We start from the raw sequence: 144,179 nt of genomic DNA, 5'->3' as shown, positions 1-144,179 counted from the left end.
TTTCTTCTGGGCAAGCGCAGCTGGGACACTATCAGAACACCATGATAGATGGTCAGAGGTCTCTTATAAGTAGTACAACAGCCTTTATTCTTGATTGTACAGGAAATAAGACCTGTGCATTCTGGTGAAAAGATTTTTAGCCAACAGGGAAGAATTGGTCACCATTTTTCCTCTCAAAGTTGCTCTTGATTACCTCTTGAATTTCTCAGTCATCTGAGGTGCAGAGTTCAGTGAACTTGCAATCCTCATCATCAGCAATGGGGTTAACTGAGTGTAACTCTAGGCAGAAACTGTGCAAACTTGGTCATCTTCCACAAAATATCACCACAGTGCAATGTACCTCATGGAATGGTCTTCTGTTGTAACAAAGTATGATGCACTGAACCACATGATTTCTCGCCAACCTTAATTTCTGTCACATGGCTGCTGTGTTTATGGGTGGTAAAACCAGCTATCCAGAGATACCAAGCTTCACAAGTCCAGGGACCTGCTAGGCACAAACTTTGTAAAACAGTATAGTCTGAATTGCTGAGACCACCACAGTCAATAAGCTCATGGCATTCAGTGAAAATGTAGAAGAGGAGAAATTCCAGCTGAAAGAGGAATTTTCATGGATTCAGCAAGGCACTAACAAGAGGCATTTTGGAAGAAGATGACCTTTGACTGAAATACTCATGCCAGGAGTGTGACTTTCTTAATGCCCTTTCCTCTGGTGAATGAAAAGATTTTTATTCACCACACTTTGAACAGATAAAATAAAAATTTATTTTCTAAGTCGTATTGCTTCCACTGTCAGTGGCATGGCTTGCATTTCCAATCTGACCATTCTGTGATCCTCTGTGAAGGTGTGTCCATGCTAACCAGGCAGTGGGGAGCTGGAGGACGGCGGCACCGGGTGATAAACAGGGACCTGCTACTACCTGCTGTACATTTGTGAGTTCCCAGAGCAGGACAGATGGATGTGCTGATGTCTGTATGATAGGGACTGAAAAGGAAATTGCAGTGCATTGCTCAAAATCCAAGTCCTGTTACAAGGTCGTTTGAGATCAGTGGGTTAGTCACTGGAAGCGCATGGTCAATGCAAACATTCACTGTTCACAGCCTATGACTGCTCTGCCCTGAGTTTCCACATGGAATCTTCCTCCTATTAGGTGTGTACTACCCTTCCAAATGTTACCTTCAAAACAAAAGTTAAGTTATTATACCATATTGCTTGTTGAATTGACTTCCTTGATTGCTGTGAAGTATTGATCTCTTAAGACTGGATATGATCATACTTCCTCCTCTATTCTGACATAAACATGGAAACAACTGTTGTTTCAAGGTTGTAAATCCTTCAAATATGTGATTATATTTTGTTCTTGTAAGATGACAGTTATACCAATATGTGTTTTTAGATTAAGCAACGTGAACAGCATCTTATTTTGCATACCTTGTTTGTAGCTGAAATATAATAAAGTAATGTACTTGGAAATGTAAAATCATATTTTCTTTCTCATATATGTCATACTTTTCTGATGGACACCACCCAAACCATGGTTTCCTTGACTGTTAAAAGGATTGATTTGCATTATTGGATAAGGGTGGTTTTGCTGCCCAGCCAGCCATCTCCAAATGGCTTGTTCTTTCCACTCTTTCTAGGTACTATAATGAAGTGCTCTGGAGTAATCTAAATTATGTAAATACTCTTTCCTATTAAATATGCTTCCCATATATTCCCTTAGAGCAAGATTAAAAAGAGTGAAGGAAGTGTGCTTCATAGTTCTGCTAAAATTCTATGCACTTAAACAGTACTTTTTCATGGCTTTTCTACTGGAATGTATTAGGCAAAGCAGAATTAACCTTGTCAGTCACCAAGTCAGTTTCTATGACACAGAGTACTGTAACTAAGAATACAGAAATAACAAGAGAACCTTGATGCATTCGCCCTCCACTGATTCCTGCAAAGAGTATGTAAAGTGCTTTGGGGTGTTGTGAGGAGATAGACCCAATATAAATCTAGAGTAATAGTTAGCAAAGAAAAGTGTTTTTGCCTGGAAGCAAAGGGCAAGGGAAAGTAAAGAGGCAAAAAAAGAGTTTCATGTCCAAACCTAGGAACGGTGAGGGAAACTCTGCACAAACCTGAGCCACAGAAGCAAAACCCTGAGCTGCTGACTGGAGTGTGTGGACTGAGCAGGAGTTTGAGTACAGGAAGCAGGCTGCTTTAGCACAAAGCAGAGGAAAAGAAAGAGACCAGAAAAATGAAGTGACTTCGAAGGGAGAAACCATGTACAAAGAGATGTGAAAACTGAGTCCATGTGGTGGTAAACCAGCCTGAACCGCAGAGAACTGTTGCCAGATCTTCCTGCTCTGGCTAATTTAGTCTGATAAAGGCAGATGATATATGGGAGCAAGGCAGCCATGTGCTTCTGGAAGTATGGTATCTGCCTTTCTGCTGATATAAGACCATAGGAATGCTCTCTGCATTAGAAAAGGAAACAACTCTAATTTTATGTGCAACTTACTTCTTTCTCTCTTGTCTGTCTGAAAATCATGAATATTTACCAGTCCCAGCTGTTATTCCAGTCATATGTTCCCAAACAAGGGGCAGGATGGATGCAGAACACAGCACTTGGGATGCTTCTGAGGATGCTCCTGAAGTTGAGAAAGACTAACTTCTTCTCAGACTGGGGCAATAATAATAAAGGGGAAGAATGAGGGGAAACACCAGCTGTGAACTGGTGAACAATATTATTAGATACCAGTATGTGACAGAGTGCAAGGGGTTCTGTGTCAGAGACACCCTCCCAGCCTGGTCCATGCTGCTGTTGAGCAGAGTTAGTAGTTGGAATAACAAATCAGAAATCCTATAACTGGTTTTGGCACACTGGCATGATCCCAAAATTACTATTGCATCTGGGAATTTGGGAACCTCTGCATCACACCTTGTTGTATGGTAAAGACAGGACCGTGGCTGACTGGTTACCTGGAGCTCTGCCAGGAGCTCCAACAGCACAGTTTAGTGAAACATTCACTTTAAAAACTCAAATGAGTTCCTCAATAGTCAGGCTGTTCCTGGAGTAACTTGCTGAAAACTATTCCTGCAGCACACTTAAGAAAGAAGATATTCTCTGAAGCAAGAGCCAAGGGTTTTGATTTTTTTTTTAACCAAGCAAACAACAATTTCCAAAACTGTAGGGGTTTTAATATTATCGAACTTTCTTCTCTGCCTTTATGTTTTGAATTGACCATGATCCCACTTGGTAACTGAAAAAATTATGCCCTTTGGGCTTTGCAAAATTAGTAGACTCATGTCACCTACTACAGAGCTGTGTTGTGACAGGATGTTCCCCAAATTAAAGTGCAAAACAATAGCCATTATGTAATCATTAGTAACTAGCCATTTCAGTTTTGTGGTGGTGTTTTCTTTGCCACTTCTGGGTAATGGAGATAGGAAGTCATGAGCATTCTGAATGGGACCTAGGGGTGCAATATCCCTCTTTTTTAGGAACATTTTCTTGCAAAAAAATTTAGTCTAATTCAAATAAACATCTAATTGTTAATGCAGAGCTGATTGTCATAAACAAAAGTGCCTATAGTCAGATGGAGGGTCCAACAAGGCTCCATGTAAAACCAGATGACCAGAAGATCTATCCTATAAAATTTATGAATTAAGTAAATACAACTTTTGTATCAGAGACCAAGTACTTCCCCTTAACACTGGAGCACATGACAAATCCAAATGTTTTTATCAATATTTTCTTAATTCTATCTTTCTAATAATGGCTAAAGCAATGAAAGTATCCTTTGATGGAAAGAAAGGAGACAAACTTGAGCAAAGCAGAAGCTCCAAGGAGAACATGTTATTTCAAAAGGACTTGCCTTCCTGAGCTTTAACAGAAGAGCCTAGTTTTCATCATAAAATGTTGCCAAATTAGAAGAAAAACATATCTCAAAATACTCTTTGTTCAGTGAATGCCTGTTTGTGTAGCAGCAGCAGCATTGTTATTCCGTGTCATCCCTTGTTGACAAGCCTGTTTGAGTTCCAATAATGGAAAACTATCATGTTGATTTGCTTCAGATTAACCTCATCTTCTTGTCATACTACAGGTATTTTCCACTACAAGAAACAAATATATGGTGATAGGTAAATGATTTTGATAAAGTCTGACAAATATTTTAAAACAGCTGCATAGCTGCTTATTTTATTTTAGAAAAAACACAATAGCATCACAAAATGGCATCTGTCAGATGTCTTTGGTAATTTTATCATTAGGTGTTGTATGACTTTCTACATCTGGCTATAAACTACAAATGCTTTTTTCTGTGTTATAAACATAATTTTGAGTATCTTAGAATTCTAAACCAATCAGTAAGAAGAGCTGAAAATAGTGAAATCACCAGCAAAACTAACATTAGGGATGTAAATAATTGCTCTAACCAATTATAATAGATTAGTTTCAGACTACAATAATTTTGTATGCCAGGCACAGAGCTGCTGATTGCTTCTTTTATGTTTTCCCCTTCAGAAGTAGGACGTGGGAAAAGTGAGTTATCCTGATCCTGTAAGGACAGTACTAATGCCACAGTGCAGAAAGCATCAAAACATAGAGAGGCACACACTTGTACGGTGTTTACTTCATAGTTAGCAGTTACCAGAACAGACTCAAAGTCAGCACTGGTTTTGCCTATAACAAGACTTACTTCTTCAGTCCCTTCCAACATAACAATAACTTGTGCAATTAAAACTTTGGAATTCTGTTTCAGAAGGTAAGCTCTGCACTTATTTAAAATGTGTAGATGTTGCAGGCCTCTATTTATCCACACCCATACAGGTACTGTGGTGTGCATGCAACTGCCTATTAGGCAAATAAAATCAAACCCACTTGTGTTAAATGCTATCAGCACACGGCTGAAACTTGAAGGCAACCTGTGCTTTTCGACAAATTGACCCTTTTAACACCTTTTTGTTTGTTAAGGGGTGAGAATGCTTGACTGGTAACAAACTCTTGTGGTTTAACCCCTTTGGACTGAAGTGTGCAGCAGAATGTTGCATTTTGTTTGTCTGGGCTGGAGTCAAGTCACCAGGGAAAGCTTGAACAAAAATGGCACTATGTGAAAGTCCTTGAGATGTCCTCTACATTCCATAATAATACTGACTTCAGAGATTTTGAAATTACCAGTAAAGCTTGTCAGGGAATCTGCAGGTCTTGGTCTGGTATCTGGAAAAAATACCCAAGCAAACAAAACCCATGTGCCTAAATGACAAACCTCATCTCCACTACAAACATAGAAGGAGCTGGTGGTTTGATGCAGAGCATTTTGAACCTGAATCCTATTGCTGTCTGATGCCTACTTGGTCCATGTGACAACATTTTCTGGTCTCTTTCCAACTATGATCATTTTAGATCTTAGACGGAATAGGTCCATCTAAAAATTCCAGTACCATGAGCCATCCTCAGAAAAAAGGAGAAGGGCTGAAGAGTCAGCAAGGCACAGCTGAGTCCTCTGATGTGGTACTCTGAAGTAGGATCTCCCTGCTTTGACCCAGAACAGGAAGGAAAGGTACCTTGTGTCCGTGCTCTCCGTGGGTACCACTGTGATGCAGAACCAGCTGACCAGCTCGTGGGATGTAAGACAGACCCATCACAGACCACAGGAGCTGAGAACAGGACTCCTCCTCTTGTTCCCACTGTGCCTGCAATCGCTGAGCACTCAACCCAGCTTGCTCCTTCAGTTTATGGATGTCCTCTCACACATTCATGATCCCACTCTAGCATCCATTTCCTTTGTCCTACCTGCGTGAGGGAAGCACTTGGAATCACATGGGGGTTTCTATTATTTCCACCTTGGGAGATTTAGTGCATTTTTAGTGGCATTATCTGTCAGTCCAGGCACAAAAGTAAGGTCAGATCTATTCCTAGGGCCCTGTTGGCATCTATAACTGCCTGATTTGTGCTCTAACCATATGTGACACCCACCGAGTGAATTTATTGTAGCAATCACTTTGAGCATATCTCAAGGATTTCATCATGATATTTTCTTGCTTGCAATGCCAGAGAGAGAACAACAGCATGGAATGAAATGCACAGAACTTCCCCTCTTATGGAAGAGAAATGAAGGAACAGAAAACAGGCTGAATTTCTCCAGGGTAATTTTATGTAAAAGAAAGACCAGCAATATCCTTTAAGGCCTGAAATGTCAAGCTTGTAAAAATAGTATTCTTGGGAGTTGTATTTGATCATTTGTTAAATACTGTGATATAAAATGTAGAAATCCATGTGTAATGCTTCAAATCCCTAATCTGGTTTAAAAGGTCAGTTGAAGCCTAAAAGGACTTGACATTTTCCCTTTAAAAATCTGACTTTTTGACTCAGAGCTAACAACATTTGAGCCTGAATGACCTGAAGGATAAATACAAAAGCTGATTTCAATTGAACTATTTAGAAAGCAGGGGATCTTCTAATTTGTAAGATAGCATTCAGGGAGGTTTTTCCATTAAGAACTCAATCGACTGAAAAATTATTTCCTTGGGTATTCCACAATCTTTCAATGCTTGTGTAAATTTTACACAGGAGGGGGCAGCGAGTGAGGCTGAAGATATATATAACACAATGCCAGGAGAGCAGAAAGCCTCTTATGAAACAGAGGTAACTGGTATTTGCCTCAAAAAGATGTACCCTTTTCACCTCCTCCTTCACTGCTTTGGCAGACTGGGTCTGCTTCAAAATCTCTTGTGTCCAGTGCAAATGGAGCTTGCAAGTGAGTATTAATGTCTTGATAAGCATGAGTGTAATTCTTACCAGCAACGCCCCTTCCCACAGACTTCATCTGGCTTGCAGTGAGTGCTCCATGGGGGTTTGGTGGCTGCTTTCAAGGAGATGTGCACTGACCACCTCCCTGGCTGTGCAGGTGTGGCTCCATGCAGAGCCTCTGGCTCCTCTGCCTGGCTCCAGCTGCGCCCCAGGTTCGCTGCAGCAAAGGAAACCACAGTTCCTTTCTCTTCCCCAAGCCTCCACTGCTCTCTGATCGCCTCCCACCCTCGTGCCCTGCAGTTCAGACACCTCCTGCCTGCCTTGCATCCTCCCAGCTGCTTTTACCAATGCGATGCTGGAGAAACAGGGGTGCCTGCTGGTGGGTGAGCCCAGCCCTGGGGCTGCTGGCCCTGCTGGGCACAGCCCCCCAAGTGCCCTGTGAGGCAGAGGGTGATGGATGGACGTGCTGTGTGACACCTCACAAATCCTGCACGGAGCTCTGCTCTGGGCAGGTGTGAGGGTGCTGCCTTCCCTGGACAATCAACACACGGCTCCCTGAGGTGAGGGACCAGGACCACAGTGCCACACTGTCACCCGCTAGACAGAGCACAGCCATCAGTCACCTGCTGCAACAGAAATACCATCGATTTAACAGTGCTGTCCCAGGATGAATGTCTCCCAGCTTCCCCTGGTATTTGTTTTTGATAAATGCCTCAGTTTCGGCTCACATCCACCCAGCAGCTGGGGACTATTATGCCGTGACAACCTTCTATTCCATTGTCACAGTGTCAGATGCCTGAAAAGGATAATAGGTAGATATTTCTGCTCTTTGGATGTTAAGAAGTAAGTCGCATTCCTATTCCTTATTTAGTTACTTTTTAATTTTGATTAATGGCTTTATTGATAATTACTGGATTCCTATATTGATAAAAACTGGCACATTCTGCATGTTAATAATAGCACAAATTTGATATTTATGAACTGCTGTTCTTTTGCAAATACAGACATTTGGTAATCATCATTATGGTGATAAAATTCATTAGAATTTGAGAAACAACCTATTATCCCTTCTGCCCATCATCTTTTAATTAAGTAACACAAAAAGATTTTATAAGACTTTTCCACTCACACTGCAGAGCATTGTTTCTGTAAGGGAGTCTTTCTGTATCAAAATACCTCCCTTTCAGTTTTGATAGACTTAATGAAAAGACCGAAAGAAGACTGACAGTAGATTTATTCAAAAATGTATTTCAGACATTTCAAAAATTCTAGCCGTGCTTAGTTCAGCACTTGAATCTTGTTTGGATGTAGACTGGAGTTTGTGTGTAAACTGCAGTCTAACAATGTTAGAGTCTACAATACAATTCAATATGGCAGTTTGCAATAGAGGAAAACTTTTATGATAAATTATTCTTCAGAAATTTCTAGCAGTATGAATGCTGGAAAAATTGTGAAGCCAGTCACTCACATTAAAAGTTCAGTTGTATCTAAGTAAGTCTCTCTTTTAATGTGGATTTGGCCAAAAATCGAAAAAGTATTAGGATGGATTAGATTCAGACACATTCAAACAGCGCAGGCATTTGAGGAGGTTCAGTTGGAGCTCTCAGTCCTCATCTACTTCTGAGCTACATCACACGTAAAAACTGTAATCTGCATTTTGAATGACAAAAATATAAACACCATAAAAATAAGGGTTTTTTTATATTTTATATATTAATATCTGGACAGAAGAGATTTCTTAAGTAGCAGGAGTGTTTTGTTATTATGACCATGGCCTTTAGGACTACATCCACAATAGACACAGTTTGTTTTATTTGATAATATCCTAAATTCAAGTCTCATCTTGCCAACACACACCTGAAGTCGCATTTTTAATGCATGTATTTACCTGGCTTAACCAAAGATTTTGACTAATTTCCTTTGATGCTTCCTTCTACTGTAATCAGCAGAACTGTCAAAAATACTGCTGACAACTTATTTTTAGAGTTCTGTTGTATTTTCCTTTTATTCCCAATCACTTTGGTGCTGGAGAATACTCATGTGCAGGGCAGAGGAAAATGTTTTGGGGAAAGATGCCTACCCTATCTTTGCCTTTCATTCTTAACCAGGCCCTAATATACTAACACATCCCGGCAGATTCTCATGCATACTGTGATATATCATCACTGTGTTCAGCCAAGAGTGAAAGAAGCAATTTTGTCAGGTCACAGGATGGTCAATGTTCTTCTATTTGAGTTTTTCTTGGGTTCATACAGGCAATTTTAATCTCAAAAGGTTGTTCCCCTTTGCATAGTTAATTCCTTCCTCTAAAAATCTGACATAACTCATTTAAGAAAGCTCCACAGGCATTTCTTCTTCCAGACACAATCTCGTGTCATAGAGAGACCATGATGACAGTAACAAGAAAAATAATTTTTAAAACCCTCATGAAACAGACAAACAAAATATTTCCTCCTGCTTAGTCCAAACTTCACTCTCACGTTTGTTTGGAAATTACTGAGGATAGCAAGGAAGTAAAATTCCCAATAGAAAGAAAGAAAGAAAGAAAGAAACAGAACACAACCACCCAGCCACCCAAGCAAAAAAAACAAAACAAAGAAACAAAAAACCCTAAACAACAAACTCTCCCAAGCATTTTAATAAAAAATAAACAAAAACTCAAGAACTGAAATACTTTGTCCTAAATTTAAGATTTAAAATGGAATATGATTCTGCACCTGGGATCTGCTCCCTTTTCCTTCCCAGTATTTTCTGAGGGTTGACTTTCTCTGGCAAACTGGAGCACTCAGTGACACATGAGAACCACCTCTATTTTTGAAGAGTAATGGTATTTAATGGAAAATACAACCTTGTCCATCCAAACATCAGAATGAGGCCACTGGACTGCAACATTCAGGATGTGCTAAAATTGTACCACAGATGTGGGACGGGAAAACAAACAAAACAGTCTGATCCCCACATTGAGATCTCTTCTGAAACATTTTCTTTAATGTAAACAAATCAAAGCACAGTTAGTTTTCTCAGCCTTTCTCTAAAAATCATGTAGAATCACAAATTTTAGATGAATTTTGTGATAATATGCACAACAAAAGAAACCTGCTGGGTAAAAACTTTCTGACCCCTAAGGTTCAGAGTCTACAGTTACCTGGAATAATGCTGAATTTCTGTGCAAACATTTTTTACACAATTCTTGGTAAATACACAATTTAGTTGCTTTGAAATGGAAGATAAAACAAGTTATTTTAGCACAGTCTGTTGAAGTACTATCTTTCACTAATAATAATAAAAAATGATGGAAATATGATTTATATCACCAGAAATTTCCAAGGCACTGCCAAATGTTGTCTTCAAGCACCCTGCTTGCAGGCAGCCACTACAGTGAAAACATTCCCAACATCTTTCCAATGCAGCAAGCAGGAATAATGTAATACTCTTCCTCCAGATGCATTACATTGTTAAGCACTTAATCTCAAGGACCTTTTTGAAGTTCAGATAGTCCTACTTTATTCATCATCTAGTGTTTAGTTTAAAGTAACAAATGATTGAGCTGAAAGTCTTTCAGAAACAAAATTCCTTTTTTTCCCATACATAAACAGAGTTGCAGCCTTTGCATTTTTTGCCATCTGGCCCGCAGTGTGAAATGACATTAGTAGCATGTCAGGTTTATTCCCTTTTCAAAGAGAGAAATAAAGAAAGCAAAAGAAAGAAAAAGCATAATCCTAATCTATAGTATGAAGAGTATTAAAATGAAACATCTGCCTTGCTGAAATGAGTGGATGAACTCTGAAGTCTACAAGCTGCTGGAGTTTGTCAAGTACATGTTTACAGTGCTGACTGTTGTAAATTTGCAGGATGATGACAAGAAGTCCACAAACTAAAATATCTTATTCAAATGTTTTTAAACATCTGTTTCAAAGAGAAAAGGCCAGAACAATGAAGTGGCAGAGTGATCACAGGCAGAAGGGGGATGCAATAATATAACTTGGGTTACATAATAAAAGACGATGCTGAGAAGGTTGTGCCTGTCATCAAACTATGTGACTCCATCCAGAGTGAGGACAAAATACAGTCAAATGCTCCTTAAAAAGCCTGCTTTTGCTAAAACACCTGCTGATTGCAAAGCCAAATAAATTCTGTGCTCAGGAGAACAGCTTTGAACACCTTCAAGAATGAAAGATGTCAGATTTCTCAAGAGCTTTGAACAACCAAGAAGCACTTGACCAAAGAGATTATATTGTTTAGCAAACAGATTTTGTCCTTGCTATTGAAGGCCTTTTGCTTTGCAGTACTTCAGATTAAAGTCCTAGGATACAGATCCTTTTTTATCACCAACAAGAATTTGAGATGTTGCCATGTGCTGAATAGTAATCTTTATTCTCACCCTGAAAAATATAGAGATGATTTTAAAAAAAGGTGCTGGATTGTTTTACTTCTCACTCTTTTGAGATACAGCCAAGAATGAAGGAAGAAACCCCAGTATCTTCCTGGTCAGTACTCTTTTATAAACCAATTCATTAAAAAAAAATTACTTTTTAATTGTCTTTGTGATATGATATAATATTCTTCTGAAAATCACCAAATTCCCTTGGAGAGTGCTGAGACCTAAGCACTTTTGATATGAAGTGGGGATTGATATAAATCTTAGATTTTTATATAAATCTGGGATTTATATAAATCCTGAGCTCTAGCAAAATTAAAATATTGCACTGTCTTCAAAATAACTTTGAACTGATGGAGCACAGTGCCAGGAAGATGGGCAGGGCGATCATGGCAAAATAAAGCCATGGCATAATTATGGCCAGGGCTGTTCGAAGTATTTATTGTAAGCACATTCTCCCATCCAGTTTTGGCACATGTCAATCAGCCACTAGTATTCAGGAGTACTGAGGGAGACTGAAAGGAACTAGGATTGCTCCCAGATGGATTATGTTGGACAAAAAACTGTTTCTGTTTTATTTTGGGAAATAGAAGGCAATGAAAATTAGATTTCATTATATGGATGTGAGATGTGCCGCTTGCTTGAAAGTTAGCATAGTCCTTGGCCACTTTTATTTCCTAGTATCTGTATTTTATACGATAATTTATTGCAAATAGCATTACCACAAGCAAGAGAATTTTACTGTGTACTTGATTAATCTGAATGATACAATGGTATATTTGCTAAATTTCTCCCCACATTATCTTGGGAGGATTAATTCCCAGCAACTTCATGTTTATGCAGATGGGGTAAGGACATTTGTTTGTGTTTTTAGAGGAATGACAATATTACCGACCTCATCAGTGCAGAGCAGGGTGAACTGTCTACCTGCAAAGGAAGCATGTGTTCCAGGAGTCCTGCCCAGGCTGCTCCACGCCAGGTGCTAAAGCAAGATACAGATGGAGTTCCTTGGAGCAGTCACACAGCAGCACGACCTAAACTAATGTAGGATCTTCAAGGAGAGGAAGTAAGATGAAAGCAGGAGAGGGAAGAGGGGTGATTTATAAGCTAATGATGAAAGAATGAATAAGGCTCCCTCGTCCATCGCTCAGTACAGGGCAGTACAGGTCTTTGTTCTGGAGACATAACTCAAGATACAATTTATACCAAAGAATGTAGTTAAGACTCATAGTTGAGCTTAGTTAACATAGTTATAGTTTCAGATAGCTTTTATTCTCTTTTTAATATTAGTGCCTGATTTACTGTATATTCACATTATCCCAGCCTGGCTAAACTTACAGTTAGCACTACTGATTGCAGGTTTTATTCTTTATTTTCAGGGTTGTTGCCCCCTAGAATTCCTTTCAAGGGAAGAATCCCAGTAGCAAATTTTCATTAGACTATCTATGTAAAAGAAATTATTTTATGAGGGACCCTGTATGACTAAAACTTTAAGAACGTGACTACCCCTTTAAAGTACATCTTCAGCTTCTTCGTGCTTGCCCTCAGTGAGATCCAAGGCTATTGTAGCATTTAACTTCATCCTTCAGGGTCCCTACAAACCTGGACTACATCAAAATAACAGCCCATATAGGAAATAGCACAAGTCTTATGTGTGGTTTAGATATGGTATATCTAAAGTAACTTAAATGAAGAAATGACTGAAACAAATAATAATTACTTCTGTAAAGAACTTTTTTGTCTAGGGGGTTCTTAATAGACTTAGGAGGCTTCTTCATAGACTTACTGCCGTTCTTCATATACTTAATACCATTACTTTGTTTTAACTGAGGTTGTACAGAGAGGTGGTGGTCATTCACTTGGAGAGGGAATTTGGTGGAAAGCAAGCTATGGTTTTACAGAGATACAGGAATGGATTGTTTATAAAGGTGTTAGGGTCCAGCAGTCAGGCATCTTGCTTAAAAGAATCTTCAGCAGCAGTAAGAACCACTGGTTTATACTTACTGAAGCAAAGGATGGCAATTTTCAACTCTTCTGGTTAGCTGCCCCAGACTTGGCTCTCTTTCTGCTGGAATCATTGCTCTTGAGCATATGATCCCAAGTTAATGTGGAAAACAATTTTCTCCATCAAGATGAAATTTGCTCCCTATCTTTTTCTATTAATGTTTTTTATTTGATTGGAATGTAGCACCCTCTTCTATCTAATTGTTCATTTATTAGGAATAAGATTGTTATCATGAACTAACATACCGGATTTTCCCACTCCTTGGTTGTCAGTGAGCAGTGTTCCAATTTAGCCTATAGTCTAGCTCAGCTAAAAACACTGGAGTAAAATCTTTCAGGGTGAAAATTTAAGAGCTTAAGGGATATGTGGAATCCTCATTCACTTAGGAAATCTATTGCTCAAAAAACCACAAAGCTTACACAATTACCAATGTGCAGGCATGCCTGATGATAGAAGGATGTTTCCTAAGCCTAGAAACAAATAATCACACTGTAGATAATGCTTTAAATGCTATTTATATGGGAAAGAGAAGCTAAATACTCCAAAACAATTTTCATTTTCTAGCTGGTTCTCACACCTAACATAGTCATATAAAAATAAAGCAGCCTTTCCACACAGAGCACAACTTTCTTTAACATGTCTTCTGGGTTCTCAGCTCATCAGATTGAAGTACAAACAGAAGACCAGAATACTTCAGAAAGTGTAGCAAAGGTACAATCACAGAATCTTCTGTGGCCCTAATTCCAAGCAGTAGGGAAGTACTGCCTTGTTCTCTATAGGGACATAGGGATATAATAGGTATATGTAAATGCATCATGTGGAGATATGTGAGCATATTGTGTGCAGAATAGGTTTGAGAAAAGGTCATTTGTTGGACTGTATTTATACTGAGGGGAAAATTCACAGGGAAAGAACAAACAGGGGACCTTGCTAAAAATATGTTTCCAGCACAGTGCCTGGGAGAGAGTGTGACAAGCCCCCACGGTGCTGGGAGGCTAAACTGCATTTCATAAAGGGCTTTCTGTGAAGCTGCAGCAATGCTAACAAAGATTTGTCATTCTGAGCACTCAGAAGCTGTGTCAGCTCCACACAAATGCAAGTACAGCACAAAGCCCACTGGATCTTCTGTTGAAGGCAGTGGAGTTACACAAATATATAATTTATTAAAATCCTTATCTAGACACAAGGTTTCTGTTGTAGTGAGGCTACCAGAAGCATTGTTACCTTCTCCACTTCATTCTTTGATAAAGTAAAAGGACTGATCACGTATATCACATGGTTGGGTTTACCTGCTGCACTGCATGGCTACAAAAGAACAAAAAATATTAATGAAAAGATGATGTTGTTAGAGAGCTTGCTCTTCATCTGTGAACAGAAAATTATTCCTCATCATTACTGAAATAGTTAAACTGATATTTAATGTTAGAACTGTATTTTGTCTATGTGTTCAAAACTATTTGAACATAATTTGGATCTATAGCAGCATATATTAACATTAACACTTTTTGTTGCAAATTAAACAGAAAACATTTTTACAAATTTTTACAAATATATTTTTACAAATACAACATTTTTTAACAAATAGCGGAAGAAATTGTGAACCTCAAGATAAACTGAGTGAAGAAATCTTTTTTTCCTACTCACTGTTTTGGTTGGGCACAGGGAAGGCTGAGGAAGGTGTCTTTGAAACCCAAACTCCAAACCACAATTTAAATTCCACAAGCTGGCAGTAGGGCAGCCCTCCAAAAGCATGAGCATTTGCAAAGAACTGAAAAGTGCAAGGTTACTAAGACTGTAGTAGATAACAGTTTTCTGAATGAACAAGAATTTCATACAATGGAAAAAAATTATAACAAAATATTTAAAGTATAGTAAAAAAAGAAAATTAAGTTAAGACTAAATATTTTGGGAAATACATCATTCTATATAAAAATATTACAAAAGTTGAATAATATAATGTACATCACTACTGGCAGTGTTCTTGTTAAGGAAAATATTCAATTTGCCAAGTGTCTTTTATTGAAAATAGAATCCTTCAGCTTGACTTTAACTCGATAAAACTCTGAGTTTTCCTACAGAGTGTTTAATACTTCCCTGGTGGACTCCTGAGCCCTTCTCAAATGCAAAATATTTTGTGAAGAGGCAAGCTTTTCTAATCAAGGTGCTTCTGCTTTCCAGTTTATCTAAAAAGTGCATAATTGAAAACCTTTTCCTTTCACAGGAATTTCATCTATTGTTTATATAGGTATCACAGAGAGATATGTTTGATATAAATTGTTTCAGTTGGAAAGAGCTCTGCCAAAGAAAACAGACAGGCAGCTGTTTGCATTGCATATAAAAATTTTGTTAAATATGGCTGCACCTGTGTAAACACAAATTTATTTCCAAGAAGTGCCCCTGCAGCTGCAAAAGCTTTCAGACGTTGCCAGACAAGTTATTTTTATTAAACCATGTAACATACTAAATAGCTCTTTCAATGGCTGTCATGCCGTAAGAACATGTAACATTAAAAAATCTTGTCCATTTTTATGGAAGATTTATTTTGTTTTTATTTTTCAAAATTCAACAGAGCAATAGATCCACTCTATAAATTAGCATTATGCTATATTAGTATGAGAATTTAAAGCAACACATGATGTACATACTTTATTAACACTATGTGTGTGCACACACATATGTAGAATTTAATACTTTGTTAGAGCCTCAGTATCTGCCTGATCCTGAGTCTATCAGAGATGATAGAGAGATTTTTACTGCCTGCAGCAGTCTATGAATCAGAGCTAAGTTGCAATGCCTGTATCTGGCATGATACTGTTTTTTCTGTGCTTCACCTGCAAAAAGCCTAAACGAGACATTCTTTTAAAGACCAGGAGATGCTCAGATGCCCTGTGGTGGGCTGAGATGGAATCTGGGGAAGGCACAGGGTCCCTACTTTCCAGCATCCACCAACATGCTCCTGTTTCAGCGAGACAGGAGAGAGAGGTAACAAATCTGTGTGCACTGGAAACCTGCCTGGATTGTGAGGAACCTGCAACCAAATCAAATGGCCAAAGAAAGCAGCGCGTCCATGCAGGACATAAACAAGACAGCGCTTCCTAGCCATAAAGCAGAATTTCTACCCCAGCTCTGGTCACCCTGGAAGACACAAAACCACCTTGCCAAAGTGGGTACAAACAAGTCTCCAGGGACCACCTCAGTGACCAGGGGCCACAGCCCATATTTACCAGCACGAATTCTCCAGCCTTTACTAGCCTCTGGGGCAGCATTAATAGACATGGTGTGCCTCAGCTCTGGGTTTCCCTATGCAGATGCATATTATGTAATTTGTCTGGGGTATTTGCACTCACTCTGAGGTCCATTCTGGTCCTCTGCCAAGCATGGGACTGCAAATACATGTATCATTATTTAAATCTATACATATACGCATTCAGTCTGTGTGCAACACATCAAGAGGTCTACCTGTGCTTAATAAGTTCACAGATCTCCCACTGACATTTATTTTAGTTATTTATACTAAATCATTTTCAGGGAGAATAGAAGCTCTTTTATACACTCTAGGCCATATGAATGGCTTCTCTAGAAAGCCAAAATCAATAGCATTGAGTGATTCAAACAGTGTTAGGTGCAGCACCAAGTCAAGGGTTAGGGAACTTCACTGGATGGGGTAATATGGTGCCAATGAACCCATCTGAGCTTAGCTCTCCTTTCTGTCTCTCTAGGAGGATGTAGGGGACAGGGTGCTAGAGGCACTGCTTCAATTATAAGGGAAAGTAAAAGCCAGTGTTTCAATTTATAAAGTGATCTACGCATATATAATAATTTTTAAAGCATATTTCTGGCAATTAATGTGCAAATGCAAACACACATACATTATAAATACACTTTTTAAAGACATTTTTCAGTCATATCTCCCTTGACAGCTGTCCCTCTGCTACCAATTCAAGCACTAGGGAATGGATCTTCAATAAATGCCACAATTCCTCTCAGCAGCCTCAATCTCACTACCCATGAAGATCTCAAAGGAAAACTAATTGGTAGGCAGGGTATCATGGAGCTGCCAGAGCAGCATTCAGTGAGAAATGTAAGTATCAGAGCGGATTCTTATGCATTTTAACACAAATGCAACCTGAATCAGTGGCACTATTAATTCACCTTTGCAGGAGGAACAAGCCTGAAGTACTGAGGGAAGGAGACTAGATAGAACTGGCATGTACTTGCTTGAAATAAAGCAACCATATTTCACATGCTGCTCCACTTCTGATCAGAAGTTCTAAAATTTCAGGGGTCATAGAGAAACCAGTTTGGAGAGGGAAGAAAAACTGAAGCCTACAGATGTAGGGAAGAAAGAGAAAGCAAAGCAAGTATGATGAAAGATGATCACCAATGTTTGCTTCAATTCCAAAGGGAGGCTTTTTCTGTTCTTCACAAGAAAGTTGCCTTTGGCTCCCACAAGCCTTTGGAGAATGATTTCTTTGAACACGTCTGCAGAGACGAGCACTTGGATCTGCCATGCTAGATCAGACAACTGCATGAAACTTGCACCAGATACACAAGGAAAATGGATATGGAACCTACAAGAGGTAAAGCTAGAAATAATTTGACTTTCAGAAAATCTCAGGCAAGTCAAAAAGTAGGTATTCATGTCATTTTGAAGACTGAACTTTCAGATAGGTGTAAGAATGAAGTGCTCAAATACTGTGATTCTGGATAATCTTGCTAGCAAAGTGAGTTGAACATATGCAGAAAAACAAGTAAAACTTATTGTTCACCACTGAGGAATTTTTTATTACTCCTTCAAAATTCCAACAGTTGGTCAAAGAAATGAAATTATGAAGCAAGTAATAAAGAAATTTCAAACAAATAGATGTTGAAATGGGGGTTATGAATTCAGCCACAATTGAAAAATGAATATATAAAAATGATGAATCGCACATTTACCTAAAAAAGACAAATCAAACCACAAAACCAGTAGGGGACAGGGGACGGGAAGAAAAAACTCTGATCCAAAAAAATGCCCTCCAACATTCATGTTTTTGCTGGTAAAAAATATGAACCTCAGACTGTATGTGCAGCTCTCCTACCTTGTAACAGATGAGTTTGTGAAGTAAGTGTCCTCCCCAGAATCAGACTACAAACAAAGGAGCACAAGATTGAATAAATTGTGTCCAGATCCTGGGACTGTGAGGGGCAAAGAGTAACTGCTTTCTCTGCCATGAGTGTATGAGTGAAACTTTGGACTGTGGATTGGAAGCGGTTACCATATATCCATGTTGATGGCTATGATTTGACATGTTTAACTTGACTTTTGCAAACAGCATATTCTTTAAGAGTGTATATGAGGCTGACTAGTTGGAAAATAGCACAAAGCCAACAGAAAAATTAAAAAAAGGTCAGTATGCTCCAGTATTGTTGGTAAGTAAGACTAAGGAAGGAGGCTTGTCTCCACTCATTGGACAAACCTTCTCCTTCAACACAGTGCTGTGTCACGAGGCAGCTGTAGGGTACAGTGCAGGATGTAGTCTCCTCAGTGGGAGGCATGATGGCATCTGCAATGGAAAAAACATGGCCATCAGTTTTCTTGCTGAATGGGTAAGGAAACTGATGACAGCCATCAGTTTGGGGGTTTTGCTGTCCAAAAAATGGATATGACATTCTTCTGACTGCTGTCCAGAATGTACAGGAGTCATTTTGGGTTCTTTATTCCTGAGAGAAGGCATGATTGCACAGCCAACACTGTGCAAAACAATCATGAAATGTATTGTCCATGTTGAAATTCATATTTTATTGAAGACAGCCCTAAAATATAAATTGTTGGTTGATTATGAGTAACCAAATCACACTAGATGTCCATAAGCAATTATAATAAAATATTAAAATAGTTTTACAGTCTAGAAAAAAAAAGATAAAAATATAGAGCCATGTACTTTTGATTTAGTCACTTCAATTTCCTTTTTTGTGCATTAAAAATGTATACAGGAGCTGCCATTTCAGTTGCATAGGATATCAAGCCACTTTATTTTTTGAGAAACACCAACCTAAGTACAGTTGATTTGCCAAGTCACAAAGATTTGCCCCCACTAAGCTGCACATAACTGAGTTATGCTCATGATCCATCCTTAAATAATAAATTTAGAAACCTTATTAGAAAAAGTGTTGCTGTCTAGCAGTTGGAGATAAACTATGCTGCAGAAGTCTCTCGAAAAAGATAGAAATAAGTCGCTTAATAAAGTCTAAATCATTCCTTAGGTTAGCTAATAGAAGCACCCGTGGTTATAAAATTAATCAGTCTCTGCTATTACAGCAAATTGGTGAAGATTGTATTGACACATCTTCATCTGCATGTCTCATCAGAGGTGTCCGTGCCATTTAGCTACAAAACCCTGGAGGCTTTACTCTGCACAGAATCTTATAATACTTCAATTAAGGGACACCAAGCTGCCAGCCAGACAGCAGAGCATTTATTTCTTGATGACTCCTTAAGTTGTGCCACAGGCCTATCATTAAGAGAATATTTTTCACAGCATGTTGCAAAGATCCTCATGCCATTAAAAGGAATTGAAAAAGCATCAATTTGTTGTTTCCACCCAACACAGATATTTTTCATTGCTGGAACAGCCATTAAAAACAATCTGTTTTATTGCATTCTGAAAAGATCACAGGAAGTACACATTGTGATTTATTTTAAGTATGGCATTAGTATTAAAGGTATAGCAAATCTGAAGTATTTGCAATAAATACTTAAAAACACAAAGTATTAAATATGTTTTCCTAAAAATTTTGCTGAAAAATCCTTTACTACCATTTCATATGAGACCTTCAGAGATTCTTTAATGAGCTTGAGGGGATCTTTCTTTTTTGAGAGAAAAAGACTGTTTTGGCCCTATGATATTCAGAACTAATGAACAACCCCATATAGTGGATACAAAACTTAAAAGTGAATTTTTGGTTTCATATGCCTCCTATGGCTGTGACCTTTTCTCAAGGTGGGGAAATACAACCTCTAACCAGGAAACAATGAAGCTTTATATATATAAATATATAAATATATGGAATATTTTATATATATACATATACATATATACACACACCTACACACACATATATAAAAATAAATTACATTTTCTCTAATAATTTAGAACTCATCTGCAAAGGGACTCAAGCACTGCTCAGCCACTTGAACTACTTAACTTCAATAGCAGGAAAGCAACTAAATCCCCAAGTGCCCACACTTCCTTAGACACCAAGGTTATCACCAGTACACCCGCCAGTGTGAGAATGGGCTGTGTGCCCAACACCTGGGTCATCTGGAGAGCAGCAAGCCCACGATGATCTCTCATGCAAACCCTAATCTAGGGCTCATTCCCAGACCTCCTCCTCACTGGACTCAAGATGTTAGGGTCTAGATGAGTAATACATACTGCACTGAGCACTGGGGCTCACAGCATGAGAAGGACTTGGACATGACGGAGCAAGTCTAGAGGAGGGTTGGAGCACCTCTCCTACGAGGACAGCTGAGAGAGTTGGGGTTGTTCAGCCTGGAGAGGCCTTATGGCACCTTTCAGCACCTAAAGGGGAGCCTACAAGAAGTCTGGGGAGGGGCTTTTGACAGCAACATGTAGCAGTAGAACAAGGGGGAATGGCTTTAAACTGAAAAGGGTGGGTTTAGATTACACATTATAAAGCAATTCTTTACTGTGAGGGTGGTGAGGCACTGGAAGAGGTTGCTCAGAGAAGATGTAGATGCCCCATCTGTGAAAGTGTTCAAGGCTAGGTTGTATGAGGCTTTGAGCAACCTGATCCAGAGGAAGGTGCCCCTGCACATGGGGGAGGGGGTTGGAACAAGAGAATCTTTAAGGTCCCTTCCAGCCCAAGCCATTCTATAATTCCATGATTCTATATGCTTGGTTTTACCAAACTGGTGGGTGAATGGGACTCTCCTGTTTCTTTTTCTCATCACCATTCTGCCTGCTGTAAATCAAGAATGCAAGCACAAATATCTCACACATCCCCAATGGAATCCCCCATCTGCCAGGGTGTGCTTCCCCCTGGAGCGGGGCTTCTCCAGTGTCCCTGTTGTAGATATTTTTAATTGCACTGTACTGTAAAGACAAATAAGAAGAGGAAGTGGTTGTCTTCCTAAGCCCACGTGCTAGCTAGCAGTTCAGGTAAGATTCCAAATGATGGGGTCAATGCTCCATATCAGGCAGTATGGGGATCTGAAGGATTTTGCATCCCCAGTGACCCAGTCACTGTGCTGTTGTCATGGGTTGACCCAGGCTCAGCGGCAGGTGACCATCAAAGCTGCTCCATCACTCTGCCTCTCAGCAGGACAGGTGAGAGAAATAATAATGAAAGGGTGATGGATTGAGATAAGGGCAGAGAAAGATCACTCACTAGTTACTCTCGTGGGCAAAACAGACTTAGGGAAGTTAACTGAATTTATTACCAATCAAATCACAGCAGGATGATGAGAAATTACAGTAATTTCACGATTATAAGCCGCACCATTTTGACTAAAATTTTTGTCCGAACCTGAAGTGCGGCTTATAATCAGGTGCGGCTTATATATAAACAAAGAACAAAAAGTTGCTGTTTTAGTTTTGAGGACAGATGTCTGCTGAGAAAGGCAGGAACTTCTCTTTGAAATGGAGAATGTAAACCCCCTCTCTCCAAATTATTATAATTTGGAAATCAAGGGGCTTTCAGGCAAAGATATGGGAATTAGGAATAACAGTTCATTTCTAGGGAAATCAAAATAGAAATACAGTACTACAAAGAAACAAACTCCAAACCCTGACAAAGTCAGAATACAACCTGGCACCCCGTCAGGCAGGGTGTTGGTAGCAGTCCCATTAAATGGTGGCTGCATCCTCCTGCAGTGACAGATGTGATTCAGTTGGAGCAGTGCTCCTGTACAAGGTGCAGTTTCCCTCTGGAGGTCCAGTGGTGATGTGGAGAAATCCGGTTTTCCTCTGGAGTCCAGTGGAGAAAGGGGCTCCCTTAGTGTCCCAAAACCTCTGTTTTTATCTTGGTAAGAAATGTTGGGCTCTTCCCCCTGGTTGGAGCAACTTTCAGTGGGATGCAGTAATTTTATCAGTCACACAGTGGGACTCAATGGGCCATTAGCAGAAAATGACTCGCTGGAGGAAGGATGGGTTGTGAAAAGATAAAGAACAATGCCCTGCCTGGTTTCAATGGATGGCCCATTAGCAGATTATCTGCCATTGAGATAAGGATCACTGTCCCCACCCTCAAGAGATGGTGATAGAACAGATACCTTTTATCGCACTCTGTTTTGCAACATGCGGCTTATGATCAGATGCGGCTTATATATGGACAAAAAACAAAAAGTTGCTGAAACCCAGAAGTGCGGCTTATACTCAGTGCGGCTTATAATCGTGAAATTACTGTATACTGCATCTTCCCCCCACACTTCCCTTCTTCCTGGGCTTCCCCCAGTCTCTCTCCCTCCTTCTCCTTGCCGGTGCAAAGGGACAGGGAATGGAGGTTCATCACAGGTTGTCTCTCACACCCCTTCCTCATCAGAGAAACAACTCCTCACACTCTGCTTCTGCTCCAGCATGGAATTTCTCCCATGGGAGACAGTCCTCTACAAACTTCCCTAATGTGAATTCATCCCATGGGCTACTGTTCTTCACAACCTGCTGCAGAGTGGGTCCCTTCCATAGGGCATAGTCCTTCAGGAACAGGCTGCTCCAGTGCTGGTCCCCTGCATGGTCACAAGTCCTCTCAGCAAACCTGCTCCACATGGGCTGCTCTCTCCATGGGGCCAAAGGTCCCTCCAGGGGTCTGCTCCAGTGTGGGCTTTCCATGTCTCTTTTAGGAATCTACCTACCATGGGGGTTGCAGGTGGATCGCTGCATTCCCATGGGTCTCCATGGGCTGCAGGGCACAGCTGTTTCACCATAGCTTGCACCATGGTCTTAAGGGAAATCTCTGCTCTGGCACCTGCAGCACCTTCTTTCCCTCCTCCTCCACTGACCCTGGTGACTGCAGAGATGTTGCTCTCACATATTCTCACTCTGTCTTTCTCTCTGAATGCAACTATGCAGCAACTTTCCCCCCTTCTTAAATACACCATCCAAGAGGTGCTACCACTGCTGCTGACAGCATTGGCCAGTGGTGGGTCCATCTTCCACTGGCTTTGTTGAACATGGGAGAAGCTTCTGGCAGCTTCTCACAGAAGTCACCTCTGTAGCCCCTCTGCTACCAGAACCTTGCCAAGGTTCAAGAACTATGCTGCAGCTCTTTTTTGATCTTCACACTTCACCAGACAGTTTCTCAAATTTTAATCCTGACTGTCCTGGGTACAGAGAGGTGAATAAGATCCTCTTGAGAGCCCATACAATGCTTAAGCTGCAATTTTCTCCTGAATACCATGACTGCTACTTCTGTGTCCTGGGATAGCATTCCAAGACACCTCATCCTGCTTGTGAAAACAAACTGAGTGTTAAAGCCTTTCCAGTGCTCAAGTCCTGGATGATCTCAGTTGTGGCACACTAGTGCTGTAACTTCATGGGAAATTTAGAAGCAAGTGCTTTCCCCATTTTGCACTTTAAGAGGAACATCATCCTCTCCCTGATGCTCAAACAGCTATTTACACAATCATGGACTTAATTTGGACAAATACTGGGGATAAAAGGTAAACTGGCCCAAAAAATTAGTTGATTGGATTTCAACCAGATTGGTCCTGGACACGATCAATGTATGGCTCCACAAGAGCGTGGGTAAACACAGGGCAGGGTGGGCTGAGAAGGCAAGAACAATGTCAAGCAAAGCAGAGCAAGAATCCTTTCACTGGAAATAGAGCCAAATTTATTGCTCTCTCAGGGAATTGTACTGCTGGTATGTTGTTTAATTAGAAGTGATTAAGTATCATATGTGAAATTTTACAAAAAGTTTGCTTCCTGAACATGTATAAGTGTTTGTCACCCAATTTTGATTCCTCAAATTGCTGTTTCAGTGTAAAATGTTTGCTTAATATGGACCAAGGATCAATTAATTATATTAGCCACTCATTTATCTGACTTTGATATTGATGCTGGAATCTTAACTCATGAGCAATCCCACTGAATGAAATAAGATCCTTAGCATGATTGAAACCTACTTCCTGAAGTAAAAACTTCTGGGATTAAGCTCCTTATTTGTAGGAAGTTGTTTTGGGATGAGCCATTAGCGAGACACATCTTCAATATAAATCAGCATTAAACTATTACGTTAATATATGAGAGACTAAATTATTTGGCCTCCTACCCTTATTCATATATGTAAATTTCTGAAAATATATTGTAAGAAGTAGCATTTGCAATTTCATCTCCTCTGCAATTAATTTATTTAAAACTAACATGTATGGTGAGTGACAATTTTGTGGAGAAAAAATACATTATATAATGAAGGCCAGACTCTATAGCTCTAATTCTTGTGAATAGCCTTGCTTGTGTGAATAGTCCCATTGGTTTCAATGGACTATTCACACCAGTTCAATGGGATTATTCATATACATAATACACTATGGTATTTGGGATGAAAGACACTATATAAATGTAAACTGTTATAAAAATATTAATAATATGCATTTTAACTTGCAGCAAAATATGCATTTATCCTGGTAGCCATTATAGCTGATAAGGTAAATCACGTTTGAGCTAAGAAACTCCTACTGTACATCCAAAACACTTATTTAACTGTGCTACTAATAAGTAGTTGTTTTGTAAAAACACAAATACATGTTTGCATGAATGAAAATGCGACATGTATTTACAAAAAAGCTTTTGAGAGCTTTTAGGTAAATACTATGTATGTTTTCTTATTCCATAAAAGCAATATATTTTCCTTTTCCCTTTTTAGAATAAACAAAATCCAAAGGTCCAAATTCATCTCTGCAGTAGTTCTATTGACTTTAGTCGAGTTTACCAAAACCAGGATGGCAATTTCACACAAAGGGTATCACAAAAACCCTCTACTGCCAACCATTTAAAGGAGCAATTTGCAATGTGATGTGTGCAAGCAGTTCTTCTAAACCAGCATGCAAACCCTTCAAAAACTTCAGAGGAGCTGAATTGCACATTATGGCAACATTCACATTTCTAATGCCAAAACCTAAAAATCCATAGCTATCATAAATCCACGGAAATTCATAGATATCATTCATAGATTGCAGTAATAACAATAATTAGAGAAAAATTGACAGACAAGTTCATCTGAAGTACCTTTTCCCAATAAAATGGTGTATTAAAAAAACTCTGTGGGGGCACATCCACAGCCACTGTGACTCTGCAGTCTTCAATTCAAAGTCAGCCAACTCCTTAAGAATAAAAAAGGGTAGAGAAAGCATGTGAGTGATGTACAGCCTTGTGCCTCCCAAACTAATAGCTGTGCAGTGAATTAATATCATATACTCTAGGAAATCAGTCACTGTCGTGGAAACAGTTTGCTAATTTATTAGTTTGTTATTAGTCTATTTTCTTATTTATTTATTTCTTGCCAATTCTTCAGGATGCCTAGTAATGCAGTGAGTATAACGCGAATTGCAGCAGTACCTCTTTGGTCTGAGAGACAGACATTTTTAGGTATAGGTAAAGCCTTATAAAATCAGGGCCTTGTTACCCTTATAAAATCATGGCTGGGGCCTGCTACTCAGGCTAAGTAGAAGGGAACTATGGCAGAGTGCTCAGCTGGAATAGAGGGACGTGAGAGACATGAGAGACGCTGCGTGACTGCTGCATGTCCACATCCTGGTGTACGGTGGTCGGCTGACTTGGGCTGGCTGTACATGAAAACTGTTAACTTCTTTGAAAGTTGAAAACAGCTGAAAACAGCTAACTTCTTTGAAAGACCTGGCTTTTGCAAAAAAGGGCCTCTCCTCTGCACCTGCCTGGGGACTCTATGTCACTTTGCTTTGTACAAGTAACCAGCATGGCAACTAGCACAATGAAACTAGTCACTAGATGAGGCAGCTCCCCAGCTCTCTTCCCACTTCTTGTTCATTCTGCATAGGAGAGAAAACCGGTCAGAGATAAGGGGGTGGTGGGTGAGTCTTCAAATTTGTCCTCCAAAATGCTGAGCACTGTTACTTCCATTGGTGACACCACTTGGGCTCAGCACTTTTGCAAGTGTATTTCATCAGTGTGTTTCTTTGGTCTCTGTGCTGTGTTCTGACCCATGTGGATTTACAAAGACATGAAAGAGAGGGAGCTGGGCCTGCTCAGCCTTGGGAAGAGACAACTGGAAGGTGACCTCATCAATATATGTAAATATTTCAAGGGAAAGTGTGAAGAGGATAGAGCCAGGCTCTTCTCAGTGGTGCCAAGCAATAAGACAAGAGGCAATGGGCAGAAACTGATGCACAGAAAGTTCCACCTGAATATGACAAAGAACTTCTTTACTCTGTGGGTGACTAAGCACTAATTACCATACATCAGTGTGGCACAGAGCAGGAAGGACTGAGGTTTGATTTGCTGGGATCTTGAGTGACTCCAGTATCGTAAATCCACATTATAGCTTCAACAGTAAGGAGGTCTGGATGAGGTTCCATGATTTCTTAGTTCCATAGACAGTGTAGGCACACACTATCTGTGCACATAGGACAAACTGGTGGAGGATTCTGAAACCACACTTGTAGGTGGACCACATATATTTTGTCACCATGTGTCTTCAACTGTTTCCAGTAAAAAGGGAAACTTCAAGTGCAATCATGTGTCTGAATGCATGTTGTATTGCTCCATGTACAGGCATAAAGCAAATTTACACCCAAAAGTAGCCCTCCAATTCACTATATGGACACTCTCAATTGAGACTTTAACCTTCTCCTTTCTTTCTTCCCTACTCCTGGTGCTGGTGCTGGTACAGCTGTGGTACAAGACAATTTTTCACATGTTCTGTTCTACTTTCTTAAATCCTTCATCCCATGTGTCAGACTATAGAAGACAGAGAAGAAATGCACAAGGTTGAGAAGAAAAAAGCAGAAGCTTCTCTCTGCCATGTAATCCAGGTCCTGTCACTCTCACAGGTACTAATTTTCCAAGCTCATTCAAACTATGCTGGACATTCCAAAGTGAATAATAAATGCTGATCTGAATGAGAACTACAGTGGAATAACTTCATAGTAACAGTTGAATTTGAACCAGAAACATGCTGATCCATGTCCGTCTATTTGTCTCCCTTTCTTGGTTTGCCTTGTCTTTGTTTTCTTCTTCCTTGAGTGAAGCATTTAATCTCATCTCTACACATTACTTTTCAATTTTCCATCCTATTTCTTCATCAAAAAACAAAACAAAACAAAACAACAACAATGACTAAACAAATTATTCCCCCACCTCCCCAAAAACAAACAAACAAACAAACAAACAAACACCAAAAAAAACCAAACCAACAATCCCAACCCCCGAAAGTAGTACATTCTTCTGTAAGTACTTCACAGCAACATTTACTGGTCTCTGGGACTATTCTTTCTTCCCCTTGCCCTATTTGCAGTAGGGAAGGTTAATTCATCAACTGAAAAGAACCAAGTTAATAGGAGGGCTGAAAGTGAATGGAGACAACAAGGAGCTGCACAACCTCAAGAAGAGAAAGCAGATCTAATACAGTGATCTAATCTCATACAGTTTCAGTCCAGAGCATAGTGACTGGGGAAAGGCAGATGGATGCCTGAGCTCCATCAGGACACAGGAAGATCTCAGAAGTTGAACAGGAAATGTGTTTTGTCCTGTCAGACCCAGCTCAAAGTCTGGGCAGGCTTCAGTCTCTCAGAAAGATCAGGCAAACCCATTCCAGTGGTTTCAAAAGCGCCCTTGAAAGTCTGGTATTTTCATCAGCATCCTAGCATCATCTTCAGTGACTCTTTTTGGATAGGACTTCTATCTGAAATGAAAGTAATAAGCAGGTAACAAGAAAAGAAATAATTAAATTCACCATTGTTCACTGACTTAAACTAAAGGTCCCATTGGGTCAGTCATGTTGTTGTGGGCTGGGGGAGGTTTAGAAATTTTTCCCATTATTATGTTAAGCTGGCCGGGGTGGCTCCCCTTTTAGCCATTAAGTGCTCAAGACAAAGGGATGACTGGGCGGGTCCTGATTTTCTCCATTAAGGAAGGTGGGGTGCTGCTTTTGTCCTTCGGCGGGTGGGGGGACACTTGCAGCTCGCTGGCCCGAACACGGGGAGAGAGGTTGCTTTCTCCGTGGTGGGATCAGGCCCCTGCACTCGGACTGCTAAAGCTTCCTGCTTCTGAGAACAACGCTGAGAACTGGGACGCCCACGGTGAGCAGAGTGCTTTCCTCACCCTTCTCCCACCTGGGACGGACTGCCGCCTCGCTCCCCTGCTCCTGCAGCAGCCGCGACTAAGAGGCCGCCTGCCCTGCTCCATCGGACTGTGCGGATGAGCAGGGGCATCGGTGACTGGAAAAAGGGACTGAGACTGAGTTTCGTTCTGTTCTGTCACTGTTATTTTTTTCTTTCATATAGCTGATGCTGTTTTTGTTTGTTTTGTAAATACATCAGTAAAGAACTGTTATTCCAAACCCATAGCTTTTTGCCTGAGAGTTCCTGAATTTCCTTTTCCTGGCAATACTGTCCCTGTAAACCAGGACAGATCTTGGTGCCGGAACGTGGGGCTCGAGGTTAAGGAATAACAGTTCTTCAGTTGCCTGAGATTGTCTTTTTGTGTGCTAGCAACATGTGGTCCAGCAACATGTGGTCCAGTTTAATCTGGTTTGGGCTGCATGTGTTCATACATGTATCTCTCCCATTTGCAAACCCTTACATAAACATGGGCCCTGTAACTAAGGCTACTGTGACTGTTATCGAACTTGCTTTATGGGTTGATAAGGTGAGGAATTAATGGATTTTTAACTTCCTTTGGAAGGCGGGTACATGGATTCAGGGATACCACACACTAACTGCATGGTTTTGGGATTACTTTAATAATGGCACCTACTGTGAGGGAATAACACCAGGGGAAATTTTCTCCCAACCCCTCACCCAAATTTTTGGGTCTACCCCACCAGTTTTTGAAGGGTTCAGATTTCCTCTGAATGCTAATGATATCGTACAGTGGCTGGTGTTACTGATAGGCTTGTCCTATTTAACATTAAGAGACAAGGTGGGATTGAGCTGGATAACAACTCTGATACCTACTCCAGGAAATAGGGATGGTGCTGCAGACATTGACCCTGCCCCAGAGACTAGGGATGCTGCCCCAGAGCCTGACCCTGCCCCAGAGACTAGGGATGCTGCCCCAGAGCCTGACCCTGCCCCACAGCCCACCTCAGAAAGAAACCACCCGGAGTGGGTGGGGCTTCTAGTGAAGCAGATGAGTGAGATGGGCCAGCTGATGAAGGAGTACCTCTCTCCAGCTGGTGAGAAACCCTGCCATAAAGGGGGAGAATCCAGTGATGCTGTAGTGGAACCCATAGGTGTTACATCTGCCCAGGGTCCAGCTGAATTGCAAGGGCACTCACAGCCAGCAACAGTCGCCCCTGTAGAAACTAGGAAGTCTAAAATGAAAACAAGGCACCTAGACAAAGAGGACCAGAGAGGAGGGCCCTCACAACCAGCAGGGGAGCCAGAGATTGAAATCATCACTGAGTCCCTGTCTTATGAAAATCTCTGCAATCTGCGGAAAGATATTGCATGATGGGGCTGGGAGGCTTTGACAACTTGGTTACTTCGGGTCTGGGACCTTATGGGTAGAGGTGTGCACTTGGATGGTACAGAGGCAAGGAATTTGGGATCCTTGTCCCAGGACTCAGGTGTGGACCAGATATTCGTAAGGGAGCCAGGCCCTCTTCCCCTCTGGGAACAGCTTTTAATGAGTGTAAGAGAGAGGTTTGTAAACAAAGAAAGAATGCAGGAGTACCTCAATAGAATGCATTGGAAAACCATTGAGGAAGAGATCCAACAGCTGACAGAGCGGGCGGTACTGGAGGTACTCTTTGGGAGGGATGGACAGCATGACAATGACCCTGACAAGGTCAGGTGCACAGGGCACATGCTGTGGAACCTGGCAAACCGAGGGCCATCTCAATACACCACCTTCATTGCAATGATTAATGCTGATGAGCACCGAGAAACAGTGAGCTCTGTTGCTAACAAGCTTAGGGATTTTCACAGTATGATGAATGGCGCAGTGCAGGCCCAGGTTTCTTCCGTGGTCCAGGAGGTGAGGGGGATGAGGGAGGAGATGAAGGAGGTGAGGGGGATGAGAGGTGACATAAGTGAGATGAGGGAGAAGATCAGGAAGATCAAGGCAGCACCAGTGCGAGCCTCATACCCCAAGGTTACAGCCCCACGCCCCTCAGCTAGTGGAAGAGGGTACACCCCACGAGCTGACCTATGATTTTTTCTGCGTGACCATGGGGAAGACATGGGAAAATGGGATGGGAAACTCACTTCTGTCTTGGCAGCACGGGTGCGTCAACTCAGGGAGGGAAATGCTAACCGAGGGAGCTACACTAAAGTGAAGGTAGCCTCAATCTCCCATGACCAAGGTGCTGGGCATTACAGAAGGGAGGATGATCTGTCAGACCCACTTGAAGGAACCTCCACTATGTATGTCCAGGAAAGGAATAATAGCCAGGGCTAGAGGGGCCCTGCCTCTAGCTAAGGAGAGGCACGGGATAACAAAGTCTATTGGATGGTGTGGGTCCGACAGCCTGGCACATCAGAACCACAAGAGTACAGGGTATTAGTTGATACTGGTTCACAATGCACTCTAATACCATCAGAACATGTGGGGGAAGAGCGTGTTTCCATTGTTGGGGTGATGGGGGGATCACAGGAATTGTCTTTGCTGGAAGCTGAGGTGAGCCTGACAGGAGAGGGGTGGCAGAAACATCCGATTGTAACTGGCCCAGAGGCTCCGCCCATTCTAGGCATAGACTTTCTCAGGAGTGGCTACTACAAAGACCCAAAGGGATGCAGATGGGCTTTTGGAATAGCTGCTGTAGCAGTAGAGGGCATTAAGCAGTTGAACACCTTGCCTGGACTGTCAGAAAGCCCATCTGCAGTGGGACTACTGAAGGTGGAAGAGCAACAAGTGCCAATTGCCACCTCAACAGTGCACCGCCGGCAGAACTGGACGAATCGAGATGCTGTGATCCCCATCCACAAGATGATCCATGAGCTGGAGAACCAAGGGGTGGTCAGCAAAACCCACTCACCCTTCAACAGCCCCATCTGGCCCGTGTGCAAGTCTGATGGAGAATGGAGATTGACTGTGGACTATCGTGCGTTGAACGAAGTGACTCCACCGCTGAGCGCTGCCGTGCCGGACATGCTGGAGCTCCAGTACGAGCTGGAGTCCAAGGCAGCAAGGTGGTATGCCACCATTGACATTGCCAACGCATTTTTCTCCATTCCCCTGGCAGCAGAGTGCAGGCCTCAGTTTGCCTTTACATGAAGGAGCGTGCAGTACACCTGGAATCGTCTGCCCCAGGGGTGGAAACACAGCCCCACCATCTGTCATGGACTGATCCAGGCTGCACTGGAAAAGGGTGAGGCTCCAGAACACCTGCAATACATAGATGACATCATTGTGTGGGGGAACACGGCAGTGGAGGTATTTGAGAAAGGAGAAAAGATCATACAGATTCTGCTGAGAGCCGGCTTTGCCATTAAAAAGAGCAAAGTCAAAGGACCTGCCCAAGAGATCCAGTTCCTGGGAGTAAAGTGGCAAGATGGACGGCGCCAGATCCCCACTGAGGTCATCAATAAGATCACTGCGATGTCTCCACCAACCAGCAAGAAGGAAACACAAGCTTTCCTAGGTGCCATAGGCTTTTGGAGAATGCACATTCCTGAGTACAGTCTGATTGTGAGCCCTCTCTACCTGGTCACCCGTAAGAGGAACGATTTCCACTGGGGTGCTGAGCAACAGCAAGCCTTTGCCTAGATCAAGCAGGAGATCGCTCATGCAGTGGCCCTTGGCCCAGTCAGGACGGGACCAGAGGTGAAGAATGTGCTTTATTCTGCAGCCGGGAACCATGGCTTGTCCTGGAGCCTTTGGCAGAAGGTGCCTGGGGAGACTCGAGGCCGACCTCTGGGATTCTGGAGCCGGAGCTACAGAGGGTCTGAAGCCAACTACACTCCCACAGAGAAGGAGATCTTGGCTGCCTATGAAGGAGTCCAAGCTGCCTCAGAGGTGATTGGGATGGAAGCACAACTCCTCCTAGCACCCCGACTACCAGTGCTGGGGTGGATGTTCAAAGGAAAGGTTCCCTCTACCCACCATGCCACCGACGCCACATGGAGCAAGTGGATTGCCCTCATCACGCAACGCGCCCGCATCGGAAACCCAAATCGCCCTGGGATTTTGGAGATAATTACGAACTGGCCAGAAGGTGAAAATTTTGGTCTCGCCGATGACGAGGAGCAAGAACAAGTGAGCCGCGCTGAGGAAGCCCCACCGTATAACCAACTGCCAGCAGATGAAACATGCTATGCTCTTTTCATCGACGGCTCCTGCCGCATCGTGGGAATGAACCGGAAGTGGAAAGCAGCCGTATGGAGCCCCACTCAACAGGTTGCACAAGCTACCGAAGGAGAAGGTGGATCAAGTCAACTTGCTGAACTCAAAGCTGTTCAGCTGGCCCTGGACATTGCTGAAAGAGAGAAGTGGCCAAAGCTCTACCTTTATACTGACTCGTGGATGGTAGCCAATGCTCTGTGGGGTTGGCTGGAAAGGTGGAAAAAGGCAAACTGGCAACGTAGGGGAAAACCAATCTGGGCTGCTGATGAGTGGAAAGACATTGCCACCCGGGTAGAGAAGCTACCTGTGAAAGTTCGTCACGTGGATGCCCATGTCCCCAAGAGTCGGGCTAATGAGGAGCACCGACACAACGAGCAGGTTGATCAGGCCTCAAAGATAGAGGTGTCAAAAATAGACTTGGATTGGCAACACAAGGGAGAATTGTTCCTGGCTCGATGGGCCCATGATGCCTCAGGTCATCAGGGCAGAGATGCCACGTATAAGTGGGCACGAGACCGAGGGGTGGATCTAACCATGGACAGTATCTCTCAGGTTATCCATGACTGTGAGACATGCGCTGCCATCAAACAGGCCAAGCGGGTGAAGCCCCTCTGGTATGGTGGGCGTTGGTCCAAATATAAGTATGGGGAGGCCTGGCAGATTGACTACATCACACTGCCTCAGACCCGCCAAGGCAAGCGCTACGTGCTGACCATGGTGGAAGCCACCACCGGATGGTTGGAGACCTACCCTGTGCCTCATGCCACTGCTCGGAACACCATCCTGGGCCTTGAGAAACAGGTCCTTTGGAGGCATGGCACCCCTGAGAGAACTGAGTCAGACAACGGGACTCATTTCAAGAACAGCCTCATAAACAGCTGGGCTAGGGAACACGGCATTGAGTGGGTGTACCACATCCCCTACCATGCACCAGCAGCTGGGAAGGTCGAACGGTGCAATGGCCTGCTTAAAACCACACTGAAGGCACTTGGTGGGGGGACTTTCAAGAACTGGGAGAGTAATCTACCAAAGGCCACATGGTTAGTGAATACCCGAGGTTCCACTAACCGAGCAGGCCCTGCCCAATCTGAGCTCTTGGGAACACCAGATGGGGATAAGGTTCCAGTGGTACACATGAGAGGTATGCTAGGGAAAACTGTTTGGGTGAACTCTGCCTCCAGCAAAGACAACCCTGTCCGTGGGGTGGTTTTTGCTCAAGGACCAGGTTGTACCTGGTGGGTGATGCAAAAGGATGGAGAAACTCGATGCATACCCCAAGGAGACCTTGTTCTGGGGTGAACTACCTATGATACTGTGTCTGTAACTGCATGTATGTATGTAATTTAAAGGTTCTAGTTTGATGTAGTATGTTAGCATGGAAAAAATTTGGGGTGGATAATGTTGTGGACCAGGGGAGGTTTAGAAATTTTTCCCATTATTATGTTAAGCTGGCCGAGGTGGCTCCCCTTTTAACCATTAAGTGCTCAAGACAAAAGGATGGCTGGGCTGATTTTCTCCATTACGGAAGGTGGGGTGCTGCTTTTGTCCTTCGGCGGGTGGGGGGACACTGGCAGCTTGCTGGCCGAACTCGGGGAGAGAGGTTGCTTTCTCCGTGGTGGGATCAGGCTCCTTGGACTCGGACTGCTAAAGCTTCCTGCTTCTGAGAACAACGCTGAGAACTGGGATGCCCACGGTGAGCAGAGTGCTTTCCTCACCCTTCTCCCACCTGGGACGGACTGCCGCCTCGCTCCCCTGCTCCTGCAGCAGCCGCGACTGAGAGGCCGCCTGCCCTGCTCCATCGGACTGTGCGGATGAGCAGGGGCATCGGTGACTGGAAAAAGGGACTGAGACTGAGTTTCGTTCTGTTCTGTCACTGTTATTTTTTTCTTTCATATAGCTGATGCTGTTTTTGTTTGTCTTGTAAATACATCAGTAAAGAACTGTTATTCCAAACCCATAGCTTTTTGCCTGAGAGTTCCTGAATTTCCTTTTCCTGGCAATACTGTCCCTTTAAACCAGGACACATGTTTAATAGGTAGGAATGAACCAATCTTACAAAAAAGTATAATCTCTTTAAAAAAACAAAAAAACCAAAAAAGCTGAACAAAAATGCACCCTTTTTTAGTCTTCAACAATCTTGTAGCAATGAGTTCCACAAATTAACTATATATTTTCTTTTAATTCCACTGCTTGATCTCTCCTAAGCCCCCCTAAGATAGTGACCTGAGAGTCACTCTTACTCTCTGCTTTTAGTTAAGCTCATCTTCCTCTTTCATCTGAATATAAACCTAAATGTTTTTCCCATTTTAAAAGACTTCTTGTCTCTTCCATTTCAAAAATCTTGAGTTTTTCATGTTTTTCTACATCCTCTTCAATCTGACTTCTACACCACTAAGCCTGGAAAACGCGCTTGAATTTCCCATGAGGCTATTCTGACAACTGAGGCACTGCATAAAAAAGAAGCAGTGGCATTAATTCCTCTTCCAGATGTGCCTTCTCTGGGAAAAGCAAATTTTCACAAAGCTGCACCTTATTATTCTCTGCACAGTCAGCCTAGAATTCTCCTTTTTTTTTTTAGTGAAACCTACAGCAAACAATGCTAAGACTGCAGCTTGTTTTAATGTTCCATTTCACTTCCTTACATCCATCTGCCATATATTTTTTCATCCTCTGAAACTTACTGAAACATGGGTTTTTTTGTCCTGTGCTTGTGCCTCTCCTTGTACACAGAACTCTGCTGTGCAGCTGAGACTCCCAGATGCTACCAAGCTGCAAGCAGTACTAATAACTTCACATCCTGCCATCAGTTTTTGAATGTGGAACATGTACAAATTTCCTTTTCATATGCAATGTGAATTGCAATTTTGTCACAGGTAGAAAGCATACTTTTAAAAAGCCAGGTACCTGTTGGGAGGATGTTAAGTTCAAATGCCAACATTTTTAGCCAAGGGTTGGTGCCACACCTGGGCTGGGGCAAGCTGGGTTATCAACACAAGCTGGGGTTGTTGAGAACAGCCCTGCTGAGGAGGACTTGGGGATGTTGGTGGATGAGAGGTTGGACATGACCCAGAAACGTGCACTGGGCAGCCCAGGAAGGCAGTTGTATCCTGGGCTGCATCCAAAGCTGCATGGGCAGCAGAGGGAGGAGGTTCTGCCCCTCTGCTCTGCTCTGGTGAGATCCCACCTGGAGCCTCCAGCACAGGAAGGACATGGGTCTGTTGGAGTAAGTCAAGAGGAAGCCAAAAAAATGATCAGAGGGAGCATCCCTCCAATGAGAAAAGGCTGAGAGAATTGGGATTGTTCAACCTGGAGAAAAGAGGATTTCAGTGTGACCTAGTTGCAGCCTCAGTACCTGAAGGGAGCCCACAAGAAAGATGGAGAGGGACATTTTACAAGAGGATGACAGGACAAGGGGGAATGGGCTTCAAATGAAAGAGGAACAGAGTGGGGAGGATTTAGATTAGATATTAGGAAAAATCTCCTTATTGTGAGGGTGTTGAGGCACTGCAACAGGTTGCCTGGAGGAGTTGTAGATGTCCCATCCTTGGAAATGTTTGAGGCCAGGTTGGATGGAGCTCTGAAAAACCTGGCCTAGTGGAAGGTGTCTCTGCCCATGGCAGAAGGGCTGGAACTGGATCACTTTTAAGATCCCTTCCAGCTCAAACCATTCTGTGACTCTATGATTTTCTCCCATTCTATCACTCATTTTTACAATATTTTAGCCCTCTTTTCATGAAAAGGATGAAGCTGAGATACTTTTGCTCCTTTAAAGAAATTCTGGTGAGTACTGAACCCTTTTCATGCTCAGTGGAAGTTAAGGTCATTGTGACTGCTGGACTGGGGCTGCCACCAAAGTAGAGACTAAATTAGGGCATGCTGAGATGCTCATTCAGCTACTTATTTGCATGTACACAATGAAATACGTTTATTAATCTCAGAAGCTCAAATTCTACCTAGGCACAGAATGAGAGTAATAAAATTATACAATAAATCAGCTGGGGAAAGAGAGATGTAAATACAGGTGTGTGTGGGAGTTTTCGACACTGAAAGGAGAAAACTCTGTCAAGACAGGCCCAAATCCTGCAGACATGGATTTGAATAACTCAGGCCCTCTGTGCAAAAATTTGTTTCAGCATCTGAGGTTCTGCAATCAGAAATGTGTGAATTTTCAGCTGATTCTTTCTCTGTAAGCAGCCACGATAACTGAGCCGTGAAAACTTTTTAATCTCTGCAAAAATATGCTTGTAAGTAGAATAATACCATAAACATAGATGAATGTTCATTCATGCTGTACTTTTCACAATAGACTTGCAAGTCACTGCCAGATGATTTGTTTCCCTAAGATATCTCATTTTTCCTATATCATTTAGGCAGCTCAAGCCCCATGCATTATCTCAATCTAGAAGAAAAAAAACCCTCCATATACAGAGTTTTGTCTTATTCTGGCAAAACTCCCCCATGAAAGAACTGATGTGCTTCAAACACCCCACTAATGGTACAGTAAATTACATTTTCACATTTGGAACATTGTAATAGATTTCTCTACAGAGTGATTTATCATGCAACAATTAGGAACCCTAGGGAATTAGATGACCATTTTAAATTTTATCAGCTTGTTTCAATAAACTGTTAATGTGACCCTAATGTTTGGGAAGCACTTTAATATAATCAGATTTCAGTTGTTCAATCTACTGACATTAATGGCTACCTCATTAATCATAGGATTCTCACTGAGACCTCAGAGGCTGTACTAAGTTCAGTGGACCAGTTCTTACAATAATAAAAACAGGCAATTTTCAACAGGGAAACACTCTCACTTCAACTGAAAAACATTGGGTTTTGTTATCCTCCAGAAGTTGACAAGGTCATTTAATAACCCCTGAAAGAGTGGAAAAATATCATTTTTGTGTAGTTCATTTTTATTTGTAAAGTGGTCAATTAAAAATTATAGTCATAAGAACTGCAATCTCATTCTTTAAACAAACAGTGCAGTCTAAGAGGTAAAACACGGGAGGAAGACTATGTAACAGCCTGTGTACAAATGGTTCAGTGTCTACCACATGTCCTCAGGGACAGTGATGTTTCTGCCCTGAAAGCACCTGTATCCCACTGTGGTGGCTCTCACTTTGCCAAATACACCACTAATTACTAATAATGCTTACCAATCTGTAAGATATTATCAGGATATTGCAGTGGCTTCCCTACTATCACCACCAAAATATCTTCTTGTCCTGAGCTGGAGGACCACAGCAAAGGCTTTGTATCAGATGGGGTGTTAGAATTTGTGTCTCAAGGTCTAGGGAAATTTTTATGATTGTTCTTACAAGGGTCTTGACTGTAGGTGTCCGTCCATATGGAGCATGTTAGGAAATACACAGACATATTTCAGTGCAAACCCTGAAGAAATGTGTGGGCAAAGGATGTGAGGAGATAATGAAACAATTTCTGAGAAACTAGAAGCACAGCATAAATTGCTAATATCATAGAGATCTGTATCTTAAGATCATAAAGGACTGTAAACTCAATTCAGTAGGACTTTTTCCCATTCTGCACTAACAGGTTTAGCAGCTCATGACATGTTTGTCAGCCTTTGACGGGCAAGCAGAATGGTGGAAACTTCCACTGCCTCTGAAAGAAAGCACTTTTCCTAATGAAGTGTCTTCTGGAAATGCAAGAGCCAATTAACCGCTCTTAACACACAGTCTGACAGTATCAAACAACAGCAAGCACTGAAACAGTTAATTTTAGAAGCTGATTTTAATAGGTCCTGGTTTCTTTATTGAAAATGCAATCTATTTTTTGTATATGTACTTGATACATTATTCACCTGACGGTCAATACAGTTAATGTGTACTTGCCTTATTTGCTGAGTTAATCTTTCCAAAACAGGTACATGGTGGCAAGCCAAAGAGGGTATGTACAGTATTGACATATTTATCTAACAGTTTGTTGGACCTTCAATAAAATTGGTTTTACCAAGTTAGAGTGTCAGTTCTTTAAAATATTAGCAAGAATCATGCATTTTGATTCTTACTTTGCTTAGTAATGAAGTTAACAAAGACCACTAAATTAAGTCTATTTTTCTAATACATTTGAAATAGAAAAATATGACTTTGATCTTATCAGGTGGATGTGTTCAGAGGAGGAAATGTTGGCAGCACTTTGAATAGATTGTAAGGCAGTAACACAAAGCCATACACAAGAGGTTATTGTTTATACAGCACCCAAGAAAGGGATGTAGCAACTCTCAGATATGTTTTCAAGGTCAGTGAAAAACAGTAAGGAACAGTAAAAATCCTTAGTTCACTAAGTCTACCTCCTGGCTATACAAGCACCACACCAGTCCCTTTCCCTAATACCTGTTTTAAAAAGGGTCGGTTTTCTTGCTATAAATGCTTTCATTGAAAGTTTCTCCAATCCTTCTGCTCTCAAATGGTTAGAAATCTGCTCAGTAGTAAAATAAAAGTTATCCTTGGTCAGTTTTACCACTGTATTACTCTTCCCTGAAAGTACTACCATACTTCTTTTGCTATTTGACTAGCTTTATCATCTGGTTTAAATGTTTTCTCACCAGGCATTCCCATTCTCTGGGCACATATCCCACCAAACTTCAAGTCTTCTACACCAATCCCATACAAAACATATTTTATTTACATGAGTAACCAAAGCTTTTCTTTGTCCCACATTCACCTAATTCTTCTGGAATATGAATGAATCTTGCAGAAGATTCAGAAGATAAACCAATATTGGTGTGGAGAGGGCTACGACAAACACATTATGGTGGATTTGTAATCAGTATTGAAAAGAGGACTCTGATTAAAGACTGAGAGCTGCTGCTCTGAACTAGCCAGATGAACATAGGTGTGGCTATAGGAAAAACTTCATCAGGACAACAATTAGGGAAAGTAAATTCATGAGGTAAGCTATTGTATGACAAGTTCTCAAAATCTTATCTTCCAGTTCTGTATAGATTTTTAACTTACCAGAAAAAAATCCTATTTAAAAAACCTGATATAATTTAAAAGGGACAATGTATGAGAATTGGGATTAGTGAGGTCAGAAGTAATGCTGTAACAGCTAGCATCAAGTTTGAAAGCTTCTTTAATACAGCATCCTTCTACAATATGCAAGTGCAGGGACAAAACAGAGGGAAGAATTTAATGGAGGTGACTGGAGAGATGAAAAAGAACATAGCACGACAACAAACTAGATCAGAATAAAGATACAGGAAAATGAATGGCCCTACAAGGTTTGGAGAGATTAAGAAATTTTAATTTTTACAAAAATCCTTTAAAAAATTTCAGGCTATAATCTGTTAGTGACTGTGTATGTGGCCTTGGCTGATGGTTCAGTGCAGGAGTTACCCGACACGTGGTTTTAGCATGAAATGTGACATTTTTAGTACATGTTATTGACAGTGATCCATCATAGCATAATATGTAAGATTACCTACTGGAACCTGGTCATTTTGCTTCAAGTGATTTTATTTATCGTTTGTGCAGATGCAGATGAAGCAGTGAATCTAGGCAGGCATTGGAAAACTTCAAAAAAAGAAGCACATTCCTTCTGGATTGTGCTTTGAGATAGAGAGGGTACTGTCAGTTGAACATCTCATGTTGAACAGCTATTTTAAGCTTGAAAGGGACACTTAACTCCAGGACACAGATCTGGCTGTTTACTCTGTGTTTTGAGAGGGAGGGAGTATAGTAAGTGTTGGTGTTTCAGGGGAGGGGATGGTATTGCTTGTATTTAATTTCTTTTGCTCTTTCTCACTGCTGTTTGGGAAGGAATGGCTTTGAACTCTTAATTGTATATTTTGTTTTTATCAGAGCACAGACCCATCCTGTCCTTTCTCACTCCCCCTCCTTTTCTCCTGCAGTCTTCACTTTACTGCTTTCTTCCTTCTCTTTTGCCTTTCATCTCCCACCCTGACAATAAACAGTCTGGAGCTGAATCCAGAGAGCAGAAACAGCTCCGATTCCCTCCCCATCCAATACAGATTCCAATAAAAATTTAAAATGGCATCCAGATCTTTGCTGTGTGGAATAGGGTCTGTCTCTAGCACACAAGAAAGCATAACCACAATTAGTCAAGGAGGGTGATTTTCCTCAAGCAATCCTCCTAACTAAAGAAAGTGCTTGCTCCCACATTAGCAGGAATGTTTTTGCATGAGGAAATGAGCACCAGGAATGGAAGCAGCAGCAGCTTGGGAAGAGGAGGAGCTTGTGTAGAAAGGATGATGAAGATGCTAAGGATTAAGAGCCTGGATGCCTCTTGATGCACCAGGTATTTATGTCAGTAATTCTCATTAGATTTAATGTGAATAACAGTCACAAATCCCCTGAGGACTGAGAGAAGAACAGATTCCTTAATGTTTCCATGAGGAATACTTTGAAACCTTCATAAAACATTCATATTTGATGGAAAGGAAAACCTACTTTAATAAAACATGTTTACCACTATTATACAATCAGCAGTTGGTATTTTATTTACTTGAGTATAATGTATAACATACTTGCATTGTTATTATATATTATCAGGCTAAGATTGCTTTACTTCATGTTACTGGTTTGTTTATCTAACATTAACAGTTCATTTTACTGTAATCTCAACATGGAGCATTTTAACTAAGAAAGGCAGAATGAGCCCAAGTTTACAGAACAGTTTCTTCTTCTTTCTCTAAGACTCCATTTCTGAATGTGGTTCAAAGGCAGACACAGAACTGATGAGTTAGAAGCAATTGCTGTTAAAGGTTTATTTTATAGCCTTAAAGAGAGTCAGAGCTAGTTTGGGGTCCTTTGTTCTGGGCACTGAATAAATGCAGGAGATTTTCAGAGGACTAGTTAGTTGACTACAAAGGTGTGTCACAAGACACCTGATGAGCCCTAAGGTACTTGGCTGCTTCCAAAGGCAAAAAATCCTGCAGGCTCTGTGCCTTACATGATGGTCCTGGGGAACAGGCTCTTAATACACCACAGCATGCAAAATAGCATTAGATGCCTAAATTCAGACATTCTAATCCCATCTTTAAAACATTTGATGCTTCCATGTATTTGAATACACCCAGGGACATTTTGCTTGTGACTGCACACCCTCAATGTCCTTTGGCTACAGAGTAGCACAAGACACACATAAAACAGTGCACGCAGCTACTTAAAATACTCCAGGCTGCACATACATGGTACTGAAATAGATACAAATAATTCCAAGGAGGGCAAGAAAAGCAAGCTCTGCTCCATAAAAACCTTTCTCTGTCCCAATGCAATCACCTTTCCACAGTATTCCAAGTCAAACTCATGAGTGCCTTTTGCTGATGAAATTTACTTACCATAGGCTATTTTGAACTCATATGTTTAAATTTTAGGAATTGAGGATAAAATGTGTTCAAGTTCCTGTGCAGCTGGGTAAGCACAGGTGTGCGATCCCAGTGTTTTATTTACTTTCTAATGGTTGCTAGCATTGTAACCACTGTGAAAATAAGAGTAGTACACATTTAAAGCTCTCATATCATGAGTAAAATCTGCAACACTTCTTGAGGAAATGTTAAAATGTTCAACATCTATGTTCTCAACAAGTAAATAACACATTATAGGGCTACATTATGACCAGATTATATCTATTAGTTACTGCTGTGCACCATGTAAATCTCCAGATTCCCCTGGGAAATGAGAAAAATCATTTCAGACTTCAATAACTAACAATCAGTTATTGCTCTGGGCAATAATAAAGCTGAATGCAATTACCTAAAGTGAAGTTAGCAGTGTAACAAATGAAATACAGATTTCTTTCTCTCCTAAAATAAATGTAGCATCTCCTCATCACACACTACTGCATGGTATAATAGGGTCTTCTAAACAGTGTTTTGTCTGAACAGCCTACTTGAGATTTGAAATATATGTGATTAAAACTTATATAAAAAGTTACTTTTTATGACATCACTTGCATGATTAGTGCTAGAAAAAGACTAATGTCTATGAATCTGAAAAAGTAAAGTAGTCATTCTAGAAAAACAGATTTTAAAAAAAGATTATCTGCTCCCAGTAGTACTCTTCTTTCCACAGCAAAGACAATTTACCCCAAAAGGGAAATAGAAAATTTCTGTTCATAAAATGCCTTTGATCAGGTTTTTCTCAAAACACGTTAGAGCTGTAAATGCAGCATTTCAGCCTTTGTACTTATCCTACCTCTGTCACATTAATTTATTATTTATTCTGTTAACATGAAAATGTTCAATCTGTTAAGAAGGAAAAACTGGTCTTATTTTAAGCTGATTTTTAAGTGTTTGAGAACTGAAGTCCCTAGAAACTAGAACTTTTCTTAACTTAGCACTAGATTGTATAATATAGAGCATATACATAAATGTTTGCAGGATGAGAATTTTTGGATATAACTCAGAATTAATAATATTTCAGTAAGAATGGATGAAAGAATAATATGCAAAAAAATATTCATAACTAAGAATAATAGTGTTTTCAGCTATACTACCTTTCATCTTATTATGCAGAGTATTAATTCTCCATGCTGATTATTGCTGATTAATTATTTGCATCTAGTTTCTCATTGTCACTACAGAATTCAATTATCCTGAAAAAGATTTTGCAGTAGAAAGTTAATCCTAATTTCTGATTTTTTGAGAAACCAGTTTTTTATTTATAAACACAGATTGGGCTTGAACCATGAATTTTCCAGTTATTTTGAGCTACTCAAGACATTTTTTACATCTCGTGTTTAAGAAATAGCTTCTCATTGTTGGACACTAGCTCATAATGTTACACAAGCTCATTTTCAGATATTTTCAGGCAAAGAATATCTTTCTTGTTGTATATTTATATAATGCATATTCAATGTATCATTAGTACCATCAGCATTAGTAACAATATATTTAGGAAATGTTTGAAGCAATTCCAGTCAGATCTGGCTGCCCTTCATTTTGGTACATGTTTTATTTGAATAAAGATATTGAAAAGATGGCTCACTTCAGCTGTACTAATCTCGAATATAATTTTGAGGTAATTTTAGCTTATATTTAGAACATTCTGATACAAATCTCATTTTTAAAAAAACCAAAAAAACTAAAATCCATGCAGCCATTAAAGCAAGACATCATCTAGTCTCAATATACAGCAGATAGGATAAAACACTGCATACAAAGCTGGATCACTTTGGTTCAGTATTGTCTCAGTTAACTGGAACAGTGCTTGGCAATTATTTGTAAGGTTTGAGAAGTTCCAGCTTCTTAGTGCTCTAATCTTATTCTACCACTGCAAAGCAAGAACAGGGATGCTGCCCATGAATGATGTTGACCACCATGCTGTTAAGATTCAGTGTCCGAACTCTGGGTTTGATGACATTTAGACACAGGGGAGAATGAAACCCACAAAACTGTATCTCAGTAAAGGGGAATTCAGGACCTGATCACCTTACATCTTTGGACTTGTGGCTAGCCAGGAAACATGGGTTCTGTCTGTACTTACTTTAGTGGTTTGAAGTGCTGACAGAAAAGGCATCCACATTATTCTTGAATTCAGGCTGTATAAAAATCCCATCTGTTTTCCCTCACAGGTGATGCCAGGATCTTTCTAGGAAGGATCCTTCTGTCTTGTGTCAATCATTACCAAAGGGAAAAGGTGTTGGGATGGGCAGCCTTGCCAGGAACAGCATGCCAGACACACAGTGAGTGAGCTGGTGCCTGCATGGCTGCAGAGCACTTGCCACCACTTCTGCTGTCATCCCCTCAACAGTGGAAAAGGACCAGCAGCAAACATGGTCCAGGGGACAGTCCTGACCCTGCTCTCACACTTCAGTGGCCTGCAGTCACAGCTCACGCCATAAGTAGGCAGAGGCTGTCAAGCTAAAAGACCTGCTTTCTAACTGAATTTGTTATTACACTTACTAGGGAATTTTGGCAGTACACTGGTGTTTTTTGGGAAGAAATAGTGAAGGGTGACTTTCCTAGTAATAAATCAATAAAGCACACATTAAAGATATTAAGAAACAGACAGTGAACCCAAAAAATAGCTGTTGTTGAAGATACACTTTAATACGGTTTTTCTGGAAATGAGAGAGCCACAGATGTTTTAAGGTTTTTGCTATAGCTCTAATTAAGAATATAAATTCATTTTTGATAAAATAATGAGAACAAAAAGGTTGGCCAATAGCAAGTAACATTGAGGATGGAATTAAAAGAGTGGTAAAAATCCATTGCTGGTCTGGAAGCATTAAACCATTTTTAAATGAAGCCAAACAAAGAATTACAAGTGATACTTAGAAAGGTGGAAAGCTTCATTCCGAAAACTAATGTTTTGAAACTATTATGGTCACTGCTTCCAGATGATTCAATGCAGTTTGCCAAAAGCAAAGCCTTGACAAAGCACATGCTTACATGTTGGATAATAAAGTAACTTCCAGGGTTAATGACATGCTTTAATTCTGAATTTGTCACTGATGGGATCATTTTTTAAATAAATCATACACTCCTATCATCTGTATTTTGGAAACCATTTTGATAAATTAGGTAAACTGCAGCAGACAGCTGTAAAAATTATGTGAGAGCTGAAGTAAATGCCTAGTGGTAAGAAATCTTAGCAAAACTTCCCAAATCTCAGTTTATTAAAAGTAGGGTTAGTCTGTGGTCTGATTACAGCATGTAAGCACCTTCCCAGTGAAAAGAAAACATCTCTGATAGACAAAGGAAGAAGAGCCAATGACTGAAAGAGGGAATCAAACAGATTTGGATGAGATATTAGGACCAGCTTTTCTGGCTATTATTTATTGGGTTTTTTGATCTTAATTACAAATGAGATTAACCATAGGAACGAACCACAGTAGAAAAACTTCTTATTCTCCATCTCTGGATTTCCACAGCTCCTCTGGAAACTGTACAACACATTTTGTTCAGTCTTGACTCACGCCCAGCAAAACTCAGCACATCAGTGAATCGACAAGTTTTCATAACACAGCACATACAGATCTGAGCAAACGATCTAACATCCACTTCTGATGTAAACTATGAATCTGGGGAATGTAGACACCATTATACTGCTGTCTGTGACAAACTAAACTTTCTCTGAAAAACATGTCAGGAGGAGTGAGATAAAACTCTGTAGAAGCCATACTTTGGTCTGTATCATGTAATCATTTAATTGAATCATTTTGTCAACTCTCCATAAAATTTATTTATTATATAAAAGTTTAACACTGTCCACATTAAACAAACTTTCAGTGAGAAGAAATATTTCCAAATAGCCTTAATTGTATCAGTCTAGTAATTTGGGACTATTGTGCAATTTGGGAAGTATGAATGTCAAAATATATTAAAAATAATTTAAAAAATTGTAAATAGGTTTTTGGGTCCTAGATGATGACATTAATATTTGGAGGCAGTGCATTTCTTAGGTTAATTTTGTCATTGCAAGACCCACATTCATTCTTGGAAGCTGAACTTGTTATTTGATTCTGTAATAGATAACTATTATGTTGATACTTAGAAGGTTAGCTTTTCTAAATAAAATGAACCAAACTATTGTGACAGTAATTTTCAAAATATGCTATTTCCCCCAATATGAAATACATAATTTTAATTACTTAATTAAATCAGTAAATAAGAAAATCGTATTCTGCCACAGAAATGACAGTTGTTCAGGTGTAACAACTATGTATTACATAGGTAATTCTATGTGTTACATAGAATAATACCTGCAAGCAGAAATTGCAGCAGAAAAAAAATTTCTTATAATGTTATCAATCTTCATCTGGAATCAGGACATACACACGTAGATATGTAGGGATATGTACATATACAAACACATATAGTGTCCAAATTTGCTTCATAAGAATAGAAAATCTCTATCATATAGGAGACTTGTTAATATTGTAGAATATAAACAAGGACCTTTTCCTTTTTTATTCCTCAAGGTTCCCAAACAAATCACAGCTTACTTCTCTCTCGTAATAGGGCCTCTACTAAAGACCTTTGATGCTTCCTATTGACTCAACAGGCTTTGGATCTGGCCCTAAAGTAGTAAAACCTTTGTGGAATGTTTATAGATAACCACTTAGTCCATGCTGGCTTAAGGAAAGCAAAAGGAAATAAATTAAATGCATCTTCCAGTGACATAAGTCTCATGAAGAATTAACTAGGATAAGCACTTACTCTAGTTGGTGCACTGTCGATCTGAACAATGCAGACAAAAAATAATAATTAAAACATAGCTTCATGCTGAGATGAAACTTTCAAGAGTGTCTACTGTGTTAAGCTTATGATTTTTTCTGTTTTTGTATTTGCAAGCATAATTACATCCCAGAGGCAACAGGAGCTTGAGCTTGTCAGTCCCCATTTCCCCCTCCGATAGGAGATTAATTTCTTTACACAGAAATCCAAAAGTTGATGCCAGAGCAATAATAATAATGTAAACAAATCTTTTATTCTTTTAATCTGGAATGCATAATTTAATGGCATAGTTGTATAAATAATGAAAATATCACATCTACTTTAGACAATTAAGGGTAAACTGAAGGTAACATTTAATGCAGTATTGATTGACCGCATCAACAAAACAACGGCAGACATCTGTATGGATGACGGCATTTAGGAAAATGCTACCACGTCTATCAATACAGATTAAGTAGGGGTGGGATGGAGCAGACTTGATGTCTCAGAATCTTGGTAATGGAATATGAAGCCTTTCACCTCCAGCACACTGACTTGAGCCAGCCTAGGTCAGCCTGTCACTGAAAGTCATTACCATCAGACAGCTCAGTGAAACGGGTTTGTCCTAATGGCAGGCTGGCTGTGTCACAAAATGCACCGTCTATCATGACTGACATCATGCTGAGATTTTCAGCTGGAAGGCTGGAAGGAGAGAGGATGGGCTCCACAACCCTCCTATCCCTGCAGGAAGCATGGGTCAGGACAGTTGTCTGGGAATATTTTAGGAATGCCTGATTTTAGGGATAGTGGTGTCAAACACTAACCTAATATACAGCAAGAGGAAGGTATCTGCGCTGAAGAAATTGGAACTGAAATGTAAGACCACACATGAACTAACAGGAGAAAACACTAAGTATGGGAGAAGCATGATAGGAGTAGGCACAGTAGCTCTCTTTTGGGTGGATTTGAGAGGAACAGTGACATGTGGGGAAAGCAAAATAGGGCTTGCAAAAAACCAAACCAAACCAAAACAAAACAAGAAGTAGTGGAATCAGAACTCTTTATTAGGCAGAGGCCAGAAATGGCATATAAAAGCTAAGTGAAAACAAAATGGGATAGGAAGAAAGGAAAGTGTGTACAAAGCCAGCATAGGGAGACATTGGAGAGATGCAGCGAGGAATTACATGGATAAATGGATGAGCTAAGGTGATTATTTCTTTCAGTAGCAGTTCAGGTTGGATATGAGAAGAGCAAGACTTTATCTGCCAAAATCACCAGAAATTACATTGTCAGGCAAAGACAGGAGCACAAAGAGAGTTTTAGGTTTATGTTTAAATGGAGAATACTGTACTTTTTAGAACTTCTGAAGTAAGCTATTACCTGAAAGTTCCACTGCCAGCCTGAATAGCAGCCCAAATCAAATAGCTGTTTTATTGGCAATATTGGCTACAGTTCAGGGTAAGAAACGGGACAAAACTCTTACTTGGTGATAGTAAAATTAATATAACAAAAATAATTAAGAACATAGTTTCATATCTTTGAGCTTAACTTGGTGTTTAGACTTTAGACATACATTAGGAGACATCAGGTTAGACAGTCGACAAGTTGTTGCACTTTGGGGAGATAGTTTTCTGTATGTTAATTTAATCTGTGTTGTCAACTTGGAACAAAGATGTCAAGCATAATTTCCCAACCTTTTACCTAAACTAACTAAACTCTAAAAGCTCAGGAATGGCTTCTCAGAGCTTTGCAAAAGATAAATAAAAAGGGAAACCTATTTTCAATGGGCTTAACTACACTTCTGTTAAAAAATTTTCCGAAATCATAAACTTAAAAATCATTGCATATGATGAGAACAAAAAGGGACAGATTCTTGTCAAATTGTCAGAAGAAGCTGAAGATATTGTGAAAGAATGAAAACAGGAGGAAAAACAGGAAAAGATAGTCACTGAAAACAATGGCTGATACATTTCCTTTAAAGAATTGCGAGATAAAACTATGTCATTTAAAAATACATTAAAATTTTACACTAATGTGGTCCAGGGATATGACAGCAAATTGATGGGTGTGGCAAGACGAACAAAAATCCCTCTCTGATTGACATACATTTCAGTTACAGTCACATAATAGTAATAGTACCCTTTTTCTATAACTACCTGTGAGAAACAGATTAAAAATATCCTGGGACACATATACTCCACCCAGGCTGCTTCTAATCCCACAAAACACAGCAAGCTTATCAGCAGCACTTCACTGTGCAAAAGTCAACTTCCCTTCTGACTATTCCATTCTGACCAGTGTGAATCCCTTCTTGTAGAAAAAAATCACAGTGGGAAACAAACAATTTTCCCCATAAAATGAGGATTAAGAATGAAGACATCAAAGAGTGAAACTAAAAAGGTGAAAAACATCTCAGTGCCCATAAAGCTCTTTTTCATGAAGTCATAATTCCTCATGGTTTCTTTACAGATTAAGTATTGAGGCTGCTGGGCATACACTGGTTTATTACTTAGAAGAACAACTCAGTAGTGAAATGAATATTATGATTAGGTCAAATTAGGTGAAACTGAACCAGATGTATTTCGCTACTAGGACTCACATGGACAAAGTCCTCAGCAGTGGTTAAGATAATACAAAATAATGTAGCCAAGGACAATGATCCTGATACTTCTTCATGGAATTTTTTTGGTTATGATTCTATAGTCAAAAATCATGTGTAATGTCTATTTGAATGTGATTGCTGTCTTTTACATAATACTGTATTCAAATATACATGAACATAATCATGACTTAGGTTTAAGTGAATATTAAAACAATCATGGAAACAAAATGAAATATTAAAATATTTTACACATGTCGTTTCTTGACCTACCATTAGGAGTAGAGATGACATTAAATTATTGTTGAAAATTTTGAACATGGAAGCTAGAAAAATCAAAGAAGGTACCCATGGTGGTTGTGGCAACTCCAGTCCCAGAGGGGCACAAGATTCTCGGGAAGAAAACGTAAGGTTGTGTCCAGTGACCTGCCATGTTCAAAGTAGCTAAATACCCTTAGTGTGAGACTTCTTAACAAAAGAAAAGGGCACAAAAATAGTATTTTGTCTCATCACTTGAAATCGGGACAGACTATCCTGAGAAAGCTGTAGATTTAAAGCATCTATTAAACTCACTATAGAAATGACTGGAGAAAATTGTAGTTTGCCATGCATGCCAGACACAAACTCTGAGTAATCAACTTTTCTGCAGGTTCATGCTTCACTCTGTATGCATATCATCCAGAAAGATGGGAAAGTTCATCTGGGTATGGCTTTCACTTCCAAAGTTGGAGAGGCAAACAAACACAATTTTTTCCCCCTGTATATCTTTCTTTACAGGGGAGCACTACACTTGGTTACCAAGTGCCATTTTGCATGAACCAAGGCATGCACTTGCAGTATTAATCAGTAAACTGTTCTTAGAATGAGTGGCTTGCTTGCACAGAAGTAAAAGAATTATCTGAAGGCCCATCACCATCTCGAGATAACCAAAGAATTACCTGTTGGAGTTCATAATTTTCCATGTGTTTTGTTTCTAGGACTTTGAATGTAAGTTCCCATTTGAGGAACTTATGAGTGATGAGTGAAGATGACGGGGTGCTGGAAGTTGGTGATTTTTATGGTCCCTTCCAAACCAAACCACCCTGTGACTGATTTTAAAACACGAAAGCGGCCAATTGCTTTTCGCTCTGCATGTCTGGAGCAACATTTCTGGCATAGGCGAGAAACACAGTGGTAACAAGTGAGCGGAGGATGTGAGCAGGGCATGCTGAAACACTCCGTGTCTGAGCTCGCAGCCTACCCCAGAGCATCTCCGCTGCAAAACCCCGCAACACACCCGGGCGCCACCGACGAGCCGGGGCACGGCGGGCGGGACCGGGAGGCGGGGACGCTCGGGCAGGAGGTGGCGGGAGCCCCGCTAGCACAGGAAGTCGTCCCGGCGAGGAGGAGGGAGGAGGCGGAGCTGTGCCGCTCGGCCCGAGGTACCGCGCCGCGTCCCGGGGTGGGCGAGCGGCCGCGGCCGCGGGGCCCGAGCGGGCGCTGCCCCAGCCCCGGCCCCTCCCGCGCCGCGGGGCCGCCGCCATTGGCCCGCGGGCAGGCAGGACTCGCTCGGCGGCGCGCGGCCGGCCCGCTGACCGCCGCGGGGCCGCGCTGCCATTGGCCGGCGGGCAGCGCTCGGGCTCGCGATTGGCCGGAGCGCGCTGTCAATCAGGGCGGCCCCGCCCCCGGCCGCGGGCAGGAGGGGCTGGGTGGGAGAGGGTCGGCAGTGCTGCCGCCATTTTGGGCGTGGGCGGGAATGGATGCTGCCCTGCGGTCACGGTTGGTGTTCTGATTCACCGTACGGGACCGCTCGACTGCCAGGGCTGCTTTTCCGTGCTCGGAGAAGTACGACCCTCACCAGGCAGCAAAATTGGAGGGAAACAAACCCCTCAGCAAGGTCTCCTCGGCGGGGCTGTGTTCGAGGCCTGGCCCGAGCACGCCGGAGGGGTCGAACTGGCCGAAGGCTGCGATGCCTCCGTGGGAGGACAGCTCACGGTTCTCCTTCGTGAGCACGGCTGCTCACATGCTGCCCACCAGTGCGGTGTGGTTGGGTGTTTGTGTGAAACTGTCCTGTATGAAGTGTTAGGGTGTCTGGCGCTGGACAATCCGCTGCTCTGTGTGTGCTGGCCCCCCACGTGCGGTGGGACCGGGCCGTGTAGTGCTGCTGGATGTGTTCGGCCATCTGTGTGTGTGCAGTAAATCTGGCCCAGCCCGGAGTGTTGAGCTGGCTGTGTTTGCCTTACAGGCGTGATGTGTTCTGGGTACATTGGACTCCTTTGTGCTCTCTGCTGCGTGCTCTGGTCATACCTGTGCTCAGAAAATCCTGGACAGAAATATGTGAGACTATGTGAGCTGCAAAAACTTCTAAATGTGAAGTGTTGGCACGGGATTCTCTGCCACACTGTTCAGACGGCTCTCAAGCTGCTCCACCTTCCATCAGCCCACACACTTACAAGGACACATCATAGCAGTATCAGAAATCCCCTCTGAAAGAGCTTATGGTGTAATCGGTCTATATATACAGCACACACCTTCACACTCAGTAATTCAATTGCGTGTTGTAGGTTTTGAGTTCCTTCCTGTTGGGGCCCAGACTCATTCCTAAAGAGCTAATCAGAATGGAAGGGTACTTCATATTAAAGATACATTGTGTTCTAATGCAGCCTTTGTTACTTTTATGTGATTTCTATAGTAGACAACTATATAAAGTGATGTTTAAGAGATACACGAAACTATGAATCTGGGGAAAATGGAACTGTTTCTTAAGTACTGCTATTTGGTGTGTCATCCTTGGATGAATCAGTCTTTGATACAAAAAGGGCTGGGGACAAACCATTCTTCAAAAAATAGCTTGTCTGCTCACCTAAAGAAAAGTTTGGCCAGTTTTTTTGTTGACATGATTATCTTTCATCATGCATTAATACAATTTACCCTCTAGGACTACTTTTCTGCCATTGTGAAAGTTGGAAAGATGTAAGTCTATTTCAGATATAATTTATGTGTGGTTTTCTAGCTAAAGCTGGTTGACCAGGAGTAGATGAGCACAAGTACTTCAAGTGGTTCACCAACAATCTTGGGAATTCTGTGAATTTGATTTATGTAGCCAAGAAGAGAGTACCACAATGTTCTACAACTGGCTTCTTACTGTGCTTAAAATAGTGTTTTGTATCTGCAAAAATAGTACAGAAAATACTTCTTCAATGCAAATGTGGGAGCTCTTCAGACAGGTTTTGAAAGGTTACCTGGAATCAGATTACTAAAGCAGAGATGTCAGTTAACAGTGGTAAAATTTCTGATGTATTTAGCTTTAAGTCCTACATTGAGCTTCCTACAAAGACATGTACAGGGCTCTTCTAAAGTCATATTAGCAGGGCTGTGCCATCCATTTCAGATACAAGGAACTGAGTTCCAGAGTTTATTACTGCATCACATTGAGTGACCAGGATTTTTCCATATGTCTTTTCTTAAGAACTTTAGAGAAAGGCAATGTGCAAGGAGATGCTTTCTATGTAAAACTGGGAGTAAAGGCAGTACTTTTATTGCTGCTTTTTGTTTGGTTGGTTGTGGTTTCATTTTCCATGAATTTGAACTATGCAGAGTAAGTTTATATGCACTGAAGGATGCTGCGCTCACTCCTGCGGGTTCTGGGTTTTGCAGTAATTGCTGTTAGACTCTGCATTCTCTTCAGATGTGAAGCCAGTTGGTGTGCCAGTTTGAAAATCTTCTACATCACTTGGTCAGAAATACAGAATGGAGTTCTAGTCATGTAAGCTAATATATTAACCTGGGGTACCACTCAGGGTACCTTTAGGATTTTCTTAATTCAAATACTTCAGCCAAATTGCAGCAGCCCAGTCTGAAGGACATCTGAGGGCCTTCATGGCTGTAACTCCAGAAAACATCCAGTTTTAGTAGACCCTACAAAGAAAACAAGACAAGGGTTGGTGTTTTTTCGGTTTATATTTTTGTATTGCAGTGAAAATATTATCCTTGCATTTTTCTATGAGATTTGTTTCTCTAGATCATGAATTAGTTTTGGTTAGATAATTTTAAATACCTTTCAAAATGAATTGATACCATCAAAACTACAGTAATTTCACAACCATAAGGCGTACCAGACTATGAGGCGCACTATTTTTTTGCAGCGAGGAGCCGCACAGTGCGCAACAAAGTAATGAATTACTGTCAGGTGCTCAATTTGCAAACATTTTTCAAAGATCAGTGTAGCCTTTAAACGCAGCCCGAGGTGCCCTCCCCTTGCAGCGGGCCCTGGCACTCCCGCCCGCCTCCGGCGCCGGCTGGCACGGCTCACGGCTCCTGGCTCCCACCGCGCAGCCGCACTGCATCCTGGCTTCCCCCTGGCCGGCAGCGGCGCTGCTTCTCAGCGCTTTCCCACGGCACTTTTTCACCGCTTTTCTGCAGGAATTTTCACTGCTTTTTGGCACTTCCCACGGCACTTTTTCGCCACTTTTCCACGGTGCTTTTTCACCACTTTTCGGCGCTTTCCTGGGGCACTTTTTTGCCACTTCTCAACGCTTTCCCGCGGCGCTTCTTGGCGCTTCCCCACGGCCACGCTGCTTCCTCCTGCTTCTCCCTGGCCGGCAGCCGCGCCGGTTCCCAGTTTCCCCTGCTCGGTGGCCGCAGCTCCTGCGGTTCCCGACCGCACCCCGCACGACCACAGCTCCCGCGGGTCCTGACTCAGCTCGCAGCTCGCACTTCCGGGTTCGCAAATTTCTGAACTTTGTACATCAGATAAGGCGCACTGGACTATAAGGCACACTTCCGGGTTCGGTGGAAAATTTTAGTCAAAAGGGTGCACCTTATAGTTGTGAACTTACTGTAGTTACTGTTAATCACAGAATTTTAGAGTTTCTGTGAGATTTTTGTCATAACTAGGAAGTTGTTGGTGTTTTTTCTTTGGGATATTTCCATATTAATCTAAATTCTGCATTAAGCAAGGCAAACTGTGAGTTAGAGGGGAGGATAGGAGTTGGGCTAATGTTACAAAATCGGGTTGCCCATTCAAAAACCTAAACCGGTTTAATCTCATTGTAGGGAGCCGGGTCAGTCTGTTAAGTACTCGTGAAGAATATGTGAATTATTATGTTTATATATTATGAGATACATGAAGAGAATGCAACATAGATAATTGTAAGATGTAGACAAAGAAGCCAGTGATTTCCATTTGCAGTAGAAGTCTCCCTCAATCCTCTGACTCTCATACAGTACTACTGTTGTAATGCAGTTACTCCTGGGAAACAGTAGTGTGAAAGTCAATGTTTTCTGACCCAAACCCAAACTTAAATTTTTCTGCTCCTGTGGATTTTCTCATTTGCTTGCAGGTTTATTTGGCTTGAGGAAAAAATGTGAAGAGATTTGTTGAATAAATAGTAGCTGATCATTTTTCAAAATAAAAAATGAAGTGCTTTTCAGTGAATGGCTATCCTCATTCCAAGTGAAGTCTGCAATGATTAAATATTAAAATGATCCATGGTTTAAATTAATACAAAAATTTTTCAGGAGATTATTACAAAGATTAACATTTTTAATGTTTCAATAGTCCCGTAGTTTATCAATCACAGGCACAGTGAAACTGCTTTTAGTTAACAAATGTGATGATCGCATATATCACTGTAGTATAATGTACAACATCAACCTCCTGGTATGGTTGGTTGAGGAGATGAAGAAACAGTGTCTCTTACTAATAATCAGGTTTATTGTTGAAGTGTTTTTTGATACACAAAATAAGCAGGTCACTATTGTTTTTTCCTTTTAAAAAGAAAATAGGAAGGAAAGATAGTTCCAGAAAAACTGTGATGTTTGCTGTAGAGGAAGGAGCTTTTGTTTCATGTAATGACAAACAGACAGTCACTGATATGGCTGTGAAGAATACAAAGTTCTTGTGTGTGTGTGTTTTCAAATAAAGCTTGCATTAATGCAGCTTTAATATTGCAGAATTATCTGCAACAGCCTATGATTCCTGATACATTTTTATTCTTGAGAATTATGTTTGAAGGTCACGGGAAAATGTCATGGAATCCCAGGTGCTTTTATATCACTAGCTGTGCACAGATACCCCTGTAATCAGTGACTTGAGCAAATACTTGAGGCATTCTTGACATGGACTGTGCTAATTCCTTTGTTTCTCATGTCTTTTGTGTGTTTTTTAGCCACAGGGCTAAAAATCAGCGTTAGTGATGTTTAAAGTTTGATTCTGCCTTCTAAACACACACTGCAGTAATACAGTGGAGCTTTGAACAATACAGTTTATTGTGTCCTGAGATTGTTTGCAGTTTTAAATATCGTTCATACATCATCAGAATATTGTTCATTCATGTGTTGTGATTGTTCTTGTCATTATCCTTCACTTACTGTGTTTTACAATCAAAAAAGAGGCAGAATTGGCAATAAAGGCTGATGAATTAGCCAAAGTAAACCCAGAAGGGTTTGTAAAGAAGAAGGATTGGAGATAGGAAAGTAAGGGTGCAGTAGAAGTTCAGGGCTAGACATTGAGCTGGTGAAATGAATAAATAGGGAAAGACTGTTCTGACAGCACAAACTTAATGGTGGAGTAGTCACAGCAAGAAGGACAAATATGAGAGGGGAAAAAGAGCAAATGTTGGGAGTAGGTTGGTGTTGGGAATGATAGTTGGAAAGTTAAAATTCAGAGGACCAGCTGAAGCACACCATTTACTACACAAGTTTGTTATCACTTACTAGTGCTGTTATTTCTAGTATTAGGTAAGACAACAAAGTAAAAATGGGGTTTCATTGTCTGTAGTTGGTTACCATTTGCCAGGAAGCTAAATTAATCCTCAGGTATTTCTATTGAAATAAAATAAACTGTGGAACAAAATAATAACTTTTTATATCATGAACTGTTTTTTTTTTATATTGTGGAAACAGATTGGGTTGAAAATGTAGTAGATTTTGAAGTCTCAATTGATTTCTCCCTGTCTGTGCTGTGTGATGTAAATGAAGAAAAGGTTAAGTTTACTCATGATAATTCCCTCTCACATTTACATTATCAATCAGCCTTTGTAACTTTTTGTGCTTTTATCTACTGTGTTTTCATTGTAATCTTTACAGATGAAGTTCTCAATTCTACAAACTCTTGTGCTGAAATTTATTCACAAATGACTCTGACAGATGTACTCCAGAAACCTTAAGTGTTGTAGTTTAAGATTGTGCCAGCTGGTCGCTTCTCCCCACCCCTCAGATTGCAGTCTGTAGGGAGGAGCTGGCAATACCTGCACTTCAGTTCACTTCCTTCACCTGAACTCAGATTTCTTCTAGGGTGCTGATGTGGAGGCTGGGAATTGGATCCTGGGTCCTGGGCACAGAACGTATCTCCTTGTGTTGTACAGCCTCCTAAAATGTGGCAGGATTAAGCACCTGGGTCAGCAACATCTTCAAGCCTCTCGCACACCCAGAGTTCGTTGATGACACTCCTCTGTAGTTTTAAGTTGAACATGTTTAAAACTTTTTAGAATTGTCTATATGTTCAGTTTGTCACTGTACCAAGTCAGTGTGGAGGACATTCTGAGCTTGGCTTTAATTGGCTTTGCCATTTCACCATCTTTGCTTAAACTCTCGGCTTTTGTCTACTTTTAAAAGTGTTCATGCCTAAAAGCTTGTATTAAAAGCCAAAGATCTTTCTTTCATGTAATATGTATGCTGTAGAAATTGTTCAGTAGGCGGTGTGTTGCTCTCATTGTGAGGAGATGGTTACACTGCTTCCAATTAAGATTGCGTCACTTATTTTACTGCTAGACCAGTTTTGTATTGTGCTCTTGCCAAAAGGAAATTGTTAACCTGAAGCAGTGGATTACTTGTTTTGTTTTTGTGTCTTGGCTGTCAAGCTGGAAGCACACTATTTATATATCTAATATTTAAATTTGGTTAAGTCCTTGATTTACTGTTACTCAACTAAAATTAATTTTAAAATTAGAACTGTACAGTAACAATAAAATGGATAAAGAACTGGTGAGCTGCCAGCACTCAGAAGTAATGACTGGGAGCCACTGGCAATGGTTGACAACTTGTGGGGACTTCGCCCAGCGTTAGCATAGGGTGTGATGTGCTTGCTGTGTTGGTCAGTTGTCTGTGTGTAAACAAACAAGCAGTAGTGGCAAATGATGAATTAGTTCAGTGATAGCTGGATTGGTGAAGAAAGGATGAAGCTTAAAAGGCATGGCTGGGATCCTGGTAATATGAGTCTGTTAGAATGTAGTTTGTTTGCACATGTCGAGGAACAAGGAATGCTGGATGTGTGTGCAGAATGGAAAATTTTTATCCAAAGCTGTGGCTGAGGGAAGACTTGGAGGTTTGTGGGGAAGGTCCTGTAGACCAAGGGGATTCAAGTGTTCAAGTGCAGGGCAGTGTCAAGAAGGGCTGGTGCTGCCAAGGAGAGGAGAGGTAGGAGCATGGTTTAAATAATAAAACCAGTGCAGTACTGTTGCATCTAGTTTTATTTCTATGGAAAACACGTCCTGAAAAATTTGAAAGCATGATGAAGATCCTGAAAGACACAGACTTTTTTGTGTTAGTAGATCTGCCCTTGGGAGGTGGGTTTGAGCTTGGGTTCATGCTTGCCATGGTGTTTCTGACCACACAACTGAGCCTTACCTCAGCCAGCTCTGTTAGCTCTCCCTCCCACCTGGTTGCTGCAGAGATCTTCCTGCATACATACTGTTTAGTGTCTTCTTAGGCAAGGTTTACTGAATTTGTCTGAATTTGTAATTTCTTTCCTTTGCAGAGGACATGAAAAGCATTGTTTCTATTTTATTGTATATATATGCAGCATGGAAAGCTTTCAAGAGTATGTTTTTTCAACAAATTTGAGTGTTATTTTAATGGAATTGCTAAGAATTGCAGAAACTAATAGTTTACTGTTTTGTTTGGTGTTTTTATTCTGAAATCATGAAACGGTAAAAGCAAGGGTGGATGTTGCTCTCTCTGGAATTTTTTTACATACTATTTAATTTATTAATGAATCTTTCTGTAATTTTGAGTGAAAAGGTTAATAAAGCATTCTTAGATTGATGCTTACTTTTTGTTCTGAAAGGTAGGATAATTTGAAAGCCTCGGTTATTTTGCTATCTTTTTGTGTATGCAAAGCTAGAGACCAACAGGCTAAACAGGAAAGATATTCTGGAAAAAAATAGAGACAAAGCCTATTGAAAAAAACTTGAAACTATTTTTATTTTAAGTGTACCTGTGGGATTAAATAATACCAACAACTTCTGTTAGAGTAACAGATCATAATAATTTAAAACTAAAGTTCCTTGCCAGCACACGTGCTAATATTTTTTATGGCTTCATTAAAATACATCTGAAATAATTTGCAGAGCAAAGCTTCTGAGTGAATTCTTCCAGTTACGCTTGGGAAGAGTGCCTGTTTATCTTCTTGCGTGTTTATATAGACCCGTGGAAATTATGATGTAAATGTGGATGCTGTACTAAAACATAGCCATATATGCAGAGTAAAGAATTCAAAGCATTTGTGTTCTGTCACTTATTGCACACAAGTAATGTATATTGTATAGGCTTGGTTCAATTCTGTATCCTGACCATAGAAGGACACTATAGAATATGTAGTCTACCTTGAAGGGACCTTGAAAGGGAGGGAATAATGTGTGTGGGGAAAAAGCTCAGGGTAATAACTCTCTGACCAAGTTTGTCTCTTTTCTGGTTTTGAGCTTTCACATTTATGCACTGTCATTACTGGAAATAGTGAAGAGCTGGAAGGGTGGTTGCCCTGTACTGTACTATTACACGTTTTTATCTACTTACCATATTAAAATAAATACATAGATCAGTGTGGAAACAATTGGGACAGCTGTAAAGCTGAGTGTATGGGATAAAGTCTTCTGAAAGGTAAAGGAGGAGGCAGCTCAACTTCATTTTCAGAGTTGACCCAGCTCTCCTTAAACTTAGTTACAGAGCCGTGCAGCTGTTGGTGGAGTAGTGGCCAGACTGTGCAATTGTAGCAGGAGAACAGACCTGCAGTTTCTTGTGATGTTGGTGTGTTATTAAGAAAACCAATCTGAACTCATTTTACTGTATGCTCTAGAAGGTTTTTAGTTGTATGTCACCTACAAGGCTAGATTTCAGGCAGTGCAATCACTTCTCCTAATAAAACTTGATGGCAGAAGCACACGTTCTGCTTTGACTGTAGCCAAGCGCATGTGTAAACCCCTTGTCCTGGTCTGTCACCCCAGGACACCCCTAGTGCTTAGAGAGATGCACTCAGGATATTTTAACAGATGGAGTGGATTGTCATCTACTGTTTTATCTGAGGCTAGGTTCCTTAAGAAATGCTTGCAAACTGCTTTTCAAATTATGTCTTTTAGCAGTCTTAAAACTATTCTATTTGTTGTAACTGGTTTGTGGTATAGGAGGTATATTTTAGTTAGAAGAGGCCAACATTTAACATATCAGATCCAGAATCTTAAAACAATGTACCCTCTCCTAAAGCAGCCACCCATCAAAATGTGTTCAATTTTGTATTTCCCATGTATTTTTATGGTAAGTAGAATTTCACTCATACTGAATGACTCAAAACAAAAGGAATACTTTTTTTTAACGTGTTGGTTTCAGTGTCATCCTTTCTTTTGGCATTCTTTTGGATGATGAGCCCTGAAGCAAAATCTCTTTTTTATAACACACATCTGCACACTATTCAGAAGCAGAGGGAAGAGATGGGGATGCAGTCTCCTCCCACCCTGTTCCCATTAGTGGGGAGAGCCATGAAAAAAGCCCAAACAGGCATTTGCACAAATGGTTTCATCCAAAATCTTCAGCTGTTCACATGATGTTCTATTTCAACTGATACTTTTTGGCTGGTTGATGGTTTTTCATTTTGCTGCCTTTCTTCCCAGCTGCACTCCACAATTTTTTCTGCCTTAAAATGAGGCAAGGAAAGTTTACCAGATTTTCTGATGGCTATCAAAGCTTATTTTTTCATTTGGTGCATATAAGGGTTTTAGCCTGATTTTGATCCATTCATTTAATTTAATCTTTGTTCAAGGTTCAGATTGTAGATAGATACCAATGATCTTATACTCCCCTTTTTGCTCAAATACAGCATAAAGCTCCCAGAGAGATGGTATCATGTAAGCTATTACTTTATTCTTTATCTTAAAAATCATTTACTTTAATGGGATCTCTAGGTAGTTTTCAGGAGAGCCAAGTCTTGAGCAATTTAGATAAAATCTGCAGAGAGTGTGCTTGGCCTATTGTTTTGAACTACTTTGGAAACTACTGAGCTGATGTTATTTACACCATATTAAACTTTTCACCGAGTTATGGCCTAATCCTTCAAAACCTAGTAGGACTTGGTTTTGAAAATGCTGCTGTTAACATCTGTGGGTCTGTGTTCACTAAACCTGACTATTAAGCTCATTATTAAATGTTGTAGGGCTGAACTTTACATTTTATGTGTTAATACTAAGTTAGCTACTGGTTATCTACTGTTTTTTGTCTCAATTTTGAAGAAAGAAAGTACAAAAAAGATGTATTATGTTCAGGCTGATGCAATGCATGCCAGCTTTATGTTCTGATTTTTATGGGGAAGATCTGTATCTGGATGCAGTCCTGTGCCATGTGGTCTAGGAAGACCCTGCTTGATCACAGACCAGATGACCCACAGTCTTCCAGTCTGACTGATTCTGTGATTACTCCGTCTTTAGTCAGCTGTTGAATAATGGAGGAAAACAGAAATGCAAAACCCCAAAATTAAATCTCCTTACACTTCATGTTTCTTTTGCCTCGTGACTAGACTAGATGATTTTCTTTTTAAAGCTGAGTTGCTTTCCCAAACGCCTAATATGGCGTGTGAAACCAAAAAAAATGGTATAAAACTATTTTTCTTCATTTGTAGATCAAGCCTGTTCAATACTTACTGAACTGCAGTTGCTTCAGAGAAAGAAAAAAAATGTGCATTTGTTCTGAATGCTGGATGGAGAGGTTACCCTTTAAGTTCTTTTGAACACCAGGTTTAGTAATGGAACTAATAATTCAGTTTTGCTGAAGTGTTACGATTAGGTTTATGTGGACTGAAGTATTATTTGCTGCTGTCATTTGTAGAGTGCTTTCAACTTTTGCAGGCTTGCTCAGGGTAAGAAGGGAAGCAATCATTAGGCGATAAATATGGTGACCAGATTTGGCAATTACTATGACTTGAAGTTATGTGATGGGACATTGTGTTATACTACAGTGAAATATGTTACAGAAGGGCACATTTGTCTGCCTCCCAGCTTTGTGCCTGCATGGCATAGTTGTGGCTGTTTTCTCTTCTGGTTTTCATTTATTAAGATAATTTTATTTGCTGGGAGTTGGTTTTCTGCTTGAATGATAGACATATTCAAGGAAAGTGGATATCAGTATTAGAATTAATGGAGAAAAATTAAGCTGAGACTTAGCCACACATACTTTAAAAAGGTTTGGTTTTTTTATAAGCAGTGTGAGAGCATGAAAAGAAAGAAAAAATTCCAGCAGTTTCAAACCATCTTGTTTTGATTTATTACTTTAAAAAACTATTTATTTTTAAATAATTTACTCTGAGATCTTGTATTTCTAGTAGTCTTAAGGTAAGGCAAGTGAAAAGAAAGGCACCATAGAAACAAAAACATGATAAATATGAAATTGCTACCTGTTCCAATTCTTGTGTGAGTGTGAATAACTTTAGAAGTTACGAGATTGATTTTCAATAAAGGTCATTATCTCGTTTTGCAGTATTGGAAACTTTGTGAAACTATGTTCTCTGGATGGTTAAGAACTGTAGTTTAAGATGGATGTACTAAGGGGAAGGATAATCCCTAAATACTTCTTCTCACTTGAGGAAGAAATCTGAATTTAATTTCCATCAAAAATGAGCCTAAGCTTAAAAATCTACAAATGAGAAATGAACTAGTGTATGTAATTAAAACATTCAGACTTACAGCAAGGCCATGGCTTGTGGCAGTCCCAGGAAAGAAGTAGCATTTAGGAAAAATTACAGTTTTTGTTAGTTCCTAAAACTAAAGATGGTAGAATAGAGGGCTTAATTTCGCATTTAAAGGAGGGAAAGAAGTCACTCTTCCCTTGCTGTAAGACCTAGGAGAGCAAAACACTCTCTGAGATTTTGGAGTAAGACTTTGGTAAAACTCTACAGGACTCTATTGAATTTAAGAATGGCAACTTCATAACTTATGTGAAGTGCTTCACTTATGGAAGTGAAGTGCTTAGGCAGACTTAGCTGATTTTGAAATTTATGGTCTTTGACTTCTAGCTTTATACCTGTTACTTAAATTAGTCCCTTCTTTATCAAATGAAGTTGGTGATGAAGGGGTGGAGATCAAAGAGGGAGTAAAATTGCTGGGATATAACTGAGCCACAAAATTTACTGAGACAGAGCAAATAATTGTTTCTCATTGTTACTCTTGGCTCAGTGAACTTTCGGCTCTTGAGGCAGAGGCCTGTGCTTCACTGTGTTTTGTGTGGTGGTGGTGGTGATGTCCTCCCTGCACCACAGAGGTGTCTGTACAGCATCTGGAGGTGCTCCCATGGAAGCTGTATCCATCCGTGGTGGGTCTGACTCTGGGCAATGGGGTGGTCCAGGTGAATGTTTTCTGCCATTTTAAACTCTGATTTCTACTGTAGTCCATGTCCTTTCCACTCCCCCCAAAAATGTTTAGACAGACTCTCATTTTGAAGAATGTTGTTCTGAAATACTGCATATGGTGTCATTTATTGTGTAATTTTCCTTCAGCAGAGATTACTCTTCCCTCCATTTTGAGCTGTCTGGCAAGGCATAAATGAACTACGTGTATGCTTTTTTCCCACCATGAACTTCTTTAAGGATATTTTCTTGACACATCAGTGCCATCGTAGATTGATAAAAATGGAGGGGAAAAAAGTTCCTCTTTGAACATTTGGAATTTTGAATTTGTTTAGATGAAGATCTATCTTCATATGATATTGAATATGGGTTTCACACATGCTGTACCTCTTCTTGTCTCTGAAGTAAGTAGGGAATCTTTCTCTGAAAGCATAACATCCTAATAATGAAAATTAAATGTAAGGGGCATAGAATCACTACGCTTAGGAATATTCTTCTGCAAAATTTACTATTTTTTGTAACAAGAATAACACCAATTGCACTAAGATCTCTTCTGTGTAAGTAGTGCTTTTATAGATTGTTTTTTTAAATAAGTATTTTGGCCTACTACATCTTCATTCTGCAGAAGCTTCAAACTCTTCTGAGAATGGAAGGAACCTTTTAACATTTTTAGTAGCCTATTTTTGCTTAAGAAAGCAATTTTACATAATATGAAGTACTTTTAAAAAATCTTATTCAGGTTTTGCTACCCTTGAAATATTCAGTTTTTCTAACTGTGAGTACATTAAAGGATAATCTTTTCAACTCTTCAGATGTTTAAAAACATTTTATATTTAGCAAAAGTATGTGGATTCATCACTAGATGAGAAAATGCAAATATTTGGGTGTAAATAATCCCACCAAATTTTAGGCACTCTGAAGAGGTTCAGGAAAATAACAGGAAAACAAGATTGCCAGAGGTGATTTGGTTTCCTTACCATTACATTTCTTTCTTCCCCCATTGCAGAGAGAGTGAAGATGGGCTCCTGCATAGCTTGCGTGTCTCAGTTACATTCCTGAAATGTAGTGGGACTAATCTGGGCTGTTGATGAAGTTAGTTTTTCACTATATATTGCCTTAGGATTTTGAAACATTCATGAGAATATGCTTAAAATTGCTATGAACTATTACCTGTTTAGTACTGTAGTTAAATAAATGCAGAGCTAATTCCATGCAGTTTGTAGGTAATGTATAGCTAAAAAACAGCAGAGCAGCTCCTTTCCCTAGAGTGCAGAGGGTACTAATTGGAAGTAACAATGTATGTTTTGTTCCTAGTGTGTGCATGAAGCTGTGAAGCAGCCTGATGTATGTCTGAGTAAAAGTTGTAGTTCCTATATTGTTTAAATCTTGGAATGTGGTACAGTGTTTGTTGTCCTTGTGTAGAACATTGAAATTATTTTAATATGTATTCTGACTGCAGTTATGGATCCTGTGTTTTTAATTAATTTTCCTAAATTTAATTAAATTTAAATCACCTCTGCTGCTTTCAAGGCTAAATTACATAAAGAAGTATTATATTCCTTTTATTAACAGAAAAATAAATAAATCCCCAGATAAAGTAGATTCTGCAAGAAGCAGCATAGACAGGAGACTCTTTCCTTTGAAATAATAGTCTCATTCTTTGAGAGAGACTTTCCTGAGGAATGGAAGACTACTGTAAGGCTTACAAAAGAACATGAATGTATCTTGTCTGTAGAAGTTTTTTTTAAGGAAGTAAAGTAGTAGTAGTAGTAAGTAGGTTTTTTTAAGGTAGTAATAGTAGTAAAGGTTTTTAAATTCTTTTTCTTGGGTACAGTATGATTAAATAATTAATCTACATTCTTTTAGCAATTTTGACTCAAGCTGCTTCCACTGCTGTATAGACAGGCCTTAGTTACTGTATTTCAGCAGTACAACAAAATAAAAAACCAATTGTGATAACCAACAACAATTTCCAAAATATCTATATGCAGATGGCTTCCCACTTTTAAATGTAGTGCTACCAGTTCTTTAGGATAACTTGATAACTGTTCTTTAGGATAACTTGATAACTTTGCAGATGATCTGATGTGCTCCTTGAATTTTGCCTGAGGTGGATAAAAGGCTATATATGCTCCCTTGTAGCTTGTAAATATTTTAATATCCATTAGTTATTAAACTGTCAACTGTGGAGTTAAGTGGAAGAAGACCAGTTCCTTCAATACCAGTAAGTTTTTGTAGCATCTTTGAACCATGTTAAAAACTACATGATTTATGATTTCAGATTATCAACTTGCATTACATCCAACAAAACTAACAAAAAAGGACTTATGTTTAAGGTAGATATATCTATTTGCGATTAAAGATGAGGAACTTCTGCATATATACAGATGCCAAAGATGTGGTTCAGTAGCTTTAAATTCTGTAATGGTTCTTTTCTGCCCTGAAGTTTTACTTGCTTTTCTCTCAGTGGGCTAACTAAATTTCAGCTACAAAACTAGTCATTTCATTGATTATTTCTTTAATGTGCCCATTGTTAATATTTAGGTAGTTAACTGTTGGAGAATACAGACATGCTATCAAATATCACTGGTAACAAAGTTTGTACTCATGCAGATATGCATTTGCATTTTAAGGCTGATTTACATTTTAAGGCTTATCACTGTTACTAATCATTTGTATTGGACCAATAATGTACAAAGTGCAATCTCTGTGTATATAGATCTTATTTTTATTAGTATTTTTAAAGTCATTCATATTAAGTTTCTATTTCATTAAAGTAATTGCTTCAGGTTTTTTTAAATTGGTGTAGAAAATGCTATGTACAGATCAAGAATAGTGAATTGGGATTGAAAGCATAGCCAGACCTGAAATGGACATTTAGGACTGATTTTAATCTCACAAAATGCTATTGACAGTTAGAGGTGATAGTAAGTAATCTATTATGTGTTTTCATTATTATCAGCAACTGCTTAGGAGTAAAAGAAAAGAAAGACAAAGTCGTGTGTTTTTCTGTGTGCGCAACTTTCAAAGGTGATTTACTAGAGGGGAAGCCGAAGGGCATTAAAAAAAAATTCAGGATACCACAAAAAGATGTGTTTTAATCTTAGAGTATCTCTTAAGTTGAAATAAGCAAAAAATCATTAATTGGGGTCTTGCTTTGTTTTCTTAAAACCATCTTTTATAAGAGCTTGAAAGTTGAGGATGGCTCACATGGCTTTCCTATTTTCTGAAATTACTTTCAAGTATTTTCTGTAGCCAGTAAAAGGAGCAGTGACAAGCTCCTTTACATGTTTTTAAAAATGGTTATGTAGTCATTAAAACTTCAGGGACTTGAAGGCTGCTTGGGATGCATGCAGCACATTGTGCTACCTGTCCCTTTGCTTTGGCAAGGAAATACAGGGCAGGCCAGATCCTCCATTTGCTGATGTCAGAAGCAGCAAAAGGGTCAGAGACCTGAGACCCGTAAATTTTTTTTACAGTTAAGATGACCAATTATTGTAGGATAACCACTCCTATTTTAAATGGGGAGAATTACAGTAATTTCACAACTATAAGGCGCACCCTTTTGACTAAAATTTTCCGCCGATCCCGGAAGTGCGCCTTATAGTCTGGTGCGCCTTATCTGATGGACAAAGTTCGGAAATTTGCGAACCCGGAAGTGCGAACTGAGAGCTGAGCAGGGAACCATGGGAGCCGCGGCCACCGGGCGGGGGAAATGGGGAAGCGGCGCGGCCGTGGGGAAGCGCCAAGAAGTGCCACGGGAAAGCGCTGAGAAGCGGTGAGAAAGCGCCCCAGGAAAGCGCCGAAAAGCGGCGAAAAAGCACCACGGGAAAGCACTGAAAAGCAGCGATAAAGCGCCGTGAAAAAGCACCGTAAAAAAGTGGCGAAACAGGTGGCAAAAAATCGCCGCGGGAAAGCATGGAAAAGCGGCGAAAAAGTGCCCAGGGAAAGCACTGAATAGCGGTGAAAAGGCGGTGCAAAAGCACCACGAAAAAGCGGTGAAAAAGCACTGCGAAAAAGCGCCGTGGAAAAGCGGCGGAAAAGCGCCCCTTGAAAGCACCGAAAAGCGGCGAAAAAGCGCCCCGGGAAAGCGCCGAAAAGCAGCGAAAAAGCGCTCTGGGAAAGCACGGAAAAGCAGCGAAAAAGTGCTGCAGAAAAGCAGCGAAAAAGCGCTGCGAAAAAACACTGCGAAAAAACACTGCGAAAAAGCACTGAAAAGCAGCAAAAAAGTGCCCCGGGAAAGCGCTGAGAAGCAGCGAAAAAACGGCGAAAATGGCTGCGGAAAAGCGGCAAAAAAGTGCCGCGGGAAAGCACTGAGAAGCGGCGTCGCTGCCGACCAGGGGGAAACTGGGACGCAGCACGGCTGCGCGGTGGGAGCCGGGTGCCATGGGCCGTACCAGCTGGCTCCAGGGGTGGGCGGAAGTGTCGGGGCCCACTGCACGGGAGGGCACCTGGGGCTGCGTTTAAAGGCTACACTGATCTTTGAAAAATGTTTGCAAATTGAGCACCTGACAGTAATTCGTTACTTTGTTGCGCGCTGCGCAGCTCCTCGCTGCAAAAAAATTGTGCGCCCTATAGTCCGGTGCACCTTATGGTCGTGAAATTACTGTGGTTTTGTAAGTCACAAAGGTTTCAGGCTTTTTCTTTATCAAGAAATTGTTGGAAAGTCGCATTGAAAACCACTCCTACAGCAAGGTTCATAAATAATAAATATTATCTCTTATTAATCCATATTTTAGTTTAAGTCTAGCTCATGGCAAGTTGCCTCCTTGGGGAATGTAGGATTCTTTACAAGTGAAGGTGATGAGCTGTAGTCCCCAAGGAACTAAATTGTGAAAACAATCTCAGTTTCGTACATGCTAATATAGATCTGTTATTCCCTTTCCACATCTATCACAACACATTCTAAATTGTGGCTGATCTTCTATGCAAATAGCTGTCTTATTAGACACTGGGCTCTGTGTGCCAGTGTCTCCGTGGGTTTCTCAGGCATTTGCTATGTAACCATCAAAGCAGTGGAAATGAATGATGATTACTGCATCCCTTTGAAGAACAAAGAGGACTTGAGGTTCTAGATGTGAGAGTTGGTGACACTGAGCCACACAGGCGAACACGAGCATCTCTGTGGCTTATTTTAAGTCAGGGAATAATTTTTGCCTGTGTTTTCTTAGTCTGTTTTATTGGCATTGCTAAAACTGCAAAAATCTTTCACAGCTGATGTTTTGTTATAAACCATTAGTAGACTATGGAAATTGCAAAAGGCAAGTCAAAACAGTCTCTTAACGGTGGCATAAAAAAGCCAAGAACTAGTTTTGCAGTGTAAAAATGTATCTGTTACCTCCTCAGTTAGAAAGTTCAAGCAGTACTTTTGTTTTTCCATTCTAATTATTATGATGTGAATGTTATGAAGTACAACCCAGTCTAGAGAATTTCTGTGAAGCATAATAGAGGGGGAAGGAAGCACAACCCAGTGAATTACTGTTCACTGCTTGCGTGTTTTACATAAAACAGGGAGTATTCTCGGAATTCAACCAAAGTAATGTATGGAAAAATTAGAACACTAAATTGAATTTTCAGTTCAGATTAAAAATTAGTGGCACTTTTCTCTACCTTGCTATTATTCCTGAATACGTTTTGAAAAAGGTTGCTGACTTTAGAGCATCCAAGTTCATTTTATGCCGTGTGTCCCTCAAGTGAAATTAAGGAGCCTGTATTTGTCACATGACATTAAATGACAGTAATTCCTATAGAACAGATGAATATAAAATAATAAGCTTGGTGCTTTTAAAATGCACAAATAACTAGTGGGCATCATTCCTACAGCTATATTTTAAATCATGTTTGAAGCTATGGAGAAAATAATGGTGAATGCTTTAAATTTGGGATGCTGGCAGTAGTGTTCAGCAGTGCCATGGCATGCTTTTTGGGTCGTGATTTGGCATCTCAGTGCCTTCCAGGGCTGCACTTCCCAGAAAACGTGCCTTGGCAGTGACTGGGGATGCTCATCTTGCTGTAGCACAGCTGGTTGTGCCTAACAGAAAAGTACAACTCTTGCAGATACTGCATGGCCATATGTGCGCAATCTGCACATGGTTTGTGGCTACCCAGGGTGATTCAGCCCAAGTTTGCCCTTGGCATGGTGTTCGCCAGAGCCAGTTGGGAAAAGGCAGAGGTTGGCTGCTGTGCGTCTTCTGTGCTTGAGCAGTAAATCTGACACTTCTGAAAACGTCAGTCCTCTCGTGAGTGTGGATGTTGATGTTGAGACTCTTGTGTTGTAGAGGCAGTCAGATGGTGGGGCTTATCATCACCATGGTGAGTAATGTCTTCAGCCCAGCCAAAATGGTTAAGTCCCAGTGTTTTGAGCAATGAGCATGACTGTAACAGCCAATTATTTCCTAACCAGGGAAAAAGAGGTGAAATGAGCATGTTTGTAGAATCTGCCACTTGAGTGGCAGCCCTGTGAGGGATGAAACCATAAGGTTTTGCACGTTGAAAGATAGAGCAGGAATTTGCTAGAGCATTGTTTGGATGATGCTTGTTCAGTTACATAAAAGGTGTGGAAGCACCAATACACCAGAAGGCACATCTTTGTATGGATGATTATGCAGTTCTTTGTGCAATCCTGGCGTCACCTCCTTGTGAGAAGGTGTGCAACATGACTGTGCAACATGAGAAGAGTCAGGACGGTTTTTACTTACATGCAATGAAGGTGATTTAAACTGTCAATGCCATGCCTGAGAGGTGTAAAATGAATACGGCCCTGGCTCTCAGTTTCTGTTCTCCACTTTCTTTTCATTCACAGATATCTAGAGCCCATGGCAGGAAGATAGGAGTGTGGGGTTGCTGTGTTTTTGGTATCTACTCCTCTCTTTTCTCAAGGTGGCTGGAAGGCTGTGTCTGCAGGTGGGTTTCCTGAGCATCTCCAACACCTGTGTATGGTGTAAATCTATTTTCAATAATGAAAATGTTTCTCACAATACTACATTCATTCCCTGGTTTACTAAAGAAATAAATTATATAGGAATGTAATTCAGTGGTACCAAATGCTGAATTACCGTGCAATCAGTTTAAATCCTTTCTTTTTACTTTATTTTCATTCAAACTAACAGGCATTCTGTAATGTTAATAATCCATGCAATGGAGAAAAAGGTGTGTTTAGAATGTATCTGATAGTCTTCAGAATACTGATGATTAACTCCAGCGTCTCCCTCTACTCTAGAAAGGCTTATGTCTTTGTGTATAATCATGTAAATGTTACCATTTTTCTGATGTTACAAGCAATTGATTTTGTTAGTAATTTATTTAGAAATAATATTGTGGTTTTTGTTTTGTTTTGTTTTGTTTTGTTTTTCTGATACTGACAGTGATTTTTGGATTGAAAACAATGGGTAGAAAAGATGCCTCTACATCAAGGACTCCTGTTGACCAGTACAGGAAACAAATAGGTAAGACTTTGAAAGAAAAGTTTGTGTGCTTAAAATAAAAGCAAAACATTTCCCCCCCCCGCCCCGGCAAGGCCTACTCATATAACAAAACGCAGCATTCCTTTTCAAAAGCTTCATTTTGCATATGCTGTTGAGTAAGTAATTCAGCTTTTTGAAGACAGTATTTTGAGTGACTTCAGATAAAGTATATGCTGTGTGTTTGGAAACACTAGTGAAATACTGCGGTGAAGTGGCTTTACAATGTCTCTGAACTGTTGGAACTTTCCTGATCTTCCTGTTTGTCTCTAATTTCTTATATGGGCATTTCTAACAAGATTTTCCTCATTCATAACATTTTTTTGATACACTGAATGTTACAGACCTTTGCATTGTATAACTGTATTTATTTTCACACTAATGGATATTTTAAACGTTGCTTTTTTCCTTAGGACTTTTTTTATCCTTACCTAGTACATATGTAGGTGTGTGTATATAAAGTATGTACTTCACATAGATACTTATATAGCAAATGCAAATCCCTCTTTCTTTGCTTAAATACAAAGGTGAGTTATTTTTGAAATCTATATATGAGGTTTCTGTATATATGAGGTTTCTGTCTTTGTATGGTAAATAATGTAAAAGAGTCATAGTATTTTGTAAGTTTATATATAAAACAAAGTACCTTAATCTGTACTCAGTTATTTAAGTAAATTACTTTGTTTTACAGTTGCTAAGCACACACATCTGTTTAAATATGCAGAAAACAACAGGTGTCTGGGGAAAAAAGAGTTGTTTACAATGTGCATTCTCAAGGTGATAGAGCTCAGGTTATGTGAACAGTCATCTTTACCATCTTAATATTTTTAGTGCCGCTTGATTATTTTAATATAACTGTTTTAATGGTCTTTGCAACTTCTCATCAAGTTGTAAGTAAGGGATTATTTTGTATTTTATCTGTTTTAGATAGGTATGGAGTGGTCTATGTTTCTTAATCTTGGGCAGTTTGTGTGGCTGATTTCCTGGGCTCCTTCTATGAGAAACATGGCTGAAAGCTTGTGAGTGCCTTTTTGGATGAGAAGCAGATACAATAGAAAACTTTGAAAACATGAATTCTCTGCTTTTGGGTTTTTTAGGTTTTGTGTAGAAAAGCTTGCAAGGAAACTGTTGTCCAGTAGAAGATGACACCACAAATATTTCACCCAAGTGTGTTTGGTGGCAAATGGGAACCCTGCAGCTTGCTTTTGAGACAACTCATCCTATGTAACTGGATACTTGGATAGAGGATATTGTATAAGCTTTTGGGCATTTTCTCCACTTGTTTTTCATTATTGTCACTTGTTTTTCAACCACCGCCTTTAGGGTTGCTCTTTATGTTTTTTTGTGAACACTTTCAGGTGACCATGGTTGGAGTTGTTTTTTGAAATCCTCTGCAGGGTGAAAGTGGGGTGATCAGTAGGATCCCTGGAAAGACCAGGGCAGGTGTAAAGCTTTATTTAAGTTGGAGGCTCAAATAATTACCTCCCACTCTTTCACAGCTTGTGCTGTTTCTTGCACATGACTACTGTGGGGCACAGTTGGACTTCTCAAAGCTGTGAGATGCCAGGACTGATCAGCTGTGCCTTGAGCAGGGGAGAGGATGCTGTGCTATAACAAGGTACTAGGAGTATTGGTTCTGGGGTCCAGCACTCAGAGGTGCTGTTGTGTTGCTGACTTGGTAGTTTTGGCCTGGTGTGTTGTCTGAACAATTTCGCACCTTCCCTGTTACACACTGCAGCACTGGGCACTCCAAATTATGGGGCGTGGGGGTTCATAGTAAGCTCATTTTCTTTAGATGCAACACAATGCTCTTAACTTGGCGAAATTAAATGTTAAAAATTATGTAGGGAAGAATTTCATGCTGGCAGGCAATTAAATTACATAACTTAGGAGGTATTTCTGTGATTGTGATACTCCTTAGAGGACAGAGAGCATGAATAGACTGTGCTCTGCCTTTTGCTGTGATGATGGTTGTTTCAGCTCCCATTCTGGTCATTCACTGATACTGCTATAGAGTTTGCCAGTGGAAATTAGTTCTCTGAACTTAGTGAATGTAAGAGGGGGAGTTTGAAAATTTATGGATACAATTTTAAACTTAAGTTTTGCAGATGGGTTTGCTTTTTATGTGTAACTGTTTTGGGCTATTGTTAGGCCTGGTAGCTGAGCTTGGTGGAGTGAGCTCTCTAGTCTCATTATGCCTTTAGTTGTATTATAGGACAAATAGATGTATTATTGGCAAATATAATCCAATGTTGCCCTAATGAATATAAAAGTGATGGTTTTGTTTGGTTTTTTTTTTGTCATTACTTCCTGATTTTTTTGTTGTTACTGGTAATAAATCATCTGTTTGTCATAGGATGGTTAAGATTGACGGGGACCAGTGGAGGTCATCTCATCCATATACCCTGTTCAAGCAGGGCCACCTAGAGCTGGTTGCCCAGAACAATGTTCAGATGGCTTTTAAATATCTCCAAGTATAGGAACTCCACAGCCTCCCTTCTGTGTTTGACTGTCCTGAAATTAGAAGGTTTTTTTTCTTATGTGTTTCTGTGTGTGCCCATTGCTTCTAGTCCTGTAACAGGGCACCACAGAGAAGAGCCTGGCTCTGTCCTCTTTGCACTCTTCCTTCAAGTATTTTTATATGCTGATGAATTCCTCGTTTAGTCTACCCTTTTTCTCCTAGATAAACACTCTCAGATCTCTCAGTCTTTCCTCATAGGAGAGATGCTCTAGATTCTTCATTTTAACTCCTCTTGATTCTTCTTGGTCAGATTTAATTCAGGTACTTATAAGAAATGATACAGAAACTTGTTTTTTTTTAAATCAGTCATTCTTTAAGACTTCGATCTAACAACTTAGGTACTTTTGCAGGGATGTTTTAGTGTGAAGCTGTTCAGCAGATGATTCCTCAGAACACAGAATGCCCTAATGCTCGAGGCTCACTTGTTTTGGAGGTGGGCATTTGGTCACTCTTTCTGAGGTAGATTATATCTAGAAATAGTAAACAAAGTGAGGGTGCACAGGGCCGGTCTTTTAAAGAATTAATTTATCAAATGCATTTAAAGCTCAAAATGCATGTTTGGAGTGATTGCTGGCTTTTTTTCCAGGCATTTGATATCTATAGATTGTTGAAAACATTATGATAGATGCTGGCTGAACAGCTATCTCCTGCTGACTAATGGTATGATATTATTTTTTAGCTTGCAACTTAATGTTTTCTAGCCTTGCTGGATAGAAGGTAACCAGATTGAAACATTTTTCATACCTTTTTTTTGAGGGAAAATGGCAGCCTTCAAGGAACAACATGTCACAAAGTCATACCAACTTCCAACAAAATTTTCAGTTAGATGTTTAGTGGAGTAATTTGAAATAGAAGCAGATTTTTAATTTCATTTTGTTCCAAGCTTTCTGTTTTGTTCTGAGTTTCCATACGGCGTGCCACATGTTTGCCCTGTGCCATGGTTCAAGTTCATGTTGATTACTCAGTTCAGCCGTTTGCCTTTTTCTCTTCTCCGTGAGAACAGGATCACTCGTGCCTTGTTTGCCTCTGTGCCGCTAGCGGTTGCTGTTTGCTTCAGTAGCATTTTCAGAGGATTCCCCCCAGTAGAGAGATTGATACTGCTCTTCCCTGTCATCTGGCTTTCAGCCATCTCTCCTGCCACCAGCCAAAATTTGTCTGTAGTGCCACTTAAGCTAGTGCTCCAGTATCTGACAGTGGCACTGCCTTCTCAGTGGGGAGCAGAGGCAGTCTTTTAGTTATCAGAGCAAACTGGCAGTGGCTTCGTGGAGCCTATCCCCAGGTGGACAGGGGACAACCACAGCAACCTTTTCACACTGGCTTCAGCTGTTCCTGGAGGAGGGAGGATGGCACCGAGGGATCTCTCCCTGTTCAAATCTCCATGAGCCGCCAAGGCTGTGGAAGAAATGAGGAAAAGTAATTTTAACGCTTCTTATTCATCTCTCTCTCACATACATACCAAATATATACCTGTAGTGCAGCAGCAAACAGGGAAGCTCTTCTGCAGAGCATTTCCTTCTCCCTGCTGCTGTTTGTGCTGCTGTGCTTAATTTGCTGGAATCTGAGGAAAGGTGTGAGGCACTATGCATCCTTCTGCATTTATGAAGCTTTGCTCCACAAATGCTGTGAAAATAGCAACAGGTTTTGTACCATATTTGCTTTGTTTACTGTTATGTGTGCTCTAAGTTCCCAGAACAATTCCACATGTATATTTTCCATCCTTCTTCATCTGGTGTGTCGCTTGCTCGGCATGGAAGCCGCAGGATTTGTGGGTAGTGTTCATGACTTGTGTGATTGTGGGATCCTAAGCAGGCATACTGAGAGGATTATAGCATAACTAAAACCTGGTCTACAAATCAGGAATAGACATACTTTTGGCTCCCATTACTATTGTGTTGCTGTAGCATAATTTTTCATAGGAGAGGTGGTTTGCCAGTCATTCAACCTGCAATTTGTAGGCTCAAAGGTCTACCTGTTGTCTGCTCTGTATCTCCTGACTTGCCAGCTTGATCTTTTAGGGGCTGAAGCTTATATAGGTATAGCCCAGGGGTTCTTTGGAGGTAATAGGATAAAAGTTATGAATGAAAATACATTATCTTTTTGTTTTGGAAAGCACAAAGCTACTCTCTTTGGTAGAGTGAGCACGGTGACTTGGTGATGGAGGTGGTGCCTGTTGGCATCACACATGTGGAGCAGTAGGGCAGGGAACAGGACTGGGTAGGAGTCCTGGGTCCTGCTGTGGTAGCACAGGAGTGGAGAGAGCAGTGCCCACCTGAACTATCAGGTAAAACTTTGTGTGTAAAGCTGAGTATTTTAAAAATTCCTGGGTGTGGAGACTGGTGACTTGTCCAGAAAAAAGGTGCCTCATCCTGGGGCCAAGGGTGTGCTCTCCACTGTAGCCCTGAGATGGAGAAGAGCTTGGGGACTTGTGGCAGCACAAATCTCTCTGGGGTTCCCACCTCCAGCTATCAGCTGAAGCATGGACATGTTGCATTCTTGTCTCCAGAAAGAAGCCCTTCTTGTGGAAGACGGTCATTTCCACCTGCCCTACTGCTAAAAGAGTTGTCTTTACTCTCTACCGCCTCACCTTTGCTACGTTTTCTGTTACTGTTTGCCTTCTCTGTGTTTTTATTCAGTTACTGTGCCTCTATCTTCCTTGTCCTGAGTAATGCCATTACATACTCAAAAAACACTTGACCACTATCAGCCTTCATTTTCAACTTAAAAAGAGGGAAAATGGTACTTTTGATACTTTTATTTAAAATATGTTGCATACTTTGACCTGAAGTGTGGAAGTTTTTTGTTTTGGATCAGGAAATGCTTGTTATCAGCATGAAAATGTTAGATATAATTTCTGAAATAACAGCAACAGCAGCAACAGCAATAAATGTTTGGACTGAATCTATACTGAAAATTTAAAAACTTTCCCATTTGTCACAAAAAAGCAATTCCTTTATCTTTTGTCTGGTAAGAAAAGGCATGGAACCACAAGACAACATCTACATCATTGAGATTGCTCTGCTCTGTCATAAGCAAAGATGTAGCAGGACAGATGTCAATGGAATAAAAATTCTCCAGTCTATTTTTTAACTAGTCATATTTTTCTCCCTATTTTAATGTCAGTCACTTATTTACTATGGGAAAGGAAAGGAGGAGAAAATTACAGAAAAAAATACTAACTACTTAGAAAGTTTTCTCCTACTGTTTATAGTGAAAAAAAATCCCCAAAATCCCAACAATAGGCATTCTGGTGTACTTTTTTTTTTTTTTTTTTTTTTTTTTTTTTTTTTTTTTTTTGCATATGGAACATTACATTTGCTCTCTTGAAATTTTCTAATAAAAATCTATTACTAAGCATGTAATAAAGAGAACCAGGGAAAAAAGCCCTCCTTTTGCTATTATGTATGATTGTTGATGATTGTTGGCAAGTTTTGGAATCTGAGTTTCATACTTCACAGTGATAGGCCACTGATGCCACGTATAGTTCCTTTTCTTTTAGGATGAGGTTTTATGAAGAATGAATTTTGTTGTCACAAAAAAAGAACTACATCCTTTGGTCAGTTAGTTAGCCGTTTTGATTTTAATTTTATGCCAGTGGAATCACTTTCTGGAAACTAAAGTGGGAGCAGCTGAGGAAAACACTGCTGTGGAGCAAAGCCTAGTCTGGCTATACTAATTTAATCCACATTTTGTAATGATTGGGATGTTTTTAAATATGTTCTGTGAAGACTGATGATGGATTTTAAGAGCATGCAGCTTGTGATCACATATTTTGTAAGTCCAAAGCAGCAGAGCTATGTTTTATTGCCTTGGCTGGGAGCATAAAAGGTGATGGTAGATCTGGATGAATATGTACTTACATTTGTGAGGATATTATTTAGTTTTCATTTGTTGGGCAGACATAGACTCAGTCTGAGCAAGAATGGGAGGGGTGGCTGCAGATCCAGAGGACTCCAGGAATGTGTTCCCACGCCTTGAAGAGAAGCTCAGGAGAAAGGTTGTGTATCTAAACCCTTGGATCCCATCCCTTCTCCACAGCACAAGTTCCTTTGAGCTTGTTTGATTATACTGCTTTTACTGTATGTTCATACGACACTTGTTTAGTACTCTTATGCAGATGGAAGCTCATAGTCTGCTTTTATTTTAATCTCATCAACAGTATCACTATTTCACTCAGTGGAGTTGCTACAAATTTGTTATGAGAGTGAAATTTGACATGTTTCCAGTCGCTGAACTGGCTTTCAGCATGGTGTTATTACAAGCACTTACAAATCCTGCAAGGTATCCGGTGTCTACAGGGCTGTTGCAATGTTACATATTTGTGTTTGTACTTACTCTCAGCTTCATTCGATTCTTCAATGAATTCTTTTCTGCAGTCAAAGTCAACCGAGAAATAAACTCTTATAATCCTTTACAAAATACATAAAATTTTCACTATAGACACATATAAGCATGTATATATTACATTCAAAGGCAGAGCAGTTTAACATTTTTAGAAATTCTTTCACTAGGCTTTGAAAATCTTAGCTCATGTGAAAGCTGGACTTGAAAGTACTCTCATCTCAGTGTGAATATGTAAATCTAATTTTAGACACCCATTTCTAAAAAATCTCAGACATAATTTTTTGATGTGTACAGCGTTCATATATACACATTCTCTGTGTGTGGTGCATGTGCTTATATTTGTAGGCACTCTTGCATTAATATGAATGCAAGGAGGGTTGAGCAGTGAGCTACAAATCAGATTTCCTCTCATTGCAACATAACAAAGCAGTGTAGCAGGCATACTTGATAGATATTTAGGGTGAACATAATTCATAGTTACAACTGCATTTCTTTAGCTGCAATGCTGTGAGAAGTAACTCTGGGTTTTTTGGGTGCAGTTAAGTTTTGTTCAGCCATTGTCCTACCATGGAAAGTGGTGTGGTCTGTTAAACCTCTGCTGCTCCTCCCCTGTCTGGGCTAGCAGGAGTGAAAGTATCAGGGAGTCTGATGAGCATTACAGGGGCAGTGGTCTAGGAAGAAAGACATAAGAGTCACCTTGGATTGAGTCAAGAGGTTTAACCAAAGGGATTTCTATATTTCAGGCTTCAGGATGTGACCGTTATGTAGTTCATCAGGTATTGCACCTGTTTGTGGCTTTAAAAGATGTCCATGTTCAGGGAAAGCATGACCACAGAATAGTCATCTGGCTTTTGTAATGAACTGATTGCAGTGAATCACATTGGTGGTTGCTATCATGCAGTTGCATGTTGTCATAGATTTCTGTAACTGGATTCTATTAAAAATATTTTTATTTTCAGTGGAAAATTTTGCTTGTATTATGTCTTATTTTGGGAGAAAGCTAGGAACTGGCTATGTTGTGCTTTTCAAGGTCTTGAACTATTTATAGGATTGTCTGCTTGACTTTACATATTGCTTTCAGGCTTAAAGTGTTGGATAAGAAAAGAACTTGGAGGGCAGAATGAGGATGGTCTTAGGAAGCTCAAACTGCTAGAATGAAGATTTGCATTTGCTTGATTTGAACTACAGTTACAGAAATCTCAAACATCATGTGACTAGCTTTTATTTGATGGTAAAGGCTGATTAAAATAAGCACTATCAGAAGTATTCACACATTCAAAGTTATTTTGGGATATTTAATTCGTGTAGTAGTTGAATCAGTACAGAAAAGCACCATGAAGTTAACGAAGACCTCTACAGTAAGTGGAATGTGGGAAAACAATTTGCCCTGATGAGCACTCTGGTTTCAGTTAATAAATTTACAAATAATGTAAGACAAGTCACTAATCTGTTGCTTAATTTTTGAAATACTTTACTTGAAATCTGTTCCTTGTCATTATCTGTTACATACATACGCTATTCACTGTGGGACTAACTGAAGGAATTTTCCTCAGCTAAGGTACTGATACTGTTCTAGAATAACTCATTGAATAAATAATAGTATTTTCAAGAATTTTGACTGCCTGTTAGATAGGCAAAGTGTAAAAACCTGACTTTTCCTTAATTTATTTTCTGTGAATATCTTTTCATTATCAGCATATTTGCATTGGTGCTGTAAGATTTGTTTCAAAATGATATCCTTGGTTGCAATATTTTATTTTTCATTGACTAAGTAACAATAATTTTAGAATGCATGGGGGGGTTTTTTTGTTAGAAATAATTTTCCTGTGATATTTTAACCAAATACCTGTGGGCCATTTGTAAGCATTGGTGTTTGGATGATCTAGGGTGTGATAGGTAAGAGGATGTGACACAGATTGTCAGTAAATCACTTGCTCAGGTTCAGCCTAGGTGATAGTCATGGGAAGATGGTAACTGCCTGGCAGATGTTGGGTGGCATTTATGATGCGATGTTTGTGCATTCAGTTCCTAGTGGAGAAGTGTTGAAAAACATCATTATTTGTTGGCAGTCAAAACAGAGAGGAGCTGGATAATGAACTAGCATATGGAGTGAGACACTGTCTCAGCATTAGACATGGTCCCTTCAGCTCAAGGTTACAGCATACTGGTAAGAGCACAGTCTAGATTTACCAAAGCTGTTTTGAGTAAGTCTGAGTTCACACTGTGGATTAAACCCTTCAGCTCTGGGCCTCTTGAGCACAGTGCTTGTGTTGGCCTGTCTCTTATCAGTGCTAATTAACTTGGCCATGATGCTGTGTGCTGTGGCAATGCTTCTCCTGCTTGCACCTTACCAGTTCTCATCACAGGCAGAATGAGTCTGCAGCTGTCAGTTAGACCTGGCCTGAGGGACCTGTGGTCACTGTGTGCCCAAAAGTAGGGAGAAGTTAAAGCAGAATGTGAGTGGGGCCTTTTGCAGGCAGTGAGGGGAGATATGTGGGAATAATCTCTACAGGCTTCTGTTCTAACAGGTGAAGGGTGAGAGTTTGGGCTGGGGATTCATGTCTGCACTTGTAGGTTAACCACAGAGCTCAAAGAACCCTAATGGTACTGTTAAACTCTTTTATCCCTAAAACAGAGTGGCTGCTTGCACACTGCATATGGAAAATTGCTCCAGGCAATTATCGGTTCCATCTTGAGCGTATGTAGGAATTACTTTGGAGAGAGCGACAGTGGGCACATGTGTCAGGAACTGTTGTAACAATTGGTGTGAGCATACCCTTTAATTCCAGTTCCTATTCACATTGTCTAATATATTGGTGTACCTGCAACCAGATGTTCAGAAGGTGCAGTTCAAGACTACAAAGTGACCTTTAGCAACACCTACTTCTCTCTCCTTGTTCCTGCCACGTCACAATGTATAGTATACCAACCTCTGGGATGGCAGAGCTGTTTGAATGCCATTTTGATCCAGCTTGAAGTAAAACACGTGCTGAGAAGTTTGTGAGTTGAGTGAACTCCCTGATCTGCTTCATCATCTGGCTGCATGCACAAGCTAATACACATCAAAGCCAGGACAGCACACTGCAGGAACTGAAGCGTGTGGCAAAACTCAGACCAGCAAGTACCATAAGCCAATATTGCTGTTGAACACTGTGCAAAGCCAAGCCACACATCAGCTGAGTTTAGGAAGAGTCTTTATTCCATAAAACATTGAACAGATTAGGAAGCATAAGAAGGATTTGTGCCCTGTGTAAGTTTCCTTCAGCTTCTCAGAATCAGTTTTGATTTCAATCCAGTGGCCTCTGTAGGTCAGCTCAGGCCTGCAGGCTGTGTTACTTTATGTATAATCACTACAGTAGTTTAAATCCATGTGGTTTTAGAGGTATTTTGCACTGTCTTCAGCGGGCAATGATGTTACCTTTCATATGTGTGGAAGGACTGAATGCAGTCCTGGTTTTGGCACAGCCTTTTCCATAATGTTCAGGTATAGTACAGTGGTGTTTTGCCTACTGAGCAGTGGAAAGAAGTGGAGTGGATGACTAGTGGGGTTGTCTCTGAAGAAATACTTTTACGGAAAAGATCGGCTGCAGTCTTCTTCTCTGTCTTTTCTGGAATAAGTGAGGACTGTGCAAACTAGAATGCACAGAGAGAAACATTGAATAAATTGCAAATCAAATAGAACTGAAGGTACAATCCTTAACATACTTCATAGTGTGAAGTGTCTCAGAAAATCCACCTGTTAAGTACAATACCAGATGGGAAAGATTGGTAGAGTTACAAGAAAGTCAGACTCGTGTCTGTAGTACAGGAGGCTCTGTGTGTCTTGATAGGCAGCTTGGAAAACCCCAGACCTTGTAGCATATATACTCCATGAAAGATTTTCTGTCCAAATGGTTTAGTGGAAGAAGGAAATATAACTCATGTTTGTGTAGAGAAAATTATCAAATTCTAATGAGTAATCATTGTGAAAAGGACAAAGAGGAAAATGCTTTCACATATTTCTCGGACAGGGAGAATAAAAGATTTTGGCTCTTAGAAAAGCAGAAAAAATTTATCCCATAGAGGGTTGTCTTCCTCATCTCATTTCTGTCACAGATGAAAAAAGAGAAATTAAAAGCATAGTTTAGTGTTAAATTTTTTGGTTTATTCAACTACCTTTCAGGTAATTTTTAGTCTGAAGAGAAACACTTCCTACAGTCAAGAGACCATGAGTAGAAAGGTTGGCTTTTCTTTGGTGGAAATTTGGGACAGGTATCACACCACTGAATTTAGCAGTTATTTCAGATGCTTATCCTTGTAACTGGAAGCAAAATCCAATCCATAAGTGTGGAGATAAAATGAATGACATTTTAGTGCTGGAAAAGCTAATTATGTTTCTTCACCATTTGTTGTTTATGGCCAAAGTGGTATCAAAGAACTGTGCACATTGATGACCAGCTAGTTCACAACTAGTGATATCAATTCATTGGCTGGAAATCTTAGTGGAAAGGTTCCCTTGTTCCTGTGATTACTTACAGTCATGAAAAAAGTGTACTTTATCCTTGTATGTATTTAAAGCAATGATAAAAAATATTAAAGCCATTAAATAGGGTGTTGGGGACAGTGAGTTTGAAGGACTGAGTGCTTCAAAGATGAATTGAGAATGAAAGAAATGCTGAGAGAGCCAGTAGGGAAGACCAAGAAGAGCCTTGTTTAGCACAGCTGAACACAAATTAAGACAAATATGGTTCCTTTTGGAACTTCCCAAGTAAACACATGGGAAAAACACATTCCATATATATCCAGTCTGTAACTGTATAAAACTGTATATAAAACTGTAACTTGTCCATGAAGAAACATAACAGGAAACAGAAGGCAGTTTCTTACCAGTAGGAGATTGAGCTTCTTGGGTCCTGTTGGTAGGCTAAAAAAAAAAAAAAACCCAACAAAACAAACCAACAAAAAAACCCCCAAACTCTAATTTGTTTTCCAACTGATCATTTTCTATGATCAGTTTTTAAGAAACCAGAATGATACATGTGCCTTCTGTAGCAAAGCACTGGATTTCAGTAGTTCACAAAGTCCTTCCTAGTCATATGTTCCATATGGACAAAGTTTCACTGTGAAGTAGAGCAGCTTTTTGAGATATTTATAGCCAGAGAATGCATTTGGAAGGATTACCATAACTTTCTGACTGAAGTTTTACTGTGGAAAAATTAATACTGAATATTTTTACCAAAATCAAGATTTCAAGAGAACTGACAACATAATCTTGAATTTCACAGGCTTTTTCTTTTCTTTTTCCTTTTTTTTTTTTTTTGAGAGAACATGAAATTCGTGGTGAAAAGTGAGAGATAAGGGAAGAGGGACATATTTTGATCATAACTTTGTTTTTTAGTACCTGTGCTCTCAACACAGTGTGGTGAAGCTGTCACAATATTTTCACAGCATCATTTTTTTCTGTTTGTTTTGGGGACTTTCTAATAAATTGTTGAGTATACATTTGGTGTTGCTGCACTTCTTGTTCTTTGTATTACAGAAGTGCAGTACTTAACAGTATAGTAAGTATAGTGTGCATTTCATCAGAGGATCCCCAGCTGTACATCTTAGACAGAACTTTCCTATATTACCCATTGGTCCTAGCTGCTACAGCATGTCCCAGTGGTAGAATGTGACACAGGCATTTTGTCATCAAGAAATCTCAGTGAGAAACTAAAAGGAGCTTATACCACATACTTCTAGCAATTAGCTCTTCTCCAGGGAGTGACAGAAAAGCACATAGTCTGTAGGTTGACAAGGAACTTGGGAACATATTTTATTTAGTAAGTAGAAAGGAAGATTTTCAAACAGTTTACAGCAGGTGCCTAAGGTGGTGGCATAAGGGCATAGTAATATGTTCTGTCTCCACTGCATACGTCACTGACTGAGGTGCTTTCTTTGCATGGGGTTTTCTTTCTCCACATATTTATTTATTACACAGCATATGCAAAATCAGTAATTTGCCAAGAATTATTTTAACTTAGTTTATCGCATTTTGAAAGAAACTCATGCAGATGCAAAGCAGTTACTGAAATCTTCCCCACAGAATTGCTCAGATCTTAGAAATGTGTACACAGGTATGGAGGACATTGGAAAAGCTCTGTTCTTAGTAAATCTTGGAATAGGTTGAGATATTGGCTAGAGTGGGTTATAGCAGAATAAACACCTGGAATGGAAAGTGATGAAGGCATTTGTATGTCTGTGGACTGTTGGTCACTAACATACCACACTGGTGTGTCATCTGGGATTGCTATTTGAACAGTGCTTGAACCTAAATGTTGTAGTAATACTGATCTAATAATTTAGTGTAGTCTATTCTGCATTTGCAAAAACCCTTTGCTAAATTGTTTGAACTTGGCATAGTGGGATTCACTGGCTTTTTTTTGGCTCTAGGGAAAGCATGTCTGTCACAAGGACCGTGTTGTTACTGAAAGTGATGCTGTGTCTCTTTTTTTCTGAGGAATGGAGCTGTTGAAAAATGGGCCATAGGGAGGGTGTGTGGCTTTTTTTGTTGTTCTGTATTCTTATATCTATCTATCTGTCTGCAAAATGAGACATTCAGAAAAGCATTTAATTCCAAATGTGAGACAAACCTCTAGGTTGCAAGGAACTGAAAAATTACTTTGCAAAAGAAATATATTGTCTGTTTTTCACTCTGCATGTTATGTATAATGAAAGTGTCCTTTGTGGTGTGTTTGAAGAGCAGAATCAGCCAGATTGAGGAATGTCAATAGAGGACCATTCAGAGAGTTTACAAATAAACTCTCATGTGCATGCATCAGTGCCTGTCCTGTCTGCTGGGAGCCCACCTGGGGGATGGGGGGTTCTCTGTGCTGATGGTTTGCATCAGGACTCTCTCACAGGAGATGAACTAAGGCAAGTCACTGCCCATCTAATGGTGCATGGCTGATGTTCTGTGTCCTGTGTCACAGGCTAGACCACATTAGGTGACTCTAGACAGAGGGAAGGAAGGAGGTGGCATATAGGACCTTTGTGATCAGAGCAGTGTCCACATACAGTTTCTGAGGAACAACGCATAGCTAACATTTAGTTTTCTGTTTAATTCTGTTAATTTTGTATGCTTTTAATTTCAGAAAATGAAATTGCTTTGTCCGTAGGTTTATAAATATTTAACACACATTTTTAATGAATAAGAAATTGAATTTAAGGGTCAGTAGCAGATTCAGTTGCTTTTTCAGGTACTTGTTTAATTATTTCTCATTATATTTGTAAATGTAATTTTAAAATCTTTAAAAATAAATTAATATAGGCCATCAGAGAATCATCTCTAATAGATAACATTCATGAGTGTTTTTTACTTCTATTATACCATTAGACTAGCATCTCAAGAGTTTTTGATGAGTACCAAAGTCTTGCAAGGAAAAGAGATTTCCCAAGGTCATACGGTAATTTTGTGGAAGATTCAGGAATAGAAGACTGCTCTATGCTTTATCTGATCTAATCAAATAGTTTTCCAGATGGTAGAATTTTTTCTTAACAGTCTTTCTGTCTTTTGTATGTTTTGTACAAGAGACTTCATACTTTAAAGATCATCCTGTGGAATAAAGATTAGGAAAAAAGGGAACTGGGAGCAACCCTTGATTCTTTGAATAGATTGCCCTAATACATGCCTTTCACTATTCAAATAATTTATAATATAGTGATGTTCAAAGTAAGGCTATTACTGAAACCAACTGACTTTATTCATTAAAATATCAACAGAGCAGTGATCCTGATGAAAATGGTGAAATAAAATCAAAGGGTCTCAGATAAAATCATTACCATCACTCTGATGTCAGTTATTGGAAAAAATACAGCATATAAGTTACTTGACAAATTTGTATTTCTAAAGAGAAGGTCTGAAGTAAAGCCTAGCTGTTCTTCACTGTGTATTTTAAACTGCAGTATTTGTGAAAGATTCCAGACATTCGTGGGTCAGGCAGTAAGTCTAGTTCCAAAGTTAGGAGTAAAATGCCATTATTTTACTATACACACGTGTAGTTCCTTTTCTGTGAGCCTTCAGAAAGGGCAAAGGATGGAGTTGAAGCTACGAAAAATTAAATTTAGAAGTTAGCAAGGCTCCTCTGTCCTATCATCTTAACACCCATCTCATCACTGACAAGAGCCCAGTTTGCCTCTTGAAGGTAAAATTCTGTCTCCTAATATGCCTTCAAGACATTATTACACCTTTAGTTCTCAGGTCCATAAACCATTACTCTGGGTGCTCATAAATATGCATTTCCTTTACACTTTTAAGTAAGCTGCTATTGCTGTCATTCACTTTTAGTTAAGACCTGTCAGGTGGTGTTTCTGTTGAAGGAAAGAAGTTTAAATTACGGGTGAACTGAAGATATGTAGTTCTTAGGCATGCTAAAATTATGAGTGAGTTGGACAGATTATTCCTCACAAGTAATTTTAGGATCCCAAGGGATAATGGTGATGTGTACAAGAGATGTTTCCTTCTTGGCTAATTCCATTAAAAGCTTCTGATTTCTGCATTGCTGGAGTGAGACTCCAAAAATCTGCATTTCTGTCTTACATAATCACTTTAACAGTATCCTGTAACATCCACCTCTGCTACGACTGTCAGTGCATTGACTTCTGGAGTGACAGTGACATATAGGTCTGATGAAGCATCCTTTGCAGTGTGCTTCACTGAAGTGAGAACTGCAAATGCTGTCAGTATTACTGGAAACCTTTTACTTAGGCAGAATTAATAAATTACAACTTGTATTTTGGGATGGCCTTGTTATATACAGCTGGTCCAGAAAGATATGACTTACTGCATCTTGGCAGACAATTTTCTATTTATTTTCAATTCCAAGGAAAGTATTATCCACTGGATAAGATACTGGATCAGAAGTTAGAGCATTCAGGATCACATTTGTGCCATTGTTATGGTGCCTGACTTTTTGCAGGTCTCCTCACTCAGATATATTCTTCCTTTCACTTTCCAAAGATGGTTGTGATTATTCATAGGATATCCCCCTGAGCTCTTGAAGGTCTTCTGCTCCTGGGTGAACATGAATCCCATAATTGTACTAAATCCATACATTTAGTCTGTTCCCCACAAATTCCAGCTCCTGTCCAGCTTTGTTTGGTTCAGACCTGGAAAGCTTTTCTTTAGCAAGTTGTGACCAGTGGTGAATTTATGTAAACTTGGCAACAAAGACTCAGGTTAAGATTAAAAGGGGTTTCTGCTCAATAAAGCAGGTGTCTTAGAGAAGTGACCCTAGCTTCTCCTGAGCTGTTCTGTCTCTGGTCCTCTGTCCCCAGTTCATCATGAGACTTTTTTGGTCTTTGTTTGCTGCAAGGCTTTGTTTGGTTTTTCATAAAATCAGATACATGCTATAATACTGTTCAAATAGTGCCATTCTGTTGTGTGTGAGAACAGAAGACTGAAGCTGACAGAAGCAGATGTGATGTGCTATTTGTGGTGAAAAAATCCTGTGCTATATTTCATATGGTTTATTTGCTCAGGTTTTCCATGCCACCTCCAAGGCCTCTGTGTTCCTGCTGGGGAAAAAAGTGTGGGTGACAAATTGTGTCATTCCCCTCTTAGACTAGTTGTCACCATCCCTCCTTTAAGCAAAACCCCACAGCAGAAGGGTTGGTGGGGTATTGCTGGGGATGTCTGTGGCTCCTTGAAGGGTGCTTGTGGAGAAGCATTAGACATGGGAGAAGGGATGACTCCAGATTCCTGTGATGCCACAGTCCCACTGTGTCATACCCCAGGGACTGGCCCCAGTCACCTAATAAGATTGGACATGCCAGGTAGTGTGATACCAACTACAGCAGAAGGACATCCTCCTCTTCTGAAACACCTGTGACTCAATCTAGAAGGTTTAATAGTGTTGCTACAGTATCTGGTGATATGGTGCTTATTGAAGCAACCATTTTTGGGAATGATTTTGTAGTGTTGCCTGGCAGTAGAATGATACACACCAGAGTAATTAGGAATAAATTTAAAATTACTGATAATGAAGACATTTTTCAGGCAGTGGTTTGGTCCTGTTATTGCCAGAGATGTGGTCTGGAAGAATTTCTTGATAGTTCAGATGGGCTTGGGTTGCTGAACTGATTTTCTTCAGTAGGTAAAGAAGGAAGGTGACATCCTTTTGACCAGGATTCTTTTCATCCTGCTGCCAGAATCATATACAAGTATATTGAATTTTTTCCTAAAAGTATAACCCAGTGGGTATCTGACTTTTCCTTTATTGATTTAGTGATTTTAGTTGCTCCTTTCTGTTCAAGGTCAAAAGGCACTAATCAATATAAGACAATGGTATAAATTTCTGACTCTGTAGTTGAAGGGAGAAGAAGAGCAGAGAAGATATTTTGTGGAACATCTGTTGCATGGATATACTTTATTGTGGGCAACTGAATGGCATGACCTGGTCATCAGTCTCTATATTTTCCTTTGTCATCTTTAAGTGTTCTCAGTGGAGTACTATTAGTACTATTTTCCTACCTTCCTGCCTAAGCACAGGCCAGTGTTTATTGGAGCTAACCTCTGGTAGTTATAAAGCCAACATCACAGTAATAAGCAGACAGATGGAACATAAATATTCATAAATTATTGAATGCAGCTTCCTCATCCTTTACAGCAAGCTCCTCAGGACAGGGACAGTTTCTTGTGAGGACTCACAGTCCAACAAGGAGATCAGCAACAGCCAGTGTTTGTTGTCAAATCAGTTCCATTTTCTTCTCTGATAGTGTAGCAAACTTACCTTTGATGGGGAAGAGGAAGAGGTGCCATTCACCTTGACCTTGTCAATGTATTCTGGTTAAGAAACCAAAAATACATTAATTTGAAGCTACTGTAAGATGAGTACCAAACTGCAAGATGGGTACTGCAAGATGGGTTCTCAGTAGTTACTAGTGGATCCACAGTAGCATGTCCTGGATGCAGTATTTAATTGCCTGCCAGTGGGATGATGGATTTAGTCTGCAAATTTTACCAGTATGAGAGGCAGATTCAAACTAAATTTGAGAAATCAGTGAAATGGCTTGGAAAAATAGAATATAATGCAATAGAAGAAGGGCAAGTTTCTTAACTGTGACATAAATATTCAACCTACAAACTGAGTAAGAAATGCTTATGCAATAATCTTGGAGAAAGGGTTTGTAACAGTGAATAAGTAGAGTCACAGGCAGACTGACTAAATTGTAAGAAAAGTCTGTACATAAAAGATACCAATAAGATCTGTTTCCACTTTTAGGGGGAATATATCACATTTCCTCTATTTGCAGTGTAAAATCAGTGTAAGCCAAATTGCAGCTGGGTGCAGCCTGAACAGAGGCAGAGAGACTCATTGTGTTCTGTGTGTCTCTCTTACCACACCTTATGCTGCCTTTTTCACACCTGTTGTCATCAGAAATAGTGCATTAGTTTCTGTTGTCCAAAAATCATCTCATCAAATGTTTGATAAAAATATGGCTTTTAATTGCATTGATAGTAAGTACTTCACAGAACCATAGAATGGTTTGTGTTGGAAGGGCCCTCATCCTGTTCCAAGCCCTACTGTGGGCAGATACTCCTCTCACCAGACAAGGTTACTCAGTGCTCCATCCAACCTTAAACACTTCCAGGGATGGGGCGACATCCACAGCTTCTCTGGGCAGCCTCTTCCAGTGCCTCACTAGCCTCACAGTAGAGAATTTTTATTTTTTTTTTCTAATAGCAAATCTAAATCTACTCTCTTTCAATTTGGGACCATTCTCTCTTGACCTGTTACTATGTGCTCTTGTAAATAGCCTCTGCAGTAGCAGTTTTGGTTTGCTTTTTTCATTTTCAGAATTTATACTAAAATATAGTTGTTTATATGAAAGTGTAACTGCAAGCAGTTGTTCCATATAGCAAAGTAGTACAAATGTACTCAAAACAACATACAGAAAATAATGTATGTATATATTACGTAGGTGGAGAAGAAAGAAGCAAAATATCCACACAGTGATCTGTTTCAAATTAATTGTGTTAATTTACTTTTAAGAAAGTTATTTAATGTTTTCGTAGTTGTCTGTTTGAGTAGGAAATGTTAATGAGATTGTTGGAAAGGTTAATTGAAGAGCTGCCATCATGTGTGTGGAAACTCTCTTTACATGGAGCCACTACTTTTTAATGGTTGTAGGCATGTACCTGTTGGACTTAAGCACAAGATTGCAACAGATAGCTTAGCACTGAAAGGCATGAAAAAGGACTGCCTATCAAATAGTGTAAGTAAGCATCAATATTTTTAATGCTGTTCTTCAGATCTTTCATTGTGCTCTTGCAGTTAACTGAGTATATTCTAAAGGTATTGAAAATAAATTACCTAAATAATTAGCTGCTTTTAAGTATTGTTTTTATCTGTTTTCTGTATGTTATTTATAATTGGTTTCCTGAATTTATTTTCTTGAATGGTTATATGGATTTTTAAAATATTCCTTAAGTACCAGAAAAGGTGCTAATTTAAATATGTTCTTAATTACTTGTTACAATCAAAGTATGTCTAATACAAATTTTAAATATAAGCCCTTCTTTTAATGAAATGCTGCTTTTTATGGCAACTCTGAAAATTTGAGGGATTTTCTGCTTCCAGTCTGAATATTATATTTAATAAATATTACCAGACTTCTGGTTTGGAATCAGGGAAAGATAGCAATAATTAAATGGGTATATTTTGATGTACTTAAGAATGCATTATATTTTGGGGTTTTTAAATCTTGCATGCAGCATAAAATGAAGTTATTCATTTTAATGCATCCTTCTTGTTGGCTTAAAGCTGAAATATAGTTGCTTGAAAATTAATTTACCCCTCATGAATGACTGGTTGGATTATCTTTGTAGCATTAAATGTCAACCCTGAGCTCAGAGCACATTGTGCCTACAGTAAAAAGTTGTCCCTGAGCACTTAATGTTGTGTTAAATGATGATGTGTCCTTTGCAAATGTATTATTAGTGTCAAGCTGTTCCGTCTCTCAAGATTGAAAAATGGTCAGTGATTTGAGCTGCCATTAAACCTGAATAAAATAGAGAGGCTGTGGGGGGTTTTCATGCCTTTTCTGACTACAGACACACTCTTGTGTAGGTATAAGACATATAAAAATCTTTCTGTTAACCTAAGACTCCAAAAACTCCCTTCAGAATCGCAGCAATTAAAAATAAGAAAATCTCACTTCTGTTTCTCTGGAAAAGAATGTCATTGAATTTATCTGTGTAACACTAATAACACAAAATGCAATAATAAATACTTGAGAACTTGATCTTGTTTCCATAGATGTGAGCTAGGGTTGTGTTGCCAATTCTCAGACATAGGTTGTAATAGTGTTATTGCTATGTGGTTTGCCAACTGATTTTTACTGAAGTTAGGTCTGAAATTGCTGTTGTATTTTGTTTTTCTGGGATTCCTCAACATTCTGAATAAATCGTTATTTAGAATGAAGCGGGCATGTTGAAGATGTGTTCTGTGAGAGTAGAGTTTCACAGAGTTTCACTGGATTGAAATAAACTCTGTTACTCAGTGAATATACAATGGCTGGTTTAAAATCTCTCAAAGATCATAGAATGAAATACTTGTTCATGCACTTTTGGAGGCAGGCGTGTTCATAGTTCTGTGGTTTTCAATGGTGTTACAAAGCACTTCAGAAAACACTTCTTTCCCCATGCCAGACACCTAACTTGCTGGCATTTAGAAAGGCACTTAAAGAAAAATTGTACTACTATGTATGAGATGATATAGCTCAGTTTTGAGCTCATACTCAGTTTTTCTTACATCCCAAGGCATGTAAGAAAATAAATGCTTGTCTTTCCTCCTACTAAAAAACAACCTACTCTAAGGTGGTGCAAACTTCTTTGAACCTTCTAGTCCATTGACGTGCAGTTTGCAGACCCTACTGAATTCCTTTGGTGCACTTTAGTTCCCTTGCAATGGTGACATCAAGGTACTTCAGCCAGTGTGATTCTGTGACTAAATTCTCTCTCAGATGTCAGCCATTTAGCTGGTTCCATAGAAGTGGTTCCCTGATAGTTGTAAAAAGTGAGTGCCATGCACATGCGGAAGAAAACAAGGAGGACATGGACATACTAGAGTGAGTCCAGTGAAGGGTCAGGATGTCCATCTGGAGCTCAGGATATACAAGAGGAGGCTGAGAGAGCTGTCTCTTCAGTTTTGAGAAAGCTCAGCTGAGATGCTACTGCTGTCTACAAACACTTAATAGGAGGAGGCTACAGGCAGGGTGAAGCCGAACTTTTCTCGAAGGTGCACAATGGTAGGACAAAAGGCAAGTTAGAACATGAATGTTCTCAGTAGGCAGGTGAATAACACTTTTACCAAAGAGATGGCCAAGTATTGGGAAGAGTTTCTCAGGGAGGTTGTGGAATCTCTACCTTTGGAAATACTAAAAACTCAACTGGATATGCTCAGCTAGACTTGCTTCCAGTCTCACTGGAGCTGAATTTCAGGGTGAATGCAGTTTAAAAATTGGCTCTGTTCTGAGCAGTGGGATGGGTCATATGACCCCCAGGAACATCTTCTAACCAAACTATCCCCTGAGACTGTGGCTTAAAGCAGACCATGGCTGGTACATGGGAGCAGTTCTGAAGAAGCAGTGTGCTAATTATGGTACAGAGCGCAGTGGTTCTGTAACACAGGCATAGCTAACTGGCTTGGGAGCCACCACATCGTAGCTGAGCAGGGATGAAATTTAGGCTGTGGTTTTCAGTGCAATTTACAGTCCCTTCATGGCTCTGTGATTTTCTCTCTCTTGGACTAGTAGTACCCAAGATAATTACTTCAAAGGTAATTTGGCCTTGTCTGTAAATGTCTTGAATCAAGATAAAGTCGTGTAGGAACTAGTTCTTCTTCTCTGTTTGTCCCTTAGAGCTATTTCCTTGGTTCATATTTATTCTGCTTAACCTTAGAGTGGAAGCCAACCCACCTGACTTGGGTTCTGAACATCTCTAGTTGTTCTTGACAGTAAAACTGGCAGCCCCAGGGAGCTCCTTAGGCTGTGCTAGGCTGGTGTCACTCACTTTGGAACAGTCTCTCTATGGGAAGTAAAGAGAAACCTAAACCAGCAATCACCTAAAACTGAAATCAGGTGTAATGGGTATCCTGCATATAAGGAGGTTGTGGAGGATGGCATGAATTAACCTTCCTCCTTCTTGGGCCTTTGTCCCTGCTAATGAGATCTAATTCTCCCTTACCCCTGTTACTGCAGAGAAAATGATGGCATGCTCTAAGTCAGATTGTGGGAACCTTGAAAAGACCAGAAGTCCATTTGCTTGTTCTGTTTGTTCTATGGGGTTTTGTGGAGGGTTCCCGGAATTTTCACTAATTCACATATCAATAATCATAATAAACAATTGATTTCAGCTTAACTCGGTGTGTGATTTCACACTTGCAGTTTATCAGTAAATCTTGCCGCAATCTGTCTCTGGTTTCTAATTAGATATGCATATAATTTAGTATGGCTTTCAGTATCAGTTACAATAAGGTACTTTAGTTAAACTACTACTGGTGGCTGAAATTTACCCTCTAGTTGTAGTTTTATTGATCCTTAAGCAGTACTTTAACATATGAAATGGATTGCTAATGTATGGAAAATGTCTTACTAATGTTTTGAGTATGACTATAATACCAGCACAGAAAGATTCAGGACAGCAGTTTGTTGGTTGTTACAAATTATAGTGAAAGTGTTGAAAGGAATTTTAAATCTGTAGCGTTGATTAAAAAAATTGACTATCTGTCAGGTTTTTTGGCATGCTGTAAATAACTCATCTTCAAATTATTTGTCTGAGTAATTAAATTTAGATTGCACATTTCTCATTTCAAATATTTTGACTCTTATCTATTTGGTTTTCCATTGTGGCTTAATTGGTGTGGTCTATATAAACGGACAATAAATTTATATACCTTTGTTATAAAGATCAGTCAGTGAATAGAACTTGGTATTCATCCCAGACAGAATTATGATTGAATGTATTTGCAAGATTAAAGCACTGAATTTACTTCTTTCTAATTAAAGGCAATTAAAGATTTGCAGACACAAATAAAAGACAATGAATTGAGGAATAAGTGTAGAAGCAAGTCCATTTGCAGGTGAAAAGAAGTGCCTTTGAAGCAGAACCAGCTGTATTTTCATTGAAAGAATAACAGTTTAGGAAGCTTTTCTGCATGTGCTTGCTTGATAGCATAATGTACTCATAAGCAGCTTATGCAGTACAGTATTCAGAAAATAGCAGTGCATTAATTTTTAAAGTAGCAAATGCAGGCGAAGAGCAATGCTGCCACATGATGATAATGAAGGTGGATATTGTAAAGTCTGCTGAGAGAAAAGAAAGCAGGGAGCTCCTGAAATGTGAACATTTATAAAACAATAACTAGATATTCATATGATAATAAGCTTGGACAGCAGCATCAACAAAGGCCAAAGATGCAGTCCTGTTTCTGCTTAAGCTTGATGAATTGAAAAGCAGAGAGGCAGTCTTTAGTCTGTTATTCAATTCCAGTAATGAGCTATTGTTAGAATGAAAGAGTAAATATCTAGAAGGGTTGGAAATAATTTTTTTTTTCCTCATGAAGTTATTCTGTAGATTTTTTCAGGTTGTTCTTAAACAGCAGCATCTTTAAACACAATCCTAAATATAGTCAGTTTTCTGAAATACAGTGCTCAGCATGCTGCATTCTCAGTTACATGTGTAAAGGAGCTTGGTATACAGAAGTACAGTGTCGTGCATAACTACCTGGTAGTGTCACAGTATTTCTGCACTACCCAGAACTTCAATGAACTAATCTAGCTTACACATATTATTTAGTTTTTTGGCATTTATCATCATGTCATTGGAGGTTTAATTAAAAACACTGAGTATATAAGATCAAGTCATCTTTAATATATTATTAAAATTATTGAATAGAAAATGTATGGAATCTCAGTGTTACTTGTAAGCAGAGTTAAATTTAAAAAAAAACAATCTTGCAAAATCCATAGATTTTTAGTCCTGGTTACATGAAGAGAAACAAATTCTTTTTGCATATTGTATGAATCCCTAATATCCACTCTGAAGGAGGCACCCTTTGTCATTTCTCACAATATAGTTGTTTTAGTAGGAAAAAAAGCTCCCTTATCTTCACCCTTTTCTCATCCTACAGTTTGTACAGTAGTCTTCATTTCTGCCTGTGGAAAGTTTTCCAAACAGGATCTGTAAACATGGCACAGCTCAGTTCAGGTGCTGCTGAGGTCATTTTGCCACCAAAGGAGTAGGAAAGGAGGATGGAAGGCAGGGACAAGGCACAAAGTGAGCTCTGTGGAGTTTATGAAAGGCAAAGGCTGCTTCAAGCACCGAATGGGAAAGTGGATGATCTTTGTCAGGAAGCAGGACAAGCAGAGAACTGTAGTCAGTAGAAATAGTTGTATTATCATGGAGTACTTCTTTGGCCTTAAGAAAGGAAGTGATGGACCTGAAAAAGGAAAGAAATTATGCATTTGTTTAAAAATAAATAAATAAGTAGGGGTAGTTATAAAAAAAGTTAAGAGAAGCTGGCACTAAAGTTTAGAATTTGAGAGAATAGATGACAAATTGCTAACAATAATTAATGACTAGTCAAAGAATCAAAGATTTTGTTCAAGTAATTGGAAAAGTAAGATTTGGTCTGGAAATCTTCCAGTTTTATCTTTTTGGCTTCTTCTTGTCTTTATATATTCCATCAGGAAAACTTTGTGTCTCAGATAGGCATTGGATAAAGCAGACAAATGGGGCTTTGTCTGATGAGTCTGTCTCAACTGGCTTTGATGATCATTTCCTGAAAAGAAGAAATGGCTTCAAGTGATGACTGTGGCAGATCAATGTACAAGACAGCTTGCAGGATAAGTGAGATAAAACTAGAAGACATTGAGAGTGTTCATATACTTATCCCAACTGGTTGAATTTGCAAGCCCAAAAGAAGAGAGGCTGTAGGGAGCCTATATTACTTTTTTCTGCTTGTTTTCCAGGTGGTAATGATCAGTATTCATGTGGCAGGAGCTTTGCATTTCGTTGTTCTTTATAGTCCTGTAGTGCAGATGTCTTTCCCAAGGCCTCAGAAAGTTCACATGTTTTAAGAGTCTTTTAGTATGATTGCTGAATCTGGTTTTCATTACAAAGAAGTCCACAGATGCCCTTTTTAAACTTTTGCACTTGGTGGACTCAGACTGTTTCCCTACTGTACTTTTTTTCTCTTGGCTATTACATTTAGCAAGGAGAGTGGTAAATTAATGGCAGGTGCATGGATTTGGAGAGCTACCAGTTCTAGAGTCATCACTGAAATAGCCTGTTTGTTATGGGAGAGTTAGTTGTTCATATCAGACTTAATATAAATCTGGAAGTATTCTCTAGGTAAGTAGAATCCAGTCTTAGCTGTAACCATGATGCTGGAATAAAGAGAAACAGGGTGCCAGAAACCAAGGCAAAGAGCACCAATAAACTTTCTCATTTGGATGAATAAACATGGATCTGCCCATATATTTCACAGTCTGGGTCTTCCATGCAATATTTGCCCCTGCTCGTGTCACCTTCACACTTGAGCTGTGGAGAAGAGGGAGAATGGCTGATGGGAGGAAAGGGAGGTGGGATTTACTAGCTGTCTTGTGTTCCATTCTTTATGGGCCTTACCAAGCTTTCTAGTTTTCATTATCTAATGCTGTAGCATCACTGGAAGGGAAATTTCTGACTGTCTTATTTACCCCTGGTGGAAGGGTAGCAAACCTGAATTATGAGAACTGAGATTGAATTTAGCGCTTGTCAGTTATATATTTCTAAACAAAGATATTTTTCGTGCTTAAAACATTTCAGATTGATACGTTTCTGTAGTTTGTTCACAAGTTAGAACAGCTGCATCACTTAGAAAAGTTGGCTCTCAACAAACAAACAAAAAAATTCAAGGCTGGGGTGTATTTTTATGAATAATAAACTCCTGACATTTATAATGGAAATTCTGAAAGATCTTTTAACTATTTCATGGTGAAAGTATGAGCATGGGACTTCAGGGGGAAGAAATACATTCTCTCTGTGGCTGAATTCATCTCATGACTTAGCCGTTTTTGTGGTTTCTGGAAGTCTTTCCCCATCTGTTCTAAAAAATTACTGGACTCCTGATGCATCCTATTATCATATATTACTGACTTCTGAAAAATAATGCTGTAGTGGTCGTGTCCTGCCTGGATTAATATATTGGAGCATCTGACATAAATCATCTTTCTGTCATCCTTTCTTCACTCTAAGTTTGCTTGGATATATGCTGCCTTGTTTTTTTATTCCTAATACATATGGTTTCAGTTATTTTTCCATTTGTTATTGAGTATTTTTAAGTTATTTCAAGTCTTCTATGAATAATATCTGACCAAAGAATAGCATGGAGACTTTCACAATATATAATCCATAGGACTAAGGAGAGATTATGCAATGAAAGCAAATTAGTAATGCAAGTTCATCATTCATGGTGTGCTACACAGTCTCTGCATTGAGTATGAGCAGGGTGATACAAGGAGTAGACAAAGTCAGAAGTGTTTCCATGAATCCAGTGTGTCACTGGAAGAAGACATTCACATTTCAGAATTTCATCACTAGACTATACAGTTTTCAAGGTAGCCATAAAATGAGAAGTTTGCATTATTGATTATGAATGTAAAATCACATCTGCTTGGACAAATGGGATTTTTGTACACAAAATCACTGGACAAAGTTTAAGAGGAGAGGTTAAACTATTTGACTGTAGCACTAATGAAAGGTAATATACAAATAGGTAAACTTAATGATTTGAAAAAGGCCAGACACTCTGCTTTAAGCATTATAGTTTAGCTTTGGAATTAGGCATAGAGAACAAAAAAGGTATGTATGCATTAGGAGGGGAAAAGATGACAAGGACTTTTTAAAAAAGCCAAAGCAGTTGTACTGAGGCTCTATCCCCCCAAAGCAGTTTCTTCACAGGTTCTTCTCGTTTTGTAACTGTATCTGTAGCTTGACTTCTGTTAACTTAAAGAAGATATGGTTAATAGTTCATATCACAACTATCCCTGAAAGATATCAAGTTTAATGCTTCGTTATTAAGTTAAGTGATTTATACTATTTCTACCATTTCTGAATACTTACATGTCCCCCTCTGAACTCAATTCATATGGATTCTTAGTAATCAAGCCCTAGTCCCTGTAACTTGTAACAAGTTAATTTAGAAGATTTTGTGTAATTGTATTTCTACAAGCAGATGGTGTCAAGCAATGGTTTTATTAGCATTTACTGAGATTGATCTCCATATCTCTGAGTTCTGATACCTACAAATATAATGTTCCAGTTCAGAATGATGAAGCTTTTCATTCACCAGAGTGTCTTGTATTGCGCATTTGTATGTGCACTAGAGATGACTAACCAAGAAAAATTCTAATGAAATTTTTTGTTTTGATTTCAAGGAGAGGGAAAAACATAATCTACCTTTAATCTACTTATTTGCTGGCTGATTCCTATGGAGCAATTTATTAAACATTGTACTAGTGGATATCTATCCATACATATATTTTGATGTCACTATGGAGTAACAGGCTCTACACTGATTTGTGGGGTCTTGTTTCTGTCACTGTCCGTGTTAAGCATGGTTGTTCACAGATTGAATCCCTGTGTTACACAGTAGCTGTTGTTTAAAATGCTGGACCGTGGGATGTTTTTAATATGTTAAATCTGACTCTTCAACTGAAATAAATATTTATGTTCTTTATATTATTTTTGCATTGTTTTCATTGAATATGCTTTTTTACTCTAGGGAAACAAGATTATAAGAAAACCAGGCCTATGTTAAGAGCTACAAGATTAAAAGCAGAGGCCAAGAAAACTGCACTAGGCGTAAAGGTAGAGAATCTCTTTGATAGCTCAAACCACCTTTGTGTTTGTTTCTTTTCCCCATAGATGTACTGTGTGAATATTGATTTCTGAGAGAAATTGTTTATGACACTTCAAAATCTAAGTAGAATGCTAGAATCTAAAATATTTATGATGGACTGCTTTTACTTAACCCTAAAATGGCTTGAATATTTGAAGTGCTGAAAGATTTTATGTAGTCTGTGTCCTTGTTATGATGCATGCTTACTTTAACATTTACAGTACTGTATGCTTAGAAAATTGATGATTTTAGGGAACCTGTCTACACACAGAACAAATTCTTTAACTATTTCATATAGCTAGACAAATTACGATAAACATTTCCCATGTTTCTGTTCTTATCCTATACTAGTAGTAATTTAAAGACTGGATTTGTTAAATATTGTTAATTCTCAGCATTATTGTCTCAGTCTGCATCCTTGTGTACTGCCTCTGACTTGGAAAAAGAAGGCTTAACTAATAGCAAAACATATGGAAAGGTACTAAACTTTATTTTGAAAATGTTCCCATTTCAGGTAGGTGTGAAGTATAAAAATTTGGATCACAGCTGTGAATATGAACAAGGGAGAACAATTAGAAATATTTTCTATTCTCTACTACTTGTTGTGCCATCAAAATAGGATCTATCTGAACACACATTATTTATGTTGTCTCCACTATTTTTTCCTCAAACTTAATTTTTACTCTAACTGATACACTATTAACTTAACAGCAAGAGTAAACCCTGAGGAAAATAAAAAAGTACATCCATTAACTGGGTAGTCTAGTAAAAGAAACTTCAGAAATGTTAAAAGGAGAACATTTTCTTGTTTCTGGCAGATGAGAAATCAATTTTTTCAAGTTATAGCTTATAGCAAATGCCAAGGTATTACTACCAAGCTGTAACAGCTGTTAGGCTGCCAGATGATGTATTTGGTTGTCTTCCAGAATTTGCTATTATAATCACGAAACAGTGCTTTCTTTTTGCTCCTGATTGCTGATCTCGATCAAGCATTACCGTGCGATGCAGTATGTTTTCACAACATAATCTCCTCAGTTAGTGCTGTGTGTCAGGTTTTAATGAGAAAAAGTAGATTGCCTTTTTTGTTTAAAGGATAGATTATTAACCTTTTGAGTTCCTTTTCCTTCATTTCTTATTAAATTTTCTTTTTTCTTTTCATTTTTCTTTCAATGACATGACCTTTTAAAAGTGATGTTCTACTTGGAGACTTAGTGTACAGCCTAATTCTTTTCAAATGTACACATTTTTTCATGTCTTTCACAATTGAGAAGAGTATGAGATTTGGTCCTTCAAAACCTGTTTCATTTCCTTATTTTCTTAAGTAATTATTTCCTAAAAATGAGGGTGAATGGGAAAGCATATGTGTAATCATATGTATAAAGAAGGTTTGAGTATTAGTGAATAAAGGACTTTTGCCGTCAAGGTGCACATGTGCTCTCCAGGTCCTGAGTGGGTGTGTTTCTGGAGTTTTGCTAGTTGCACTATGTGATGTCTCAGGTTTACAATTCCGCTTCTACCTTAAAAAAAAATTCTTTAAAATACTGTCTTCTGGCTGTAATGCATTTTTGTGCTTCTCAAACTTAAAACCCCTGAATCATCCCCAAATAGATTACAGTAATTTGTTTTGCTTCCAAATTGCTGAGAAAAGGTGGCAGAGCTGAAGCAAAAAAGAAGGTAAGTTGGGCACCTTTCCCTTTGGGGATTTGCTTGCAGGGGAAGGAAGGCAGGGCTTTTGACTGCATCTTTCTCACTGAGCCTGCTTGATGGCAACAACCTCAGGCTTACTAAATGTTACAATACTTCTCACAGAACATGGGCAATTTCTGTAAAGTCTGGACTTCTGCTGACAGACCCAGCAGTGCTCAGCACAGAAGCGAGATGCAATTAATGTCTTGGGGTAAAGGTGCACCTCTTCCCACCTGCAGTGGCAGCACTTCACTCTGCTCAGTTCCTCCAGCAGCACAACTTCACTGTGGGCAGCAGATGCTCCTGCAGTGTCTGCAGGGAAATCTTCCCAACCCCTGGAGAGGCTGCTCAGTTGTGAAGCTCCATAACCTGTACCCCTCTATCAAGCACGGCTTGTTTTACTCAGTCTTGTGCTAAGGTCCTCCAGCTGTCCAAGTGCTATCTTTTTACAATTATCCTCCACACCTATCCTAAATACTCCTCTGTTGTTTTCTGGATAGTTTTTGAAATAATTCTTGACAACTTATGTTTAGTATGATTGCATCTGGGAGGACAGGACAGCAGAGAACACAATTTGTTCTTCAGATCCCATGACCAATTGTCCCAAGGTCCTGAGGTCCCACTTGATCATCCTTAGTCTTGCTGGGACTGTATGTGTCCACCTGGAAAACCAGTGAGCAATAGTCAGTGGGCCATGCCAAGCTGGGAAGTTTCTTGGTGATTTCCCCAAGCTCCCACACCTCCCTATGAACTGGGTCCAGTTGGCATACTGGGCCCTCCATTCCTCTCAAAAGGGAGTCACCAATGACTTCTACCCTTTTTATTTTCTTAACTGAGGATGTTTTGATGTGGGGGGGTAAGTTGCCCTGTCCTAGACAGCCCCTCCAGCCTGGATGGATCTTCATCCACATTCTCATTTCCCTGATTCTCAGATTCCAGGGACTCATACCTATAGTTTAAGGGCACCTGGAGAAGTGAGGTAGGTCAGGAGGGAATTCACCTGCCGCCCCAAACAGAAACCCATTTCCACTCCCCACTGTCTCTTAAGACCTCCTTCTTTTCCTTGGAATGATTAATGACAAATGACATGATTAACCTTCCAAAGGCTGGGATTTTAGTAGTTGTTTTATTATGTAGGCCCTAATTCTGTGCTGTAGCAGTTGATTAAGTTCAATCTGTGTTGAGAGGAAAAAAAAAAGCGATATAACTACAGTGCGATGTAATAAGTAGGCACTTTAAATAGAAATGTCCAAAATTCTTGTAAATTTTTGTGAAAAAACCAGACACATACATGTATTTTATTTGTTTATATACCTAGCTATTCTGTACATGATGCAGTATGCGGCATTTCAAAATAAATTAACCTTTCATTATCGAAAGCTAAGTTGAAGCTAATAAAAATATTGTAGAGGAAGGATAAATACAACAGTATAAACTCTCTGGGAAAGGGGAATATATTTGTAGTTCTGTGAAATACAAACACACAATAAGCTAATGCAATAAGCACTATACAGCCACTTAAAACAATAGGCTTTTTTATGTCATTGATAACTCTAGGGTTGTTTTGCATTAGTGTCTTGAAGAACTTACATGCCAGGCTGTAATCTAAGACTTACTGTAGTATTTAGGGCAGGAAAAAAGAGGGCTGGAATATAGTGAAGGGATTTTATTCCTTAATTTCTACGAGGATAATGAAATTCAACTGTTGTGTATTTCACATGAGATCTGACAGCGTTAGCTTAAAAAAAGACCCTATAAATGACATAAAACTTTTCAGAACCAATCCTCTGGAGATTCTTCACATTTCATTGCTGGCATACTAATTAGCTTGTCTTGTCAAACTTTGATTGCCTTGTCATTTTAATGCAAGGTTTAAAGTAACAAAGTTTCTTTCAGTCACTGGCATTTAGTACTTTTTAATTTCCCCAATGAGGGATTTTTATCTGTGTTGATAATGTCAGAGAAGCAGCTGAGCACTAATAACTATCCAAAGTTAGTTCAAGCAGGGTGACCATGCTAGTACTTGGTGTGTCATATTTGCTCTTTAAACATGTTTAAAGATTAAATATTGTAGCAGAGCTATTGTACTGGCTCTGTTTGTATGTGTGACACTCATGTAGACAGTGCCAAAATACATTGTGTCTCTTGGAAAAGCGGGACCCTGTCTTGAGAAACAACTCCAGGACAAAGCAGTATGCTATGTCTCCTGGTGTTTGGATAAGACAAAATTCTTTGTAGCAGTACCAAAAAGGGAGCCTCTGAACTTTGTCTGAGTCATTTTGTTGGCCCCCCACACGGGGCTTGTGCTGGTGGAAGCCCAGCTGTTCATCCTTACCAAGAAGAGCAGGAAAGCCTTTCCACCACTGGCGCTAGCTTGGCTCACATTGGATGAGGAAAACATGCCAGCAGGAGAGTGACAAGCAGAAAATGATTTGAGAAGGTGTGGAAGCTTGGACCCCAGATAGCTGAAGTTTGGTATGCAGAGACCAAAAGTTATGGGAGTTCTTGAGGAGAGATTTTTTTCACAAGCTGCAAGAACAAATCAGCAGTCCATGCGATAAGTAATGAAGTTTTCTCTCTTCTTGAAAGGTGGCACAAATCTTAGTATTTGCAAAGTACTTGCAAAGACATTATTGACTGCAGAATATCACTCCACAGGGAATTAGTAGCAACACAGCACATTGATTCAGCCAAGGAAAAAAACATTTCCTAAACAAAGTGAGAGCTTACTTAAATAGAATGTCTGTCATTCTTTTGCTTATCTGCTTAATCTGTTGTGTAGTGAGATACCTCACTATGGAGATTTTATCTCATCTGGAACAAGTTAGATAGAAATAGATAACAAGACATTCCTAGTGTATTTTAGCCAAGGATATTCTCTGATTTCATGCTGTTCATAATCTGCTAAGTTGGTGAACTACATTTGCCAAAATACAGTTTCATAGCTTTGTAGAAATTTAGGCCACAAGAGACTATTAGATCATTTGATCTGCACTTCTATATGTTACAGATCATAAAATTTCATCCAAATACTTTCTGCGAAGTCTAAGCACTTTGTAATGGCCAAAATACTCGGTCTTCAAACTTATGTCTCACAAAATGCAGAGCACCTTAATGTGCCACCAGTGAATAAAGTATGATATTCCCAGTTTATCAGACTTTGATCCCTGACCTTGAAATGAAAGGGAAGGGAAACAACATGTGCAAAGAGCAGAACAAAATCAGACCCTTGCCTGATCTGAACACATAAGTATTATAATCATGGTGGTTTGACATGAGAAGAAGATGCACCAAGCAAAATCTTAGGAGGATTTTCTGTACCAACTGGAGCATTTACCCATCTTTCTTAAGCCTTCTTGTGTCTCTACTTAGGACCAGTCTGTAACAACAGCAAAACCTCGAAGCCTAGAAATGAATTTATCCAATACAATTGGAGGAAAATGTCAACATCAGAAAACTTTTGATGCTATATGGAAAAGTCTGATCAGTTAAACATAGGGTGCTAATAGTTTTAATAATCTGATACTTCAGGGATTCAGAATGTAGAACTGACCATTGAAGTAATCTGAATTTTCCTAGGGCCCTGAAGGAGAGGAGCAGCTAGGAGAGTTGAGTTTGCTGACTCCTGGCAACCAGGTCCTTCTTTTCAAACAAGTCCAAGTTGATGTATTCTTTCCAATTGCTAAATAAAAATGTACATTTTTGAGAGAGATCAGATGAGAAAAGACTCGCAGGTTTGGAAGTCCATATTTTCCTGAAGAATGTTCAGTCATTCTTGCTCCTAGAAAATGGCATCTTAGTTCAAGGCTGAACTTCCCTAACTGCAGCTGGGCCTTGAAATTTTGTTGTAAACAGGATAAAAAGACCCCACACTGTGAAATGCTTTACTTAAATACAGGTGTATATAATTATATGCTGTAACCAAACTACCTCTCATTCTCTCTATGATAAAATAAATACCGGTCATCTCCCTGCTGGAAATCCCTCCACCTTTGTACATCCAGAAATCACACTGAGGGGGTAGTTACCCATGAAATCCAAAGACCTTCTTAGAATCACAGTTTTTCAAGGCAGAGTACTCCACTTTATAAGTACTGTCTGCATCTTTGATACCTGTATATATTATTTCGCATTTAGCTGTTTTAAAATGAATCCTATTGCTTTGCAGGCATATAGCCAGGTGTTCTCTATGACTCTCTAATAGCACCCTGTTCTCATTATTTGAGACAAGTGATCTTTCCTCCATCTGAAATTTTCAGAGTGAAAAATTAGAGCCTAAAAAGTGTGGATAAAAGTTCATAAATTACTTTTGCTGCCTTGTGTTAGCTGTAGAATGTCCTGCATTAAGGAAGTAAACATTCATTTATAAATACGACTTTGTTGAAACTCTAAAACACAGTCACAATGAATATCCACCTAAAATCTTCGGTTAAGAACTATATGAGATAAAAAGATTGTCAGTTCCTATATATTTATATTTACAGCTATCCTTGATCAGCATAATTTTCTTTTTGTCTGTTTTTAGACATAGCTAGGGATAGTTGAGCATTTCAAAGACAGCAATTTGAGGTACTCTTTCACTTAGTTTTAAGCAGGATTCAGGTAAAAAAGGTGTGATTCTTTTTGAAGGATGGTTAAAAAGCCTGTAAAAGCTCTCCCTGGCATTTCCTGGGAGTATGATATTTCTCTAAATGTGTAGGATATGATGCTACCATACACAGTGTCCAGATTTGTCTTATCATAGCTAACATTTTTTCCTCACCCCCTCTCCTGATTAATCTTGTTTAGATCCCAGCTCTGCCACTTGCTCCATCAGGGTGAATTTGAGGACATAATCCAAGTATTTTGGCATGAGAGACATAAAACTGACAAAAAATGATAGGAGAATTAAATCTACATTATGCTGTGATTGTATGCATTTCCTTTATGAAAAGTTTCTGGAAAACTTAACCAAACTGAAATCAGTAGGGTTCTACATATGTTATTCTACATGTGAGAGGATAAAATAAAAAATTCTCTTCCTTTTTAAAGGCTTCTATGACTATACTTTGGGATTTGAGAGTAGAGATATTGTTTCCTAGCGTTCTGTACCATGACATAAAGGGAAAAAAAAAACGAGAAAAAAAACCCTCTGATCATTTTAAGTTTGTTTCTATAGGACTTTTCCCCTACTCTTTAATTATTCATGGTGAAATCCTTTGAGTAAATGGGTTTTGCAGAGGATGATGGGGATGATCCATAAAGTGCAAGAGAAAAGGAGCTATATGTGCCAAGCAGGGAGTATTTTAACATTTCATTTCTATGCATGACTTAAAATACAAACAGCAAAGCCTGAAAAGTATAAAACAAATTAAAATGACAATATATATCTGTTGTTGCAAATACAGTATAGCGGTGTAGCATCTCATTTGCTATTTACCTTGCAAAATTTATGTTTATAAAAGTTCATAAACTGGATGCAATTCTTAAGAGACTGTGTATCCCTTGCTGAGAGCCAGATGTCCTTTGTAAGGCCATTTGTTTTAGATTTTTGTTACTCTGCCTTTTTCACTAACTCAGAACTAAGGTTCTTGCATAATTCTCAAACTTGGACTTTTAGAGAGACTTTTCATTCCCAGGGATAATAAATACTGATCCACCCACCCAGTTCCTAGTGGCTGTGCAGGGAAAACAATATTGTTATCACAGTGTTACTCATTGTGAAACTTAGGCAGAGGAATTAAAGAACTGCTTCTGTCAAGTAGTTACTGGACAGCCTGATAATACAACCCAAGATTTTCCCAATTTCACTTCCTTTGAAACAAATATTTAATGCAGAGGTTTCTGAAAAGCTTGCTGCTGCTACCCGCAGCATTTCATAAGGGAGACTGGGGAGAAGGGAGGGTAAAGGTAAACCTATTGTAAAGCAGAAAGCGTGGGAAGTGTGGCATCCAAACAAGGGAAAAACTTTTTAATACTGGAATGAATTTGCTCTCTGTGTCAAGTATGAACGGTGCCTGCATTGTACGGTTTTGTTGTCCACTCTCCTGAGCAGATGGAGCCTGCAGTTGTATGTCACTTGTTTATTACATCCTCTTAAGATTAGTAGCTGTGTGGCCAGATGGGTCTGGGAGCACAGCTGTGGATACAAGGAAATAAATGAAACCTGTCTGATGCTGCCATGCCCTTTTGTGAGATACTGACATGTTGCAACTGCAACAAAGCAAAAATCACTTTCCTTTAATGTATGAGTGAATTAGATGTACTTTTTAAAAAAAATCAAATAATGAAATTGGGAGGATGAAGTTCAGAGGTTGGTACAATTCTAAGAGGAAAATGTAGTTGAAATCTGTAGCCAACAGCCTCAGCAAATTTGCAGGAGCAATTTTTATGTGGTAAAACAAACTTAAAGTATATCTCAATCATCCATATAAAATATAAAGCAAAGGTTTCTATAGAATAAAGAATATGCTCCTATAGAACATATGCCAACTAGGCAGTAGTATTTCAAAATTTATTAGATGGCATATGTTGAATTATTGATCCAACATTCTGATAAACTATATAATGCATTCATGTAAATGCAAATGAAATGCTGTTCTATAGAAGAATGCCAGATTATGGGCTAGACTTTAAAAAATGAAATGCACAGTTTTAACTCCTTCATGTCAGTGGACACAGTGCTGGTCACAAAGCCACCACCAACCTCGAGATGCTGGGTAGGATTAATCCCACAGTGCACACAAGAGGTACCATCTGCACTCCCTTCTACTCTAAGGGGAGAAATGGCCATTTTGGGGAAGAATTCACCTGGCCTTTCTTAGAGGACACGATGAATCTTACATCAAAGACAGACAGATTCTGTCCTTGGACAGTAAAGGGTGTCTTGTTGTCTTGGTTCAGTGCAGGTATCTCCTTTCAGTCCCACTGCCAGAGTAGGTTCAATGTGACATCTTCTGTACCAATTCAGATCACTTGTTATAAAATCACTGAACTTCTTTTCTTCTCTCACTTTAAATGCACATTGGGATTGTTCTGATGTAATTGTTTTATAGCTTAACATGAAGCTGAGAATTGGAGGGGAAGTTTTGCTTCTCTCCTTAGAGGAAGAGTGGGATTTGGAGGCGCAAACTAACCTTTAGAGGATCTCGAGTGCACAATTTTAAAAATTCATCATGATGACCAGGAGTCAAGATGTTGTTAGCTACAGAGTCATACTTTCTGTGAGGTGAAGGGACATAAGGATTTTTCACAAATTTATCTTTCATCTTTCATTGTCTAGCAAAATGAGAGTCAATGTGAAATACAGTTTCTTTGAAAGAAATAAAAATGAAATAAATATAGGAAATAAATAAAAATAAAGAGGATGAGCGTACTATAATTATATTTTTACAGAGTCCAGTCACATAATGAGTAAAATGTGTAGTATAAAAACATTTTTCTGCTTCCGAAAGCTGCCATAAATCATATATACTTTGGAAGTCTCTTTTATGTTAATTAAGAAAGATGCAGCAAGTTGCAATATTTTATGGGAAGAGAGGCAAGTGCAAGTGCAAATTGTTGTGCTTTTTGCCTTATTGCAGAGCATGAAAAAGAAAAGTTTCATCCAATTCTGAAGGAGTTTGTAGTTCCATATTGTACTACATGCCAGGAGGTTGGGAGGTAGAGGTAGCAATTTTCATTGACTTCCACCATACTGTGTTTACTTCATTAAAAAATTACAAATTTGTTGGCAAAAAGCAGTAACATATTGCTAGAAAACATCAAAATTCACAGTGTAAATTCATAACTTAAATTTGTGTTCAAAACTGTGGTTTGTGAATTCTGTCTTTTCATTTAAAAAAAAAAAAGAATAGGATAATAAAAAGATATAAATCTCCTATTTCTAGGTAAGACTAAAGATTTTCAAGCTAAATATCCTCTTTCTGATGGTATATCAGACTCACCAAAGTCTTAATTTAGTGAATGGATTCTGCAATATTTGAAATGGTAACCATAATAGAGAAATCATTAAAGCTTCAATGCCTTATGCAATTGTATATGCCTGATGTTATTTTGATGTGCATTGTAGAAGGGAAATAATATTTATTCCTGATTAATCTGAACTTACGGTATTTCTAACAGATTTTTGTTTTCTTTTATTTCTACAGGAAGTTGCCCTTGTCCTTGTAGCTATACTGGTATTTTTGTTGGCCTTCTATGCTTTTTTTTATCTTAATGTTTCCAATGAAGTTGACCTTGATCTGGACCCAGATGAAAACTAGCAGATGTAATGAATCTATCATCAAGATTTCTTCAGCTTCAACAAGACTACATAGGAACTTCACTACAGTCCCTTCACTGTAAGACAGTAAATGATGCCATTTCTTGCAGTCCAAATTCATAAGGAAGTTTTGCAATACGTCAGTCACATTTCAGGTCTCCAAAATAAGAACACTTATGCCTGGCCAAGTGTATTTGTTTAACACCAAAGCCAAGAGGAACAGTACAATACATGAAGTTTATTGTTTACGTTATTTTTTTCTCAGGCAGAGAACTTTGATGTCAAAAGACAGGTGCTACTATTATCATGGGTATTGATGCTGACTTCACAGGAGGAGCATCTGCCTTGACCAAATTTAGGAATCATAGCTTCCTAATAACCAAATTAGTTTCCTGTTCCTTTCTGAAAAGAAAGCAGAAATACCAAATAAAACGTCTTTTCTTCGTTTGTGTTTAAAATATATCAAAACCCCCTCATCCTTTCTCTTCCTTTTAATTTTTCCTGTGCATGTGTGCAAATGCATGAAGATGGAAGAAATTGTAGGAAAAAATATCTTCTTACAAGCAGTCTGTCACCTTCTATATGGACTTAATTTTCTGTCATTCCAGATTCTGTGTGCCCATATATCTGCAGTAATCTTTTTCATTCTTTTGCCAACTGTTCAGCACACATGTGTTCTGTTAGAAATGGCACCTGGATGACAGAAGCTCTAACATTCACATATGCTTCTGAAACACAGTTCTTTGCCTCCTGTGCTGTCTGAACTAGTGTAAATAGAAAGTTTAGTCGATGTTGGTTTTAATTAGTGTATTGGTCTACTATTAATATAAAGTCAAAATTGTATTTTAATTATGCTCTTCCTGATGGTTTTGGTATCAACTTGCTCTACCTGTTAGGGGCATGTTGTATAAAAACATTCCTTTTGAGCTATACCGTCATTTTAATCATCAAACTAATGTGAGAGGGTGTAAGTGATAAGAAAACACCTTTTTTTTCTGGCATGCTAATAACTGGTAAATTTGCCTCCATTACATCCTTCAGTGCTTGCAAAGTGCCTTTCAAATTAGGCACTGTGGATAGCATTTTTGTTCTTTTTGATAGCCAAAAGCCACTTGAAGAATTTGATGTGTCAGAGCAGCTGCAGGGAGTTTTAAAATTCTGGCTTTATCTTGTTCTGCTTTGAGTTTGGCATATAACTGAGCTTGTGGATATAAAGACTCAGTTTTGATCCTCTTAAAAATGTGGTCAGTCTTTCTCTGACTGAGATTCAGTTCCGATTCAGTTTGATATCAAGAACACGTAGAGCCATTGGCACTGAATGTGGCAAGGAAATTTAGGCAGACTGACTTTCAGAAAAGTTTTTGTAATTCTGAAGTTAGTGAACTAGCTTGGTTTTGCCTTTGAGATAAATTTCAGAGCTGAATGTTAAGTTTTATTGCAACTAGGTGTTTACTGTCTTGTTCCTGAGATGCCTGACTAAGATTTCTTAGAGTGATTTTGAAGACAAAGGGATACAAATCACAGCACATATTATAAGGGGAAGTATATGTCTTTTAAATTGACACAGTCCCATTACCACCACTTAAGAAACTTGGATCAATACAGTTAATTTTTAAAACATACAATAACTATGACCATATACATTATGAGTCTCTAAGGATCCATTTCATATGTGTCATAGTTTTCATTCACTTCATGCCATGCAAAACAACTCCTCTAGAGATTCAGAGTACAACAGTCTTCCGAAAAATACATGAAAGAGAAACTGATATATGCAAATATGTCTCATTTTCTAGTTATGACTGTTACAGACAAAATCCTAACATTTATGCATGCATATGACTTATAGTCCGCTACTAATCATACACATGATCAGACACCTCGCAATGTGTTGAATTTATGGTGAAGCATTATCTGACACATGGCCCAACTTCCAGTGGAGGGAAAAGCATATCACAAGCTGTCTCCTTGGATGTGGTATGCCTTTTACTTCATCAGCACCCAACCACATGTCACAGAAGCTGCAGACCTCTCCTGATACTCTGCATTAGCAGTTTTCATATTCTATAACGTGCTGGAAGGATTGATTCTTTCATGTCAGCATATAGCTCTCTGGGTCATGTGTGGTCTGAGAAAGATATGTAGTTACTCCCTTCATGCAGGTCATCTTGTTACCTGCTCTCAATTGGTTGCATTAAAAGGCAAGAAATTCTTACTGTCGAATTTGTGAACATGAAGTTCCTAGAGCAGGAATATTCCATTTCCCATTATTCTGAATCAGACCAAATCTGAAGTGCATATATATATGTGATTCTATCAGCTTCCCTGATGGGTGGCTTATGAGTCCATATTGTCTACAGTTAGCAGTTTGTCTGTTGGCTTTGTTGGGATTAGGTGTTTTCATTTGCATGAAAGATCATAGAATTATGAAATCATTGAATGGTTTGGGTTGGAATGGATGCAAATGATCATCTAGTTCTAAAATCTCTGCCATGGACAGAGACACCTTCTACTAGAGCACATTGCTCACAACTCTGTCCTGGGCTCAAACACCTACAGGAATGGGGCATCCACAACTTCCCTGGGCAACCTGTTCCAGTGCCTCACCACTCTCAGAATAAAGAATGTTTTCTAAATGTCTAATCTAAATTAACTCCCTTTCAGTATGAATCAACTCCCTCTTGTGCTGTCGCTACATGCTCTTGTAAAAAGTCCATCTTTTTTGTAGGCTTCCTTCAGGTACTAGAAGGATATTCTAATGTAACAGGAAAATTTCTTGTTGCTTAGACCAGGTAGACTTCTGTTCAGTGTATGTAGAAATACATGGTAAATACTGCAGCAAATTCACCTCCTATCAGTACAATGATTCCTAATGGGGCATGTGGCTTATTTTGCCCTTAATTATATCTGAAATTGAAATACGCCTTTTGGATTTTGGACTATCTTTGTATGAGTTGCTCAGTGTCTATTTTATTAATAAATGATTTTTTTCTATGTTGATTCTCTTATTGTTGAACATTGTTATTATGTTGAGCACACTGAATTATGTATACATTTGAAAGGACATTAAAGCAATCTAAACAGCACAATGTTCAAAAGTAAGCACTGATGTCAGTTTTAGAACATCTGGATTACTTTAGGCAGTTATAGCCACTAAACTCTTACTAAAACTAAATATGGCCTATGAATACTTAAAAGACAATGTAGAGAACTTCCTTTGGCATCCTACCCAATACTAATAGATCAGATCTCTTTCTGGAGTTGATCCATGCAGTTCTATCACTTCAGTTGTACAAGACTTTTTTATTATGGAATTGATAATTTTATATGCTTGTTTTAAAGAAGGATTGCTTTTCAAATAATTTATACGGCAAACCTGGTTTAATGAGTTTTTTCAAATATATTCACCTGAAGGAAAAGGTAGACATCAGTAGTTGCCCTCTACTTCTGGAATAAACTGAATTTCTTTCTAGCAAAGGTTGTGGAGGAGATGCGTATACTGAGTCCTTGTGCTGTGGGTGGGAGTAGATGTCCTGCCTGGAAGAATCTCTGACTAGGAAGGCATGACCGTCTTCCAGCAATGATTTTGCTCAGTAAATCTTCCTAGGTGGTTTTCCTTTTCTCTTTCATTCTTAAAGCAGAACCAGCATGTAGACCATCTCAGGACAGAAGCCTCAGTCTATTTTTTACTAGTGCTTCTAGTGAACTTTGCCAAGGAAAGGCTCTAGCTCTGCTACCTAGGGTCCATAAACATATTTTACTGGAAGCTTAGGAGACATGTTTAGCGTTCCCCTAATGGACTCTAGAGATATATTTAAACTTTTCTTGAAGAAAGTTGTAATTAAAGTTCACTGTTGCATATCATATAGACATCCTGTGATTCAGAATCAGCTCCTTCCATGCATCAGAGCAGCTGTAGCAGGACTGTGGCAGGACATGTGGACTGGGAGATTGTGCTGCAACGTCATTATCTGCTGTAATTGCAGGTAGCTACAATATGAGCAAACTCATCTGTTTACTTAGGTGTCCTCTAGAGCAGCTGACCTAAAAGTTTTGTTTGAAAACAGGTTTTGAACAACTCTACTAAAGGAAAACACAGTGAAAGCCCTACAAAACTGTTCATGCCTCTTCCATGAAAGTTGCTACCATGGAAGAGGCTCATCTGCTGACTTAGGGCCATGTTTTGAATACTGCCATTTACAGAAGGACAATTCTGCTAGGAGCTCCCAGTAGAGTGATGATTGATAAGGGATTGTCCCTGTAAGGCACAGCTGAGCCAGTTGGTGAAAGTCAAATGCATTCAGGATGACTCTCTGTAGAGAACTGTATTTGAAAAGCAGAGTAGGCAAGTTAGAGTGCCAACAAAAATGATACTTCAGATCTTGATCACATTTCAAGTTCTACTTACAGTAGCATAGTAATTAGTGGTGCTTATGACTAAGAAAATAACAATATGGCACATCAATAAGACAGCAGAAATGTGATGTTGGAACTGCATCCTAAAAGATTTTACAGTGGATTATGCCTGCACTTTGGGAAGTGAAGCCATGAGATGAATAAATTGGCAAAGTTTATCTGTGATCTTATGCTTACAATATTTTTCCCTGAAAGAGCCAGCAGAGATACTTTGCAGTACTTTTCCCCATCATCCTCTTAGTTTGCTGTAATGCATTTTTGTAGATGTATTTTTTCTACACATTTCCAAGAGTGAAAAAAAAATGTTTGCAGTTCATCAATTCATTTAATTGACAGAATCCTCTACTCATCCTTTTATCCCCCCTTAATCACAATCAAATTAGTGGGGAGACAGCCAAAATGTTAGGTACCAGTGTCTCTCAAGCAGATGTCACACCACTATTTTTTAGCTCGTTTAAATGAATAAACATGTTAAACTGTGAAGTATTACATTTTAGATTTTTTCATTAAAAAAATGGGACAATCTGTTTACTGTCCTTAATTGAGACAACAATCCTGGTGGTTGCCAGTTTTGGCAGTCGTAATGATGAACTATAAATATTGGGACAGACTAACTGATGATTGTGGAGGATAGTTCAAGTACAATACTCATTCTGCATGAATACTTTTTTCAGTGCTACATTTTTTCTAGCTTCCATGATTGTTATATGGTTTTGCATGTTGAAAACAAATAAATATCTGGCTAGTCAATCAATAGGCTTGATTCTGTTGTCTTATTCTCCATAACTACATATAGCATAGAAAAGCTGTCCACCCTGGACCACAGTTCATGCCTTGCCCAAACTCTCCCTAAAAGATATATGTCCATGTTAGTTACAAATATGAGCAACAAAGAGCTTCGTTTTGCTGAACCGTGGAAAAACAGAGCAACATAAAGCTCTTTAATACTCTTTTTGCCATTTCACAAAGATATTGTAGAAATTTAAAATAGTTCAGCCATAGGAGGTGAGTATGGAGTTTGGAGTTTGGTGACAAACATTGTTCCATCACATTTCCTTCAGAAACAAGGCTGGAAGTAAATTGCAGCAAAATATCCAGTTCTTCCAGGAGCCAGCCAACTCACAAGTCACCATGCTGCTCAAGAAGAGTTAAGTCTGATATAGAGTCAGAGCTACCACAACTTCTTCTTTTTCCTAGGACAATAAAAGTGCCACATGGAGATGAAGGTATGTGGAGCATCTTTATCATTTATTTAAATAAGAAAGAAACAGGGTTTGGGGATTTACACAAAGGATAAGTCAAAGTAGTTGCTGCTGCCTTTATGTGTAAAGTCACATTATGCCAAGCTAGACTAGCTTTGTGTCTGTTACAGAGTTAAATGTAAATGTTCTGATACTGGCAATGTCCACATTTCTCTATAGGCACCTTCTCCTGTGAGACTGTTAGCAGAGAGGAGGGATGTGGAGGGAAATGGCAAGGGAACACTTTTGCTGATTCTGCACTCCTAAAGCATCTCTCCTGCTCAGTGGGGAGCTGCTGGTGTTTAGAGTAGGACTGCAGTCCTGGATTGCTTTGGACAGGCTACAAAAAGAATAGAGCAGAGCTTAACCTACAGGGTGAGTCTCCTACCATTACTGGTGCCTGATTTGTTATCACAAATAAATAGAAGCTGAGACATTCAGTGTTTTCACTTTTATTTGTTAGGTTCTTAGGACGGTGCCAGAAAAATTGTCTTTTGTTGTCCTTTTGAAACTGTTCTGCATAGTTGTTTTGCTTACTGTCTGTGGGACTCCTGTCCAGTCAAAAAATGTCACATGCCTACTGCTCTTTGGTAGTAAGAGGTCTGCTGCCTTTTGCTTTTGCAGAGAAGGGCTGGAGAGTAACCTGCTGTCTCCCTGCTCTCACCTGGCAGAAGCTGAAGAGGCCTCAAGTCACTCTTACTGAGTAATGCAGTAAAACCTTTTTCTGTTTTGGTGAGGACAGCACATTGTGAATTCAGGGCAGCTTTATTTAGCCTTTGCTGCCTGAGAAACCTTTAGAACCAAGCATAGTGAAACTCAGGTTTTTCCCTACCTCCCTTTTGATGGCTTCCTTCAACTTAAGATGACCTAAAGTACTATGTTTGTCTGCTTAAGGCAGGGCTGTTTTAACACCAGTGTCATGGGGTTTTGCTGCCCTAAAGAGCTCATGACTGCAGGTGACCATGTTTATGTTTATCTGTTCATTAATCATAGTCTTTCTTGAGCTGCTCTTCTCAGGCAGTACTCTGCCTTTGTTCCACTCTATCTCTGCTGCTCCAGAGATAACAGGATGCACTAAACAGAAAAGAGAGTAGAGTGGCTTTTTTAGATCATTACCAAAGCCACAAATTAATTTAAAGTTAGGCAATATATGTGGGGGCATTCTCCCGGTGCACTGTATAGATGTTTGTTTTGAAGAGCAGCCTGTTCTTGTGAATTATATTTGACAGTCCTTGCACTTATACATGGAGGATTCTGAGTTCACATTAAATTATGTTATAAACATGACTCTGTTATTCATGAGAATACATCTGAATTTTTTATTTTCTCATAAACTGATCATCAGCTGCCTTTAATTAATAGAAGAGTGGCCTTTATTTTTCAAAGTTACAGTTCGGTCAAATACAGCTTCTCATCTGAAATGTTACAGAATTATAATTACATCCTTTTGGTTAAGGGTTTCCTCAAAATAAGAATTACTTGCAATATGTATATCTTTTTCTGAGGACTGCAGTGATGAAATTTGGTAAATTCTTCACAGAAATACCAGATATATGACTCCAACAAAAGCAATGGTTTTGAAATTTTTTCCTTGTCAGCGGGCTTTACCTTCTGTCTTTGGAAATTTTCAAATTGATATCAGATGGAGTGGGAAATGCCTGAAGAACAAATGAAAGGACTGAAATAAATGTTCAAGAGACTGTTCCCATGCATTATTCAGCCCCTCATGTACACAGGGCTGTGACTGAGGTTATGTCAGTGTTGTGGGGTGGTGGAGAGGCAGCACATCGGAGACAGCCCACTTTACTTCTGAATGTAGCACCCTCAAACCCACAGTGGCAAGTGTTTCTTCTACACTAAATTAGGCTCCTATATACAGAAGAGATGTCTCTTACTAAATTAATTCCTATCTACAGAAAAAGATAGATTCTGTTTTATACATCTTTACGAATAGAAAAAAGAAAAAATTTTCCCTATGAGCAAGGGCATTTGGAAATAAGAATCATTCCTGTGGCATAAAAGTTGTGCATAGGCATCAAACATGTTTAATTAATTTAATTAATTAAATTTAAAAGATAATGCAAATACAGAAAGGAAGATTTCATTGATCCACTATTTCTTACAGTACAGATCTCTAGAATAATTTCCACAAAGCTATTTCACCACTAGTTTAAAAATCATCATTGCCAACTCAGAATGAAAAATTATCTTGTATTTCCCAGAAACAAGAAAATTAGTGTATCTTTGTTAAACACTGTTAAACTCAATTGTTTTGAAAGGGTCCACCAGAGGGTATTTACAATAATATATAACTGAAAGTGATGTAGAATAACAGAAAAAAATAAGTAACTGGATTTCAACCAAACAGCTACAGAGCTGGCCTAGGGACCTTCAGCTGTTCCTTGCTGCTTCCTTGCAAAGCCTTGAGGAACAGATCTGTCACATCCACTCATTGACATTTATCTTAGTGCCTTAATTTTCCTGTCAGTTGTAAAGAATTAAAACTCCTTGGTCATTGGTCTGGAGCAGGCTAGATTTGATCTTTGCACCTAGATCAGGCTTTCCAGCTTGCTCATATCAAGGTTCTTCGTCAGGTTCCTTCCAGAGAGCCTAAGCAGTTTGAAAAGAGTCTGAGTAGTCTTCCATCAGGTGAGCAATGAGGTAACACAAGATGAAAACACTGAAAAACTGACACAGCCTCCCTTAGAGAGAGAAATATTTGCTGATGTTGTCTGGCAGTGGGGTACACGATGTGTCAAGTTCTCTATGAAGGGAGGAGTGAGCCTGGGCAGACACATCTTGGGATGTCAGCAGGGACTTGATGCAGATGTTCTGCCAGATGCTGCTGCTTATGGACTCCCTCCTCCAATGGCAGAAACCCAAGAAAACTTATGAGAGGACCCCAATGCAATCTTTTCATGAGTAAGATCATGAGAATTGTTTCTCATGCTAAGAAGGAGGAAAAGTTGTTTGGTTCATTAACAACTCAGGATTATAGGAATCGCAGGTGCTGCAATAAACCATTCTTAGCTTAACAGCAAAGGTTCCTTGTAAAGCTTCACAGAAGTCTATGCACATTACAGATAACTAAACAATATAAATTCTTGTAGTCAGGAAATTGATGCAGCTGGAAATGAGAGAGAAAAAAACCACACACACACCGCAAAAAAACTCCTAATCCCAAACCCCAAAAACATTTCAATAAGAAGTATGCTAATTTTCTTCCAGAGAAACTACAGAGGCCCTAACTCTGATGGAGTCTGAGGAAGGAGTCATGTACAATACTGATGTCTCCTTTCATCATGTGGTAGCCACAGGGTAACACATCTTTCTACCCAGCCAACAGGAATACTTTAATTAAGTAAAACAGGATTACAAAACTCTGGGCTACCTAACTGCCCTGATTTAGAGACCTGCAGAAATAAAGCTCTCAGGTTATAAATTACAGCTTATATAGATACCCCACTAGTACATCCCTCACAGCCAAATACCAAAACCAGATCCACCAGCAACATATTCGTGCTCTGTCAAGTTCTCCCGTGCCTCAGAAGTCTTGAGGAATAGAGACTCTGTGAGAGATTTTTGTGTTATGTTGGTCCTCTCACAAGGTGTTTCTTGACCTTAGCATAGACTGAGAGGTGAAGCTGGCAGGCGAATGAGGATGAAAAAAGAGGAGAGTCTGTAAAAACCCCTACTCTATGCTAGTCTTAATTATTTGGAGGTAGATATTACAGCTGTCCTTGGAGATGGAACTGGAATAAAGTATTTCAGGAAAGACACTGCTGTTCCTCTTTGGAAAGCACAGTGGAAAAAGTTTGGGCCATCTATGTCCCAGTGTAGGAATAATCAGAAGGTACTGAAATGAAGAAAGCAACTAGCAAGTAGAGCAGGCTCTTCTTCCAGACCCTCACATCCACAGCAATGCCATGGCCTGGAGGAGCAGCACTGTCGCTACGATATGGCTGGGAACCAAGAAAGCAGCCTTGCTCTCAGGCTGCCCAAGGACAAGAACTCAAAACAAAGATTAATCACCTGCTAGAGGATGTGTTGTTCTTCACAGTGCATGTTTCTAAAGGGGTGTTCCTCCTCTGCCCAGTGAATTGTCTCTAATTTGTTTTGCACGATGTATATTATTTAAACCCATGATTTCCTTCAATAAATGGTCTTTTCTGGTCCTGCAAGAAAGCTGCCGTGTTACTGTCCCTTTCACTGCTCTGGAACCACACAGCACTTCCTCTCCATCTGAATCCCAAGCCTTTGGCCAGTTCACTCTGCCTGGAGCTTGGGAAAAACAAGTGTTTTGTGACCTTCAGCAGCAATTATGCAGGAGGTCTCTGCAAGAATGAAAATTTGCTCACATGGAAGGAAAGAGCTTGGAAAACTGCGTAATACTACACCCACTGACATTCCCTACTTGTGAACTGTGTCACTGCTTTTCATCCCTCTTAAAAACAAAGTTGATTTGACTAATACTGCTGTTCCTAATGACTTGTTTTTCTGGATATATGGCAGTTGCATTAAAGGGGAAGAAAGCCCACACAGCAGTGGCTTGATTCACTGTGGCTGGCACAGCGATGGGTGCAGTGTCTCTGGCAGGGCAGCTTGTTATGGAGGAGGCAGGAGTCTGGCCATGGTTACACCATCATGACACATTTCTCCCACTGGAATTGCCTGCTCTGAGAGTCCCTGCAGGGCCAGTGCAGCTGCATCAGCCTTCCTGGCAGCTTTAGTATTGACAGGGCTGATCTCTGCAGTGGACCCCAGCAAGCAGTACCCTGGAGACAAAACCAAGTCAGGAATGCATAGCCACAGAGGACACAGAGCCTAGATCTGCTGAATTGTCAGGAGGCTGGTGTCTAAATCCAACTCCAGCCAGAAATGAAGGGAATCCAGAGGTTGGTTTGGTTAAGGGCTGATTCTCCACTGCTCCTCAATGTACAGTGGACAGCTGGACACAGCAGAAGTCTCTGTAGAGCAGGAGGCAGTCTGGAGTTGCAGGTGTGTGAATATGCCACCAAAGGGCCACCACCTGCCCAGAGTTCTGCTCCCAATCCACAGTGGAACCACAGGTGACCTTTGCAACAGCGTGTCTGGTAGTGCACAGACCCACTGCATGCTATGGCAATATTAAATTTGCTTGTGGGTGTGCTTGGGTGTGTGGTGTCTGAAGGGCTGTCTCCAGCTGCTCCCAGGCTAGCCCAGGTTTGTTGCATGTATGATGGACAATACACATTATTATGTATCATATTGTGCCAAGCAAGACTCTGCGGGCACATGCATAGAAGCACAGGATGATTTGGGCTGGAATGGATCTTAAAAATCCTCTAGTTCACATCCCTCTGCCATAAGCAGGGACACCTTCCACTAGACCAGATTGCTCAGAGCCCCATCCAACCTGGCCTGCAATACCTCCAGAGATGAGACATCCACAGCTTCTCTGGGAAACCTGTTCCAATGGCTCACAGTGCCACCCTCACAGTAAAGAGTTTTTTCCTAATATCAAAACCTATCAATTTCCAATTTAATGCCATTACCGCTTGTCCCATCTCTAGTGGTATAAAAATTGTAAATTTTCTCTGGAATAATTATAATAATTATATTGTTTATGACTTGTGATTTGTTTTTTCCAGTGTTTTTCACACCACTGTATCTAATCACCACTGAGATTTTAGCAGAGCTCTAGGAGACCATGTCACGTTTTTTGTCCCCCATACATGTATGTTTTCTTGGGTTGCATTAAATAAGATGTTTTGTACTCACTATATTTTGCAACAAGCCAGTATAACAGAGTTGCAACTTCTGAACAGTGCTGAACTGAAAATACAGGAAAAGTAGTAAACCTAGACCATTAGTTGCAAAAAAATGAATTTAGTAATATTCATTATTCAGTCACTGATTAAAATACTTATTTCTAATTATTAAATCATTAATAATTTAAATACTTTAAATATCTTTAATTAAATCCACTGTGCTGAATAATACCAAATTCATTAAGATGAAAGTGATAGGTTGGGATGTAAAGAGTCTTCTTAAAAAGTGGTTCACTTCATTCAGTGCATGGTGGCAACAGGCCTCCTCCTGAAACCTCCTCAGGGTATGTTTTACAGCCATTAGGAAGTTACAGTGCTGGGGTTTTTTTGTCAAAGCCAGGTTTTTTTCTTCCTCCAGTATGGTGCTGGGATTGCTGTGCAGCTTAAGGTTTTGCCATAAGATTGAAACAAAACTCAAAAACCTTATAATTACTAAACACCATGTAAGCCTTTTCTCTGAAGCAAAAGGAGGTTTAGCTGTTGTTTGCCTACAAACCTGAACTCAAGTACTTTCCCTTTCATTATTACATATTAGTACTTATTCCTTCTCCTGATCCTAATCTCTCATAACCTCATCCAATCTATTGTAACCTTACCCATATTTGAGCAGATGTTGTGATTCATTCCAGAGGTGGCTGCATTTCAGTAACTGAGTGAAGTGGTCCCACTGCATCATTTTACAAAGTTTGTAGAATTATTTAATGGAAACATTTTATTTAAATGTAAATTATTCCACTATTATCATCATGATCATCATCATTATTATTACTGTCATTGTCATCAACTACTAGGTGTGAATACTAAGAATTTTTCTATCCACATTAGGACTAGAAAGAAGCACACAGGAGTACAGCAGAGGTAATTGTCTACCTATTCTTTTGTGTGAATGGACTCATAGTTTACTATCAGCTTTGTATTTTTTTTCTTCACTCAGGTAGTAGTAAATGTAATGAAAACAGTTTAGAGGTATTTGAATTCAGTAAACAAGTAACAGATTTAAACAAGTAAACAGATTTAACATGAATTTTACATTATGCCTTAGTTTTCCTGGCAGACTTTATTATTCCTTTGTAGGACATCTTTACACTGGCTCTGTGAAACCCTCAAAGAAATGTTTCATAGGTGCATGTCACCTGTTGTTCATTGTGATGAAATTCATACCATTAAGAGAATGGCTGTAAAATGTTGTATGTGGACATGCATTACCTCATTATCTAAATATGGTGCATAAAATTTATTCCTAATAAGATCTGTTAGTCATAATAAACATAGTCTGTTCTCCAACAGTGGGGAAAAGTTTGTCCTTTATACTTTTGAAGTGTGGTGGCCACTGGAAGAAAAATATTTGGAGTTTCCCAAATACAAATCCCTGGATTTAAGAGGATTCAGAACCAGTGCAGGTTTTACCCATCACAACGCTCTACCACTGATATATGCAATTTCTCAGTCTCTGATCCTTGTTTGGGTGTCCAGGGTCCATGAGCAGCACATGGAGGTTCTGGAGAGTGGAGCATACTCGATGACAGGATGGGGAGATGTGGAAGTCAAGAGCCTGTCTGAAATCCCATGCCCTACCCCACTTTGGAATGTTTTTTTAATGCCATTGAAGAAGAAGGCTTGTCCATCTCCCCACAATCTGAATGCTCTCTTGATGGCAGTAGGCTCCAGCTCTGTCAAAAGTGGAGCACCTGTTGGATCTCTTAATCATGGCCTGACAGAAATTACCATTCCTTTTCTATGAGAAGGGGGTGAGAAAATCTCACAATGACTTCCAGGGAGATTAGATCTTCTGACTAGAGTATATCACAAGAGGAATATGTTCCTCTGGGGGTCCTGGTCAGTGTAAAGTTGAATGTGAGCCAGCAGTGCCCTGGCAACCAGGAGGGCCAACCCTGTCCTGGCATGGCCAGCTGGGCAAGGGAGAGATTGTCCTGCTCTGCTCTGAGCTGGGGCAGCCTTGCCCCAAGTGTTGGGAGCAGTCTGAGGTGCCACAATGTAAAAAAGACATTAAACTATTAGAGAGTGTCCAAAGGAGGGCAATAAGGCTGGTGAAGGGCCTACAGGGGAAGCTGTATGAGGGACAACTGAGGTCACTTGGTTTGTTCGGCCTGGAGGAGACTGAGGAGAGACCTCATTGTAGTCTGCAACTTCCTTGTGAGGGGAACAGGAGGGGCAGACACTGATCTCTCTGGTCACCTGTGACAGGAGCTGAGAGAATTTGTGTCAGGGGAGGTTTAGATTGGATTATCGAGAAAAAGTTCTTCACCCAGAAAGTGGTTGGGTTCCCAGGCTCCCCAGGGAAGTGGTCACAATCCTGGCAGAGGTCAGTAATTTTTTGGACAGTGTTGTCGAGCAGATAGTGTGACTTTTGGGCATGGTGTTGTGCAGGGCCAGCAGTTGGACTCCATGGTCCTTGTGGGTCACTTTCAACTCAGTACACTCTGTTTCTGTGAGCTCTGACTGGGCATAGCAAGGCATTGAGCTGCATCTCTCATATCCCATTCAAATACTACAGTAGTTTAGACCAGGGGAGGACTCCAGCAGCCATATTTCAAAAGAAATCAATAGCTGCCATTGTGTTTTATGAAAAATCCAATTTCAGAGCTCTTTGGTGGAAATTCTTGGAGTGCTCAAACCAGCCCTGGGGGAAGATAAAGAGAGGAACATATTTTTGTGTCTGAACTAAGGTGGTGCCTGAAGTGGATGCTGGGCAACTTGACCTTTTTAACACCAAAGAGCTCTTGGGTGTGACCCAAATTCAAGAGGCCTGGGAAGCTTTTGTACTGGCAGCTGAGCTTAGAGTTTGGAAACCTCCTGACACAGATAGCAGAATCTCCCTTTTGAATGGAAGTACATAAATTCCAACTCTGCCACATTTTAAGCATCTAAGTCCTCTTCTGAGTATAAAGCCATGACATATATATGCACACCCTTCCATCTGAACTCCAAGATTTCATTCTTATTGCACAACTCAGGAAACTTTTAAACCTTAATTTATGCTGAATGTGCATTGAAGAGTGTGCTGGTTTTGGCTGGGGTAGAGTTACAGTAATTTCACGACCATAAGGTGCACTGGACTATAAGGCGCACCCCCCGGGAGCCGGCACTTTTCGCAACTTTGTAGATCAGATAAGGTGCACCGGACTATAAGGCGCACTTTTTTTTTTGCAGCGGGGCTCCTCCCCCAGTTTCCCCCGTGTGGTTGCTGGCTGAGGCCCCGCCTCAACCCGGCAGCCATTGTCCCCCGGGCCCGCCTGTACCCAGCGGGGCCGGGCTATGTCCGCCACCACTCCATGCAGCGTCCCTGGGGCCCCGCTGCTCCGTGGAGCGTCCCCGGGGCCGGGCTATGTCCACCGCTGCTCCGTGCAGCGTGCCCGGGGCCCCACTGCTCCAGGAGTTCCCGGGCGCTCCGGGTGTCACGTGCCCCCTTGGCGCACCGGGAACCCCGCACTGCTGGTGCGCTCTGGGAGTCCCCTGGCGCTCTGGGTGACCCGATGCCGGCAGGCTCGCCCCGTGCCGCCGCTGCCCCAATTCCGGCGGCTTTCCGCCCCCCCCTGCCCGGCGGCCACCCCGATGCCAGCGGGCCCGCCCCGTGGGGCCACCTCCCCGATACCAGCGGCTTTGTCCCCTGCCCGGGCTGTGCCACCATGCTTTCCCTGCCACCGCGCGGCCGCCGCCCCGATGCCACCGGGCTCGCCCCGGCCCGGCGTTGGCCTGATGCCGCCCCGATGCTGGGTGAGCTCTGCTCGACTGGGGACTGTTGCAGGCTCGCACTTCCGGGGTGGCAGATGTCGCAACTTTGTACATCAGATAAGGTGCACCAGACTATAAGGCGTACTTCTGGGTTCGAGGGAAAATTTTAGTCAAAAGGGTGCGCCTTATAGTCGTGAAATTACTGTAATTTTCTTTACAGTAATGAACTGTGTCTTGGATTTCTGCTGAACACAGGGCTGATCATATAGAGATGTTTCAGTTACTGCTGAGCAGGGCTCACCCAGAATCAAAGCCTTTGTTCTTCTCATACTGCCATGACAGCGAGGAAGTTGGGGGTGCATGGGAGGTTGGCAGGGGACACAGCTGGGACAGGTGACCCCAAATGACCAAGGGGATATTCCAGACCATGTAGCATCATGCTCAGTATATAAAGTATATAAAGGAGGAAGGGGGGGTGTTTGGATTGATGGTATTTGTTTTCCCGAGTAACTGTTATGTGTGATGGGGCTCTGCTCTCCTGGAGATGTCTGAACACCTGCCTGCCCGTGGGAAGCAGTGAATTAATTCTTTGCTTTGCTTTACTCGCGTTCATGACTTTTGCTTTCCCTGTTACACTGTCTTTATCTCAGCCCATGGGTTTTCTACCTTTTGTCCTTGGATTCTCTCCCTGATCCTGCTGGTGGGGGAGTGAACTAGCAGCTGTGTAGGACTTGGCTGCTGGCTGGGGTTAGACCACAACAAATAGCATTTTCATCCTGAGTTTTCTTTTCACTATTTCTTGCTAAACTAGCATACAGCAGACATGAAAACGCATGAGGGGTTTCTATAACAACACTGCGAAATAATAAATTCCACAAAGCAACTCTGGAATCTACAAATGATGTAAATGTTTTTTTTCATTTAATTACTATCTACATTTGTGTCCAGCTTCAGAATAATACAGCTGCAAAAGTAATTAATTAATATAGGAATGCAGTTTAATAACAGCACAAGGGTTCTGTGTTCACCAGTTGGTTACGGGCACTAGCTAGCATGTTGATAACAGGTTGTTGCCATTGTTGCCACCTCATTAGAAAATTAGCATTTAATTAACTTAGGAAGATATGGAACAATTTTGGTATGGGAAATATTTGTACACATTGTCTATTGGAATTAAAAGCTCCCATCCAGCAAAAAGCACAGCAGCCTCTACAGCTGGTGGCTGTTGGCCCACAGAAACTAAACAGACTCGCTGGTCTGTGCAGCTGCAGCCGCTGCCTTTGATTTGGAGGGGAAAGGGAAGCCGTGAGACTGTTATCCAAGGCACCAGCTGAAAGGAGCAATCCAGCTGTGACATCAGTGCCTGCCTTGCAGGCGCTGCAGCGAGTGCCCAAAAGTATTAATGCATAGACACTGTGCGTTCCGAAGGGTCGAGCAAAAGTTTTAAAGGAAAGATGGCTCTGCTTCAAACTGGGCTTGATGCAGCCTCCCCTGAAGCCAGTGGGAGTATTTCCACTGACTTCACTGGGCTTTGGATGGCCCCACTGGGGCGTACTGGCCCGAGAGCATCGGTGCTGATTTGAGCCAGGTGCAGGGGGAGGCGGGTCAAGCTGCTCGAAGGTTAACCACTGCTGGTTTGCAGGGGCAGAGGGTGACGAAGAGAAGGGGACAGCTAGAAAGGGAAGGGACTGCTGAAAGACAGCTGGATTTTCTTGCTGTTGCTTTGTTCATGTTAACACTGGCTCAATGGTCTAAGGTCTTGGTGGATGAAAAGATCCTCTTTAAACTTCAATGTTGAAAAAATAGCCTTAAACCTCCTGCTGTCAAACACAAAACAGAAAAAAATCTCCCGGTTCCTGGGGTGAATTATTTTTCTGACCAGCCTCTTCTATGTAGTTAGATGCAAAAGCAGAGGAACAGTCAGATGACATTGAGCCTCGCTCCTGCGGGGTGAGGAATTCACACCTACGAGTGCCAGCTCTGCCATGGGCATCTGTGGGGGATTCCTCCAGGCGGGGGTAAATGGTTATATCACCTCTGTCATCCCTTGGGCTCAGGAGCACGTACTGCAAACCCTCTGCACGTGTTTCATGTTGCACATGCAAAGCCATGGAGTGGTGCCAGCATCCCACAAGTTTCTCCCACTGACGTCCCCTCAGCTGCAGCTGCAGCAGCAGGATCTGTCCTAACCCCAGGCTGAACCAGCTCTCTGCAGCAGCCAGCCTGCTCAGCTGCTCTGGCAGCCCTGCTCCAGCGTCTCCAGGTACTTCTGACAGAGATGTCACTGCCCTTGCCAGCAAAATCTGTGCTCCCAGCTCTTTAAATGCCCTTCCCCCGTCCTGCCAGGCGGGCTGCCACCTGCCAGGAGCTCTGCAGAGGGACGGCAGGGTCTCACCGAGCAGGACACCAGGGTGGGCTGTATTGTGTGAGGCTGTCTCCCCTGGGGATGTCGCTGCTGTCGGTGTCTGAGCTGACAGGTAGGGACGGACAGCACCCATCAATCACACCCTGAGGAGCCGGAGCCGCTGCCATTCCTGCTGTGGGGAGCAGCCGAGCCCACGGGCTCCGTGGGGCTGTCACTGGGGCGAATGGCCTCGCTGACAGAGCTGCTCCTGAGAGCATCTCCCACAGCTATTCCTGTTTATCCCAGGCAACTGCCCCCCATTCTTCCTCCTGGAGCGAGGTGAACAAATGCCAGAGCTGGAGGGATTAAGATAATTGTGTTGTCATTGGTGCAGGTGCTTTTTGAGGCATACACTGAGGTGTGTGACACCGCTCTGCACTGTGTGTCAGGCTGTGAGGGAGGCAGTGAAATGGGTGTAAAAAAGGGTATTCCTTGAGCCAAGGACAGACAGACACAGTGGGGGCTGAGGGGGCATGCCTGCACTACACGCCTTTAATTGGTGGCAGCAATTAAAGGCTCTGTGCGTGTGAAGGAAGGGATGTAGAAGAGCATAAGTACTGAAGGTTCACCATTTCTTTGAGGGGAAAATTATGTGGGCTTCAGAGCTGCAACAGCATTTAATCACCCCAAAATCATCTGGCCCGTTCACAGTAGGGTTAGTGATGAAGGGCAGAGGTGCAGGAATGTAGCTCAAAGTCTTTTCACTGCCCAGCAGCAATGGTTAAATACATGAAGGGAGGGACAAATAAACTAGGAAGCACCACAAAAAGCAGCAAAACAGTAAAACACATCATTAAAATCTCATTCTGTGTTAGTTGTATTTTTTCCCACCACTAATTCAGAAGAGCTGGCTGGTTCTACATTACAAGTGGTCCCACAGGTTTATTGCACAGAGCACGTGTTGGGCCTCATGGACACTTGTCCATGGACCTTATGGACTGTTGCTGTGTGTGTGGCTCTGTGGAAGGCAGAAGGATGGATCCCTGTCCAGCAGGATCTGGTGAGCCACTGTATGACACAGACTGACCTGGGCTGGGGCCTTCAGGAGAGAACTCCACACTCTTGTACACTTCTGTGCTGGCTTTTCCATTTATGTTTTCCTCTGTTTTCACATTGCTCTCAAAGCCAGTAATTTATCTTTGGTGAGATTTGGGCTGCCTACTTTGGCACTAAAATTCAAGAATATGATTTAAAAATCTAGAGACCACTGTAGTTTAAGCCTAGAGGCACCCATACCCACTTCAGTAGATCCCAGAATTCCCAGGAGCAAATACCTCCTATTCTTGGAAACATTTGGGCATTTAAAGGACTACAAATTGGAACACAGAGCCATCATCTTGTCACATCCCTCCTCCATATGCTTCATTCCACACACACTGAATACCTGTGGGACACATCCCCATTAGCAAACCATGCCTGGCCTGAACATGGTTGTGCCTCCTGCAGTTGTCCAAAATGCATTTTCAGCATGTTTCTCCCCAGCAAGATTCATGCTCCAGCCCACCTGCTATCAACAGTCAAGCTCTGGTGACAATCTGGGACACTGTGTCCATCTCTGCTCTGCTTTATCCAACAGCCACCTCTGCCATCCCTGGGTCCAGACATGCAGTAGCCAAATCCTTACAGCCCATCCAGTCCTGCTCTCAGAAAATGTGTGGACAGTTATGCTGCTGAACACTGATGAAATTTCAGGTGGTGCTAAATCTCCCTACTACACACTACCTACATTCTGGCATTTCACTAATTTGAATTGCTGATCTATTTAAAATGTAAATTGCTGATCTATTTAAAAGGCTACAGCAGGAGCACAGTTTACATGGAGATCCAGCTGGGATGGAGGGTCAACATTCAAGTTCAGTGTTTTCTTTCTAAACAACTTGGCTGCTAGAACAACACCTCGAGGATTTGAATTTAGTAGATCAAATTTTCTTCACAGTACATTCCCACTGACACCACTTAGGTCAATGGACCAGCTTGTGAACTCAGTTAAATCAGCATGTATTGGGAGTAACATTACAGAGAGTTGTGGAACTATTCCAGATTTAAATTGGTGATAATGAGACCAAAATTTGGTCCAATGTACTTGCAGAGATCTGAGAGCAAAGCATTCATTTCAATCCTCACGTAAAATACACCACCCTGCAGACTTCTTTAAATCCTTGAACACAAGTCTCTGTGTAACAATAAACATAAACAGAGTGAACACTAAGAGAATAAAAGATTAAAAGTTATCTGCTAGCTCATACCAAAATTAAGCCTGTGAATATTTCTGGGTAGATGCGAGAAGAAAAAACAAACAAACAAACAAACAGATAAGCTAATCAGATAAGCTATATTAATTTTCAGGTTATGAGCTTGCAAATATTTTTAAATGTTCTAGTTTAACACAGTATTTTAAGATGAAAGCTATAATTCGAGGTTCCACCCTTGCAATAACTAGGTACACTACTTTTGTTAGTGGCACCAGCATCCCAATTATTTTATCCATGTTTTATCAATCACCCATGTGATTTTTTGTACTTCAGGACTTAGACTTCTGACTAAATACCCGCCAATTCCCTTTCTTTTACTCTTCCCACTTTAGCTGCTTTGTGATTTATCAGCTTTTCCAGAGATAATTTCAGAAAGTGATTTTTTTTTAATATTTGCATGAAAATTTTATTGTTGATTAGTTCAAGTTCTTGAATGCTTATTCATAGAAGAGACCTCCTCCTCTTTAGCTTATTGCAAACCTCAGTATTCTTCCTGTTTGGACAATGAAAAGTGGTAACTAGCACTCTGACAGCTGAGCTCCCAGAGTTAATACACATGTGATGCAGTTGTAGAAACCAATATACCATTCAAAAATAAAGTATGAACAACCATAACAGCTCCAGCTCCTCCAGCATTACTGGAGCTCAAAAACCCTGTCTATTTGGGCAGAGGAACAAAAGTCTCTATAATGATTTCTACCAAATCAGTTACTTTTTCCAGGTGTGCAAAATGATTGTCTAGAAAGGTGGGATTAAAAAAACCCAAACAAAACAGCAGAAAAGATATTTTTGTGATTTGAACAAGAGAGAGATATAGCAAACATATATATCAAAGCTCTCCTGTCCCTTTCCTTTCAAATTAAATAAGAACACAGAAGAGGGTGGTAGGAGAGGGTGGTTAGGGCAGGGAAATAGGGGAAAGCTGAAGACAAATTGTAATTCCTTTTATTCAGAGATACCTCTGAAGGAGGATGTTTCCTGTCCTCCTGTTTTGGGAGTCCTATTTCTTGGGGCTTGCCTTTTTGGTTTGTTTTTTTTTTTCCTCCTTTCTTTTACAGTTATATCTGCATGGACTGGAATTCAATGTGGAAGAAGGTATATACACATGGGGGAGGCTCAGCTGTGTAAACCACTACAGTGTTTATGGGAATCAGTGGAGCTGTGTTGATTTACATGACAAGAGGATCACACCTTTATACCTGGTATTTGAACTGAAATAACAAACTACTGGTGTCCTAATTTGGACAAGGCTTGGATTTATGTTTAAGCCAGTATCTGATATGGACTAGGGGGAAAAAGCAGAGATCTTTATTATCATCTCTAATAAAAATCTGAGCTCCAAACTTGATAGTATGTGACTGTGCATAAAATTAACTAGACGTGTCAGCAGATCTGGCTGAAGTTGTGCTTGATTATATTCTGCATGCATATTTGTTTTCAGACATATTTACAGGGGTGCCTCTATCCTGATGCTTGAGTTAACTGTTACTTTGAGGAAATAAACAGAGGTGAGGGTCCAGTCACCTTCATCTGTTGGAAGTTAATAAGGTGTTAATGAAACATTGGCAAATAGCAGCAGTTTAGCACTTGGTTGACACTTGATTTTTAAAAGAGACAGAGTGTAAATAAGCTGTGTTTGCAGTGAAAATTAGAAAAAGTGGGAGGTGGGGGAACAAATAACACTCTCACAGCTTATTAGTTTTAAGCAGGAAATCCTCGATAGACCACATCAGGGTGAGTTAACTCTGATGCTGCAATCACTGGCAGCTAACAATGCCCGAAGGCAAAGGGGTCTGTTTTCATACAGGCTTTTTAAGACACTCTTCTGGTATGACAGCCAGTGCACATAGCAAGTGGAAGAGGACTCTTGGCACTGCTGCCTCTGACCTCTGGAAGTGCTCTGTGGGAGCATCTGGCCCGTTTCAGACCACAAATCCTATGAACCCTTGTGGTTGTTTATGAGGGATGGGCAGTCTCTTTCTGCGGGACACTTAAGGCTGTCAAGGAACATGAACACTGTTATTCCTGCTGCATTAAGGACAACAAACTGCACCTTGAGAAATGGTAGCACTCTGAAGATTTATTGACTACTGTGTGCTGTAGCAGGGTTGTGGGAGTGATCTTTGGGATTCAGGGAGCAATTTAGGCTTGAAATATATTAGGCAACTCAAGATAGTACAGCATCAACCTGAATGAACCTTTCCTTTTTACACCTCTTGCAGTATATGAGTGTGTACAGGAGATGGTACAGCCAAGGTTTTTTTATGTGGTATCTTGCTCCTAGCTCTGAAGAGAGAGGAGGATTGTGATGAACCAGGAGCTTCCCTGGTGTGGGAGTAGAATTAAACAATGGCAGTTTAGCAGGCTAGCATTTCAATTGTCAGTGGTCTGGGAAGATCATTAGCAACTCTATTTCAGAATGGCTTATTTGAATAGGGATCATTGACATGGACACCTAGCATAGATCTTGGCTAAGTAGGAATATGAATATCTGTAGCTGGTGCACTGAGAATTTTCTGTTTGCGCAATATAATCAGAAAGATTTCTTGATAGAATGTTCAACAACAGAAGAGTTAATGCCAAGTTCATTCAAAAAGGGAGGTACCCTGGGGACATAATTTTTTCTGCATAGTTACGAAGACATGATGTGATTTGCTTTTGCAGGTGAGTAGTGTGTGAGTGATGTTTCTTTGCCAGGCTGGAGAGATTGGTGGGTTCTGGCAGATTATCAGCCACGTCCAAAATTACTTTAATAGTGTGGAGCCATTGTAGTCAGAAGCTGGAGCTACTTCATGGATCTTTTCCCTCATTCTCATGTGTCACATTCATTCACAGCTGTCCTTACCATGGTGTACCTTACCAGCATATGGTAGCTCCTTTGGCACACATGCTGTATAGTAATCTCTTACTGTACATTCCGACTGCAAATTAGAGCCACTTTTAATTTAAAACGTAAAATTTCATTTTTCTGAGGTAAGTATTGTCAGAGGAATAAACCTGTGGGTGTAATACCCGTGGGTATTAGCAATTCTAAAGTGTTAAATAAATGAAAAGCACAAAGCCTATATTTTTGTGTAGGGTAAATAATGCCATACATAAATATTGAAGTATTGAACATAAAATACTCTATGCAGAAACATAGACTTTGTTTGCTTGATTGTCTTGATGTGTTAGAAAAGCTTTAACCCAAGGGGGACTGTAAGTGCAGTCTTTAAAATTAATTCAAGTGTCACATGCTGTCTATAAATTTCTGTATTGAATTACTGTCTATTTTAGTTTGAGGGAATATATTGTTTTGTTTATGAAGACTACAGTGCAGCAGGGATCTTTCTGGTATCAACACACTGTGGTATATACATCTCACAATATTTTTGAAAGAATCTGCAAATCCATGCTTCCCAAATGAAGCAGAATCTCCAATTCTGTAATATACTTCCCAGTTGCACTGGAGCTTGGCCACAGTCAGGGTTGGGATGTTGGGCAAGGCACAGGGAGTATCCCAAGTTGATTGGGAAGCAGTTTGGGTACACCTGGCTGTTCAGTCAGAGGACTTGAGGTCAGGCTTGCCCTTGACAGGCTGGCAAAGAACATAGAGAGCACTTTCTCTGCCTTTGTGGTATATGGCCAATTTCCTAGGATAATCCATTTTTTTCACTAGCGTCTATTATGAGGACATAAGACACCAGGAGGTGCACTTTGACCTCTCCTGTTCTCTTCTGTCATACACAGAGTATTTGAAGCTTTTGGCCTTTTGTACCAAAGGTCCAGTTTTGTTGTAGGATGTCAAGGCTCCTTTTGTAAGGGGCACAGAGCATAATTCCTATGATGCTTTTGTCACAACAGTGTATTTGTTTTAATGACAACTAAGCCACCTTTAGCAAAAGCAATTGACCCTTGGTGATGGATTGACTTGCTTGCCATCAGAGTGTGAAACGTTTGTTTTGACATTAATGCAATAATACCAGTACTGCCTTCTTTCTCTAAGTATTGTTCTCTTGCTGTGTATCCAAAATTTTTGTGTGCAAAACCCTCATGATCAGTAGATACAATATAGAATCTGAGTGAAAAATATTTTGCCAATGGAACATTCATCTTTTTTCTCCTTGTTTAGCATTTAAAATATAGAATACAAGGCCTGCTTTCTTCAGATTCAGGTCAGTGTAGCAGAAGATTGTGTAACCACTTATAAAAAGAATAATTTGAGGCCATGAAACAAGAAGAGAGAGAAGGTGAAACAAATATGCTCTCATTTATGGTGTAGCAGAAAGTAAAGAGGGGTCTGAGCTGAATAGAAGGAAAAAAGCACTAATATTACATCAATGAAATTATTTCTTCTGGAATATTTTAAAGGCAGAACAAAAGTAATAAGGGATTAATACCTGAGCAAGAACTGCTCTATGATTTTGCTGTGAGTTGCTCTTTGCTCATAAGGTTGAAAGTCTGCAAATGACCCATTTGGATTAGTCAGGAACTAAAAAAGTCCTGCACAGGCTTCTGCTTAATTGCAGATCTTGGGGAAAATTATTGTGGGTGTACCTTTTCCTCAACCCATGAAGACAATATCTTCCTAGGCTAGGCTAGAAGTTCAGGGCAGTGTTCAGTCTGATATTAATACATGCACACTTGAGTACCTAAATGCAAGTGTCTTAATCTAAAACAAGTCCGAACCATCTGAGCCTCCATGGCTATTCTGGACTAATGTTTAATTTCCATTTATGCTCGCTGAACATGAACAGTCCTCTCCAGAGGAACTGACATCCAAACAGTGGTCAGGATTTGTAACTAAGTGGGAACAAAATTCCTGGATATGCTCAGGTGGCTAATTTGTATTGGACACCTAAGTAAATTTCATTAAGATGATTTCTACATCTAGCCTTTACAATTAACTTTTCAGCTATTCCAGATTCCTGTCAGTCCTTGAGCATCTTTGAAAAACACTGTCCTATATTGGCATACATGTTTGCCATACCACAAGGACACTGGTGTTTTAGACACTTCTGATGGGCAGGATGGCAAATGCTGCTGGGGACAGATGTCAGCCTGTGAACAATAGTGGGCTGCACATGCCTTCTGCTCTGGGCAGCTCTCGAGGAACTTACGACCTCCCCTCATGGAATTGCCACTAGTTTGCTTGCAGTGTGCAGTGGAGAGTGGCTGTTTCCCTTGCTCTGATCAGGACTTTCATTTAGCAGTATCTAGAATGGACTGCTTGTTTGCTGCCCTTCTACACTATCTGTGAAATTAACTTTTGGGCACTCTTGGTGTTTGTTAGCTGTTTTCCCCTGTTAGCTGTGGCACATGGACTGCATGTATAGCCTGCATTCAGGCTGCTACCCTGTTTGGGTAAGTTGTCTGGGGCTCATAAATATCTTGCACAAGCCCAGACCCCTCATTCATAAATCATTGCAAATGAGGGGAAAGGAGGCAGACCTGGACAAATGGGCCAAGTTCCTAAACTAGCAGCGATGCAAAGCATATTGAGACCTTTCTCCCATGTGTCATAATACCTTGTGGTTTCTCTTACTGTGGGTAGTTTGAAGTTTACATCAAGTGATTTTCTGATGGATACCTGTTAGGGTGCTCTGAGGCCAAGCAGACAGACCACTAAAGTTGGAAGCTCTGTTTAACTGCATTCTCCATGTCCAGATCAATAGTCATTCTGTTATGAAGCAACAAGCATGACTGTGCACAAAAGGTTGAGTCCTTTTTAATTAGGTGCTCCCATGATGATTATTTTCCTGACATACACAAAAGGAAAATTAACCTATGCATAGTTTGCCTCCAAGCACCCTTCAAGGGTTTCATTTAATTTGTCACTGATACAGAAAGAGAACTAATTTCTTAGGAGATATTTATCTGGAGGGAAGAAGGTGGTAAATAGTTACCCATGCCTGTGAAGTGCAGGTGTTCATTAAGTGTACCCTGACATAAATATCTTCCTTTTTTCTTTAGTCTCTTCTGTTTGTTTGCTCTCTGCTGTTTTATTCAGGAGCAGCCAAGTGTTACCCAGCAGGATATCCACCTGTGGTCACTGGGGTAGATATGTCATAAATATTCCTGGAAGCTCATTAAAATTAATCTAACTCCCAAGAGGCTTTTGTTTGCTTTTGAGCATCCTCTGAAGAAACTCTGTAGCCAACATTTTTATTACATCAAAATATGACTCCTCTTTATACATGGACTTGTTTTTTTATATCACTTCAAAAAGAACTGGCTGTGCTCTTTCTTCGAAGTGAGAGTTAAAATTTCATTTGTAATTACAAGACAACCACACTTCTTTAATAGGCTAGAACAAGAGCCTTAAAAGAAATTCTACAAGAAACAAACAAAACAAAAGAAAGCCTCCACAACCAAAAGCCAAAACTTCAGAAATCTTTACACTTTAGTCTGCAGTTTGCATTACTAACTTTATGTTTGTTCAAAAACTGGCAAAATAAAACCCCTTTTTACTCTTTCATGTTTCTCAGTTTGACTGTCTTTGTTTTTCTGGTATAAATTGAATGCCATTAAGTTTAAAGTTTTTTGGCACTTTGTTGAAATAGAATAACGATGATTTTGTTTGAATGCATATGGTTGTGTATGTATTTCACTAGAAAATAGCACTAAAGAGAAGAATAAAAGCAGTGGCATCAAAACTCAGTAGTGATCCACTCAGAGAAATTTCTCAAGGTGGGTCTGAAAGGCAAGCAAGGACCCCATAGACCAAGAGAGTGTCAGCAGTTAAGGTCTTGATATGATGAACTTGAATCAAACACAACTTGAAGAATGGATTCTGCAAGGCCTGGGGACCCAGTGTGGATAGATGATGGGCTTTGCCCTTCCAGCTGGAGAACCCTTGGCAATGATGTCAAGTATAAATCAGCCAAAGATGCAGATGAATTGTCTAAAGTGTGCCCATGCTCAAGGCATCCCATAGCACACAACACATAGGGCATATCTGCTGGCATGACACTGCTCTTTTCTGCCTACAATGGGAACTTTTCTAGCCTTGCCTAATTGGTAATGGAAAGTTTGGTCAGCAAACAGATATTGGAAAAGAATATTTGTCATTTAGATAGTCATATAATTCTTATTCAGCATATGTTATATTCCAGTGGAATAATGGGCTGGGGTGTGCGGCAATGAATGCATAAACCGTTCAGGAGCTGTTTGATAATAATTAAGGAAATAAGATGCCTAGTGTGTATAAAGTGGGCTTTTAATTATAATAGAAAAGAAATTCTTCAGAAATAATTTGTGAGATAACTTATTTCTCGAGTATGTTTTGGCAGGGTTTCAAATAATGTATCAGATAGTGATCACATATTCTGTGAATGGATTGCAACTAACCCAACACATTACACAGGGCCAGCTACTGAAGCTCAGCTCCCATGCAAATTTAATGGCATTCCAGGAAGATATCAGAAAATTTCAATCTGTGTGCAAGATTTTCTGAAATTGAGTGAGAAGTGGAGAAGTGTACTGTTTGCTCTGACACACAAAATCCTGAAAGCATGTTGATAGGATGGTCTTTGCTGGGAATGTGAGAAGCACTCACTGCCCTTTGCAAGAAGGTGGTAGCTGCACAGTACAGTACTGGGTGTGTTAAGTCCACATTTGATCTGGATCAAAAATGAGTATGTGAGCATTTCTGATAAATTAGCAAACCATGCACTAGGGTTTAGACCTCATGTCATTCCTTGACAAAGAATAGGACAAAGGCATTAAAGCTGTCAGAAAGTTTTGTCAGAACTTTTGCATGAATTTGTACTGGGAAAGTGAAAGCTTGATTAGCTCTTTTTGTCATATGATTACTGCATGTTTGTCCCATCAGAATTCATAGGGGGAGGCTTGTGCATGTTCTGTTTTGTGAACTCATGCTGATCAGTGCTCATGCTAGTGAGGAGAGTTGGTGCTGCTGATTTCTTTACTCAGAATGTCAGGAGTGGGATAATAACTGCAAGGAAGATTGTCTTAGGTTTAGCTTCCCCATTGTTCATTTGCAGGGATATGACATTCTACCAGCAAACTCCCAGCAGACAGCTGGAAGTGTCTGAAGACCTTATGGGATCTGGAGGCGAGCTGTTGGCAGTTCCTGGGACAAAAAAGCAAGGAGGTTCAGTGGTTCTGGCGTCACTCAGGAAAAAAATACTAAATTTCCTGAGTTCCAAAACATGTCACCATGCGTATTTTGGTGTTTCATATAACATGAGTGTAGCAAAGCTGCAGCTAATCCTTTTGTGTTTGGGCTTTCTACTGAGCACAGAAAGCCCAAGCTTATTGTGACTGTTCATTTATCATTAATACTGTAGTAACATCTACAGAGAAGACAGGAGAAATTCAGAAAATGCCACCTTAGGTTACAAGCTGATTAAGGTGTTTCCTCAGGAAGGTGAAAAGGAAGATACCTTGGATTTGGTGTGTGAGCAGCCATTCAGGTGGCTGTGAGAGGGCACCAGGCTGTGTACCATAGCTGGTTGTATATCACAGTTGCATGCCCACCACCTGGAAGGCTAATTATTAGAGAATCATAGAACAGCTGAGGTTGGAAAGTATCTCTGGGGATTATCTGGTCTACCCTTCCCCCATTCCAGTTTTGGGAATATTCCTACAGAACAGGGAGTGAGTCCTACTTAGCTTTATGCTTTTGGAACCTCTAAACCTCTTGACAATATGACCTTTGCATATAATACCTTGAAAGTAATTATAATAAGATCTCCCTCTTGAAATACAAATAATTCTTTTTAATTCTCTGTCTTGGCTTAGAAACTAGTGTAATATTTGCAGTTGTTGTAAACTGCCCTTTGCAGATGGTTTCTTCTCTTCAGCTGTAAACTCAGGCTGTATACAAAGCCAAGGGTATAGCCCACACTTTGCATTAAGTAGAATTTGATTAGGTGGTAATAACATTAATTGGCACCCAGAATCAGATGGCTGTAGGTGATCTGAAGTGATAATGCACTACAGCTTCTAACATTCTAAGTCAAAATGTTCCCTTAGCCTGGGGAAAGATGCAGGTGTTTGAGATAAAAGAGTGTTTTGTAAATGAAGGACTTGAACACTGATTCCACTTCATTGCTCCTCTCCTGATGCTTAATGTAAAATGATTACTTTATTGCCAACTATCTCCTGTGTTTTAAAAGTATTAGAAAATTAAGCAGCAAACTTTAAAGAAAAATTATGTCCCAAGTTATTAAAAAACATTCAAAGCAAAGAAGCAAAAAGGGTATTGAATAACTAAAAAAATGTTTTAGAAACATTCCAGATTCAAGCCAGCATATCTATTACTAAAAGATACAATTATAAATGGTCAGTTCTTGATTATCTTGCTTGCTTTTGTAACAGCGAACCCCTCAAAACAATTGCCTTTCCTGAAAGACTGTTTCAGCTTTGTGGATTAGGGGTCTTCATAGAGATGGAATATATGTATGCAGCTGGCAAAGCAAGTGTCTTAGTGAATCATAATTGTTCCCCAATTCCCACAAATCCTTTCATAAAACATAGGCCTTCGTTCTCTTTTTAATGTTCTTTCTTATATTGCATTAACAGCTGAGCCATTGCTGAATTATACTTGATATAATCAGGAGTTAGGCTTTAGCAAAAATAGCGTTGCCAACTGAGGGAGTGTGAGTGTTCCAGTAATTTTTGCACTCTTTGGAAAAGGAAAAAACATGAGCAAAACATTATGAAAGCCTCTGAAATTTCTTTGTGTTATATATGGCCATATAGAATATTGGCATAAGATTAAATTTGACATTGTTGTGAAATTGCAGGCGTGTATTTCATGTCGTATTGTCTTCTCTGAAAGCTTTCTGTCCTGTATTTTTCAAGGCCCAGGACCATGTCAGGGGGAGATGCTCTGTTAGCAGTGCATGTGCAGTAACAGGGCCAGAGCAACCCTGGCAAGATCAGGGTGGTCTCCTGCAAGCAGAGACCACAGCAGCTGGTGCCTGTGTCTGGCTTCAGGGAGAGCATGGCACGGGAAGAGGGGTCTGGCTGTGGTGCCTTGGGCAGGCTTGTAAAGGAGTGTGGACTGTGCTGGGTGAGTTGTGTGATCTGTAGGATTAAACACATTCCTCTTCTTAAACATGTGCACTCTTTTTGTCTGTGGTCTGAATTATTCTCGTGGATTGTCCTGAGCAAGGTTTTGGTGTCCTCAGTTGTACCCCAGAATAAAATCGGTTTTCTTTATTTTTAAATAACAGGAAAGAGCAAGCATCATAGAGAAGAACAAGCTAATAATGAAGACACATGGGGTGAGTAAAGCTGTGTAAGGAATAAAACAGCGTTTAGACATGTAGATCAGTATTTCTTAAATTATGCTATTGGAATATCCGTGGGGTTCTATGGGCAAATCATTTGTATAAAACACTGAAGAGAAATGTGTAGTGTAAACACAACAAAGACCCAATTCTTTTCTTAAAGACTACTGTGCAGTTTACATAGCTTGTGATTCCCAAACAAAGACTGGTTTTGTCAGACAGGGAACAATGTGCATTGCTGCAGGCATGAGAAAGGAGAGCTGCATTTGGAAAGTATTGCAATTATAATGGGAGTAGATTACGAAACAGATAATTAATGGTAGGGATACAGGATCTACCCTTCCCACTGGGATTCATTCTCACTCTGTTGGTGTAACTTATAGCCCTGAGGAACACTTTTTAGTTTCAAGACTCTCTTTTCTAATCTCTTGGTCTTTGGTGTTTTATTGCCTTGGTCACAAAGGTTCAAGGAGGTCACTCCAGAAGATATTCTCTGCAAGGGATTAAAGTGACTCAGAGGAACAAAGTAATTTGGAAGTTTTTGCAGAAGCCTTCTTCCACCTTTAAACTATAAAATGTCTTCTCTTCCACTCCTACAAGACCACTTCTGAAGTGTTTTGTTCTTCTGATTTATATAGTTCTTCCTTCTGGAAGATCGGAAAATAATATGTAAATCTGAATTAACTTCATAGTTCTATCTGAACAATAGAAATGATATATTAAAAAATGCACATGCTTGGAATGATGAATCAATTAATGATACTACTACTGATTAATATAGCATTGCTCTTTTCAATTTCATTAAATAATTTTCTCCCCAAAAAGTGTATTTTGTTATAAAAAAATAAGATTTTGGATGAAGAAAACTAATTGACAGAGGATGATACTTAATAGGGTAGATCAGTGTGTGAGATTCATTCCTTGGAATAGATATTGAACATAATTATTCACAAAGACTTAAGAAGGCAACACAAACATTGCAAGCAGAGAAATAATTTTTATATTTTGAATTGTTGACTGGTCAAGTATATAAGCAATGAATAAGAATCATAGGTTACTATATTCTTTAGATTATCTGATACAGATTGTTTTTCACTTAGTGTCTGGCCTGTAAATAGAAATCTTCCAATTTGCATTCTAATCACATATATAAGAACAAGAGAAGACTTGTAAGTGGAACACAGCATCACCTTGAAGTCTTCAAAGTTATTCAGAGTCATCAAAACAGTAACTCAAAGTATCATCAAAGCAGTAAGCAGCATAGCCTCCATATAGCAAAATGTAAATAATTAGCAGAGAACCATCTGTAATGCATTATGAGCAAGTGTGTTCTGGGTATTGATCTATTAAAGCATACATATATTAATGTAGTCAATGTGTTGGGATATGTCATGCTGTACAGACTGCTAAAAAAGAGGAAAACTATTTTAAAAGCTTTTATTTTTCCTGTGTACTCTAGCATTTCTGTGTTTTTCTCTTACATAATATTACATTTAAACTTCATTGATTATATTTGTGTGAAGATAGCTAAGTCTTTCAGTAGGCCAATTGGTATGGCTTACTGATAAGGGTAAAAAAGGCTTTTATCTGGTCACTTAGCCCCTTGTGGTCTAACAAGCATGCATATTTTCCATTCAATTAATGTGGTTTTGTGCAGAGCAAAAAGAAAAAAAAATTAGGCAAGTTTTATAATTGCTGAGGTTGCTGGAAGAAAAGGTATATATATTCATGAAGTGGGCCCTGTACTTTGATGTTTTGCATAATATAAACCCTGGAACCTCACCAAAAGACAGTCCTGCTTAGTGAAAAATGCTGACTAAATTGTTTAATAAGAAAATGGAAAAAATTATTGATTTTATAGTAAAATTATATATGCAGACTTATTTAAGATTGAATAATGTTTAATTCATAGCTGATTCTATTTATTTTGCAGAAGGTTTTGTGCAGTTCAATATTACTGAAAAAAATAGTATTTCTACAGTCAAGCTTAGGGCTGGTGATATGGTAAGGCTGAAGACTGTTGAAATATGTAATATCTTAATATGCATAAAATTTGTGCTTTATGAATAGCATATAGATATAGTTTCACTGAGTCCTCAGCATTTTTCTCTGGGAATTCTAACAGAATTTTTTTAAAAAAACAATATTACTATAAAATTTTGCATTACAGATTCCTTTAACCTAAGCTCCATGGGGTATCTTTTCATGAAAAGGAAAAAAAAATGTAACAGGCATTTAGGAGAGAGTACCTCCCCTGCCAGTGTTTCTGTGAGTGAAGGTGAGGAAAGGACAGAGAAGCAGGAAGACAAACAGGTTTATCTTGTCATATATAGGAAAATGATATGGAAGAGAAATTGGCCAGCACAGAGTTATTCAGGGAAACTTCAACACAACCAAGAAGCAAATCACTTGTCTGGTCCCAAGTCTTATTACAGGTTCTTAACCACAAGACTGGTTTTCCTTCTTCAGTTGCAAATAATTAATAGCATTCTGAAATTATAATTTCACTCAGCCTTGTTTCCTGTTGTGCTGGCTGGTGGTTTTCAGTGTAGCTGGTATCTTACCTCTTATTTTTCATTAATTGGTTGGCATTTGATTAGCCACCAGCCCCCCAAACCACAGGGAGTTTTGTATTTGAGCAAGCTGAGGTGAGAATTGAGTCCAATATGAGTCATTTGAGTGCAGCTGAGCTGGAGATTCAAGGTGTTAAGTACTTACTGAAGACTGTTCTTATAAATCAGGTCAGTCTGTGTATATACAACTGTGCAATTTGAATTCATATGCTTCTGCATGTGCTGTATTTTAATAGAGCTGGACAAAGGAGGTACAGTAAGGAACTGGGTAACCCAGGGAAAGCCTAAGCTGCCTTAATGCCAGTGGGACAAAAATATCGCTGTATTTACCTTCAGTGTAACCAGACAATTTTTTTTAAATTTGCATGTTTGTCTGCCCTGGATGTGAAAATGGAGAAGTGAGGTAATATGGGGCATCAGGTTTGTTGCTGTGCTTTTGCTTCTGTTTGCAACTATCATCTTGCTTTTCTCCCTCAGCTAATATTGAGTTGCGGACACCTTATAAGAAAAGAAGTTCTATAAATATCTGCTTTGTTCCCTAAGGAAAGATTTTTTTTAAAGGTTTTTGCTTTTGTTTTTGTTTTCTTTATATATGTTAGAGCAAAGGGCTCCCATTCACTTCTGACTGGTGTTGAAAAGGGCTTCTTACAGTCTGTCTCCTTTTGTTTTTTACCCTCTGCAGTGCCCTTTTTCTGCCTGAATATTTACTGCATGGCAGAAGAACACAGATCCTGTAAATGTGAAATAGAGTTTGCAACGTTTTGGAATCAAAATACTTTAACACCAAAGCTTCCTGTTTTTCTAGCATTATAAGAAGAGGAGAGTCCATAAATTTGTAAAGCAAGTCACTAGCTTCAATGTCATACAAACTGTGCTTGTCATGCAAATTTAGAAACTGATTTACAGGCTGAAAATATTACAAATTGAGATAGAGTATTATGTAATACCTGAAGTAACTGCTCACCCTGCATTATTCAGAAGCATGTATTTATTAAAGAAAAACAGATTGAGCTCAAGTTTGGTTTTTTGTTAAATTTAAAAGGGGGAGGAAACTGACAACTAATCAGTCAGAGCTTGTGAAAATGATTTGTGACTAGAAAAGGGAGGGGAAGGAAAAAAAAAGACAAGAGGTGAGAGGCAAACATTGCAGATTGGTTGTGCTTTATTCTGGAGCAAACTTGTCCAAATGTGTTATAAATGTGGGAGCTCAATCATAAAGGATGAACAGGAGAATACATGCAAAAAAATTAGGTGAATTCATAGTTGTCTGTATTTTATTTAAGTGGATGCTGTATTGTGGTAATAAAAATGTGTTACCTACGTATCCTGTTTTAATGAACATTGCTTCATTATACTGCTGTAGTGAATGTTTCTCATTTCCAAGAACATAAGAGGGTATATTGCTGTGGGGAAAAAAATATACTTATTAAACTGCAAGTTGCCAGCATGCCTTTCTTGACAATCACACACACACACACACACACACACACTCATATGTATAGAAAGCATAAAATAATTAAAATATTCCTCAACCCGTGCATACAATTTCATTTTTGTAATATGCATTTCATCTGTTGTAGAGAAATGCTGTTTAATTTGAATGAGGCTGTGAATTTTGCAAAATGAGCTGGTAATAGCATTTTACTTAAACTTATGGCATCTCTGTTCACATTGTATGCTTCAGGAATGGTTTCTTTATAATTAAAGTGTCAAAAACCCACATTTGGATCAAGAATGATGAAATTCATTCAGGATGATTTGCTAAAGAATAATAACCTTAAACTTTCTCTCTTTAAAGAGAATTGTTTAGGCTCTCTCATCAGCTGTCCAGGGCTTCCTTATTTCCTTTCCTAGCCACCTAGAAAACGAACTGGTCTCTTACAATTCTTTCTTTATTTCCATATGCTCTGCATATTATACACATTTTATGGGTCAATTATTGGAGGCTATAGTACCAATGCTTTACATGAGCATTGGTAAATTTTTTTAAAACTTTACTGAGTAGGTAAGAAGATGCAACATATTGCACCTCCAGTGCAGAGAGTATAATCAGTGAAAGTCCAGATTTTTTGCAGAAATGTGGAGACTTCCAGGAATCCAAGTTGATAAATGTGAATTTGTCGGCATGTTGAACTTGACTCCACAATATTTGGCTTATTAGTTCACTGCTGAGCGCAGGATGGTACCTCTGGCCTTGATTCAGCAGTCTTTAAATAAATGGATAAGTGCTCTGCTGAATCGGGGCCAGACTAGTGCAGTGGCAATATAGGGCATTTTGGGTGAAAGAAAATGTTGACCACAGGGGGCTGATTTCATCTTCCATGTAGGGGAACAAATCTGAAATAAATATACAGAAACATTAGCAGGAAAGAAGATGGACTGAAAAGTTTTACCTAAAATTAACTTCAGGTTGTATGTTCAGAGCAACAGTACTTGTTCTGTGAGATGGAAAAGATATGCCTGATCTTCAGTATTATTTTTTTAATTACTCACTGGGGTTGTATATAATAAGGGTGGGATTTGCTGCACCTTAATGGCTATCTGAAAGCTGTCTGGTCTGAGCTTCTATAGGTGGAAAGAGACAGCCTCTCTCTAGGAGATGATTTATCCTGTTGTAAGGTACGTGTGGTTAATTACCCCCAGAGATGCTCTGCATGGAAGGAAACTACTGGACTCTAATCAGACAGAAGCTAGGTGAGACAAAGAAGATGCTACCTGACTAAATAGAAAAAAAAGTTTATTACACAGGTGTCTGTCTTGTCTCTTGCCCAGCAGAATTAAGACATGAAACAAAGGGAAGGAATTAGGTTTACAGTTTACCCCTGTGCCTGTGTGAAGCAGGTGTCTGAATGTGAGCCAAATAGCCAGCCCTTAGAACCAGCTTAATTTCTGGAGAATGACTGCTGTAGCAAAAGCTCCCAGTGTTCCTCACATTGACCTAGTTTTCAGCTATCTAGTGGCTCTGTGCTAATGTGACCCAGTATTTCTTTGCAGTTCCCTGTCTAGTGCATTTAGATTATTTTTCCTTTCTGTTTACCATTGGTGTCTATACTCACCAGGCACCTAACCCTGCAAAGTGTTAAGTCCCACATGGGAGGTAGGGGCTGCTCTCTTTTCTCATCTGTCAGGAGTCAGGCTGCCCCATTTCTCCCAAGATTAGACTGGATAAAAGACAGGTAAGCATAAACAGCATTGTAGCTGGTTTTAGGATTGTACCCCAGCAAAGGTCAAGCATAATGGTGCAGTGAAAATAAAGCATTTTGAGTCATTTATTCCTTTAAAAAGGTTTGTATCATCCATGCAGCTGCAAAGCCATAATGCTTTCATTAAAAGTCACATCTGTGCTGAATTAAAACAGGAGCCTTTTCCAGCCAAGGAGTATTTGTCAGCTTGAAAGTTTTTCTCTTAGCTCCTGAAGCTTTTTTCCAAAATCCACGGGCTGAGACAGAGAGCAGACCTTGTCAC

At 39.8% G+C, this 144,179-nt stretch overlaps 1 protein-coding gene across 2 annotated transcripts; it reads left to right on the top strand.

Annotated features, from left to right (window-relative positions):
- The first annotated feature begins 50,677 nt into the window (after nt 1–50,677).
- On the top strand, nt 50,678–113,256 carry TRIQK (triple QxxK/R motif containing). 2 transcript variants are annotated; one of them, XM_033064712.1, is made up of 5 exons: nt 50,678–50,770; nt 69,734–69,834; nt 70,296–70,376; nt 98,040–98,125; nt 107,972–113,256. In XM_033064712.1, exons 3-5 carry the CDS (start codon nt 70,316–70,318, stop codon nt 108,083–108,085), a joined length of 261 nt encoding a protein of 86 aa, XP_032920603.1. In that variant the 5' UTR covers nt 50,678–50,770; nt 69,734–69,834; nt 70,296–70,315; the 3' UTR covers nt 108,086–113,256. The 2 variants fall into 2 exon arrangements, with proteins under 2 accessions (XP_032920603.1, XP_032920612.1); XM_033064721.1 differs by lacking the exon at nt 50,678–50,770 and adding an exon at nt 51,025–51,107.
- The last annotated feature ends 30,923 nt before the right edge of the window (nt 113,257–144,179 follow it).

The sequence above is a fragment of the Catharus ustulatus genome, chromosome 1, assembly GCF_009819885.2.
Source record: "Catharus ustulatus isolate bCatUst1 chromosome 1, bCatUst1.pri.v2, whole genome shotgun sequence".
Lineage (NCBI taxonomy): Eukaryota > Metazoa > Chordata > Aves > Passeriformes > Turdidae > Catharus > Catharus ustulatus.
The sequence above is the reverse complement of the archived record's forward strand: the minus strand, read 5'-3'. Positions and strand labels throughout refer to the sequence as shown.

Excerpts from the sequence above, each read along its gene's own strand:
- TRIQK (XM_033064712.1), top strand. The coding sequence starts at position 70,316 with ATGGGTAGAAAAGATGCCTCTACATCAAGGACTCCTGTTGACCAGTAC. Across the intron at positions 70,377-98,039 it reads CCAGTACAGGAAACAAATAG|GGAAACAAGATTATAAGAAA; the intron begins GTAAGACTTTGA and ends TTTTTACTCTAG. Across the intron at positions 98,126-107,971 it reads AAACTGCACTAGGCGTAAAG|GAAGTTGCCCTTGTCCTTGT; the intron begins GTAGAGAATCTC and ends TTATTTCTACAG.